We start from the raw sequence: 144179 nt of genomic DNA, 5'->3' as shown, positions 1-144179 counted from the left end.
AAAATAGGAGATTTCTTAGCAGATTCTTCCTGTGCTATGTATTTTTCATTGGAATGCCTTGGGACGTCCTCCCGACATGAAAGACGCTATGCAAATGTAATTTGGTATTGGTGTTGGAACATACAATTAAGTCTCAGTAAAAAATGTCTTCTTTTAGTCACACCTTTTCACCAGAGATCAGTGGTTTATTTCCAATGATAGTGCAAAAGCTAAATCATTTCAACCAATTTTCCATTAAAATGAATTATGATACTGACAGTTAATTAATAGTGAGTATAGCCATGATATGCAAATATGTATTAACAGCTCAGAAGTACTGAAGATGGTTAATTCAATGCCTATAATTTAGGGTCTATTATTATTTGGATGATAAAAACATGACATCCCTTTCCTGAACTTTGTTCACTGTAAGTGTGAAATGTATTTCTCTGTTTCTACAGGGCTAAAGACCATCATTGGTGCTATATTCAAGTCTGCCAGGCTGCTGATGGAGGTTCTCCTTCTCATGCTGTTTGTCCTATTGATCATTGCATTGTTTGGTCTTCAGATTTTCAAAGGCGTGTTGAAACACAAGTGCATTAAAAATCTAGCAAATGGGATTAATATTACTGATGAAGAATGGTACACTTATATTCAAAACCAAAGTAAGTGCATTTTGTATTGCAATTTTAATTTCCCAGTTTGGGTCAACAACCCATGTGAAAAATTTGCAAATTAGGTAATCCAAGAAATTATAAGTGCCCATTATTATGTAATTAACCAATGTACAATTTAAAGAATCTCATGGGATCCTTCGCATTGTTTGCTATTTTTATAATCAAAAGGCACCTATAATTTCCTCTGTGCATATTCACTTGCACGTGGTTTTAACCCAACCTGCAAATGTTGCAGATGGGTTGTTATCCTAATTCATTAGATACATCCCTATTTATTAACCATTACTGTAGGATAATTTTATTATGTTACATAATTGGGCAACACTAGATATCTATTGTTGCAAATTTCTCTCCCCTGAAGGCAGTGACTCTACATATGACATCCAGTACTTAATGAGTGTTGTGGGCTATTCAATCATAGGGATATGATCCCCTCCCCTCCCTCCATCCCTCCTGATCCCAACAACCAGCTCTGGTGCGGATCCCTGATTGTCCAGCACCTTGGGACGTCTTCCTGACGTGAAAAGCACTATACAAATGTAATTTGTTGTTGTTATTGGATATATCAGGCCACATTGATCCTGTCTGTATACAACGTCAACACGGTGGGGGAGCGGAGGAGGGAGAGCGCTGATATCAATTAGAAGTGAGAACCCTGTCTATCTAAGCTGGGCGGTGAGGCCAATTGTGGCAGCACTACTGCAACTACTGCAGGTTGACGTCAGCACAGGCTAGAATTTCAAAGCTCAAACTTTCTGAGGAGCAATGGGTGATGCCATTACCAATTCTGCTTATCAAAAGTTGACCAATGTCATAGTTATGTGAAGTGTAAATCAGGGAAACAGTTACTTAACAAAAATCAAGATCCATTTATTTTTCTGAAAATAAAATGCTGTAAGCAGAATATTTTTACATTGTCCTTTTTATAAAAATCTACCTTGTCTATTTCACAGCTAACTGGCTGGTGACTAAAGATGTTGACACTATGGTTTGTGGAAATGGAACAGGCACTGGGTGAGTATTTTGTGACCAATACATAGACTTTGGGAGCTATAAGCTATCAAGCGAGATTATTATTTTTAAAAATTGTGATGATTATTAAAGCCTACCAATTATGCTAAAGGAAGTAGATGTATATTTCACAAGGTAAGAAATAAAATTATTCATTGTTATCAATTAATATGCTGTAGCTATTTGGAATCCTGTAGCTCAGTGGTTAGAGCACTCGCTTTGCAAGCGAGAGACCTGAGTTCAATTCCAGGCAGGACGAAACCTTGGGCAAGTTTCCTTACTCCACACACCTAATAATAATCCCTCCAAAACCAAAAACAATAATTAATTGGTCATTTTCAATCTACGACTGTTTGTGGGACATTGCTGTGCGTAATTGGCTGCCGCATTCGCCCACAAATATACAGTCAATTCACTTTACAGTGTGTTCTGTGAAGCACTTTGGGACGTCCTCCCGACGTGAAAAGCACTATATCAAGTGCAAGGATTATTATTATTATTATTATTATTATTATTATTATTATTATTATTATTATTATTATTATTATGCTGTTAATATGGCAGGACCTTCCCTCTCTCTTAATATTGCTAAAAGGTTGTGAACCATTTTGTGGAAGTAATTGAATAACACTTTGTAGAAGTTCCATTTTCAGAAAAATGGAAAGAAAGTGACAATATTATTGCCACCATTGGCTTTTTGTAAGTGTAGGAAATGCAGGCATTCCATCTGATGATGTACATGAAGAACAATAACAACAGTAACAACAAATTGGATTTATATAGCACCTTTCATGATGGGAGTAAGTCCCAAGGTGCTGGACAACTGAAGGTTTGCACCAGAGCTGGGGGATGTATTCTGAAGAGGTAGACGCCAAGAGGGTGGGGGTAGGAAGATGACTGAAGATGTTGAAGAGGAAGGTCTTCAGATGGACCTTGAAGTAGGTGAGGGAAGGGGTGAGGCGAAGGGACAAGAGTTCCAGAGAGTGGGGCAGGAAGGCTGAAAGCCCAACCACTGATGGTGGAGATGTGAAGCAGGTCAGTGCTTTCTCAGTGGAGGGAGTAAGCAGGTTGATAAGGTTTTAAAAGATCACAGATATAGGGTGTGTATTGAGGGATTGAAAAGTGAGGACGAGGATCTTGAACTCAATCTCAGAGGCATGAGTTGCTAGTGAAGCCAGGCAAGGATAGGGATGATAGACTCATGAAGCCTAGTTTGGGAGAGAACATGAGCTGCAAAGTTCTGAATGGTCTGCAGTTCGTGGAGAGAAGAGTTGAGAAGTCCGTTAAAGAGAGTTAGCATAGCCAAACCTGGACATAATAAAAGCATGGATAAGGGTCACGGTGGCCCTAGGGGAGTGGTAGTGGTGGAGATGGGCAATGTTGCAGTGGCAGGGAAAGCTGAATGGGTCAAAGCATGAATGTGAAATTGAAAGGATAGTTGAGAGCTGAACAAGGCACTGAGGTTCTGCACTAGCTCCATGAGGAATGTGCATTCATGTAGAGTGATGCTGTTAGCACCTGAGGTACCAGCCCAAATGTAATCTTAACATCTTATATTACAGCAAGAACTTCCATTATTTCAATGAGGAAACAGTTGGCAATGTCCACCCCTTCCCCAGGTTGAGGACTCCACTCATGATCCTTTCAATGTTAGCCGGTCACAAGTCTGGCTGGTATGAGTGAGGCAGATAATAATAATAATATCAGTAGAACTGTGACTAACTTGGTTTTACTTGAACATTCTTACTTTGAAATGTAACCTATTAACTTTCTTACTCACCTGCTCCTGCATTGATTTCTTGATCAGCCTACTAGCATGGCCTTTTTAATTTGCTTTTGACCAGTGAAGGTGGAAATGTCATGTGCTATGTGCCACTCTCATGCTCCTGCGGGAGTGAGGTCCGAGAATCACAGTAGTTTTCGTCCCTGCGCTGAAACAGCAGTGCTTATTGTTTGTCTTAGTTGTGAGTTCCCGAGTGTGCTAATGTGTTTTGCGAAATGGACCTGAGTCATCCATAGAGAGAAAAGGGATATAACAGTAATGTATTAAAGCAAATTTGTTACAATATTATTTGATGTGTGGTGTGCTTGAAATGTCAAACTGTTAATATGTAACATAAATGCATAACATCAACACAGTTAATGTTTTGCCCTTCTCTAAAAGATTGTAACTAACAGTGGGGAGAATAGGCCATTTGGCCAATTGAAACTGGTTCTGTTTCTTTTGGTCAGCTGAGTGTTTGAAACATATGGAAACCCAATACCAATTAAGAGTAGCCCAACCAAACTGAGAGTTCCATAGATGCATTTCATCCACACATGGATATTTCCCAGTATTTGGAATGGAATGTACACGCTCTCCCTGGAAGGCCACACTTTGCTTACCTAACTCCAGAACGTTTTAAATACAGGTTGACAAGACCCAAGATTTGGGGACTCAATCTTGAGACTGCATTAATCTAATTAGCAAAGCATTTAATTGTATTTTGAATTGTTCTGTGGGTTTGTCACTATTATCTTACCTTGTGGATCATTCCAAACATTTACAACTTCTATAAGTAACATTTTTTATTGTCATTTGTTGTGGAGTTACTTTTTTACTAATTTCTATTTACGTCCTGTGTTTTTGATTCCTTACTATTAATAGATGCCAGAATTAATAGATATAGGGGCAGGACAGTCACCGGAGTAGCGATTCTTCCCATTCAGCTCCTATTAACCCTGCAAACTAAAGTGCTGACAAGTAGGGTGGTCCTCGCTGAACAAGCAGCAGGAAACTGGCTAGACAATGCTTTTAGTAGTGAACTTGACAGTTTTAGCTGGATAATCTCCAACAAAACCCAAAAGCACACTCTGCGTTAGATAGAAAGGATGCATCCCCCCAGGAATAGAGATGTGTATTTCATTATAGACACAGGGAAACTTCCATGTACATATGTGGAACTCTCAGTCTGGTTGGATATTCTTAAGCATGGTAATGAATTTTCATATCAGATACCCAGCTGATCAAAAACAAAATGATAGATGCTAAACTTTCTGACTGTCCACAATAATGTTGAAAACATGACAAGAAATCAGCTGTTCCTTACCAGAGTCAGTCATCAGCTGATAACCAGGCTGAACAACAGAACCAACTTCAGCTGTTGTGGCTCTCCTCCGGTTGCATTCCTAGCCTGCTGAACGCAATCCTCTTCTTGATGTTTTCCATCATTGTTGAAATGTTTTCAAATCTTCTGTTTTTTGTGTGGAAATTGTATTCAGCCACCTCACAACCTCCCTCAAGAAGTTCCTCCTTGTGTACGTTAGGTGAACTTGAGCTTCTTCCAAACAATGCTGACCTACTGACTATGGCCTCCTACACAATCAGAACATCTCCTGCTCTGTAAATATGGCCTTCCTGCTTTTTTTGGTGCCATTGTTGGTTATTTTATGATCGGCTCTGCTGGTGTAATTCCTGCCCCCGTAACTTATAGGGTCAAATGCCTCATTTCCTGTTTGTTTAGGTGTTTCACTGTGGTTGCTGTAGCTGATTGGGTGTCTAAGCATACTGCAAGTGGTAAGCAGATGCTGTTTATCATGATTTGCAGGAATCTTGTCCAGTCAATAAGTGAAGAGTTTGCTAAAACTGTCTAATGTGCCATTACACAACCAAGGTACCAAGGCCACGGTACCATATCCTTCATTCTTTCAAACAAGTATAAATAAATAATATGCACCATGAAAAAATTCAAATTCAAGTTATTGTAATCATTGCTCTCTCTCAATGATACACTTGAACGAGATTGGGGTACCGAACATAAAATATAGCAATGTAATGCACAGCAAAAAACATTAGTAATAATCATAATAATAATCCTTGCATTTGATATAGCGCTTTTCACATCTTCTAGATATCTCACAGCGCTTCACAGAATATACTGTAAAGTGAATTGACTGTATATTTGTGGGCGAAACGTGGCAGCCAATTGCAGACAGCAGTGTTCCACAAACAGTCATTGATTGAGTGACCAAATTATTATTGTTTTTTTCTTGAGGGATTATTATCAGTCAAGGAAACTTGCCCAGGGTTTTGTCCTGCAGGGAATCAAACCCAGGTCTCTCGCTTGCAAGGTGGGTGCTCTAACCACTGAGCTACAGTACTCCATCAAGGGTGCGCCACCGTTGATTCCAGGACAAGTGATATCCTGACAGACTTTCTGTCAGACATCAAATCCTGGATGAGAGATAACTTTCTACAGCTGAATGTCAGTAAGACCGAGGCACTCTTGATTAGCTTGCGCCAGCGCCTCAGCACCTCAGGCACTGGCAGCTTCAGCATCCACGGTTGCACACTCCACCTCACCAAGCCAGGGTATCTCAACTGTCCTTTCTCACCATGTGGAGTCCTGTGGCTTAGTGTTTCGATTCCCGGCAGGTCAGGGCGAAACCTTGGGCAAGTTTCCTTACTCCACATGCCTGATAATAATCCCTCAAGAAAATAAAACAATAATAAATTGGTCACTTCAATCCATGACTGTTTGTGGGACACTGCTGTGCGCAATTGGCTGCCGCATTTCACCCACAAATATACAGTCAATTCACTTTACAGTCTATTCTGTGAAGCCCTTTGAGACATCTGGAAGATGTGAAAAGCGCTATATCAAAGGCAAGGATTATTATTATTATTATTATATCCATGCCATGACCCGCTCTGCCTTCCCCACCTCTGCAACATTGCCCGACTCCACCACTGCCTCACCCCTCAGGCTGCTGAAACCCTCATACATACATTTGTCAACTCAAGGCTCAACTACGGAAACTCCCTCCTTGTCGGCCTCCCCAACTCTTCCCTCCACAAGCTGCAGATCATCCAGAATTCTTCAGCTCATATCCTCTCCTGCACCAGGCTCCGTAACCCCATCATCCCCATCCTCACCTGGCTCCACTGGTTCTCCATCCCTCAGAGGATAGAAAATTCAAAATCCTCATCCTCACTTTCAAGACCCTCCACGGCCTTACCCCCTCCTACCTCTGACCTGCTGAACCCCTATCAACCTGTCCACTCCCTCTGCTCAGCAGGCTTCGGCCTGCTCCATGTCGCCCGCCCTACCATCGGCGCCTGGGCTTTCAGCCTCTCTGCCCCCACCCTTTGGAACTCCATTCCACAATCCCTTCACCTTGCTCCCTCCCTCATTCCAACGCAGCTCCTCCCCACGCTCGGGTCCTGATCCCCGACTGCTCAGTGCCTTGGGACGTCCTCCCGACGTAAAAGATGCTTTACAAATCTAATTTTGTTGTTGTTGTTGAGAGATTCATAGAATATACTATAATGTGTGGTGACTGTGCAATTTTGTGGGCAAACTGAGGCAGCCAATTGCGCACAGCCATGTCCCACAAACAGCTTTGGATTGATTGACACCTTTTTTTTATTTGGACGGATTATTATCCCCGGAAAGCAATCCGCCCATTGACTGATAACTGTGTTCTTACTTATTGTTGAGTAAACAGAGGTGTGTGGAGTAAGGAAATTTGCCTAGGTTTCCCCCTCCCGGGAATTGAACACGGGTCCTTTCGCTTCTTTGCTAATCTTAATTGATCACCTGCAGAGATTATATCGGAAATGAAGCTGTATAACACTTTTGTTTACAGGAGGTGTCCCACAAACTTTACATGTCTCCCTGGCATAGGACATAATCCAAACAATGGATATACAAATTTTGATAATATTGGATGGGCATTAATCACAGCCTTTCAGCTCATCACACTCGACTACTGGGAAAACACATATAACTTGGTATGTATTCCAACGAGAAATCTGTGACCAGAAGAGTAGCCAATTGTAGTATTCTTTCATAAAAACAATGCAGCTTGCTCATTAATTTAAAACCTGATGTCATCTTGGCTCAGTTAGTGGCATTCTCGCCTCTGAGTCAGAAGGTTATGTGTTCAAACCTCTCTGCTGTACAATGCTGGCTGAGCGATGTTTTGTCAGAGGTGTCAACAATCATGGGTAAAAAAATACATGAAGTAATATAATAAATATCAATAAAATTATCAGTCAAACCTTGTTTTTAAAGAAAACTAAAAAGCAAAGATTGTAAAATTGTAGACTTTACAGCACAAGCCGTTCAGTTCATCAAGCTTCCTTTGGCGCCAATCCTCAACTGGAACTAAATACTCTAGTCCCAATTCCCTGCTCTTTCCCCTATAAAACACTATCTTTTTAAAAATATTTATACAATCCTCTATTAAACATCCGTAGTCTCAATTTGTAATAAAGCATTGCATATACTAACAATCCTCTGAGTGAAAACATTTCTTCTAACTTACCCCTTAACGTTTCCAATGACATTCCTGACCTAATGTACCCTTGTTAACCAATTAACCAACAGTTCATTCAGCAGTATTATCCACTGAGACCCTTTGAAGACCTTCTTTGGATCTTCTGTTAAACTCTGTTCCAGTGAAAACAGCTCCACTGACTAGATAGATGTCAACAATAATTGTGGCTATATAATTACGTAAAGGTTACCTTCAGTCAATGGGCAATAGACCAGAAATTTGCATAATGACATTGGGGCCAAAAACCAGTGGTTTGTGACAGGATTCGCACATAATGACTCAATCTTACTGCGAGGGAATCCTGATGGTAGCCTGCCGTATATCACAGCCGACTCACTGGAATCCTTCAATCTGCTTCACTTGCTTTGGAATGAGGCGCCTGCAAGTCAAAGATGACAAACTGGGGGTCACCAGCAGCATTCCTCATTAATAATGCTTAGTCATGAATAGCGAATCCCATTGCAAACAACACTTTTTCAATGTCAATACTTAAGAATCTTGCAATTGACATAGATTAGACTTTTGTCCTACAATGATAATCCTTGCATTTGGTATAGCTGACATCAAAACATCTCATACTGCTTCAACAACAAGAACAACGTGCATTTATACCACACCCTTCATGCAAGATAGCATCTTAGAGTGCTTCACAAACATTATTGCAAACTGCGTATTTCTAGATGAACTTAGCAGACGTCCACAAAAGGTGGGAAGTAAATGATCAATTTTGTAACTGCAGGATTGATTGGTAAAACACCAGGGGAAACTACCTTGTCTTTTAAAATAGTACCATGGGACCTGTAAAGTCATTCTGAACAGGCTCCTCCAGCACTACATTAAAGTGCCACCGAGGTTGGGAGCTCAAAGTCTTGATGAGGGGCTTGAACCCACAACTTTCTGATCCAATCAACCGAGTCAGGTTGGCATTCTAAAAGTCTCACGCTTTTGCTCAGCATTTAGATTCATCTACATTTCTCGAATATGTTTCAGGTGCTCCGTGCCAGTGGAGCATATTACATTATATTCTTCATCGTCGTTGTCATGTTCGGCGCTCACTACATAGTGAACCTGGTGCTGGCGGTAGTGGCGGCCTCCTATGAAAAGGAAGCGAAGAGAAAGCAAGAAGCAAAGGAAGAAGAAGAAAGGATTTTGGAATTGCGACGTAAGAAGGAAAAGATGGTAAGGTCCAGCACCACACAAAAAGTTAATCATATGAGCTTCCGGTGATGGTCTATTTGCAACATATGTGCTTTTTAAAAATAAAATAATAATTATAGTAATCCTTGCATGTGGACATATGCACTGGAGGAACGTTTTAAACATATGAATTGGCGCAATTTTTTATTGTACTATTATAGATGTGCCACAACAATAACAACAAATTATATTTGTATAGCGCCTTTCACGTCGGAAGGCTGTCCCAAGGTGTTTGTATCCAAGTCAAGGGTTTGCACCGACCTGGGATGGTGGCATATAGGTTCAGCCCCACAACTCTCTCCACAGTGAGAGCTGATCTGATTTGAGCTATTAAATAGTGAGTTGATCTTATTGAGAGAAGTGGATGACTTGGAAGGAGAGAAAATCAGCAGGTGACTCCAGGCATTTCTTGCAGACTGAACATAGATTTCCCAGTGACACTGAGCGAGTCTTGAAACAAAAACAGAAATGTTGAAAATCCACAGCAGGTCAATCAGCAATTAAAAGAAAAAAATAGATTGGCTTTTCAAATATCACAGCCAAGTTTCAGAAGGTTTCCAGCATCTGCATGTTTTTATTGCTGGGAATAGTTTGCCTGTCTGCCTGGCTCACTCCTGTTTACCCTTTATTTGTGTAACATGAGTGGAAACCAAAAGCAGGCAGAAAATAAGGACAAACAAAAATAACGAATTGTTAAATTTATTCTTATTGCATATGAACACAACCTGATTAAGAAACAAAAAACTGCAGAGCAGCCACTAGATGGCAGTAAAGGAGCTTTTGTTTTACCATTTCCAGTTATTGTTGGTCTGTTCCTCGTCATGTGTAAATCATGTGTAAAAACTGCTGTGTTGTGCAGCATTTGCAAATACATGTGTAAGCAGGTATAATAACATGCATAAGCATTTTAGACTTTGCTCAATGTTCTTTTCTAGCAAAAGAAAAACAGCAATCTGAATCCAAGAGAGAAATTTCGTCTGTATGGGAAACGATTAAGCATGGGTTTCTCTGTGGAGTCTGTAGCATCATGGGCAACAGAAATCTCCCAATTCAGTGAGTTCAGTTTCATATATCTGCATATCATTCATTCCTATTTGCGTTTTGGCATTTGTCATATATGTGGCTGTCTGTGGAAAAGCATCATGATTGAATTTGACATTAGTAGAAAGCATTGCCCTCACAAGCTCATCAAAGCAGAATAGAATCAATAAAAAAAGTCCTTACATTTTAAATTGGACCTTTCATGTCGAGAGGTTGTCTCAAAGCACTTCACAAAATAACTGTAAAGTGGAGTATGTATTTTGTGGTCAGTGGGTATGTTTAAAAGGAAGATAGTTAGATAGTTGGGAAGTTAAAGTATCAAAGAGGATGGAGGAAAGGGAAATGGAACTTCAAAGATAAACAGGCCCAACAAGCTGAATGACCGCCTTCTGTTCCTATGTTTCTATGCCTTCAGCACTTTACCTTGAAACAACAGCAACAACAATCTACAGTCAAATAGCACTTTACATCTATGGAAAACATCTCGACTCTTCACCAAAGACAGTGGGATGGAGCTGCGGTCAGGGGTGAATGTGTCTAAAGCTGCAATCAAAGAGAAAGAGTGGGAGAGTACCATTAGAGGGATTTTGGAAAAGAGTTCCATAGGGCAGGGACAAAGTGCCTGATAGCTCATTCCCCCCATTGTGGCAAAAAGCAGGCTAGAGTTGGCAGACCAGAAGGAATGGCTGGGGAATAGGGTCAGAAGGAGATTGCAGAGGTAGGATGGGGATACGCCATAGAGGCATTTAAGATAATGATGTGGATCTTAAACTTGATAAGTTGTGGGGATAGGAAGACATTGGAGCCAGGTGAGTGTGGGGGTAATGAGTTTGTGAAAAGAATGCTTTCAATTGAAAAAAATGCTCTATAAGAGGAACATTACCTAGATGTTCTGAATCTGATGAAGTGACACCTGAACGGATATAAAACCATCATGCATAGTTGTGAGGATGATTGATCCAGTGAACCAATGGGTAAATGAACAGTGTTAGGTGGTACTGAGACAGTGTTGGGTGTCTGAGACACGTAGGCCAGGTAAGTTCCCTAATTTGGAATTAACTAACTCCATTCAGGAAATGGAGGGGGCATTGCTGGTAGCATCAGTATTCTGGGAGGGCAAAAATGAGGCATTGTCTCCACTTCGACTCACTATCCAGTGCACTTCCTGGTAAACATAAGTGTGACGTTATCAAGTATGGTCAGAATTAACTGTGATGCCCCATTTATCATTGAATACCCTTGTGGAATTTTAGTCTCAATAATAAACCATTTTATGGCAGGCCACCTCTGTATGTGTTACGCACAGAAAGAAGGGGAGAAACCTGGAGGAGCAGGTGGTGGGGAGCAAAGCAATCTGTAAAATTATAGATTTCTACTAAAATGATATTTAAAATAATTTTACATAAATATATTTGCTATTGGGTTTAAACCCTGTTACAGATGAATTCAAATCTACAGCACAAAGCAAGCCAAAGCAACAATTTTTCAGTTGTGTTAACATCTCTTTTTCTTGCAGACGAAGATGGAGAGCGCCAAACAAAAACAACCTCAAAATGGAATATGTTCAAAAGAAGATTGACTAAAAAGTTTTGCTCCTGGACCTGTTGCCCAGCTTTTCTAAACATCCAGCATTATCTAGTGATATTTGTTTCACACTCGCTTTTCGAAGGCGTTATTACAATCTGCATCCTAATAAATACTCTTTTGCTGTCGATAGACTACTATAAGGCACCTTACTCTAATGCACTAGAAAAAGGGAACACTGTAAGTAAAGCACAATATAACAAGATATTCTATTATCCTGGGCTATTTGGTAAACATTGATCTCTGCAGTTCAATTAATAAGATACAAAAGTATTTCAGTCTATTATCAGCCACTCTTCACTGTAACCCAACTGTCAGCAAACGTAAGCATCTCACCAAAAGGGAATAAAACTTGCCCCGTCTTGAGGTTTAAATTGCCACCCGACGACCTCAACTTATTATCTCCTTTTGTGCTGTGTTTATATTTCAAGGTTCTCCGTAGTGCAGTATAAATCAGAGTTGGGTCAGTGAGAGTTGCCCTGGAACTTTGCTCCTGATATCACCCTACAGAACAGCTTTGATTTGCCCACTACATTGCAGCACAATTAATTCATACCAACTTTACTCCCCAGTGGTCCCTTGAAATATCTTAGAAATTTTTCATGCTATGATCGTGTGGCATTGACATTAAAAACCTGATTTCGGAATTCCCATTGTTTTGCTTCCAGCAATATAATAGAAGGGATATTATGTAACACTATCCAGCCTATGTTATCCAACTTGTTACTGGAAAGAGCTATGAACAGGGTCAGAAGAACTTTCTTTCATCAGCTGCTAACACTGGGAGGGAGATGTTCTGCTATAGGTTTTGTGAAACAAAACATGTTTTCCATCATAGGCTTGTTCAGAAAGTATATGTTTAAAGTAAAAAAAGCAGTGTTTAACATTGCGGAATGTGAAAAAACACATTTCTGTAAATAGAAAGACCTGAAAAAATAGAAAATCCTAAACTTTTATTATCTTTGGATGGGGTTTCAGAATGATAGTGAGGTGCACAAAGCTCTCTTAACATAACTGGATACAGATGTGTAAATATATTTTATCAGAGAAAAACTATATTGGAATTATCCAAATCATTTTGCCTTCCGCATGGCGAAATATATTACTTTCTCAGAAAATTCTGAATTTTTTTTAAAAAATAGGTGAATTTTGGAAAATATTTGTTCCAGTTTTTGAAGAAACAGTTTTTAGGTTCATTTTAAAATCAGGGACACCCCAAAAACATTTATATTCACTAAATTGAAGGATCTTTTAGCTTACGGCACATTTTCATTCTTCATATACACGCTCATTTTTGGGCTTTTATCCAAGCTATAAAGTGAGAACTTTCACTCAATTGAGCAATTTTTCAGTAGCTTGACCTTGTGGCAGATGTGATATAATGCAGTAGTATTAGGGGTGTGATCCTTTAATTCAAAAAGGTTTGCGTAATTTTCAAGAAGGATAAGAAGTCAGATCTCTCAAATAATATTTCTCATAGTTCAGTGAACATGGGTGTAATACTTAAACCTCTCGGCTTTAGATTCAGTTACACGGTTCCTATCCAATACATTTAAGATCATGGGAATTTTTTGGAACAGGAAAAGGACAAGAAGCCCCAACCAGCCTCTCTTTTTTTGGTCCTCAACCCCATCTACATAACTTTTCACCCAAACCCCTCAATCTTCTCTCTAGAAATGCGTCTCGCTACCTCTTAGGAACAAATCAAGAACAGCAGGAGGCCAATCAGTCCTTTAAGCCTGTTCTACAGATTCGATTTTAATTTATTTTCAATGTCCTTCCCCTCTACCAAGAAACAATTCTTGCTGTACTCAGTTTTTAGTAAGAGTCATAAATAATAATAATAATCCTTCCATTTGGTATAACATCTTTCGTGTTGGGATAATTTCTTAAGGCATTTCACAGGGAAGTGTTACTGTGAAGTGTTGTGACTATGCACTTTGTAGACAAACGTGACAGACAAGTTTTTGTATGCAGCAATGTCCCACAAAGAGCCATGAAGTGAATGACCAATTCTTATTTGGCCAATTATTTTATGTCAGTCAGGACATTGTGAGAAACTCAACTCCCTTCCCTTTTTGAATTGTGCCATGGGATCTTTAACCTCTCATCCAAAGGACGGCATCTCTTACAATGTAGCACACCCTGCATTGGAGTGAAAGCCTTGGCAATTTAAGCTCAAAGTCCCGACGTGGGGCTTGAACCCAAAAACTTCTATCTCAGAGTGAGAGTGCTACCAATTGACCCAGGCTTTGTGATTATTGTGTGTATCAATTTATTTTTATTTTTATTAATACTCTTTTATTTTTTGTCTAATGCAGGTTTTATCAATCATTTTTGTAATTGAAGCTATTTTAAAAATAACAGCACTGAATCCTCTACCATATGTGCAAAATGGATGGAATGCTTTTGATTTTATCATTGTTCTTCTGAGTTGCTTGGAATGGGCACTTTCCACAATAAATATTCCAACACTCAAACTCTCTATGATACGATCGCTGAGAATGGTAAGTCCTTAGTATTTGTTTGTATAAAGCTTTTATACATTTGTTCTGATATAAATCCAATGCATTTTGCTGCTGGACAGTATTCAAATAATGGTGTCAATTCTCTGAAACCAGATTATAAATGTTTTATTGAAATACAATATATTATAAAAGGAACCATTAATGGTTTCAGTACGGATTTGGACAAGTTCCTGGAAATGAAAAGTATTAGATGATGTTATCAGATGATGTAGTTGATGCGTTGAAGGAATTTGTTGTGAAGTTAGATGGGTGAGCTGAATGATTTATTCTTGCCTGAAATCGTAAATTAATATAGAGTGAAAATTGCAATGGGTGATGTGATAATTATTATCATCAAACAGAGCAGTGGAGCTAGCCAATATTTATGTCAGGTGTAATTCCCCCAATTTCTGCACTGGTTGGATCTGAAACAGCCATAAGAGTTAGGAATTCTAACTCATTATTCATTGTAATATTTGAATGTCACTTTGGGGGATAACTCGATTAGAACTGGAAGCCACACAGCAGCTGAGATGGAGACCCATCGATGTCACAGTTATCATAAGGTCATTAAATTGATTATCCATGTTAATATTTCATAGCTGATCATTAACTCGTATGACAACCTTGAGAAATGACATAGAGTGACACAGCATGGAAGCAGTCCATTCAACCCAACCTCTACCCTTTGCACTTAGAGCTTTGTATCGATATCAAAACAGGCAATACAAAAATAAAATTAGGAAGCAAGTGTTTTGCTTGCTGTGGTCAATATGATTCACCGGTGTTGTGGAAGCCACTACAAGCAAATTGCAAACCAGTAGTCAGAATGATACAGCAAGAAGGAAAATCTGCCATCTGTAATATTAAATGGAGAAAAATATACAGAATGGAGAAATTGGAGATATTCAAAAATATTAAATTATTGATGATGTAAAACATTTTTTTCAAAATGTTACAAAAATATTCAAACAAATATTTAGCTGTATTGGGTGCATCCCAGAGGGATCCCAAGGAGTGTATATATGAGGGAGAGGGAATAAGGTGTAAAGGAGAAGGGAATGGATGGAGGCTCAAATGGAGTACAATGACAGCACAGACTAGTTGGGCTAAATAGCCTGTTCTGTATCATATCATTCTGTATAATTCTATATAGGATCATTGTTTTAATTCAGAATAGCATATGTGTCTGAAGCAAGTTCTGTACAGTATTCTGAACATGCAGGAAAATGGGCTCATTTGCAGCAAGTGTTTCAGTAAACTCCAATTTTCTAGTCAAAATGGTGCTTGTGACTTCAGAGCTTCCTTTTAGAAAAGAGGAAAAGGAGGAGGCCATTCAGTTTCATCAGTTTATTAGATTGGGACAGATATATCCCTGCCATAATCCCTGAATGCCTCTACTATCTGTTTAACTTGCTTATAAACATGCCTATGGATTTAACCTCTACAGTTTTCTGAGGCAAAACATTCCACATTTTCACAATCCTCTGAGAGAAGAAATGCTTCCTGACCTCAGTTTTAGCTATCTGATTTTAGTTCTAATTTTAAATCCATGTCCCCCTGAATTAAGAGGCATGCAATGTATCAAAGTCATTCTCTCATTGTGAAATTACTGTATAACTGTGCCAACTCTGTCTAACTAGATCTCTGCAGAATCAGTGAAGACGTTTAATAGAGAAAGATAGTCATTTAGGAAGTAAGGGGTACTAAAAGTGATTTGGAAAGGTGGGGAATTGGATTTAAAAATCTGCTGTGAGCTAATAAACAGGCTTGACTACCTGAATGGCTTCCTCCTGTTCTGATATTCTGAATTATATTGATACATATCAGTGAGAAAATCAACTCAAAATGCCAAGAACAATGTTTGGTTGCATTCTAAAGTCATTGTGGGTTGATTTTTGATAAAGTTGAGGACAGCGTGACCTGGGAACAAGGCTGAAAGTTAAATACAGTATCTGGCAAAAGCACAAACAGCACTTTACACAAAATTTGAAGTTTAAAAAATTTATAAAGGATACATTTTTGCAACCTGAGTATTAAATCAAATGCTGTGCTTTTCATTTTTGTCATTCATTTGCTTAAGTTAATAAAATCAGTGCTGTGTTGCTTCTACCAAGTTGTCTTGATCATAAATTGGAACGGGGTGGTGGGTGGGTGGAGGAATGCGAGGGAGATTCCACTTCAGAAAGTTAATGCCATTAATATAAAGCATTAATAACAGACTAGCTTCAAGAGGATTTTTTGTTACTTTAAAAATACCCCCAATATTGCTATGGAAAAAGGGGTCTTGGAAAACATAGAACCAAATCTCAGTATGAAGCTTGTTACATCCAGCAATCTGACAATTAGGTCCTGTCGCCCTCAATGTGCTGCTTAATTTATTCCTTATTGGGGATAAATTAGCAGCACATTAGTTTGGCACACTGCATGTACATGGATTTGCTGGAGATGCACCTCTGGCACTGTTCTCAGTGACAGCACTAGCAAAGCTGGGGGTTAGCAAGATAATAGTTACTCTGAAGTTATGTTACCGGCACCTCTTTAACTGCCAGCTGACTTCTGTCATACATAAAGACAATGATTCAAGTTGATTGAGATCACCAGTGAGAATGATGTCAGGGAATCTGGTTATGGCACAACTGGATACATTCAATGTGATCAACATCAAATATATCACTGAGTTGGCAGTGTTACTTTACTAAGTTACTGAGTTGTCAGTGTCCGTATGAAGAACTGCAGAAAATTGACTTTCAAATTAAGACTAATCAAAGATTTTCTTAAATTCTACACAATCTTAAATTTTAAGACGGTTGCCTGAATTTAAGATGATGAATAATTTCGGTCCTCAGGAGCCTCTCAAAATTCACATTATTCTGAATGTTTTCTTTCTCTTTGTAAACAGCTTAGAGTCTTCAAACTGGCAAAGAACTGGAGAACGCTGAACATACTGATCACCATTATATTCAAATCGATGAGAGAGATGGGAAATTTGACAGTTATAGTTATCATTGTTATTTATATTTTCACTGTAATCGGAATGCAGCTTGTTGGACATGATTATGCACATGCAGTAAGTGCATTATAAAAATCCACATTTTACAGTAAATGATCCAACCATTATCTAACCTTTGGTCCCAGTCCCTCTAGATGAGAGTTCCTTGGGCTCATTCCCTCCTTCCCCCCTGTGAAACCCACCTATAGATCTATCTTTTCAACCACATTTGGTCGTTTATCCATTTCTCCCCTCCCACCCTCCACAACTCCTGCTCTCCCCTCCCATAACAACAACAACAACAACTTGGATTTATACAGCGCCCTCAACGCCAGACGGCATCTCAGAGCGCTTCACAGTAACGGATCCCGGGACCGAGTCAGGGGGAGGGGGAGGACTTATGAAATAATTTATGACCCTTATGAAATAATTTGGTGATATATGTTTAATGTTGCTAATGAAACAAATGCTTTGATATTTTCCATCAAATTCAATTTATGTCTTCTTACTGACTCATCAGTGGAAATAGTCTCTCTTTATTTAACTAATCAAAACGTTCGTCATTTTGAAAACTTCGACCTGTATTAGATATGATCCTTAACCTCCTATGCTTGAGTTCCATCTTTTTTGTCTTTTATTATCCCATGTTTTCACGTGACATTGTGTTATTATAGGAAGCATTCTCTGGCAATGAAATACCAAGGTGGAATTTCACAGGATTTTACAACTCCTTTATCATGGTGTTTCGGATCTTATGTGGTGAATGGATAGAACCATTGTATGACTGTATGCGCTGCTCAAAGATGTATTTTTGCGTCCCGTTGTTCTTGCTCACGTACATAGCTGGGAATTTTTTGGTAAGACATTCTGCGAAATACTAATGCATGGTGTGTGCCATATAACTGATAAAATATCATATTTAGTTTAACCTGAATTATAACTAAAAGTTGCATTGCAGTTATTTCAACAATGTATCAATCCGCTAAACATGGTTTTTTTAAATATAGATATAAACTGTAGATTTTTTTAATTTATTGTGTGTTAGTTGGCTCAATGGTATCGAAACTACATATGAATCAGACATCTAGCTGACAAAAACAAACACCAAATGTTCTGTTTTGATAATAGTTTCAAAATCTTATTTTTGAACCACACATATGTGTAGAATACAAATAATGTGGGGTCCTGTAGCAAATTGGTTAGAACACTCGCCTCGCAAGCGAGAGGACCTGGGTTCGATTCCTGGGCAGGGCGAAATATTAGGCAAGTTTCCTTACCCGGAAAGGGAACCCGATAGTCGGTCGATTGGCGGATCGCTTTTTTGGGGGAATAATCTCTTCAAAAAAAATCATAATAATAATTTGGTCACTCAATCCACGATCGTTTTGGAACATTGTTGTGTGTAATTGGCTGCAGCATTTCACCCACAAACTATACAGTTAATTCACTTTACAGTATATTCTGTGAAGTGTTTTGAGACAACTCAAATACATCATAAGGCACTGTATCAAATGAAATGATTATTATTATTATTATTATAGTAGATAGTGTAGCAATGTATTTAACATGTCCTGTATACTTTTTATTCTTCAGGTGTTAAACTTGTTCTTGGCTTTGCTGCTTAATTTTTTTTCTGGAGATACACTGACAGCAAATGCAACGGACGAAGAACCCTCTGAAATGAAACAAATGTTTAAGAATGTTTTACTTGTATTGACATGTCGAAAATCACAGATACCATTTTCGGGCAAAATACAGCCAGAGGATAAAAATAACTCCTCAGATGCAGGCAATGCACCTCTTGCAGATTGCAGTACAGGTCCACCGAAATGTACTACCAGTAAGAGCATCGTTTCATATATCAGTGTTTTATCACGTTGACACAAATAGATTCTGCTGTTTTAAATTTTGATCAGTTTCCTTGGGGTAATAGAAAGATTCTGATTTTTGTTATGTACATTTGTTCATTGTAAAATGAGTATTTGAGTACTCAAGTTTTAAATCAGTAAGGTTTCCTAAAGTATCCTAAACTTTGAAGAGCCCCTGGAGATATCCCTGCAGCACAAAACATTAGCATATCCTTTGATCATCTTAACAACAAAAATAAAAATCAGTCTGTAGATTTCTCAGGCAGATTCACTGTACCTACCAGGAAAACAGATGTCTTTTGCAACCCACCTAAGCCCTCTGTGTGACCATTGGAAGCATCTACTTCAGTTGTTTCCTCCCTCTGTCTGGAGACATGCAGGTTGTCTTTCCAATGCCAGAGAATTATCAAGACCACACTTGATGATTCTCTGGCATTGGGGACTCAGTATGTGGGGATTTTCAGACACAAATCTGGATCCAACTATTTCACAACACACCACATCGTTTCTGCAATGCACTTTGTTACCCCAATTCCCTCAATCATTGTTTTGACTCAGCATTCACTGAAACAGTACTGAGACTATCAAAGATTCTTGTAAACTTAAGGATAATGTGGACGCTGGAGCATTACAATGGAGCATCATCAGTGCAAGTTGTCTTACCTATTGACCCTTCAATATGAATAAATGTCTAATATTTGTATCAGATAGCATAGTACATACATCCCTCTACTGATATTTATCTGGTATTAGTACAGTAGTAGTCCATTGCTACTTTAAATAGAATCATATTTCATTGGTAAAAGTTCTCACAGAATGGAAATTATTAAAATTCAGTTATGAATTTAACAATGTACAGAGCTTTGCCAATCTTCCATAGCAAACATAGCCTCTGTGTGTAGTTTTGTATCATTTAAAACTTTCCTTGTTTGCTTGCTTTTTTTCGTAGATGCAAATGATGAGGTAAAATCTTCAAGCACTGTTGAACCAACAGCTTTGCCAACATTTTCCCATGGCCATGTACTCCCTCCGATAGGGAAGGTTAAGGGTGAAGTCCCTACTGTTAGTGCGCTTTGTGATCCAGCAGGAGGTGGCCGGAAGTATGAAAATGGATCAGCTGTTGTGATGGTAATATAAAATCACATGAAAAATATCTAGTATAAGGATATAGAGTATAATTTTATGGTGACCTTTGTTTAAATTAATATTTTGATTTATTTCAAACCATTGAGAAACATACAATCAACTCACTTTACAGGATATTTTGTGAAGCGCTTTGAGACGTCTCAAACACGTGATAAGGCATTATATCAAATGCAAGGATTATTATCATCTTAGTAGTTACTGATATAGACTGGTACGAATAATTCACATATTCACAAACCAGAAGGTGCAATTTAACAAATACTTTAACTCAACTGGTTTGAAACTGTCACAAATTAGACTAAATTGTGCAGCAGATAAGAAGGAACTTAACCCTAAAGCACTGCTAAACCTGGCCCTAGGAGTCCGTAATGCTGACATTGGGTGCTTGGAATGGAAAGGTGTTCCATTCACATTGTAAACCAGATCACTTTCTGAATAAGGAGATAAGTGGCTCACATCTTATTACTCAGATTAGCATTTTGGAAGAGTTGGTTTGTGACCTGATCCAATAATTTAGAGATTGTTTCTTTATATATCTGAGATAGAACTACATATAGAATTACGTAGAATGATACAGCACAGAAACATTTCGCCCAATTAGTCTATGCCATGAGGTGGTGTAATTTGTAATTCCATTCTTACCTTAGCTGGAGACTTTGGAGGAAGTGCAGCAGGAAATGGAAACAGAAACCCAAGGAAAAAACAACCCACAGACATCAAAATGTGTGAACAGAGAACCTTGCAGTGAAAGTAACAAAATAAAGGATGATAAAGACGTCATATCGATTGAAGATGAAGCAAACGAGGAGAAAATTAACAAAAACAAAATCATGGACCCCTGCTTCCCAGTTATTTGCACTGAAAAGTGCAACTGTTGTGATGCACTTACTGCAACATTCGTGGGAAAGGTGTTTCTGGCAGTGAGGAATCTAATGTTCACAGTGGTGAATAATCGTGTGTTTGATGCAGCCGTCCTTTTTGTTATACTTCTCAGCACAGTAACACTGGTAAGTAATATGTTCAAACAAAAGCCTTTGTTGTCTCCAACACTTATAACCACAACAACTTGGATTTATATATGGGGCAAAACCTTAGGCAAGTCTCCTTACTCCACACACCTCTGTTTACCTAGCAGGAATCTGGTTGTTAGTCGATTTGGTGGATCGCTTTCCGGGGACAATAATACCTCTTNAAAAAAATTGTCCCACGACTGTTTGCGGGACATTGCTGTGTCAACACCCTCCCACCGCTTTACACCTTTAAAGCCTGCCTCAAGACCTTTTTTTTTACTGCACTTTTGGTGACCTTTAGCCCCCTCTTCCCTACCCTCCTCAGCTCCCCACCTTCTGCCCAGCTCAGGCTCCCAGTCAGCTGTGTGAAGCACTTTGAGATGTGCTTCCAATATGAAAGAAACTATATAAATGTAAATTGTTGTTGTTTTTGTTATATTACTGTATGGTATTTATCTGAATGAAAGTGCCAGTGATGTGTACACACATGTTGATATTATTTTAGAAATTAAATTGAATTTCCTGCCGTACAACCCATTTTTATCCCTCACCACAATCTGACTTTAATTTGCAATTTATCAGTCAATCTTGAACCTCCTCCTAATTCTGAAGCAATATAATAACAAATACACTATTCCCAACATTAGCTATTGCTTTGCTCTAGAATGGGCCCAAACTTTTCCATTGCTCCCTGGTCCCTAGTGAGTGCAATAAACTGACAGGCTCAGTTAGCAGCACTTTCGCCTCTGAGTCAGAAGGTTGTGGATTCAAGCCCATCATCGAAACTTTGAGTTCATAGTCTAGGCTGACACTCCACTACAGCACTGGTGGAGCTTGTATTGTTGCAGGTGCTGTCCTTCAAATGAGACATTAAACCAAGGTTCTATCTGACTCTTCAGGTGGGCTTGTTAGATTCAGTGTTAAAGATTTAGCAAGTATTCGAAAAGAACAGCATAGGAGTTTCTCCAGTGTCCTGACCAGTAACTCCCCAGGATAAAAGACAATCACTTCATTGCTGACTGTGAGACATTGCTGCGTACATATCGGTTGCTACATTTACCTATGAGATGAAGTCACCACGCTCACTTTGAGATGTTTTAATAAATGATAAGGCACTATATCAAGCATTATTTGTATTTCTTATTTCAAAATGCATTTTAATTTCATTCTTTAATAATAATGATTCTTGCATTTGACATAGCGCTTTTCACGTCTTCGAGCGGTCTCAAAGCGCCTCACAGAATATATTGTAAAGTGAATTGATGATATTTTGTGTGCAAAACTCGGCAGCCAATTGTGCACAGCAGTGTCCCACAAACAGTCGTGGTTGAGTGACCAAATTATAATTGTTTAATGAACACATGGAGAGAATGTCCATTTGAATTTAAAGATATGGATTTCAGTGACCAGAATTTGACAAATTTGTAAATACAGTCTTAATTTTGAGGCCGAAGTCCTTTTAAGAACCACAGAAAACTGGTTTCATAGTTAAGACTGAAATCAACAATTTACCATGTTCTGCACTAAATTGCTTTATAAAAATAGTAAATGTAGGACTAAGTGGAATTTCTCCCCCATAATGTATTGATGAATACCGCAATTTTGGCTCATGAATATGTTCATCGTATTCACACGTTTAGCAAAAAAAGATGGCGTGGACTCATAACTCTCTGAAGAGGGGTGGTGAACAATTTAAACTCTATCTGCTTTGCACAAAGAGTGGTGAATATGAGGAATGGATTACCCAGGGAGGCAGATTGATGGAGGCAGTTTTTGTCAACAAATTCGAGGGAATTAGATAACTATTTGGCGAAGAAATCTACCGAAGGCTATGAGAGATTGAGTAGAGGATTTTTTTAACTGTCCAGATGCACCAGTCCTGCACATTCCTATGTTCTTATGTAAATCTGGAACAGGCAACGTACGACCAGGGGACAAAATAGTAACAGTCTGAGAAGCAATTCATTATTCCAATAGAAAGAAACAAAATATTCTGTATTGATGAGTTTAAAACTATCCGTTTTCCTTCATTTCCCTTTTCCAGGCCTCCCGTATTAAAGCCATGGTTGAAGCAGAATTAATAATACATGAACAACTTAATTAACAATAATAATAAACAAGGCAGACATGATGCTCAGCTATATTGCCAAATTAGTTCTGTCCAGATCCCAAAAGTTATACTCAAGTTGTACAGTATACTGAACGGACAGTCTGCACTTAGAGTACTGCATTGTCACTGTGACATAAGGTCTCTGCCCGGACCTAAAGGCAGTGAAGAGGAGAAAGGTGAGGCTGAGCTCCAATGTTAGAGGAATGAGCCTCAAAGAACAATTAGATAAGATAGGGATCTTCAGTCTTGAAAGGAGACATCTCAGAGGGGACCTGATAGAATTGTATACAATTTTAAATGGGATTCAAAAGCAAATTCAAAACAATACTTTTAGATGCACCAAGATAGCGGACCTACAGGAATTGAGTTGAGAGTTGCAAAAAGGGCAATTTCAAGACAGACACCAGGAAGTATTTCTTTACCTGCAGGGTAATTAACAACTGGAGCACGTAATAAGCAAGGGTGGTTGAGGCCAGGACACTCTTTAAAAAAAATGATCCTGTGGTGGTAGGATGAATACAACAACCACAATAAATTACATTTGGACGTCCTAAGGCACTGGACAGTCAGAGATTTGGACCCAAGCAGGGGGTTGGGATCAGGGGTTGGAGGGCAGGTTACTGGTAGGAGGGTGGTCGAATGTGCAGTCGAATTGGAGAGTTTTGAGATATGTTTTGAAGAAGGCAAGGAAGGGAGTAAGACAAAGGCACTGGGGGATGGAGCTCCAAAGGGTGGGGCAGAGAAGCTGAAGGCCCGACCGGTGACAACAGCCACTTGCATTTATATAGCGCCCTTCACAGGTGCCAGCATCTCACAGAGCTTAATATTGTGGATGGGTGAAATCAATTGGGATGAGGGACCTTCTTCATCCAAACCTCTCCTTGGAATGGAGACTGACCTGGACTCAGTGAGACAAATGGCCTCCTTCTGTGCTGTAACTTGTAAGAATCTTTACAGAGCCCTAGGGTGGCTGGAGGACAGGCAACCTGCTCCCAGCTCTATCAAATGCAAGGATTATTATTATTATTGTTATTGACCAAGTGCTCTGAGATGCTACCCTGCTTGTAGTGTACTATATAAATACAAGTTATTGTTGTTGTTGACTATTGTTATCACATAGCCAGTAACTATCAGCCATTTGGAGTGACCACAGAGCACTCCTTCCAATTTGTCCTTCCTTTCAATGTGACAACCACTGGCCACTGCTTCTCATAGGCTCTCAGAGTGCAGCTTAGGTTGGCAATTCATCACATAGAGAATTGTCGTAGTCTCTCTATTGCACTCTTTTGGAGTTAGGACACATTAAACCATCTCATTGTAAATTTATTATTTCGTCCACAAAATATGCAGTCAATCTACTTTGCAATATATTCTGTGAAGCGCTTTGAAACGTCTCAACAACGTAATAAGCTGCTATATGAAATACAAGGATTATTATTAGTAGTAACAGAAAAAAGTAAAATGACTGCAGAATGCATGTGGGTGTGAATGCATGACTTCACTCCAGATCAAACAGTGAGTAATTAAAACACTTGACTTTTTCTTTATATGTCAATGAGTTCTCCATTATTTGGCCCCCGTAAATCCCAGTCACAAACGGAGTTCAGCCCCTAAGACAAAGAGACAGAATTCAACTCCTTGCACTATAATTTGAAGGTCTGATTTGTTATAATGCGTAAGATACAGTCATTCTTGTCCAAACTTCTTTCAATACATATCAGAACTCCATTAATGCTTTGAAGCTGAGTAACAGAAATTTCAATTAAAAAATTATTGCAGCCATAAATTCTTTTAATATCTGTGCCGTCTTGCTTCTTTCAGCCACAATCTCGCACATTTTTTGTGCTAGGTACCCTGAGGTGCAGTAGTTTTATAGTTAGTGAGGCATCGTTGGTGGCAACTCAAATCAACTGCACCTCATTTATAGTGGTGTTTGCGAGTAGAATTACATCTAAGATGAGACTCAATGTGACCTATGTTTCATGATAGAAATCAAATGATACGTGTGCAATCAATGTTGATTTGAGCTGGACCCACATCAAAGATGGGTATCATGTTGGTATTGTCAGCGGATTCACGGCTGAATCAATGAGCATATTGTATACAAACTCTATGTATGCTCTTTGTTTCCCTCCTCCACTCATGAAAGCACTAACTCTTGCTGGGCTGCAATTTGCATACGAACCAGCAGTCTTTCAGTAACTCACGCTAGTTGTCACGTGCAAATTGAAAATTGAATGTTCCAAGGGTTATTATAATAATTATCACTGTTATTAATAATAATACAATAATAATCCTTGCATTTGATATAGCACTTTTCCTGTTGAGAGGATGTCCCATAGCTCTTCACAGGATTTACCATGGAGGACTGTGTATTTGAAGACAAATGGGGCAGCTCATTTGCATCCAGCAATGTCTCACAAACAGCCATGAAATAAATGTTGACCAGGACACGGAGAGAAACTCCCTTCACTTTTCAAGTAGAGTCATGCGATCTTTAACATTCACCTGAGGCAGACATGACCTCAGTTTTAACAACTCATGTGAAGAACGACATCTCCAATAATACAATACATCCCCGGGACTGCATTGGATTATTATTATCAGCTTGGATTATTATGAGTTCAAAGTCCTGATGTAGGTCTTAAACCCACAACATTCTAAATCAGAGGCAAGAGTGCTACCAACTGAGCCAGGCTGACATAGATTTGACTGTGGAGACTGTAGAGAGCTGAACTTGTTCTTAATGGGCAGCGGAGGACAGTCGATAGTAATAAAAAGCAGGAACACAATTTGAGTTCCTCCTTTTTCTTAGCTCAAAGGCATTGAGGCCAGTTGTAGAGCTGCATCTGTTGGCCCAGTTGAGATCAGCCAACTCAGCACAGAACACATATCAAACCTACAACCATCTGGTCTGAATGACTTATTGTTGCACCGGGTGATGCTTTTATCAATCCTGCCAAAAGGAAAGCAAATCACAGGCCACAGTTGGAAGATGTGCACTGCTCCATTTCTTGCATTGCACTGCTTCTAAGGAGCACATAGCCCAACTAAAATGTTTTTGTTTGCAAATAGTTTGGAAAAAACTTGTCAAGTGTCCTTTTCCCTTCTAATCCATTCCAATGAAAAAACTTGTCAAATGTTCTTTTCCCTTCTAATCCATTCCAATGTTGCATTTCTCCTTATGAAATATTTTACTCATTTTTGATTTATAATATCCTCTGTTTCCCCAGTAAATGATGAAATTTGCCATTCATTGGAAGCCTGAATGTTCAGACTGAAATTCAAGTCTTGTGATCAAATTTGCTACGTTTCTTAATGGGATTTCTTAATTGGAGACTTTATGAGATAACCACGCCGACTTGAGAGAACCCAGCTCCAAAAATAGATCAAATTGTACTCATCACTGTTGCCATGAGTTCCAGACATCTGGATTTCTTAACTTAGAAATTGCATTAAGAAATACACAAAATTGACCCAAGCTCATCTCTAAGCAGAATTCAACTTGGATCATCCATTTAATCTTTTAATGAAATATTGCACATTGAGACATCTTTCCGACACAAAAGGCCCTACATAAATGTAAATTGTTGTTGGATCAATTTTTAATGCAATTATTTCTTTAAGGCAATGAAGTTTTTTTTGAACAAGGTTGCCAAACCAAGGACCAGGTATATAACATATTCCAAGTCAGTGTACAAAAGAAGAAATGTAAAAATTGGACCCGCATTTATGTGAAAAATATGATGGTCACAAAGTTGGCGTAATGTTGCGGATTGCTTAATTTTTTTTTCTCTCTTCTAGACCTTAGATGATAAGTATTCCCGCACTAATGTGAAGATCCAGTTAGCACTGCAAAATCTGGATTATTTTTATACTGTCTTTTTCAACATGGAAATGGTTTTTAAGGTATTAGGTCTCGGCCTAACAAATTATTTCACAAACGTCTGGACATTACTGGATTTTTTTCTTGTTGTGGTGAGTACATGCTTTTTTATTTTGGCGTAACGTTTTTCAGAGAGTAATATTAAAGATGCTTACCTTTTCACGGATGTTACAGATCATTTCTTTTTACTCCAAGTGTAACTACTTAGATCATGTTTCTTAAGCTTAGAACGTTCAGCTCGTGCACATGTGAACCATTTCAAAATAACAGAGTTCAGGTGCTGGTTGCTTGGTTGAAGGGAATTTATTCAGTACTTACAGGGTAATGTATTTATTAGCAGATGTAAACTGTGTAAGATCTGTTTGAAGTAGCAAATTGTCCTAGGAAGCACCTGATATACATTTTGTGGATCAGCAGTATAGCCACAACAGTGCACTGTCTCATTCAAGACAGATGTTTAACTCTGTGTAAACTGAACTATTGTGAAGTCCAGTGAAATTATTTTGATCAAGAACATCCTCCATGAGAGCATTTTTCTTCTTTAATTACTTAATTCTTTGCAGCCTCCCCTCTCTTGTTTTACCTATTTTTGCCCCTCCTTTGGCCCCAAGCATTTCACACTCTTCCCCAGATTAGAGAGTGAGCGGACATGGAACTTGTTTCCAATCATTTAGAGGCGAATGGCAGTCAAGAGTTGATGATTAGTTTTTCCCTCCCTGTGGAGGAAGGCCTGATCTCCCTCTAATGACCCAAGCAAGGTCAGGTATTCACAATGTGGGAGGACACAGTAGCAATCTCTCTATTGCCACAACATTTTGCGGTGCATTGGCACAGCAATTCAGTACCCCAACTAACGTACTGCACCACCATACTGACAGGAATGAGGCTGTTTATTTTATATGTATTATAGTTTTGTAAAGGCAGCATTCTTAACCGTTGGCTGAACATAAAGAGATTTTCCTCACTTCCTGAAACTAATCAGTAGAAAGTGATGACTGTACTTTTAATTGTTTATACTATTAGGATTAGTACTTTACCTTTATGTGACATAGAAATATAATCTACACCTCTTTGTACAGGTCTTCAGAGCCATGCACTAATCACATTGTGCTGACATTTGTACACCAGTCTATATGTTTCACTGTCACAAGCCGTGATACCTTTTGATCAAGTTTCACTTTTCCTGGCACTCTCCTCAGGAATCAAATTTGAGTTTAAAACAAGAATAAATATTAATACAATTATGTCAATCCTGAGACATTTATGTCAATTTAAAAATGTGAAAATAAAATGTAAAACTACCAAACTCGAGAAATAGTAGAAGCTATTTGAAAAGAAATATGGGAACCAGCCTGGAATTGACAATAAACTGAACAAATTACTGCACAAAATTATAGCACACAGGCTTGAAGCATCAAATAAACATAAGGTTGGACCATAATGTATTTCTATATAGAGGATTCTTTTTTTTAAATCTTTACAAATAACATTATAAATAGATTGTCATCTGGGTAGGTCCTGATACAATATCACATTTAAACAACGTGAGAAACCAAAGATATGAAATGCTTACATCTTCTACATTATTCAACCAGATAAGCTTATTGATTGAGTATCATATCACATTGTGACTCATCTGTTACCTGGTGATCATAATTTGAATAACATTTCTTTAATAATATTGACTTTTTTGGCGTTTCACTTTTGATAAAAAATTTTCTCCATCTTCAAATTATTTCCTTCTACTCTCTTGTATCTCCGTCCTCCCTCCCACCCAACAAAACAAGCACAGGACATGCCCACAGTTAAGAAAGGCAACCTCTTTTCTAGCTTCTGTCAGGGTTGCCAAAACCATCTTCCAGGAGATTTACATGGTATCTGGAAGGTAAATTCCAGATCACATAAAAAATGCCTCTCCTTCACTCAATGTTCCCCTGTGTGTAACAAAGTGGAAAGCTTCTTATAAAGTGACCCAGTTACACCAATGCATGATGCTACATTCAGTGGTCCAAACTTCCTTTTTGAATTTATCGTACCTAACCAAATATCAAGAGAAAAAAAGATTAACATTCACAGATCTTACCCAGAAAAATTGAAGATCTCTAAATTTGTTTTTTACGCTTCACGCCTTCTGTTTTTTTCACAGTAACAGATACGCGTAACGATGGATAACTAAGACTTCACAGTATAAAAATAGTTTTGCAATCAAATGGATAGAATAGTGGTGCATAAAAGCAGTTGTTAAGTAGAGACAGCCTACAGTAATCACATCTTTGGAACAATATTGCTCAGACCCAGCACTGTACCACATTGATGGCAATAGATCACATTACCCAACAATATTGATGCCCTTTTGCTTCATCAAAGAGAATTTTTTTTCAAACATTGGGGTGAAAAATTGGGTATGTAGTGTTATTGTAACTGATCCTAACTTTATTTTTCACCCCATTGTTTTAAAATCTCCCAACACTCTCCAGAAATTGGTAGCACCGAGTTCAAACCCGATGGGGTCAGATTTTTAGACAAACAAAATAAAACAAAATACAAAGACACTACACTTTACATTAAAATCCTGTGAAGCACTGTAAGACCTCTTCCTGATGTGAGAGGTTCTCTATAAATGCAAGGGTTATTATTGTATTTCAAAAATATCATAAGTATATTTAAAAGGTAGGACATGATTTCTAAATGCTTTACCCATTTACATCCAAAAAGTTCAAATGGAAACTCTTTTTTGCTGCGGATGGGTTATTTTGAACTTCAGACTAGTATTGTATTTGCAAAACATGCATTCACATTGCAACTTACTATCAACTAGAAACAAGACTTCCAATTATTTTTCACATCTTTGGCATCTGTTATTTCAGTTTTCTTACCAATCGTCCCATGGAATTAATTTGTGCACTCTGCTATCATTTTCATTATTTTGTGTTTTTCTCTTCTAGATAGGGTGGCTCAGCATGTTAGGAAACAGAATACAAGCCTTCAAATCACTGCGATCCCTCAGGACATTACGTGCTTTGAGGCCTCTGCGAGCTATATCTCGTTGGGAAGGAATGAGGGTTGGTAATTATTTTATTTTGGTCAATGCAGTGGCCGTGCACCTTTTTAACAGTCTGAGTGCTGGGGAACAGTAAATACCCGTGTTTTTCTTCTGTCTCTAGGATTTGGGTCCAACCTTAATCAATGGAATGAAAACCTCTCTCTCATTTATGTATTCAGCGACTAATTCTACAATGATCATTGGTGGACAAAGACACCAGAGACCCGAAATGCCTCATGGTCCAGACCTTAAGGACAATGACATAAAATTTCAGATTGTGCAGTATTTTGGAAAATGTTTAATTTCAAGTCTTAATTTGGAAGTCAGTTTTCCACAGATTTTTTTCAAGAACGTCAGAGAAACAGCTTTCAAGTTAAGATTCAAAATCCTGTACAATTTAAAATTTTAGGGCAATGGTCTTAAGACTAATTTTAGACCTCTGATGCTCAACTTGTTGATAAAATCTTCTGACCGTAGCAGTTTAAGACAGGAATTTCCATTATGCATTCATACTCCCTTGTCAATACATTGGCTGAGCTTTGGAGGATCAACTCCTCAGTCTTTCTCGTTCAGCCATTTCAACTTAGTTCATAATGTGTGGGCCAATTTCAGGGAAGCTGTAATAATTCAGGAGATTCAAATATCAAACCAGTACAGTGATTGATATCAAACCAGACCAATAATTTGGTCACTCAACCACGACTGTTTCTGGGACACTGCTGTACGCAATTGATTGCCATGTTTCGTGCACAAAATATGCAGTCAATTCACTTTACAGTATATTCAGTGAAGAGCTTTGAGATGTCTCGAAGACGTGATAAGGCACTATATCAAATGCAATGATTATTATTAAATGCAAGGATTATTATTGAAACCTTCCTGTGGTTTCAATTAGAGCACACATTTAAGTAGTGTAGAAGGGGGAATAATCAGCAATTTGCCATTGCTCTCTCTGACCTGCGAGTTTGATGATGACACTGGGTGCAAAAAAGTGTATAGAACTGACATTCCTCACTTTGAACAGCAAAAAGGGGTTATTGTGGACTTGTGGAATTCATTATTTAAATTGACATTACAATTATTAAATCTAGGAGCAAATGGTGAAGTTAAGTGTCATTAGGATGCAATGACGCCTACAAAAATACACAGTCACAACACTTTACAGTGAATCTTGAGAAGCGCTTTGGGATGTTCTTCCAAAGGTCCTTTATCAAATGTTATACTTATTATGTGTTGTGTTATATTTATTATTTCCTGGGCCTATACTTCAGAAGCAATATTCTAATACACTTACTTCCAATTCCTGCTCACTGTGATTATTAGGGTTAGACTGGCTATTGAGGTGGCTGCATTACTCTCTTCTTTACTGTAATTTGATGAAAGTTTTATTTTTGTTTCTTACACTGTTTAATTTGGGGATATTTAATTTCAAAGAGCAGGACAGAAAGATAATTTTGTATTTTTGCAGGATTCTAATATTTTTTCTCCAACAGCACTTTTTCTCCATTTTCCCTCTCCAGGTCATTGACTTTCTATGTGCTTATATATAATATTATGTAGCTTAACTTAACAAAATAATAGGGTGTAACTAGAGTCAATTGTAAGAGAACAGATGTCTCACAAATTTGACCCAGGTGGTTTCTGTAAGCACAGAAAGCTTGGAAAAACCCTAAGTCAGAAATTTCCCATAACCTACCACATGCTCGAGCAGCTTTGGTTGAACAAATGGTATTTCTACATTCCAGGCAGCCTGCTCCTAATATAAGCTTTGCACAATATATCCAGTAAAAGATTCCACCTACCCTTTTAATCTCCTGAGGAAAATTTCTGAAGAGATACTTCCTCAGAAATAACCAAGTAAAATGAAAGAATATTTTCACATCTACGCTACTTACATAAAATCATAGAATTATACAGCAGAGAGGGGCCCATTTGGCTGTGTTGGCTCTTTGAAAAGAGTTATCCAAATCAATCCCACTCAATCCCACTCCCCCATTCTGCCCATAGCTGCAAACGTGCCCTCCCCAATTAATTATCTACTTTTCTCTTAAAAGTTGTTATCAAATCGGCTTCCATCCCCCTTTCAGGCAATGCATTCCAGATCCGAACAACTCACTGTGTGAAAAAATTTCTCCTCACCTCCCCTCTGGTTCTTTTAACAACTATTTTAAATTGGTGTCCTCGGGTTACCAAGCCACCCGCCAATGGAAATAGTTTCTCCTTGTTCACCCTATCGAATCCCCTCCTAATTTTGAAAACTTCTATTAAGTCTCTCCTTAGCCTTCTCTTCTCCAAGGAGAGTAATCCCAGCTTCTCTCGCCTCTCCTGACAGCTGAAGTCCCTCATTCCTGGTACCATCCTGGTAAATCCCCTTTGCACACTCTCCAATGCCTTGACTTCCTTCCTAAAGTCTGGTGCCCAGAACTGAACACAGTACTTTAGCTGAGGCCTAACCAGTGTTTATAAAGGTTCATCATAACTTCCTGATTTATATATTCTATGCCCCTATTTATAAAGCCTAGTATCCCGTATGCTTTTTCAACAGCTTTATCTACCTGTCCTGTCACCTTCAAAGATTTGCTTATATGAACCCCCAGGTCTCTCTGCTCCTTCATCCCCTTTAAGATTGTACCATCAGCTTATATTGCCTCTCCTCATTCTTCCTCCCAAAATGCATCACTTCACATTTCTCCACATTAAACTTCACAAGCGAGAGACCTGGGTTCGATTCCTGGCAGGGCGAAATGTTGGGCAAATTTCCTTACTCCACATGCCTCTGTTTACCTAGCAGTAAGTAGAAACAAGGTTGTTAGTTGATTGGTGGATCGCTTTTCCAGGGGTAATTATTCCTTAAAAAAATAATAATTTGATCACTCAATCCATGACTATTTGTGGGACACTGCTGTGTGCAATTGGCTGCCACGTTTCGCCCACAAAGTGTACAGTCAATTCACTTTACAGTATATTCTGTGAAGCGCTTTGAGACATCTTGAAGATGTGATAAGGCACTCTATCAAATCCAACAATGATTATTTTATTGTTATTGCAAAGAACATCTCCCACCATTCGCTTCCTCTCTATGAATTATCATGTGCCATGAGACATTTGATCATCTCAGTCCATATCCTTCAATTATGTTCCCAACCAAATATCTATCAAACTCCTTTTTGAATGAATTAATCACCTCAGTATAAACTGCTAAGGGAATAGGAATTATACCATTCAGGGTGTTGAATTTACTGTATAAAATATAAAGCAAATCTTGATCATTTTAATCCCATTTCCCTAATGTTTCTCCATAACCCTCAATATCCTTCCCAAATGTTTCTTCATCTCCCTTACAAACATTCAATCAATTCTACATGTTTGGTCTGGGGGCATTGCTTTCAGTATGTTCATGACCTTTGTGTAAAGAAATGTTTACTTTTTAAGAACTGCAGAAAATCACCTTCGAAATTAAGATTGAATTTGAGAAATTTCCAAAATTTTGCATGATTTAGGCTAAGAAAGAGCTAAAATCATGAGGAATTTGGGGTCTCTGATCTTTGTTTATTGGGATCTGACTCTGCCCCCTTCTTGTCAATAGATTCATGATTTGCTGCTCTCCACCCAGATTAGACAATTTTTGTTTACAGGAATACTTGAAATAGATGAGACTAGACGCTAGCTAATTCCTTGAGAAAGGTTTTGTGAGCACAATCACTTGTGTCAATGAGGGCCGTATTTTATTCTGTGGTTTCCAGATTAAGAAGATGTTTAACTTTCTTGGGCTTAATCTTGATTCAGCTGATAGTGTTGTTGCACTTCAAAGGGACATTTGGTTGCTGACCTTGGATTTAAGATAACTTTTCAATCAATATATCTGCCTTTTGTCCTCTTCTACACTATGACCAGCATGAGACAGGCCAGGGCTGACTATCCTGCAGATTAAGCGTCCCTCCCTGTGAGTGAGTGGCTGCCCCCCCTACTGCCCACATTCATCACAATAGATTGCTTGGGGTCAATAACTCACCAGGTGGGATTCATGAGCACAAGCCTGTATTCTACCATTGGAAAGCGCACACTGGTGATGGTGATCAGGCATGCTGTGCCACCTTACTACACATCAGTTTGTTGCGAATGTTTCACTTGATTCACCACTGATTAGACTTTGGGACTGTGATCTAAATCAATCTGATTGCTGTTTGTGACTTGCTGGTGTAGACCATTGTAAGGTATAATATGAAGGAAATCTGGGGGGAAATAAACCCTCAAAACAGGATTATATTACACATATATTACGCAGATGGAATAGATCTGATTTCAGAGTAAAGTCTCAATTAAAAAGGGCAGTGAGGTACCAAATGCTTTTTGCACTGCATACCAAGGTGCAGACTTTCTTTTCCCTAAAGCCCTACAAAATGAACAGGTACTACAACTTACAGTGAATTTAGACGTCCTTCTCGTGAGAAAGACGTTATATCAAATGTAAAGATTGTTATTATGAGGCCAAAACATACAGTATCGTGTTTACCTCAAACACATGAGCACGTGTGCACTTTGACCACAAGAGGGAACTGTTGCAGAGGCATAATGGAAAATCAGTACGGACTAAAGGGAGAGGATAAATTGTGTATGTGATGAGATGTCTATCAACAGAGATGAATTCTCATAAAATTCAGAAATTGCAGTCATTTTTACCCAATACTTAGTGGTTTGGGGCTGAATAACAGCTCTGTTTTCTGGAGCAGCTTGGCTTCCAACCATGCCTTGCTTGCACTGAATCAAGACTTTTTAAAAAAACTAAATGTACAAGAACATAACATTTTTCAATTTTAGGCATTAAAACTTTTTTTAAAATGTTAGTGTTATTTTTAGGCCATTACCCAGTGAGGAAGCTTGAAATCCATGCTGTCCTCCTCCCCATTTTACAAAATATCTTTCGGGATAAAGAAAATTGGCAAGAGCGAGAAGGAAAAAAGTAATTAGTTGCAATTTCCTTGTTTTTTCAATAACAGATCAAACGTATTTGTTTTGACAGCATCATTTGATTCTGCTATACTGGGGAGATAGTGGAACAAATAAAAGACAGTTATCACAAAAAATCACTAAATGTACCTGTGCTAAACCTCCAGTAGGATGTGCTGCAAAAATATTATTTTTGTATTACATCCAAAAATAAAGGATAATATTTCTCTTGCAGCTCAGTGTAGCCACTTTTCTTTTAGCACACATTAAGCGCACGCCGTCAATCTATTTGGCAGCGAAAGGAATGTCTCACTCAGATGTTTCAATCTTAAAGCTAGGAATCATTGACGAATGTATTTTAAAAAATTAGCTTTAGCACCCAAGGTGCATTACAGAAGGACTTTGCTGTTCTCAGTTCTTGTGCCTACAATCTACAATCACTTATAAAAGGGACATCACTGTCATTTACTGTTAGTGAATCACAGCCAAAACAAACCACAAGCATGTGTGGGATATAAACAAACTCCAGTTCATAGATGCATAAGAAACAACTTTTAATTTTGAGGAGGACAATAGGATTCTATAAAAACTTTTTTTAATGCATAAAAGTTCATCTTTTAAAAAAATTAAGTTCAAACCCAGCTCTGGGAACAGGCATTAAAGAATGTATAAAATCCAGATGTAAACATTGCTGTAGCAAATGTTCTGCCAAATAATATCTTCCTGGGAAAACAATCTTTTAAAAAAATGTAAACTATAAGAACAAAAATCTAGCCTTGGGACATGAAGTAATGAAGTTATATCTTTGTTGGCTCCATAAAACTATTTTGAATTTGAACATCTGATTTGTGGATGTTTTGCTCTGATGGAAAAAGTTGGAAGTTTATAACACTCCAGAGGCCCCTTAAGTGTGGAAATAAAAATTATGTTCCTGCTAGTTTCATGACAATGGACAACTGAGATCACCCGCCAGAAATTATTTTTTGAGCTTGAGAAAAAATATTGAATCCCTCGTCAAAGTTTATCCAACTCACTTGCAGGTTGTTCTCTCTCGTGGTATAAACCTAGCCTCAACCCTAAGAGTAAAAATCACATTACACGTAAGGAAAAGACAATCTGTTGGAGAGCGGAGATTTCGTCAGATGGAGCAGGGAAGATTTCTTTGGAAATCATATGGTATTGACTAAAGTAATACAAGGATTGGGAATTCACAGATTGCTGTGGTACAGCACAACTAGGCATTGCTTTCTGTTACCACTCTGCTGTTTTGTCTGTGTCACAGCAAATCACATATAAAATAAGTTATATTATAATGTTATGTGATTACTATACAATTCCACATACTTCGGGGCGAGGGGGGAGTGGGAGAATGTTGTTCATCAAAGTCATCAAATGTGATTTAATAATAAAGAATGGAACATATTCCACTCTTTGCACTCAATTTCAACATTAAACACTCCCAGATCAGTTATAGCACAGGATAGATAGTAAAGCTCCCTCTAGACTGTTACAGCTTAAAAGTCATTTCTCTCCTGATATTCTCAAGTATCCTGACTCCTAATTTTTCCAGGAAAATTTCCTGATTGAGATTTAATGTCAATTAATGTCAATTTAATGCACGACAGTTGAGAATTCCAATGAGAACATCAGAAATCGTGCTATAATATTTCTTACTTGAGCTACAGCTAAGCAACATCGCAAATGTAGAGTACAACCTCCATAGCACCAGTGCATCACTGCCATTTTCTAAACCAGATGTCCTTGTGCCCTCTCTGAGTGAGATTTGATGACAAGTAGAGCTTTATTATACATTATTTACTGCCATGATGAGGACTCACTCGCTACATTTTAGGTTGAACTATAAACCATTTTACAGTAGCCCTTCAAAGCCATTAGAGGGAGGAGGTTTTCATTCCCTCAGTCTGAGCTGTATTGAATCGCATGATAATGAATCTGATGCACATTTGCACATTTTCTCTTTTTGTTTCAAGCATTTGCAGTTTTTTCAAAATTCTGCTTAAATCCTGACTGTTCAGAGGGCTTAAATTCCAGATAAAATGGCCATTCACTTCATGGCTGTTTGGGGGACATTGATGTGTGCAATTTGGCTGCCGCATCTACCTACAAAATGCAGTGACAGTGTAAATGCACTTTACAGTGAATCCTTCAAAGCACTTTCAGGCGTCTTTCCGATGTGAAAGGTGCTATATCAAATGCAACAACGACAACAAGATGCAAGGATTTTTTTAAAAAAGTTTTCACATATTCATCGATGTTAACATTTTTGCATTTGCAAATTTATCATGAAACTTATGATTAAACAAAATAAATGAAATCAAGAACATAGTTTCTACCTGTGTTTCACAGTGACAGTCCCTTCATATTTCTGCTGGTGACATCCCTGAGAACATAGACAACCAGCTCAGCAGCGACACCAGCAGGAATATAGTAGCATTGCAACACTAGAGCAACATGTTAAGATGTACCTAAAAGTATTCACATGAGGAACAACAAATGTGTCAATGTTAGTTTTCTATATATGTAGTATTGCTATTGATCTGTCAGAATATGTAAACTCACTGCTAAAGTAAAACAGATATCATTGTGTAAACTCATAAGCTATTTTATTTATGTCAAATATGTATTTAAATATTAGTCAAACATGTCATAGTTAGAAACATTATTTAAAAAATTGTACGAACTTTTTTAAAATGCAGAGTTAATACCACAATATCTGCTTTAACCACAAAATGATTGATGCATAGCTCAAGCATTATCAGCTAAATATTATATCGCTTCCACCGTTCCATCCATGGTAACTCTGTAGAACCAGAATTTGTTGCAAATGAATCTGTTTTCACTGTGCCCTGTAATAGTGAGTCTGCAATTTAAGTCGATGCTTTCTTTTGTCTTACAGCTTGTTGTTAATGCTTTGGTTGCTTCGATCCCATCCATTTCTAATGTCATGTTAGTGTGTCTCGTATTCTGGCTGATATTTGGCATTGTTGGTGTTCAGATATTTGGTGGAATGTTTTTTCGATGTGTGGATGAAAATGATGAACGCCTTCCCATTACTATAATAAATAATCGATCTGATTGTGATGCATATAAGGATATTGGATACCAATGGGTCAACTCCGAGATTAATTTTGATAACATATTGACTGCTTACATGGCTCTTCTGCAGGTGGTAAGTAAACAATAATGTATATAATAATAATGACAGACTGCAATTTTTGGGGGCATATTAATGCTGTAATGATTGCAATATATTCTTAAACATTATTTAGGAATGCTTTTGGATTTAGCAGAAATATATATACATTATGAATATGCACCAAAGATACTATAGCTAAGGGAAGGAAATAGAGGGGGATAGGGAGAGGCGATGGGTGGAAATTCATGTGCAATATAAACCCAGGCATAGACTGTTAGGGCCGAATGGCTTGTTTCAATGTTGTACAGTCTATGTACTTCTATGGAACCACTGTGATATCTGCAAGCGTTCTTACAGTCTTAAATTGTTTATAAATATATACTCCTCATTCTGATAGTGGCTCTATTCTAAGTGTGAATAATGAAACATATTTAGAAGAAAACTGTAAATCATATTGTCAACATTTTTCATTTCAGTGCATTGTTTCTTATGTGGTTCCAGGGTTTAATTCATTGCATTAAATAAACAACATTGTACATGAGCAGCTGCATATAAATGGTGATTTTGGACGTGCTTGTCTGCCCCCTAAGTAAAGGAGAGTGACTTAAATACTGTTGGAATTTATAGCCCAGATTTTTGGTAAATGTATAACATAACTAAGAAAGGAAATATTCCATTATTGCAGTAAAGAGAATAAAGGTGGCAAGATAAATCTTTCAACGATTTATTTTTAATTAAGGAATATTTATTACAATTGTTCTGGAAAAGTGCTTAAAAATTGTTCTCCTTCTTTAGAGCTAATGATTAAATTACTCATGATCTAAGTATTTAATCTGTCCCATAAACAGACACTAAGTTTCAGTTGTAAAGTCATCCTTTTATTACCATCTATCACTTGTAATCACAATAATTGTTTAACATCTGCCCTTTCTCATAAGTAGGATTGCTCTGCGTCCAATTCTGGACTAGGCAATCGGGCTTTGAGTAGGCTGTGAAGAAATTTCCAAATGTGAACCAGACACTGATTTGAATTTCACAGACTTTGCCACATTTTAAATCATCCCTGGCAGCCGCTTTGAGGCATACTATCAAAGGACCGGATTCCGCCGGAGTCTGCTATTGGACTTGGCAAATGGTGTTAACTCTGGCCTCAAATCAAGAAATCAACAGAAATAGAAAAACAACCACAGGGCACTACAGTTAGTCACTGACCATGTTAGAACTGTGTTATATTTTAACGGGTGTTTGTAAAGAGATTTCCTTTTTAAATGTACCTGAAATTGTAGTGGGAGGCTTTACTGGGTGTTCCCAACACTTACCCATAAGTTATAGCAGAACGGGAATTGCTGTGATAACCCTGGAAGCAAAAACAAATGACTACACATTGCTTCCATCAGAGAAATAAGTAGTAGAAATGTGTCAGTTCAGCTCAGTTCGTAGCACCCGCCTCTGGGTCAGAAGGTTAGAAGATCGTGGGTCAATAGCCACATTGAGACTTTGAGCTCACAGTCTAGACTGACCCTCCAGTGCTGCTTTGTCAAATGAGATATTGAACTGAGGTCCTGTCTCTCTGCTCAAGTGAATGCTAAAGACTCCCTGACACTATTCAAACAGCAAAGAGAGATTTTCCTTTGGTCCTTTTAAAGGTTCACAAAGCTGCATAGCATACAATGGTTTATATGGGGAAAACATTTTTTGCATTGGAGGTTCTTTTGCGGCAGGACACGCAGCAATGATGTCAGATAGAGCATTTTTGGGCCCTAGAATGGGGTATAAACAATAAACAAGGCAAACAGATTGCTAAATTGCCATATCAATGGAATTCAGCTCCCAAGCTATACAATGCTCTGGTTTAAGCCACACCTTAAGCATTGTGTAGGATGCTGGTCTTTGTGACAAAAAGAGGCTGCTCAGGGCCTAGAAACAAAGGAGAGCAACAAAGATGATCCCCTAAATTTACAATACAACACTAAATTACATTTGTATAGCATCTTTCACATCAGGAGGACATCCCAAAGCGCTGGACAGTCAAGGATTTGGACCTGAGCTGGGGGTTGGGATCAGGGAGGATGGATGGCAGAGCGGGTAGGAGGGTGGCTGAAGGCTGGGTCAAAAAGGAGGGTCTTGAGACATGCCTTGAAGGAGGCAAGGGAGGAAGCGAGGCAAAGCGAATGTGGGATGAAGGTCCATAGGTTGGGGACAGAAAGGCTAAAGCCCCTACCGCCAATGGTGGGGCGGGTTGGGCTGGGGGACATGGGACAGGCCAGAGCCTGCTGAGTGGAGGGAGCGGACAGGTTAATATAGGTTCAGCAGGTCGCAGAGGTAGGGAGGGGCAAGGTCAAGGAGGGCCTTGAAATCGAGGACAAGGATTTTGAACTCTATCCTCTGCGGCATGGGGAGTCAATGGAGCCGGGCGAGGGTTGGGCTACTTGGGTCACGGAGCCTGGTGCGGGAGAGGACATGAGCTGCAGAGTTCTGGATGATCTGAAGCTTGCAGATGGAAGAGTTGGGAAGGCCGGCAAGCAGGAAATCAAATCATAAGGCCGAGAAACCTTTTCATTTGAACCTGTCCTGTGATCTCCTGTGAATACTACGGTTTAGTTTTCAGATAAGAGTCATTTTATCTCAGATAAGAGTCATAATAATTCCTTCAAAACAAATAATTGGTCATTCAATCCACGACTGTTTGTGGGACACTGCTGTGCGCAATTGGCTGCTGTGTTTCGCCCAAAAAATATACAGTCAATTCACTTCACAGTATATTCTGTGAAGTACTTTGAGACGTCTTGAAAACATGGTATGAAAACATCAAATGCAAGGATTATTATTATATATTATCTTGAATGTCATTGTTAACGTTACTGAAGATATTTATGTCAATGACACCATTTTCTGCTGGCTTTATCTATTTACAGGCGACATTTGAAGGCTGGTTGGAAATTATGGCCAATGCTGCTGATACCCGAGGGGTAGGTTCACAATTTTGTTTATATTGAATGAGAAACCATTAACTCTACAGGAGCATCAAGCCCTAGGTTCTTACAATAATTTAAGATCATTGCTGTGCAATTTTACTAATTACATGAAAAATGCCTTATGGACTGAAAATGTCAGTTCATGGGAGGCAATTTAAATATAAAACACAGAATGTATCTACTCTTATTTCATTTATTTCCACTCCCAAGACCTTGATCTTATATGCCTGAAATCCCACCTAGTTTTAGCCTGCAAGACAAATTTGTCTTATAATATGAGATAGAAAGAGATGGATTATAGAAAATTTCTACATTGAGTTATATATTTGAGAGTCGGTTTTCCACAGTTTTTTCTAAAAACAACTATCTTCCAAATAGAGATTTTAATTTATAATAATTAAATTTAAAATTAATTAATTTCCCACAATTATTCACAATCTTAAATTTTAAGACAAAATGTTTTTCTCCCCCACCACCACCCCCGCCCACCACCTCCCTCCCTGTGGCTCTCACCCCATGCAGGACTGTCCCACCCACTGGGAAAAGTAACGCTCCAAGGCCTGGTCATTACTAAATCTCCATTCTAATGCAATGCAATATAAAATACATTTGTATGGTGCCTTTCACATCGGGAGGATGTCCCAAGGTGCTGGATTATGGATGATGTGTGACTCAGGGAAACCTGGTCTCCTTGTTTCACACACCACCCATAATGGTGATACTGAGAGATGCATTAGAATATCAATGGTGATACAATAGAGGGGATTTTAAAATAAATACACAAATTACAAAAACTTTAGCAATAATCTGCATCTCAAAGGCTCCTCAATAGATTGTCAATAAATTTACTAAACATCAGAGCATCAAACAACTCACCCACCACCATGGTTAGTAATGCCTTGCATGAATGAATCAGTAAAGTAGACACAAAGTGGGCACCTTCTGACTAATATCAGGGAGGCGTTTTGTACAACCAATATGTGCCAGTTGCAGGTCATTTCCACATGCTTCGCTCTGTATTTTGATAGCAAATATGAGAACTCAATGAAAACTAAAAAGATGTATCTCAATTGGTACGCATATGAGAACTGTATAGAGCTGGCAAGTGGCCGTGGTCCATTGAGACTGCTCATATTTGGCTTTTGGCGTCACCAGAGCATATTTGTTTCCCATTTGCTACACTCAACTGATTAACTCCTAAACTTGAACAAAGTGGCTTGGAATGCTGACTATTTTTAAATAGTAGGTTTGCTTCCAAACTTAATGCAGGAAATTTCCTGTTTACTGACGTTACCATTGAGATCACTTGAATAGATCAGCAGAAACTAAAATTGGTTGTTAAATATTGAAGCTTCACACTGTTACATATTCAAGTGTGTGATATAGTTGAAGCAGTAAGTGTGTAAGTGAAACAGATCAGGTCCTGCTTTTGACCAGCATCCTCTCCACAAATAAAACTATAATAATTCTTTGACTGTACAAAGATATTTATCAGTTTGTAAATTCGGAGGAAGATTGTACATTTTAAAAACGTATTGTCCATTTTGGTTTTACTGCTTAAAATAGAATTGTTCATACTTCTACCAGACTGTAATACTAACACTTGTATTGTCTTTGGCAGATCGACTTTCAGCCTGAAATGGGAGCAAATCCTTATAGTCTCTTCTACTTTGTTGCTTTTATAGTCATTGGAACATTTTTCACTCTGAATCTTTTCATTGGTATAATTATTGACAATTTCAACACCATGCATAAAAGGGTGAGTTTTTGAAAGTAATATTAATCTCGATTATATTATCCCTTCATTTGGATCAGTTGGTAAACTCTCGCCTTAGGTTCAGAAGGTTGTAAGTTTGAGCCCTGCACCAGGGCTTGAGCTCATAATCTAGGTTTATATTGCAATGGATGACTGAGGGAGCAATGCTATATCAGAGATGATGAATTTTGTTAAACCAAGGTTTGATGTGCCTGTTTACAGATGGATATTAAAAAGCACATGGCATACAATACCAAATAGCATTTGTAAAGTGCCTTTCACAGTCAGGAATTTGGACCTGAGCGGGGGGTTGGGATCGGGGCGGGTGGAAGGGAGAGAAGGTAGGAGGGTGGCCAAAGTCGTGGTGGAAGATCAGGGTCTTAGACGTGCCTTGAAGGAGGCAAGGGAGGGAGCGAGGCGAAGGAATTGAGGGATGGAGTTCCAAAGGATGGGGGCGGAGAAGTTAATTAAACAGAGTTTAAAATGAGAAGAAAGTTTTGCCCAGTGCCCTGGCCAACAATCCTCAAAATTAAAATGACATTTCTAGGAGCACAAATATAGGCTGACACTATTACTATGCTCTTCATCATTGCATAACCGGATTGTGCATCAGTGGTACACCAGAAATGTGATACATGTATGGCTTATGGTGCTGATTGGCCGATTGTGGATGCACAATATGATATCATTCTCACCTTCCAGTCAGACGTTGTGGGTTCAAGCTCCACATTGGGACTTTGAGCTCACAGACTACAACATAGTGCTGGATGTGCTCTGCATTGTCAGGGATGCCATCCTTTGGATGAAAGGTTAAACCAAGGCCCCTTCTGCTTGTTAAAGTGGGCATTAAAGATCCATGGTTCTATTCTAGAAGAGAAGGAAGGGAGTTTCTCCTGTGTCTTGGCTAACAATTCCCCAGGTAAAATTGGTCATTCATTCCATGGCTTTTTATGGGACATTATATGCAAATTGGTTGGCGCTTTCAGCCACAAATACGCTATCAATACACTTTATAGTAAATCCTGTGATGTTGAGCAGACATATTATCATTAATATTAATAATAATCCTTGCATTTGATATAGCGCTTTTCACGTCGGGAGGACGTCCCAAAGTGCTTCACAGAACACACTGTAAAGTGAATTGACTATATTTGTGGGCGAACACGTCAGCCAATTGCACACAGCAATGTCCCACAAACAGTCGTAGATTGAAAATGACCAATTTATTATTGTTTTGTTTTTTGGAGGGATTATTATTAGGCTCTGTGTGGAGTAAGGAAACTTGCCCAAGGTTTCGCCCTCTGCCTGGAATTGAACTCAGGTCTCTCACTTGCAAAGCGAGTGCTCTAACCACTGAGCTTCCATGTTAGGAGAATGTCTCAAAGTGCTTTACAGGACTTACTGTAAAATCTAGTGACTATTTTGGAGGTGAACACAGCAGCCAATTTGCCCACAGACAGCCACAAAGTGAACGCCAATTTTATCTGGAGAATTATTGGCAAAGACACTGGGAGAAACTAACTTATGTTTGAAAACAGTGCTATGGGATCTTTACCATGCACCTGAATGGGCAGATGGGAACTCAGTTTAGCATCTCATCTGAAGGATGTCACCTCCAATATGCAGGGCTTCTCCAATACTTCATTGTATGGTCACCCTAACCTAGACTATATGAGCCCAAAGTCCCATAATGGGGCTTGAACTCACAACCTTATGACCCAGAGGTGGGAGTGCTACCACCTGAGTCAGGCTGTCTCCTAAATAGTATTTTATCCAAGGGATTGTGGATTGGTGCAATGCCACTACAACTACACATTGTTCCTAAAAGGAAATGGGTGCAAGGCCAACTCATGCATCACACTTTTCTACAAAGTTTTAATTTACGGATTATGCGCATTTTACAAATACCGATTCAAACTATTTCCGTCTCTGTGGTGATACAGAATGGAGCCTGCTACATTAACACGTATGGCCAGAGCATCATTCTACACTGAGCTAAGAAAACAAACAAAATAATACATATGCACAAGATTTGCTGGTGGTAGATAATGCAATCAGGCCCATCATCTCTTTTTTCCTTAAGTAAGCTCAAACGCGGACCTCCAGAGATTAGGTCCAGTGATTAAAATGTAAGTCCTAGTTAGCTGAGGCACCTTGTCTGCATACTTTCCACATTGTTTGTTTATTTATGTTGAAATTGGGAATTGGGTCCAATCCTGGATTGTCACATATGATACAGTAATTGAAAGCAGGCCTACATTTCTCTATCTGTGATATTCTCGTGGGGAGTACTGATAAACCAAAGAAAACAGAACAGAAACAGCAAGTCCTACAGATGGCAGACAATGCTTTGTAAGAATGCAGTAATCTCAGATGAAATCTGTGGTGCAACATGCAGAGATTTTGTCTCAGTTTTTTGCATTTCTGAATTTGCTTTTGCTTTTGTTGCAGTCACGAAAAGAAGGTGCGTTAGTCACGCTTCTCACTGAAGATCAGAGAAGATTTTATAGCACGTTCAAACGTCTTTCTCAAGCTAAACCAACTAAGAAAATTCCCGCTCCTAAGGTATGCTTTGATAATGTATCTTGGCTTTAATAAAAATATTCAGATGCTGCTTTTATGATACAGAACAGGATCATTAACGAATAATAAAACGCTAATAAAATTTGGTATAGAGCTTTATCACGAATTCTAGACATCTCAAAGCGCTTCACAGACTATACTGTAAAGTGAATTGACTGTGTATTTGTTCAACACACTGTTGAGGGTTTGACGTCATTTCTTTTATGCCCCTTGTAATTTAGCAGGATTTGCAGGAGCAGAACAAGATTGTCTGTCGTTTTAGTGCTTGTACTGAGTTCTTCTAAATATCACCAAATGCTATTAATTTTCTAATATTATTAAAGAGAATGAAATTGATTTCTTTGTTAGAACTAAAAAGGGTGTTTGCAGTCCAGTGGACTTTCAAAAGTTACATTTTTAAACTTCATTTGAAATCGGCTGCGGTAAAAATGGATTTACACTGAGGCCAACGTCAATTATTTACATCAACTGTGCAGCGTGGAAACAGGTCATTCAGTCTAACCAGTCTGTACTGGTGTTTATACTCCACATGAGTCTCCACCCACTCCTTCCTCACTCGCATGCCCAGAATCCCAGTGCTTCTATTCCCCTCTCCCTCAAATGTACTGTGTATCCAACTTCCTGCTAAGCTTATCTATACTATCTGCTTAATCACCATTTCAGGCAGCGAGTTCCACATTCTCATTATCTTTTGCATGAAAAACATCTTCCTAAATTTTCTTCTAAATCCCCTCATCACTATCTTTTACTTGACTTATTATTCATTATTATTACCTTATCATTGTCTTATTATACATTATTCAATTTATGGACCCATGAAAAAGTAGAACAGCCTATTTATGCTAACCAAATTGAACCCATTTATAATTCTAAACACCTCACTTAGATCCCTTCTTAAACAACAACAACAACAACAAGATTCCATTTATAGAGCGCCTTTCACGTCGGGAGGACGTCCCAAGGCGCTGTACAGTTGGATCAGGACCCGAGCAGGGGGGAAATGGTCAAGGTGAGGGGAGGGAAGGGAGGGAGCAAGGAGGGGGTAGAGAGTCGAGAGGGGAGCTGAAGGCACGGTCAAAGAGAAAGGTCTTGAGACCGGCCTTGAAGGAGGAAAGGGAGGAAGCAAGGCAAAGGCACTGGGGATAGAGTTCCAGAGCCTAGGGGTTGAGAGGCTGAAGGCCCGGCCACTGATGGTAGGGCGGTTGGGGCGGGGGATGTGGAGCTAACCGGAGCCAGAGGAATGGAGGGTATGGGCAGGTAGGTAGGGGGATAGTAGGTCAGAGAGGTAGGAGGGAGCAAGGCCGTGAATGGCCTTGTAGGTGAGGATGAGGATCTTGAATTCGATCAGCGAGGGTGGGAGTGATGTGGTCGCGAAGCCTGGTGCGGGACAGTACACGAGCTGCAGAGTTCTTTGCCAGTAAAAAAAAGGCATAACCTACCCAGTTGATTCTGAAAGCAGGCATTGTGTTTTATTGAGAAACCTAATTGATTTGCTAAAACCTAAATTCTATTTAAGTATACATTTAGGAACTTGTGTTTGCTGGGAAAGAAAATATGTGACATTGCTTCCAGTAGCAGAGCAATTCAAAGCATGAAAGCAGCAACAACAACAAAGGTTTTGCAGGGCGAAACCTTGGGCAAGTTTCCTTACTCCACATGTTTAATAATAATCTCTCATGAAAAAAATAAAGAAATTGGTCACTTCAATCCACGACTATTTGTGGGACACTGCTGTGTGCAATTGGCTGCCACATTTTGCCCACAAATATACAGTCAATTCACTTTACAGTATATTCTGTGAAGCGCTTTGAGTCACCTCGAAGACGTGATAAGGCACTATATCAAATGTAAGGATTATTACAATTTACATTTGTATAGCACATTTTACGTCAGGAGGATGTCCCGAGCTGCTGGATAGTCCAGGGTTGGTATCGAAGCTGGGGGTAGCAGCCAAGGTGGGGTGGAAGGTTGGGGATGGGGGAAAGATGACCAAAGGCACAATCAAAGAATAATATCTTTAGACAGACTCTGAAGAAGGAGAGGCGAGCGAGCTGAAGGGTCTCCAAGATGGAGTTCCAGAGAGTGGGGGCAGGAAGGTTGAAAGTCCGACCACCAATAGTGGAGCAGATAGGACCAGCGACATGGAGCAGGCCATTGGAGGGAGGGAAGAGGAATTATACTTCCTGCTCTGAATTGCTCTTGTCAGACGCTGAATTAAATGAAAGTAAAGCATTATGTGTACCTAACTATACAAATCCACAGAGCTCCACTGCATAGCTTTGATCACTTGTTAATTATATTTTAAGGCAGTGTAGATCTGGGAGTAAACTGGTTCTCACAATTCTCTTTTTCCAGCAATATCCAAAATATTAGAGGCAGTTAATTGCTTTACATCGCTAGTGGTTACCCTTCCTGCCATGCACAACACAAAAATAGCTGCAGCTTAAGTCACTTAAGGTTTTATTTAATTAGTGACTTTTACATTTTCGTTTTCAATCTTACAACGTCCAGAGTGAAACTGTATTTTTTGTACCTGGATGCATTAAACTCTATGTGCGCTCTGATGTGTCCATTTCTACACCTGACCACATTAAGGATGAAATTGGAGCTTTTACTCTGTCCTCAGCAGAAGCCTATAAAAAAATAGAAAATTATGAAGGAATTTTAGCTCAAATCAGTCACCAGTCCACTTACAGTAAAAGCTTGTAATTCAGTCCAGAGTACACTAGTATCAATATGGAATGGACACACTCCACAGGAATCCCCTTGGCTGGTGTCACTCGAGAGAATCTGTTACACTTCCTTAACAACTGGTGGATGTTTGTGAACTCTACAGAGGAACCTTTCAAACACAGATTGCTAAGGGAAAAACACCTGGTACATATGAATAAAGTATTGTTTTCAAAGTAGTTACCCGTAAAGTTTTTGATTACTTTTTTTTTCAATTCTTGTTTAAAATAGCAACATTATATTGAAATGGAAATTTCGGTACAAACGGAATTAAAATACTGAAGTATTCCATCTCTTTTCCGTGCAATCTAATAAAATAATATGGGATAGCAATTTACTCTATTAAAGTAGCATTTCGGAGTGTATTAACTTTGGCAAATTATTGAATTCAGTTTTCACTTTAAACTTAAAAGAACTTACAGAAACTGGCATAAAAATTACAGACTGTATTTAAGAATTTGATGATCTCTAAAGTGCCACTTTAACAGCATAAATCTAGACCCAGATGAATTTTATGCCAGGCATGCCTCAGATATGCATTATTTAGTAAATTATAGTATGTGAACCAGAAAACTATTACCAAATAAAAAATGATATGTGACACGATGTTTCATATAATGAAGTTCAACCTCAATGTTACAATTAGCATTAATACCTTAGGACCTACATTGATTTAGTGTAACAACTACAGATATTTCATGAGCATTGAGGTCACTGAGGATTTCTCTGTTCGATTGTGCTACCTATTGATAAAACCATCTCCAGACAATTTACCATTAATTTCATAAGTCTTAACTTGTATTATTTATATCAGAATGGTATTACATTAAAAGGCTAACAAAAGTCAATTAAAGTTTCCATCCTTGACATGTAGGTGCATGAGGTCATGGGAAGGTCAAGCTAGTAAACTCATTTTCAATCTACAATTTCCCTGAATAATGTTTGAATTCTAATTTATTACAATTTTCGGTGTAACATTTTCTGCTTCAAGGAATTTTAAAGTTCTTTGCGTATCATCTGGTAATAATCAAATGTTTAGACATTTTCAACTTGAAGGGTTTTTAATTGGCCTCTTCAAAAGTGACTTCCCTGTTTCACTCTGATCATGATGGTATATTTTGCAACAATTGTTGTAGATTTGTATTGCATTGCAAATCTGTGGATATTATTATATTGTAAAGCTTTAAGGTCTTGGTAGGAGGTCCTCATGATCTTATCTGTTTGTGTAATTGTCCAATGTCCATTTATGACGTGAAGTCAAAGCGGTGTGTGATGGTCTCTCATTGATTTTGTTCATTTGGGATTGTGTTCTTTACACTTACAGATGAATAGCAGAGTTAATTCAACCCATATAAACCAGTCAAACTGGCCCATTAGCATTCACAATCAAAGTCTATCTTATGTTGCTGAAAATGGTACATGAAAATGTTCCCACTTCAACCATGACACACTTATAAGAGTAATAAGTCTGCAAACTAAAGGAATTAGCACATTATCTCATTTCCTCCTCCTGTGCATCTTTACAGTGTTGTGTTACTCTCTGTTTCACTCCTCTTTGCCCTTTCAATGACACCTAAAATAGATCTGTTCTTATCACACTCTTCATAGATGTTGTCTATGGAGGGGAAAATTATATTTTTGGTCAATTAATATGAGGGGTATCTATAAGATCATTGCTAGTGTTTATCAACCTGGCTAGTTTTAGCTTCTGAGCTTCTTTATTAAACTTTGTGCGGCAAGGGATCTTGAGAGCAGCAGAAGTCATTGAAAACATCCTGTTCTGCATTCCTAATGAGTATTATATTCTGTGACTGCTGGAAAATACACAGGATGCTTTCACTGATACCCACATCCTTAAACAGTTACTTATATCTACACCTGGAGACACCTCTGCTACTGCTGATCCCACTGCTTTCAGAAAGAGCCTGTTCATTAACCTCTTCTGGACTTCCCCAAAGATATATGTTTGATTTCAGTTTTTAGTTGAAAGTGTCTCCATTTCATTGATTCAAATTTACCTCTTTTTAAGTAAGAATAAGACGTGCAGCCCCCCTTCGCCACAACTTCACTTGTGAGTTGGTGGGTAGCTATGTTGATATTATCACAGCTGAAAAATTGATCTGCTGCGAAAGGGGAAGGGGACCAATTAAGGCAACTCTTTCAAATTATTTAGCTGAAACAGATGTTCTATTCGACAACACAGCTGGTGTTTCTTAACACAATATGTTTAAGGGAACCCTAGAGCAATCATTCAGTGATAAGACTGATGGTGGGTGGCCTATTCATACCGTTCAGTTAACTGCCTGTGCTGGGACTGTTCCATACAGTAATTTAAAATGCTTCACTTATACAGTGCTTACAGTGTCAATCGCGTCAAACGAACAATAAACCTATGGTACGCACCAGTTTCAAATGAAATACTGTAACTGGTTTTAAACCTCTTCCTGAATCGACTTCCAGATGTGGTTTCAGGAATGAATCAATACAAATGGTTGTAGTATTTGTCCCCTTTTCCTGCAGCTGATGCAAAAGGGACTTGTAAACAACAAAACAAACTTTTCAATATTATTAAAATTGTTTGAGCTATCATGTCCCATATTTTTTATAGATTATCAAGCTTTGAATGGCAGGCAATGTTTCCTCTGTGCTAGTGCTTAATTGTAGATCCATAGAATTCAACTATGGCCCCAGGCCCAAGCAATTTGGAGCATGCAGTATTATTCCAGTTTCCCACTCCAGATTGGGAGTAAATTATTAGATTTTCACACAGCAAGTTGTTCGGATCTGGAATGCACTGCCAGTGTGGTGAAAGCAGATTCAACAACAATGCTCAAGAGAGATAGTCCTAGTTGTCCTTAGTCCTTGCATTTGATATAGCGCTTTTCACGTCGGGAGGACGTCCCAAAGTGCTTCACAGAACACACTGTAAAGTGAATTGACTGTATATTTGTGGGCGAACGCGGCAGCCAATTGTGCACAGCAATGTCCCACAAACAGTCGTAGATTGAAAATGACCAATTTATTATTATTTATTTATTTTTTTTGGAGGGATTATTATTAGGCGTGTGGAGTAAGGAAACTTGCCCAAGGTTTCGCCCTGCCTGGAATTGAACTCAGGTCTCTCGCTTGCAAAGCGAGTGCTCTAACCACTGAGCTACAGGACTGCACGATATTTGGGGAGGACAAATTTGCAAGGCTATGGGGAGAGAGCGGGGAGTGGGATTAATTTGGATAGCTCTTTCAAAGAACCGGCACAGACATGATGGGCCGAATGGTCTCCTTCTGTGCTGTATAATTCTATAATTCTATGATTGCTCTACTTCAACTGCTTGGAACATCCTCCCAACATGAAAGCACTATATTAATGCAAATTTGTAAATTTGTTGTTGTTGTATGTGATGCCACATCATAGCAGATCATAGCAAATGTGACAAAAATATCTGGTGTTATTTTGTAAATGATATCAATGTGCACAGCATCAACTGATCTATATATGAATGTTTACTAAAATAGAATTGAAAGTATCATTTCTAGACTGTTAAAATTGTAAATTATTACATTGTAAATTACTACGCATCTTAAATTTACAAAGTACAGAACAGTTGTGATAAAATGTGTTTACTTAACAGCACATGGAATAAACGTTACAAAGAATACTTGATTTAATGAAACATTTTAGTTGTATTGTCTATGCGATTACTCTGACATAATTTGCTGTATAATGAATTTATGTAGATTATATTTTAGTTAGATTGTAAATGTTAGATTAGGACATGGTTTGAACATAAGCATATTTTAGGAAGATTGAGATTGTGGGAAAGAAAGCTTTAAATGATGTTCCTTTACTAATTGTTTTTATTTCTTTTCAACAGAATAAAATATCTTTGCAGTTCTACAAGCTAGTGAGCCATAAAGGTTTTGAGCCTTGCACCATTGGCCTGATAACCTTGAACGTGTTGGTAATGGCATGCGATCATTATGGGCAGACAAAAACATTTGCCACTGTTTTAAATTGGTTCAACATTATCTTCACAGCCTTATTCACACTTGAAGCAGTTGTAAAACTTTCAGGCCAACGTCTATACTACTTCACTCAAGCCTGGAATATCTTTGATTTTATAGTTGTTATTCTTTCCATTGCAGGTAACTCATATGTTTACTGTTATATTTTTTTCTTTGGTAAAGGAGGTGAGGGGAGGATTTTTTCTTAAAAGGGAAGATTTTTTCAAAGTGCAATAGCCAAGGCTATATGATCCCATAGTGTGTGCATTGGGAGTACTGCTGGAGTAACCAGTTAAAGCCTCACAACTTGCTATTGAAAGCACTTTTCTGGCAGGCTTCCTACTGCTTGTCCAGCTATGACCACCCTATCCATTAAAATATTGGCTTGTAGGGTTAACAGGAGCTGAGTGGGAAGAATTCCAGTTCCCACTGGAATATCCCTGAAATCATGTCAGCTGAGTCAACCAAGGAACAAAATAGATCCATTCATGAACCCAGTATGGAGTTGTATCTTTCTGCTCAAACATATAAAGAATATAGGGGTTTGTTTGCTTTTTATAACTATTAATTTTTTTATGTAGCTTTTTTAAAATTATTTTTACAAAAATATCAAATAACTTAGTCATTAGTCATTAGACATATTCCCTAATTGTAACTGCAGTGTTTCATTGTGATTTACAAGGACAACGAGAAGCATAACACAGAAACAATGGGCTGAATGGTGTCTTTCTGTTCTGAAAATGTATACATTTCTGTGATATCATCAGACACACCTGCTGTAATGTGCATGTCATATTATTTTCTGTTAGATCAGCTTTCGTTATATATTAATAATAATTCTTGCATTTGATATAATGCCTTATCATGTCTTCAAAATGTCTCAAAGAATTTCTCACAGTATACGGTAAAGTGAATTGACTGTTTTGTGAGTGAAATGTTCTTTCACAAGTAGGCACAGATATTTATGAAAAAAACATCGAATTTTGCTATTCTTGGAATATTGAATCTATTGGGATTATTAATTCAAAGGCCAATTCAAAGTGGAAAATATATTATATTATGATACCTGTGGTTTTAATTTGGAGGAAATTATTTGAGTATTTGTGTATCTGTGGAAATGTGACTTCAATTTAAATGATGAATCACACCTTCCAAAAGAAAAAAACTTGAATTTACTTATTTCTTTTCTGTACACTCTGTTTAAATAGATTATTCCTAGCCCAGACAATCACCCTTTTAACAACAAACTAGACGACAATTGGATTTAAAGGGGTTGGAGCTGTTCTCCTTTATTCACCTTAAAGGGATAATAATAATAATCCTTGAGGATGGGCGTGATAGGGTCGCGGAGCCCGGTGCGGGAGAGGATACAGGCTGCAGAGTTCTGGATGATCTGCAACCTATGGAGGGAGGAGTTGGGGAGGCCGACAAGCAGGGAGTTTGTGTAGTCGAGCCTGGATATTATGAATGCGTGTATGAAGGTCTCGGCAGCCTGTGGTGTGAGACAGTAGCAGAGCTGGCAATGTTGTGGAGGTGGGAGATATCAGTTTAGAGGCTCAATGTGGGGCTTAATCCCATAGTCTTCTGACTCAGAAGCGAGAGGGCTACCACTGTGCCAGGCTAGCGACAATAATAATAATAATAATAATAATAATAATCCTTGCATTTGATATGGCGCTTTTCACGTCGGGAGGACGTCCCAAAGCGCTTCACAGAACACACTGTAAAGTGAATTGACTGTATATTTGTGGGCGAACGCGGCAGCCAATTGTGCACAGCAATGTCCCACAAACAGTCGTAGATTGAAAATGACCAATTTATTATTATTATTTTTTTTTTTGGAGGGATTATTATTAGGCGTGTGGAGTAAGGAAACTTGCCCAAGGTTTCGCCCTGCCTGGAATTGAACTCAGGTCTCTCTCTTGCAAAGCGAGTGCTCTAACCACTGAGCTACAGGACTCCACAAGCAGATATCTTCCTCTTCTGAAAAAGCAAGCAGAATATACAGACCCATGGGCTCTTCCTAAAGACTCCAAAGGAGTGTCTTTGCAACACAAGGTAAGAAGTCAATTTGTATCTCCAGTACAAAACAGACTTCTTCCTTACTGTTAATACAGTAATAGAGAGCATTGATTTTTGATGAAGAAAATCACTTTTTGTGCTCCTGCATTTTGCTAAAATGAAGAGATCATACAGAATTTTGCAAAATGTTTAAATTCAATTTGAATTTGGAAACCACTTTCAAAATTGGGATTGAATTTAAGACTTTTCTAAAACTGCACAATCCTAAATTTTTGGTAATGGTTTTAAGACTACACCCTGAGGAATATCAGACTTCCGGTGGCATGATAATTGGTGATTAATTGTTGCTAAACGAACTCCAACTGCTAGACTAATCTATCACTATTGTTGCTCAAATGTAGTTACCACTCACTAAAGACTCCATAAAGACAATGGTAAACCTAAACCACAAAGAACTCCTGATTATTTTAGTCTAAGGTGTACTCAGCACCAACAGGATTCCTGTTATTATCACAGCAGTCACCAGTAATCTCTGTAAAACAATGGAACAGTTTGATACTTATGCCTGTCATTAATTAATGAAATTCAAAGTGGAAGAAGATAATCTCTTCAGTCACCACAGTTAATATAGAACAGTGGGATTTTTAACAAGCAATAATCACATCTGTAACAAAATTGAATTGTGCTGAAGACCAGATATGTCAGCATTGTGTACTGTTTTATAGAACTAGAAATAAAACTACCGATGAGAAATTATTAGAATTTTGCTAAAGAAGCTTGAAAACTGAGGCTGTTAAGATACCACTGCAACTTTGGAATATCTGACTGATGGAAAGATATCATTATACAGAAAATTAAGGATCTAGTTGATGAGCTTTCATCGTTTGAATGTTGAAGATGTATATGATTCAAAATGAGGAGGGAGTTTCTCCTGGTGTCCCAACCAACAATCCCTCAGTTTATACTGATCATGCAATTCATAACTGTTTGTTGGAACATTACTTCGCACAGAATATTTGGCTGCAGCATTCTCCTGTAAATACAGCAAATCCTGAGAAGCACTTTGAAATATCTCAATGGCGTGATAAGGCACCAGATCTAATGTAAGGATTATTAATATTATCATAAAGATGTGTTTCAAAGATCCTATTAAACGTTCCCAAGCTTTTGAGTAGCTCCCCACATCTTAAATGTCAACATAGGCGAATTATTTCTTCAGAATTTCTATATAAAGGACATCTGTGTGCAAGATGGTGAATCTTCATGAATATAGACTTAGTGGAGAAATCTTGAAGGATGTAAACATGCTGACTGATCTTTTGAACAACCACGGTTAGCTAACAGGTAAACCATCATGTCCTAAACAGGACACAATGGTCAATATATGTTGCATCCAAACAGGCTCGGCGTGCTCAATAAGAGGATCGTTTTAAAATTGGGATTCTATCAACTTTCTCATCCTGAGAAGAGAAACTCATCAACACAAATGCCGTATGCAATGCCATTAAAAGGATTAGTTGCATTCCCGAAGGGAAGTTCTGGAACAACCTATGTTCCAATGGACATAAGAATGATGTATTGGGATAAAGTATTTTTCCATTGTCAAAATCGGGGTGGAATTAGTAGCTATTTGCAATAATTTAAGGGGAAAAAAGGACCTTGCATAAAATGCAACATTCGCCACAAGAGGTGATGATGTGATTAGAAGTATACAATTAAACATAACATGTTTAACAATCTTATTGAGCAACGCTGAACTGCATCAGAGGACGTTATATAAATGGACCGTTTCAGTGACGGACTTGGAATAGTATTGGAATTGATCAGGACGTGGATCATCTGGACCACGTAATATTAATAGCTATAATTCACAGCTCATTCGTCCTTCCAAACCCCCCCCCCCAAAAAAAATAAAAAAATTGGCGTTTATAAGATCCAGGGGAACCGCGGCGTTGAATGTCAGTCTTGTGCCTCTGTGCGGTATTGACTCTGCGTTTTCTTCGTGTGCCATTAGGAATTTTATTGGACTCCACTGCATCCAAAAAGCAAGCGGTTTCCCCAACTATTTTGCGGGTGTTCCGCATTGTGCGGCTCGCCCGCTTACTGAGGCTGGTGAGGTCCTTGAAGGGGATTCGAAAGCTCCTCTTCACGTTGGTCATCTCCATCCCGGCGCTCTTCAACATCGGGCTGCTGCTGGGTCTTGTTATGTTCATTTACGCCATCCTGGGAATGAATCTGTTCCGCGATCTAACGCGTGAACCCCCGATAAACGACATCGTCAATTTCGAAACCTTCGGCAACAGTATGATGCTCCTGTTCAGGTTAACCACCGCCGCCGCCTGGAATGAGGTCCTGCAGGTGATGGTTCACTCCAAGGAACAGCGTCCATTTGTCGCCATCATCTACATGACATCGTATATACTGTGCGCGAACATAGTCATCATCAACATGTACGTGGCGGTGATTCTGGAAAACTTCCACGAAGCCCAAGAGCAGGAAATCTCCGGAGTGACCGACGAAGACGTGGACATGTTTTATGAGGTCTGGAGCAATTTTGATCCCAACGCGACACAGTTTATCACCTACGAGCAGCTGCCTGACTTCTTACACGAGCTGAAGCATCCTTTGCAGATCCCAAAGCCCAATGCAGTCAAAATAGCTGCTCTCAACTTCCCGTTGGTGGACGGCCACAAGTTGCATTGCCTGGATGTCCTCAAATCTCTCAGCTCTGTGGTGATTGGTAATATAGTGGAGACCGAGCCCTTGAAGAAGCTGAGTGAGAAAACCCTCACTAAAGCAATGAAATTGTTTCCAATTCGAAGTACAATGCGAACGACAACGACTACTCTCATGATACGCAAAGAGATCAAGGCTGCCCTGACTATACAGAAAGCTTTCAGGAAGTGGCAAGTGCGTCAATGCTATAAGGCAGCCAAAAAGAAACACGAAAGGTCTTACAGCTCCTTAAAAAGATCGCTGGGTAGCCTGCGGTCCAGCAGACCCAACTCACCTCTGAGATGATTTTAATGGAATGATGTTTCTGGCTGTAGAAACATTTACAGTGGTTCATCAAACGCTTCATTTTGACATGGGCGCCTTTGCGGTGACACAAGAGAGACCTTTTGAGGAGGGTTGAATGTGAATTGTGTTGGTCCAACATTTTTGCATAAGATTTCTTTTTGTAATTGTAATTGTATGTCATTGATGTTATACTCGAGCACCTTGGTTTATTCGGGGGTATCTGCTTTTGCGGTGACGGTGGATTGTGGAGTCAGAAGGCAATGATCATGGGCAACTATGACTATTTGGGAGTCTGCCTTGAGGGGTAGAATGTGTCAAGGCGGAGATCAAGAAATTACGTTTAATACCTGTAAGTTGACGTTACATGGAATGATTTGCAAAGCAGTGATTTAAACGTATAAAACGTATACAGCAGTAGTGGTCGAACACGTATAAACATGGCACAATGCGGATCAGGCAAACTGTCCTGGGTTTGCATGTACTTTTATACAAAAAGCTTGGCTTGTCTGCGGATTGGCGATCTGTGATCTGATGACTCACAGCATTGAGGTAGTGAGCAGATCAAAATGTAGACACATTCCCAATGCACCGAGAAGGAACACGACTTTGGTGTACAGTATAATATTGAGTGACAAAGGTTTTAATACAGTTCAAAGTGTCTTCTGGCGATCCAATTCACTGTTTTAAGTTTACACTTTTCAAATGCTCAGTTGGTTCCTAATTACCTTTTTCACAGGTGTCACCAGCGCCTGCCCTTGAACCTCAAACTATGCTGTTTGTAAACTTTGATTCACAGAAGACTAAATAACAATAAAGGCTCTCGAGTATTTGCACAATCACTTGTCACAGTAGTCAGATTTCTTGTGATTATGAGTTATTTTCAAGCAAGGGAAGAGTACATTGGAATTGGGTTTTCGAATCTCTGAAAAATAAGAGATAAAGCAAGATTATTTATTTAGATACTTCGTGGCATTTTGTCTGAAAAAACTGATGTTATTTTTCAAAATTATTTGTAAAATTTGATTTGTTATGTGCTTAGAATCTAATAGAGATCCAGAAAATATTTATTCGATGTTAAGTTTAGAGCCATCGTTTGATTGTTTAGGCGAGGTGTAAGATGTAAGTATAAGACATTATGATAGAAGTTAATAGCAACAGAATAAGAACAAAACTAAGTTCCAATATGTATTAATAACGCATCACTGTATGTTAAAAGATCATTAACAATTAGAAACGCTATGCCATTGACAGTTCACTGATAACAGTCAATTTGTGATTGTTTACAAGATAACGGTGAAGTAATAGCCAGTTCACTTCCATGATAAATTTAGTTTCATAGTTTTGTTTTGTTTGAAACAAAAGCAATATGTATACAGTACAAGACATTATAAGACTGCGCTGTGGTGTTTGTATGTCCACAAGTGGTTTAATTTTATTTATATATTAATCACAAATGGACTAAGTAAGTAGATTACGTAAGTGCTAAACACTTTTAGTTTGTGTTGTTTAAAAGGGCACATTTTCTTTATATGATACATTCTTGACATAGAGTTGCGTAAATGCTTTTAAACTCTTTTATAGATGGACTGTTGTCAATCTTATCTGTGCTACTTCATATAATTGACAGTGATGTACATTTAATGAACACCGTGTGATTTGTGAAACTGCATTCCTCTCTTTCCCTGTAATATACCAGTGTGTCTATACATGCATTACTTTAAGCATTTCCAAACTGGAAACTGGACCTGACATATCGTTGCCACTCACGTGTCGATTAATGATACACACAACTGTTTCTGTTATGTTCTGTTGGTTATAAAATAGAAGGATCCGTGTAATTAATTGTTTGAATATACATCACACGAAAGAGCAAAGTGATGCACAATATACCAAAACTCTTTATATATATATACATAATTACAGTGACATTTTCAATAATGTCAATAATCAACAACTCAGATTAAGTTTTTAATGATCGAAATGATAACGTCTGTAACTAACAGTGCAGTTAGTACAAATACAGCGACTGTTTTGAGATGTTTCATATTTCCTAAAGCCACACGTGAACTTTGCCTGTGTTAGTGCAAACCGATAGAGAAATCTGACATTTCGATCCAATTGTGATTTTATTCTGTGTGTAGTATGCACAGAGGATAATGTATGTGTGTGTGAGTGAGTGCGTGTGTGTGAGTGTGTGAGTGAGTGCGTGTGTCTGATTGATTGATTTGGTCCTATTGGTCTCCAAGAGTGCAATAGCCTCAGTGAAACGTGCGGAGCTTATACTTAAGGCGGAGGGGGAATCGACGGGAACAAAGTGCATCTTCATGTTGAAGTTGGGAGTACTCAGCGGCGCTCTCTATCGAATCGCCATTGCACGACTTGATTGGTGCGAAGCTATTCAGACGAGATAAGTGCGACGCCTTCGGAGTTTTAAAGCTTATCCACTCTGCCAATCACCCGAGCACGACTTCTCCACGATTTAACGCATTGCTCCACTTCACTTGTGCGTTCCCTCTTAGTTTTGGATCCAATAGTGGTCCCTTAAAACCATTTTAAGTCATTTTACGCGTCCGTCCCCCCCCCTCCCCCACCCCACTCCCCCATCCGCACCCCCATGTGCGTCTAACTTACTGTAGGTTTGCATAGTTGTTTGTGAAGTCAACCAAACAGTGTAGATGTTTTGGGTCACTTATCTCGTTGTCACACAATGACTCCTCTCCCTGGTGTTTTTTTTCACGGTCAATACGATTCTTTAAAGTACTACATGAAGCATATCTGCCTTCATCTGTTGGTGAGAGTCGACCTGAAATAATGAATTAAACCCATTAAAGCGCAATGTTCTAACGATAAAATGCAAAAGAAGTGTTGTATTGTTTATTAAATACTGTATCGTATATATACAATAGGCAGTAAAATAACACCCCCTAACGGACAATTAGGGCTCATTCATTTGATATTCAGTAAATGCGAGAATATTTAACCTTTTAATTGTTATTTAGACCTTGCGATGAAAGCTTGTGGGTATAAATTATCTTTATGAGTAAGCTAGACTTCAACTTGTAGACTATACTTCAGAAAATAAGAAGAAATAACTGAATTCCAAGATTATTTGATCAAATCATTTGATATACAATGCAATCTAGTTTGTCCTAGTATCAAACAGATTTTGTCTGTACAATAAAAATAATTGAAACAGTGGCACTGATTTACCATACAAAATTAAAGGGCTTGTTATAATATCAAATGCAGTTGTTTGAAATAATATGAAGTTAATAAAGGTTTATATATCATCAGATTATTTCCACGCTCAAGCGATTTAAATATTTTGTTGATAGTCGCATGAAATATTGTTAAAAATGTTTTTGGACGGATTAGCTATTGGTATCACGAAATACCTCAGCTGTCATGAATAGTTTTTTTTACATAAAATCCGTTAGTTTTCCTACAATAATTGCATTTGTCCAAACCAAGTGCATACAACGTTTGGCCTCCAGAGGTCTCGCTTTTGTTTTCCTCAGACTGTTCTCTACAACTAGGCTTCAGTCTTTCATCTCCTCCTCTGTCTCAGTTTCTTTCTCAGTTTGTGTCCTCACTCACTCTCTCTCCATTTTTGTTTCTTCTCCCTTATTGTTCCTGTCTCCTGAGACACCACTCTCTTTCTCTTTTCTCGCCTCCCTCTCTTTTTTTTTTCTGTGACGAGGTGTAATCCGTGGGATCTGTTTCCCAGATTTTCAAATGTCCTCCCATTGCTTCATCAAGTTTACCTTTATTTATGTTTTCGAGTTTCTACCGTATTCCTTCTCCTCCTTGCCAGCTGCCTCTGCTTTCCACACATCTTCAGGCATCTCCAATTCGCACTTAATCCCCCGACCGCAATAGGTTGAATTACTATAAGGTTCTTCATATGCTTCGATAGCCACTGTGTCATTTTTCTTTTAATATATTTCTGTACTGTAATAGCTGTTCGCCAGGTGTATTAATGCAGTGTCTGAAACTTCTGTTTTGTCAGCTGTCCTTGCTTTTATTATTAAAGCTAATCGCTATAGTGATGCAAAAAAACAAACAGGACATGAGTTCAATATGTGCATGTGTATTTGATAGATTATTTTTTGGCAAGATCGATGCTTAAATGGAGAAAAGGTGAACAATAACTTCAGTGTACGATTCAGATAGTATGAATGAATAACATACATGCGTCGTCGATCACTCCAGGTTTTTATATAAAAACGAGATTGTTTTTATGGCATAAAGACCATCTCAGGCTCTACGCTTTGGCTGATCCTTTGTCACCTCGAGGTTTCACTGAAGAAAGTGTATCGATGGAAATTGGTTCATATTTATTATATGGTCTTCATTATCCGAATGTGTCAAATTCAAATGCAGGTCGATTGCATCCGATATAAGCGGCTAAACTGTGAAACACAGAGCAATCTTTCATTGTTCAGGACTCCAAAGATTGAAAAGCGACGAAAAAAATCGATGATAATTAACCACGGACCGAAAACATCGCTGCTGACGTCTAATTTAGCTGCAGTTACCTTCCTTTAATCGTTAGGGGGCTGTATACCTTTTTTTATATAAATCGGATCGCAACCAGCAATAAGTTCTGGGACAACACACCAAATCGATCCACATAAGAACAGATAGTGTTCACGGCAGGAAAACGAAAACACATTACTCGGAATTGCCGGAGCTGAGAGGTGATTTTCCTGGTGCGAGAGGGCACCACATCGCTTTAATCGCGCGATGTCTATTTTGAACTCAGTTTTGTGCGGAAGACTACTCACAGCACAGACAGACTGAAGCACCCAAACAACTGTCCTCTAATATTAGATCGGCTGCATTTCTGGCATTTATCATACAGGGGCCTTAAGAGCCTATTGTAATAAGTCTTTATTAAAAGATCACCACTATATCCCACAGCTGGTGGAAACCGTCTATTATCACTGAGTTATTTCCAGTCAAATCGCCACACTTAACTAAAAAGTCTCCCCCCCCACCGCTGTATTTCTTCCTGGGTGCGACCGGGTGATCGCCATCTAACTTGGATCCCAAGCTTTATCTGTTTGGGATGGGGGATACGGACTAAACGACGTGAGAGTGCCCCCCCCCCCCCCCACCCCCACCAAAAAAAAAGGCTCACAATTAAAGAAGGAAGTGTGTTTCCTGTGATATCGTAGCGAAAGATTGCCTAACGTGCACGTCCCCTCTGCCAAAAGTGACTTCATTGAGCAACGCTGCGCTGAAGTTCGACTTTCGATGTCCCAATCTCTTTAATTGAGAATCCGAGACCGCCTGTGGCGTTTCACAGACGAGCGAAGTCTACTCCAGTAATAGACGTGTCACTTTGCCAGATCTGGGCATTAAATCTAACTGTTTTTCAAATACCTCCCCACTCCCGGAGAGTGTCCTGGATGCGCACACGGTGCCAACGCACGTCGTTTTAATGGTGTTATTTTGCATCGCCTTATTATGATTAATCGCTGAAAACAATGCCTTTTAAAGATATGTAGCCAACACTCCCATATCACTGTCGGGGACTGAGCGTAAGGTGAAGGGTTTGCAATACATAATCACCACGTTTTTAAGCCGTGTTTTCAGATTAAAATGCAACCTGCAAACTCCCTAAATCTGGGCAAATATCAACAGCGTCAGATCGTGAAAGGTGAAGTTTCGACAGTGACGTTGGAAACCTGTGTTACGATTGAAAACTTTATTTGAATTTCAAGCTGAGTTGGTGGGAAAGTTTAACATTGATCCTCGGGTTCTACACATCTGCTAATGTACCGTACTCGAATGCAGATTATTTGCAAACTTGGGTGGTTTCTTTTTGGCTTTTTTTTCAAAAAAAAAAATGATTTGACTGCGATGTTAAAGCTACCGACGACTTAACAGCACAAGAAAATCTAGGAATAGACAGCGCACGGCGTGTAAAAATAGCATTAAGGACACTTCCACACATCGCGTTGAACGTTTCGAAAGCAAACGCGGGCAATCGGATCGATTCCACAGCAAAATCCACACCCAGAAAGGAAAATCGGTGCGGACGCCGCATCGGTTTGTTTTGCGGTTATACGGTCTTATGGACTGAAATCTGCGACTGCAGAAGTCGAGGGAAGGCGGCGAAATGTCACCTGATTTAAGTTTCCATCCACCTTAACTTTCTTGATCGCTTCCTCCTCCCCCATCCTGCCAAACACAGGACCGTGCCATCAGAAGACCGCCCACCGAACACACCAGCCAAGACCCCTTTCCGCCAAAAAAAATATTTAAGACAGACTGCATTCACAGATTGACGTTCATTCAACACAGCCATCGGATCGGGACTTGCCCGAGTGCTCTCAGATCGCTGCTATCCGGTGTGACTGACTGCCAGTGGCCGCGATGCTCGGGATGCTAAATAACAGAGCTGCGTCGCTCACCCTTCTGCTTTTCATCGTCCTGTGCCTCACCAACGTAGACCATGGAGTGCAGGGTGAGTTTTTTTTTTTTTGGGGGGGGGGGGGGGAGTGGGGTGGGGGGTTGGGGGGAGGGAGAAGGATTGTGGATGTATATTTGGATTCAGAGTCATCGCTCCACGTTGAATGTGTGCACGTCCCCCCCCCGAGCGCCTCTCGGATCCTCGCTTTGGACGAGGGGGAACATTTGCAAACGATCCCCCGAGACGAACCGTGGTAACCCCCCACCCACCCCCCAAAAAAAAATGAACACGTTTGGGATCAGAGGAAGTTGTCTGCGGGCCGTCCGATGCAGTCCGGTTGCATTTTGAATACCGCCACACGTGTTGGTGTGCTCTCCCCCCAAAAAAAAATTCACGAGAACTTTATGGCACAGACGGTCTGTAGTATGTGGTCAGAGGGCGTGAAAGTGTGTTGGCGTTACCTGTCCTGCGTGTGTTGTGGGTGCACTCGCTCTCAGTGCGTTAATGGTTCGCGATCGCGGCCGTGAGCATTCACAGCCGGTGTTAGACCCTCCAGTAGGTGAATCGTGTCTTAGAAAGTCCCATCACCTTCGTGGACCATCGACTCACGACACGAATCGGTGTTCGGTCGGACTGGAGGAGGTAAATCGTGTTGCGATTTCACGCGAATCAAGCGACCCCCGTCCAGGAGCCGGTGGGATTATTTGGTGCGGTTGGAAATGATTAGAGAGGCACGTGTGTCGTTCCCGATTGCCTTCTGCTTTAATGCTATGAAGACTGAATAAAAGTGTGCAACTCCGGGTCCTGTCTGTGGCGTTCGGTATTTGGTGTACGAGGGCTGTGTGTGACTCTCCAGGAGAGGCAGCAGAGATCAAGAATCTCAACCACGAATTAGTGGTGCAGAAAAAAAAACAGCAAATGTTTCTATTCCTGATCTCCCCCCCCCATGTGAGTGGATGGCACCATCAATTGGATGGTACCTGCCAGATAATTACAACTGATGTTTATGTCGTTTAACTCAGACGCTGTCAACCGCAGTGTCATTTTTCCCAGACGTTGTGCTCATCCGATGAGTGTCTCGCCAGTCACGAAGCTGTGCTCTGGGTTTCACTGTAATGGGTCCACTTTCCTTTCTGGCATCAATGCCGTATTTTTTCCTCCCCCCCCTCCTTTTTTTTGGTAGGACTGAGCTCTGCAGTCCTAGATCCGAGCCCAGTTAACTTCCACACGCAATGCAATGCAATCATTGCTCAAAACCCGACAACCGCACTTCGAACGGTGTGATAAATAATAATCGCAGCACAAGTAAAGCGAAGCGTTGTCCCCCCCCCTCGTTTGCAGCCGATGCCCGTTTCTGCAAACCGAGACCCAAAGAAAAAAAAAGAGTTGAAATAAAAGACTCTCTGTCGCGTCAGTGCGAAGTGCACGTGTTGCGATCTGGAGCAGTGAGACTGACACTGTGTGGTGTGTGTGTGTGTGTGTGTGTGTGTTTTGCAGCTGGAAACTGCTGGTTACAGCAAGCGAAAAACGGCAAATGCCAAGTCCTCTACATGACTCGGGTCAGCCGGGAGGAGTGCTGTAAGAGCGGAAGGCTCGGCACGGCGTGGACAGAAGACGATGTGCCGTCCAGCACCCTGTTCAGATGGATCATCTTCAACGGCGGGGCTCCTGGGTGTATGCCGTGCAAAGGTACACCACCACTGTGCGCACGAACTGCGTCCGTCCGTCTGGCTTTTATGTTTCTCGACTCCCGCAAGATTTGCGCTGTCTTTGCACAACGAGAGTGAAATGTGCCTCTCGACTCTGATACAGCAGCCTTTTCTTTTCAGTTCTCCCTCTCTCGCCACGGGTCGTTTCTGGTGCAGTCAGTGGAGGCTCTCAATAAAGATAGCCATTGATTGTGCGCTTCCCCACCACCCCCTAAATCTTAAGATACATAACTATACGCGTAGATATATTTAATAATTGAATCCAGGCAACGGAAAGATACGCGTTAGCTGTCGGATACCTTGGTCGCTGTGTTGAAGAATTAGCATTTTGCTGAAGATAACGCGTGGGGGGATTTTTTTGTTTGGTTTTTTTTTCAACAGAAACGTGTGACAACGTGGATTGCGGTCCAGGTAAACGATGCAAGATGAACAAGAAGAATAAGCCTCGGTGTGTCTGTGCACCCGACTGCTCCAACGTTACTTGGAAGGGCTCAGTGTGTGGGACTGATGGAAAAACGTACAAGGACGAGTGCGCCCTTCTGAAGGCGAGATGCAAGGGCCATCCCGAGCTGGAAGTCCAGTACCAAGGCAAATGCAAAAGTACGTGCAACAAGTGCATAGAAATTAAGGGGAGGGGTGTGGGGGGTGAGGGGGGATTGCACATGTAACGCTCAATTCTCGTGGGAGAGGGGAGGGGGTGGGAGCACTCAGCAATGCGCGCATTTCAGCCTCATTTTACCATTCAATCCATGGAACCGTTTTCTTTCCAACTCCCCCGATAGACAGCAAGTCCAAAGTATTTGTGTTTGTACTTTTCCTCCCACACCAGTCCGTGGTTGATGAAACGTTGCGTTAAATCTTTCTCTCTCTTTTTTTTGCAACAAAATCAGTGATTGGGATTGAAATCGCGCCGATTGGATTGACAATATTCTCTTTTCCTACCCGAGCAACAATATAAGTGGAAGATGTATATTTTTTTTACTGAATGCTTATCTGAAACCATTATATATGCCTCCCATAGAACATCGATGTATGTATGTGTGTGTGTATATATATATATATGCAGTATATTGCATTTGGTTGCTTGCTGCAGGTGCATATCTAATTTTTATACTGATGTGTTGTATTGCCTTTGCCCCTCAGAGACCTGCAGGGATGTGTTGTGTCCGGGCAGCTCGGTGTGTGTGGTGGATCAGACGAACAGTGCTTACTGTGTGACATGTAACCCGAGGATCTGCCCGGAGCCCAGCGGTCCCGAGCAGTATCTGTGCGGCAACGATGGGATCACATACGCCAGTGCCTGCCATCTCAGACGGGCCACATGCCTGCTGGGCAGATCCATCGGAGTAGCCTACGAAGGGGCATGTATAAGTGAGTACCCCCAAGGACCTCACAGAGTGGAGAATGCACAGCATTATAGGCAGACACGAACGCATGTGGGATGTCCTGTGTTGCACAGCCAACCCGCAACTCCTCTGCAATTAAACCAAACGCTTGGGAAACACTCGCATTTTCGAATAGTTATTTTTAATGCATCGAGAGCCGAACGATGTATTCCGCTCTTATTTAATGGCGAGATTTATTCACCCCCCCCCCCCCCCCACCACACACACACACACCTAAATGACTTTTTTTAAAAATGAAAACAAATTCTGATGTTTTTTATGGGATCTCAAAAAAAAGGACACTGTTGGAATCGATTGTACCTGACATTGGACAATTATGAGATATTTAAAATTATGTTCAACCCTTTCAATTTTTCGGATCCACACGTTTAAAGAAGTTTTTTTTAACGCATGAACAGCATCAATGACCAATACAGTCCTACGCCATTGCATCCTTCTGGAGCAAACTTAGTAAGAGAAGGACAGATTTTGCGAATCAAGTATTTGCGATCCAGTCTTTCAAACAGTAAAATGTCAATTAAAAGCTCAATATGGTCCAAAGGCTCTCGGACTTATCCCAATACTTTTAGAATTAGAATTCAATTTGTTTCAATAACCCAAACTGCATGGTTTAGAAGCTCAACCCTGTAGTGTGGTTTCATCCAGTGTTAGTAGTTTGCATTAGCTAATGTAAAGGAAGCACAGATGGTCAGAAAGGGATAAGGAGATAAGAATTTGGTTCATTGTCTTGAATTTGGACAATGCATTTTAACACTTTCTGGTATTTTGTATACTCCTACATGAAGCTGATGCTTCCATTGACAACTTAAACCAGAATTGACAACTTTTAATGTTTAAAGTCAGAGCTAGTGGAAAAGAATAAATACTTACTTTTTAATTTTTTTTAGTGCCCTCATGACATTTGAATACAGTTATAATGTACACAATGCACAGTAATTGATGCATGAAGCAATTTTTGGTTTGAATTATTTCTGTAATCTTATTTCTTTTTATGTGCAATTAGTTGCTACTGGAATGAATGAATTTTAACCATGTTAAAGTAAATAATTACTATTCCTAGCAACAACAAATTCCATTTTCATAGCATCTTTCACGTCAGGAGGACATCCCAAGGCTTTGCTTTCAAATGTTTCCTTTATCTTTTACAGAAGCAAAGTCATGTGAAGACATACAATGTAGCTCTGGGAAGAAGTGTCTGTGGGATGGACGGCTAGGCAGAGGTCGCTGTGCTGTGTGCGACGTGTGTCTGGGTGGACGTTCAGACGAGCCAGTCTGTGCCACTGACAACACCACCTATCCCAACGAGTGTGCGATGAAAAATTCTGCCTGCATCTCTGGCACCATCCTGGAGATCAAACACACCGGATCGTGTAATTGTAAGTACATTTTGACACCCAAATTATTTAAGACTCGCATTTTATTTCATTCCTCACAAGAACCCTAAATTTATCGACTGACAAATATAATGGTCTCCAATGGTTAGGAGCCAGGGAAAGCAAACTGCTGCCATACATCAACCTTTGAACTTGTTTTTCTGACAAACATTTTAAAGAGAGGTTTGGTTGAAAAGAGAAGGTGCAATTTCAATGAACCCAATTAGAGAATTTGTGAGGCATTCATATACACCTAGTTTATTTGGAATTCCATTTATTATCCTCTGGATAAATAATAAGGTCTAAAAAAAACACAATCCCAAGTAGTGGACCAAACAAGGCATGACGTTATTGTTATTACAGCATTTTTACATTGGTAGATTGATTTTCAATTTATAATTTTGCAATATTTTACCCAGACATGTAATACATTGCATATCTTATTTACTAAAAGCAGTGGTAGGGGTACAAGGATTTTCTTCCATATAACCTTTTTTCCAGAAATTTTATTTGTAAACCCCATTTGTTTGATTTCCCTGAGGTCAGGGGATTGTGTAGGTGTTAAAGCGACAAGAATATTGCTTCTGAATTGAACACGGAATGTAATTTCATATCACATAGTGCTCAGATTTTTCTAATGAGGAATTACAGCTCTACACCTGATTTGATTCTAAATCTAAATGAGATGTTTAAATGTGATAAATATCATGAGAGGTTTTTCAATGAACATAATGTAGTGAGTGAGGCCTGAAAAGGCTGGCATATGATTTTAAGAAATAAATATTTTCTGGGATTAAAATGCCTTTGGGGAGATAGATTAGCACAATAACGTATTTAATTTGAACCTGAAGTGATCAATGATGATCTTTAAAAGACCCTTTGTAGTTGTGTTTAACCTTTAAAACTTTTAAAAGTAGACAATAGGGCATTAGTAGCACTGACAAATGTAATGGTCAAATACAATAGTAATATTAGAACACAAGAACACTTTTCTTTATGTGATTACAGGAATCTGCCCAAATGCCTGACCATTGATTCTTCAGAACTCACTTCAGTAATGGTATTCTATAAAATTATTTCATAATAGCAAATGTCATAAACTTCATTCTCAGGTCACAATAAAAAGATTATTGTGGCTGTTCAGAAAGAGCTTTCAAACATGCACTGAGGTTCTGCGCTGTTGTGATCCTTATTTATACAACAGCTACCATATATTCCCCCATAGCCATAACTGAAGAAGACGAAGATGAAGATGATGATCAAGAAAATAACACCTTTCCTCAATCTTCGTTTCTGATCTGGTAATTTCTCCACCTGTGGGAAGAGGAAGGATTCACTGTACTTATCTGTAAATATGTTTTACGCTTATTTATTTTGAAGAAGTATACATAGTTGAGTCCCGTAGATTTTTATTTATACTGTCATGTTTTTATAATTTATACATAAAATTGGTTAACTATACCTGTTTTGAAGAAATATATTCGTCAGAAGAGCAGTGTTATCGTTAATTTATTGTGACGTATGATGTCTGTAAAGTACACCTTTTTCTTGCAAACTGTAAATTGCATTCCTATAGCTGTAAATGTGCCTTGTCATTTTGGTTTTGTTACAACAATTTTTAGCTGTATCACCTGCATGTTTTCCCTGTATATTTATTTATTGGAATATGTTACACACTGATGTAAATAAGGCTTCAGATATTGTTTACAGCGTGTCATATAACTGACCAAATGTGCCATTTTTGGAACTTGTTGTCAACTGGAAATGTTTTGCAGCTGCGTGGTAAACTATAATTTCATGGCCGTTTGTAATCTCAATTGCTCCAGTAGTCATGTCTGTAAAGGTGTTAACATAATGCTAACAGTTCAGGTTTTCATTTTGCTAAAAAAAATATGTTGCGAATGCAATTTTATATTTTCGAACATGACAGTTTTAAATTCATCTAAATATATAGTTTTGTACTTTTTTCTATCATGTAAATGTGCAGTGTATATAAAAGGTAATAATGTGGATTTGTAAATACATAATGAATAAAACAATAAAAAGCCATAGGAATTTCCATTTTACACTGTTCCCCTGTCTGAATAACCCTGCCACAAGAATTAAAGTTCTGAAATGGAATATAAGGGAATCTTGGTTTTCTATAAAAACAACATTTTGCTCAAACTTTTCTATTCTCCCTTTAATAAATTACAATGCCTATATACACAATGAGAAACATACCAAAAACGAATGGATAAGATGCTTGCACAGATGTCTGATTTTGAATATCTTGTGGACTTCTCTTCTTTTAACATGTTTAGGACCAAGTTTCTTCTAATGGATCATAAATTGTTACATAAATACCATACAACTATTCTCAAGTAACTTGATCATAATTAAAAGCAGTCTTGGCATTTCAGATTTCTCTATCTACCCTCACATTTCTGGCGCACACCCATGACCAACTCTACAGCATGCACTTAAAATATCAAGAGAGTAGTAAAAAGAATACAGAAAAGCGGCAATGATCCCAAATTAATTGTTGTCTCTCAATGCACGTAGTTTACCAACAGTGGATTTGCTACCATTTAAGCATGACACTTAAGAAAACAAATACATGTTGTTGCAAGTTGTTATGTTTTACGAAAGGAAATAGTAACTGTTCAGACGTATTCTGTGATGCGTTTCCTTAATTCTTCTTGAAGACGCATTCTCCCCTTAGGCGACAGTACATTTGCTAGAACAAATGGGGAATTGCTCATTATAAGCACGAAACAACAAAGGTCAGTGAAAGTACTGCCAAACAGGATAACTCAGAATTGTGACCAGGATTATAGGCTTTGTTGGGAGTCAGAATCTGGTACTTAGAACATTATGTTAGTCAGGCAGCACTGAGCTAGACATATCGTATAAATGGCACATGCCTTCATTGGACATATTTATATCCAGTTAAGAATAGTCACTTAGTTTTCCTTCACAATAACGATGAAAGCAGATATGGTGTCGTTGGTCGTTATTTATATAAGATACATAACATGCTTTAAACCTCCATGGAGACTATAAACAAATGCATACATTAGTTGTATGAAAGTATACGATTAAATGTGAGAAAACATATCTCTACTGTTAAACACAGACTTCGGAACAATTCTTAACTTGTTTGTCCATTTCGCAAAACAGAGTCCAAACTTGGAATCACTTCACATAGATGAATCCTCGCCAGTTTTGTGCAGGGACCCCCAAGTCGACGTGGAAACAGGACAAGAACACGTAGCATTTTCAAAGGTGACCGACAACGACAACGACAACAACGACGACGACTCGTATTTGTCCAGCGCCCTCCATTGCCGAGGGTCGTCCCAGAGCGCTTAACAATGATGGGAGACCGCGCGCGTCTGAAGTTGCCTCTAATTCGGTCGCTTGCCTACGAGGACTGTCAAAAGCAATTTTACGGTAATCCTCGCCTTTGCCATTGTCACGACGGCCAGACGTCTCAAAAGCACTCCGCGGGAGATCCCCGGCGCACGTGGAGTCGGACGCGGCGGCCAACTTGGGCAGAGGGCAGAGGGCGAGCAAACGTTTGCGGTTCGGCGGTTCAAACGAAGAAGCATCGGCGGTGAAACGCAGGTGCATCTCGGCGCGTGGCGAAGGCAATAATAATAACAATAATAATAATAATAATAAAGCGAAATGCTGTGGGTGTGTAATGGTTTGGATTTTTTTTAAAAAAGGTATAATTTCCCGCTCCCCCCCACCCCCCACCACTCCCCCCTCCCCCTCCCCCCCACCCCTCCCCCTCCCCCACCAGCGGCCGGGAGGGAGGGAGGGAGGGAGCTGCGCGTGCGTAGTCGGGCCTGGCGCGCGGTGCACGCCGGTGGGACAAGATGGCGGCCTCAATGTCAACGGCCGTCAAACGGCTCAGCGTCCTGACACCTCTGAGCCGGGCCTGGACTGCCACCCGGACCCCGCCCGGGCCCACCAGGTAAAGCCCCGCCACCCGCCCGCCCGCCCCCCGCAGCCCTTTTCTTCTTTTTTTTCTCTCTCTCTCTTGTTTTCTGCGCGGAGGAGGAGAGGGAGGGAGGGAGGGCCGGAGAGTTGCCCCTTTGCCTGTGAGTGCACGGGGGAAGCTCCGGGTTGTTTTCGTGGTGACGTTCGTGGCGGAGGCCGCCGCCGCGGTGTGTGTGTGTGTGTGTGTGTGTGAGAGAGAGGGGGAGTCTGTGCCCGGGCCGAGCGGCGACATTTCTGTCAGCGTTACCCACTTCCCTCCCGGTAAATGTGCGGTAAGTGGTGACTTGTCCTCGGGAAGCAGCCGCCGCAGGGACTTTGCCGGGTTTGGGCCCGGACACAGGCAGCAGCGTCCATCACCTTGTGACTGTACCAGTCAGCAGGCAGGCAGCAGGCAGTGGGCAGCCAGGCAGCAGGCAGTGGGCAGCCAGGCAGCAGGCAGGCAGCAGGCAGTGGGCAGCCAGGCAGCAGCCAGGCAGCAGGCAGTGGGCAGCCAGGCAGCAGGCAGGCAGCCAGGCAGTGGGCAGCCAGGCAGCAGGCAGGCAGCCAGGCAGTGGGCAGCCAGGCAGCAGGCAGGCAGCCAGGCAGCAGGCAGGTCAATGACTTTGCTCCACAATGTGATCATCATCGACGTTACTCCACAACGTGATAATATTCCCTCCCAAACCAAGAAAACCATTAATAAATCGGTCATTTTCAATCCTTTGTGGGACACCGCTGTGCGCAATTGGCTGCCGCTTTTCGCCCACAAACGTGCAGTCAATTCACTTCACCGCATGTTCTGTAAAGCGCTTTTGAGACGTCGGGAAGACGTGAAAAGCGCTACATCAAATGCAAGGGTTATTATTATCACCAATAATGTTACTCCACAATACGATCATCAATAACGTTACTCCACAATTTGATCATCAGTAATGTTGCTTCGCAATGTAATTGCCAATAATGTTGCCCCCACAATGTGAGCGTTTCTGCCCGCACTCTCTGGAACTCCATCCCGGAGTCCTTCCGACTCACTGCCTCACTTATTCAAGGTCCATCTCAAGATCTACCTCATTGACCACGCTTTCGATCATCTTTCCCCTCCCAAATTCAGGTGTCCAGCCAGTGCTGTTAAACGTTTTGGGATGGCTTCTGATCACTACAAAGTTATCATGAATAACACTACTCTGCTATGTGATTATGATTAAAGTTACTCCGCCATGTAATAATAATAATCCTTGCATTTGCTATGGAGCCTTATGATGTCATTGAGATGTCTCAAAGCGCTTCACAGAATATACTCAAAAGTGGATTCACTGTGTATTTTGTGGGCGAAATCCAGCAACCAATTGTGCACTGCGACAAACACTCATGGGTTGAGTGACCAAATTTTTTTTAAAAGGATTATTACCCCCGGGAAGAGATCTGCCAATTGGCCAATAAATGGGTTCCTATTTACTGCTGGTTAAACCGAGGAGTAAGGAAACTTGCTTAAGGTTTTGCCACGCCTGGGAATCAAACCCAGTTGCTCTCACTTGCGAGGTGAGAGCACTAACCACTATGCTACGGGACTCCACAACGCTGACTGATGTAATCATTAGTAGTGTTGCTCTACATTGTGATTACCTTGTGAGTTTGCCATTAATGTCTTGTTTCTACACTCATTTCTTGGGAATTGAATTTTTTTTGCTTGGATATATAGTAGCTCACTGGCTCAAAAGAGGAGGATGTTGCTGAACTGTATATGTTCACAAACTAATAAGATTCATTACTGCATATTTTTAGAATAATAGAAATTTTAAGCACGAAAGGAAATTGTTTACCCTAAATCAGGTCAGCACTTGAATCATTATGCTATCCAATTTTCTGATTTTGTGGGACTATGCTGTGCGAAATTGGCTGCCGTGTTTTCCCACAAAATATACAGTCAATTCATTTGACAGTATATCTTGTGAACAGTTTTGGGACATCTCAAAGACATGATAAGGCACTGTATCAAATGCAAGGATTATTATTATTATGTTTCTAGCAACAATCTTGAGTTTCCCATTCACTAAGCAGTAGAAATAATCTCTTCACTCACTTAAATATTTCCACATTTTTTTAATGCTTCTGGATCCTCTCTGCTTGTAGTACAGTATTTTGAAATCTTTCGTTATTATTATATCCTCTTGGCTTTAGCATTATCTTGTACATTGCACCACCAGGTCCCTTCTTTCCTTGACTTCTTTGAGAATATCACAATTTAGGGTATATTTCCATTTAGATTCTTCCAAAATATTCTAGTGCACATTTATATGTAATAAAGAAAGATTGTGCATTTGTATGGTGCATTATCACCTTGAAACATTTCAAAATGCTTCACAAATAAGTAATGTGATTACTCTTCAGACAACTGGGACAACCATTTGCACCAGCAAGATTGCACAAATGCCCATAACGTGAATGACAACAATGGTAATACAGCACTCCCCCAGGATTGCAGCATTTCCCCTTGTAAGCAGGAAGACCAGTTATTTAAGCAAAGAATGGGTTAATATTTCAGATATGATTCTAAAATGTTTACTTATTTCTATTTCTGAGGCGAATCAAACACCTTTTTTCAAAATTCAACCATATCCAGAATTTAATAATAATCCTTTCATTTGATATAGCGCTTTTCACGTCTTCTAGATGTCTCAAAGCGCTTCACAGAATATACTGTAAAGTGAATTGACCATATGTATTTGTGGGCGAAACGCAGCAGCCAATTGCACACAGCAGTGTCCCACAAACAGTCGTAGATTGAAAATGACCAATTTATTATTGTTTTGTTTTTGGAGGGATTATTATTAGGCGTGTGGAGTAAGGAAACTTGCCCAAGGTTTCGCCCTGCCTGGAATTGAACCCAGGTATCTCGCTTGCAAGGCGAGTGCTCTAACCATTGAGGTACAGGACTCCACAGAATTTCTATTTATCTGCATTTTAGGACTTATATAGGCATATAACATATAATAATAATAATAATCCTTGCATTTGATGTAGCCTTATCATGTCTTTGAGATGTCTCAAAGCACTTCACAGAATATACTGTAAAGTAAATTGACTGTATTTTTTTGTGGGCGAAAACCGGCAGCCAATTACACACAGCAGTATCCTACAAACAGCCATGGATTGGAGTGATCAATTTATTATTTTTTTGAAGGGATTATTACCCTCAGAAAAGGGAGCCGCCAATCGACTAACAACTGGGTTCCTACTTACTGCTAGGTAAACAGAGGCGTGTGGAGTAAGGAAACTTGCCCAACACTTCGCCCTGCCGTGAATCGAACCCATGCCTCTCGCTTGCGAGGGGAGGGCTCTCACCACTGACCTTCAGGACTCTACAATATAGCTTCTGAAGTAAACATTTTTTTCCACAGTAAATTTGGAATGAATGTTTTTCAGTTGAGTACTCTGAATAGTTAACTAAAAGAGTATTGAACAGATTATAAATAAATCCTCAAGTTACTAATCATTCACTAAACTACAGGCTATTGACTGCCATGTTTTTGCCCACAATTAAACCACTTTACAATATATTCTGTGAAGTGCTTTGAGGTGTCTCAATGACATAGAATCATGGAATCGTACAGCACAAAAAGAGGCCATTCGGCCCATTGAGTTTGTGCCGGCTCTTTGAATGGAGCAATTAATGTCAATCCCACTCACCAGCTCTTTCTCCATAACCCTGTAAACCCATCCTCCTCAAATACCCATCCACCGCATTTTTAGAAGTAGTTATCGAATCGGCCTCGACCACCCTTTCAGGCAATGCTTTCCAGATTCGAACAACTTGTTGCGTGAAAACATTTATTCTCACCTCCCCTCTGCTTTTAGATACTATTTTGAATCTGTGACCTTGAGACACCGACACACCCACCAGTGGAAACAGTTTTTCCCTTTCTAACCTATCAAATGCCCTCATGATTTTGAAGACCTCTATTAGGTCTCCTCGTAACCTTCTCTGCTCCAATGAGAATAATCCTAACCTCTCTCGCCTTTCTCATAATCAAGGTCCCTCATTCCTGGTACCATCCTCGTAAATCTCCTCTGCACCCTTTCCAATGCCTTAACATCCTTCCAAAGCACATGATAATGGGCTGTATCAAATACAAGTATTATTATCATGTATTTGAATATGATCTTTTGTTGAAGGCCAATTTATTAAACATTCATACAAATTATAAATGATAAATTATAGTAGGATTTGTGACAAATACAGATCTAAGCAAAGATAATCATTATTGTTGTATTCAAAAAAAGTTTGTTTTTCATTTTTTTTGTTGGTCAGCCAGTTGACACAGACAGAGGTCCCATCAACATGCCTATTAGTATCCACACCAGCCTGAGAGTTTCACATCTTCTTGGAAATTTCATGTTGTCTGGGATGATGTGCCATTCCTAGACAGGAACATCCTGCTTGCCTAATCCCAGAATTTATTAAGCAGAAGTGGACCCAAGAGTGCATGTTGGGGTTCACCGGGAGGGGAGTTTAACCTACCGTGACACAACTAAAACTGTGTAGCTTGCCATTGTGAACAAAGTCTGCATGTTTCACCTTGCATGTCCAGCTACTCTTGTGGTGAGAAGGGTTAACAGGCACCAAGTGAGAAGAATCCCTGTCTCCAGTGACTGATCTGGCCTCACCAAGTTTTATGGACAAAGCCAGGTCAGCCTCAAAGAGTTTTCTTCAATTGCTCCCAAACACTCTCCACCTCTGGAAGATAGCAAATAGTTTGTCTTGCAGCTGTCATTTGTAAGTTTGACTTCTAATGTTTTTAATTTGGTTTTGAGATTTTTTTTCATTTTCTTTCAAAACATTTTATTTAGAAAGCAATATATATTATTGCATGTGATTATCGAATCAGCCAAATTTTGTGTTGCCACCTAGAAGTACAAGAATGTTATGACTTTTTATTTGAACATTGATCCTAATCAAATAGTAGATGATGTTCATTTTTCCTGGCAGAATATCAATGTTCACTATCAGCATGAGCAATATTATTATCTATACGTAGATAATTTTGTTTTGCAATGAAGATAATATATGCTGGTACATGGGTTCCTGTGCTGTTGTTGGGGGCTTGGGGATGGGAAAAGGAGAGAGCACTTGATTATGGTTGAATGGTAGGGGTGGACAAATAGGCTGGAGGTTTCCTTTGGTAATTGAGGAGTGCCTTTTTACCAATATAGAACATTTTACATTAATAATAATCCTTGCATTTGATATGTCACCTTTTCACGGCGTTGAGATGTCTAGGTCGCTTCATAGAATATACTGTAAAGTGTAGTGACGGTATTTTGTGGACAAAATACAGCAGCCAATTGCCCACAACAATGTCCCACGAACAATTAAGGATTTTTTTTGAGTGGTTATTATCCCCGGAAAGCTAATTAATTCTATTGTATATAATTAATGAAATAATTATGAATATACTATAATTAGCGTAGTAGCAGAGACCAAAATGCTGGGAAGGGATGACCAAAACATGCCTTTAATGTTAGATCTGCTGATTACTAATTGCAGACAACTGGATCTGTTTCTTGTATTCAGTTTGATTGTGGTATTGTATGTAAAATGATGAGAATCAATAGGCGATGTTTTGTATTGCAGTATTTTTAAGTATGCAGCTGGATATTTTAGAAAAAAATAAGTAAAGTTAAGACAACATACAGCGTTATTCATGGGAGTTTATTGGTAGGGAACAATTTAATTAAAAAAACTTCCTGTTGTGTTCTTTATAAACATGTCAGCATTTACGTAGAAGATAAATATTTTCACCCACTAAAGCTATTTGTTGTGGAGTACTGTACTCCTAAAAGCTTCCATCTGACTGCCTTATTTATTGTTACTGTAATAATTCAGTGAGTTTAGAAATCAGCTAAAACAACTTGAATTAGAACTTGAATTTAATTCCTGCCATTCTTCACCCGTTAGCTTAGACTATGAATGTTATCAGGCTCTAAAATTGTGGAGGGTAAATGTCTAATGTGCCCAAACTTGTTCTCATCGACATCCAGATTGCACCCAGTACTTTGTGCTGGTAAACTAGTTTTAACTGGTTTCATTCTAAGAGTACATTCGCTTACACTTTGGGACTCTTAATGCCTTGGCTTCTTCCAACCTTCATCGGTATTCTCCAGGCAGAGCTAAAAGGGTGGTGTTCCTCCTGCATCCTCTATTTAGATTTGATTGAAAATAGTTGGTTTCTTTAGAAATTAAGAGTGATTTGTATCGAACGCCAAGATATATATATAATGCCTTCTATTGAAGCATCTCAAATGTTTCATACAATTAATGGTGTAGTCTAGTGACTCCTAGTTATCTAGGGAAAATGGTGCTAATTTATGCCAGCAGAGTCACCAAATAGCAATAAGATGAATAGCCAATCAGTCATTTTATGATGAAATTCAATTGAGGAAGGAATATTGGCCAGTTTGATGGGTGAATTCCCTTTCATTGAAATACAGGTAGTACCACAATAGTAAAGTATAAACAGATTATCCAGGCTGTTTCTCTACAGGTTTCAGTGGGGCAAGTTTGAGAATTAAACTAATTTAAAATTTAAAAATATGTTGAGTATATATTTTCCATGAGATTTGGTCCTTTTACCTGGGTCTGGTGTCCTGTTTCTGTTGGACTGACAGCTAAAAATTGTGCAACCAAGATTATGCGAAGCATCTTTTAAATTCCCAGACACTGCTGGCTGTGACTGCACATCACTAGTGATTTACCCCTTAGGGCCCTCCTTGCTTGCTTATGTCCTTTACAGTCCTTTGATGCTTGACTACTGACTTTCATGTTATTGTAGCAGATATTATGTGATAAAAGTCCTTGTGGGTGGTTAACACAAAATTGCTGAAAGCACGGCTGAATTAAACTCTGCATCACTGGTTCTGATTGAGCCAAAACATACCTCAGGGTGATGACAACTGTTAGGCTAATACTAAAATATTATATTGCTAAAGGTCTGTCATCCCTTTGCAACTATATGTTCTGATCTAACCATTTTCCTGCTTTAAGGCAGTCTTGTTACAGACCATTATTTGTCTTGTGATTGATTTACCAAATTTTAATTACTTGGTTTACTATACTTGATTACAAAAATATATAATGTGGACATGTTAAATAAATTATAAGCAATCAAAGTACTGAAATTGTTTAAAAACAATTTTGTGCATTAGTCTAACATTGAGGTACAGTCTTAAGTACGTACTGTCATATTGAAAAAGGCTACTGTGATTCAGTAGATGTACCTCCTCTGTCATTTTATCTGTAGAATTTTTCTTACCTTATGGCTGATAATTTTATCACAGAAATAACTTGATTGGATTTTGGGGAGAAATTCTGCATTGTACTGGAAGAAATCATTTTTACATCAAATTGCATAGACTCACAAATGCCAAAATTTTAACTTCATAATGTTTTCAGATATACTGCATTTAAGTTAGAACACATGTTTAAAATGATCACAAAAGAAATTAAAGCGGAGGTTGGAAAATATTTTTTGTTACCCAGAGGTTTGTTGGAATGTCATAAACCATGTTGAAGCAGGGTCCAGAAATTCAAAAGGGATTTTGACAAATGCTTAAAAAAAGGAATATTAAACTGTTCATGGAGTGGTATTAGTGGTTCATGTAGGGAAATCCACCAGACTTGATGGCCGAAAGCCCTGCTTCTGTGAGCCTGTCCACAGCACAGAAGCAAAGCTTTTGGCCATCAAGTCTGGTGTAATTCCATAGAATATACAGCACAGAAACAGGCCACTTGGCCCAACTAGTCTATGCTGGTGTTTATGCTCTACATGAGCCTCCTGCCGTTCCTCAACTAAGCTTATCAGCATAATCTTCTATTCCTTTCTCCCTCATGTACTAGCTTCTCCTTAAATGCATCTACGCTATTCACCTCAACTACTTGTGGTAGCCACCACTCTCTGAGTAAAGAAGTTTCCTCTGACTTCCCTATTTGATTTATTGGTGACTATTTTATATTGATGGCCCCTGGTTTTGGTTTCCCCCACAAGTGGAAACATCTTCTCTATGTCTACCCTATTAAAACCTTTCATAACTTTAAGAGCCTCTATTAGGTCACCACTTACCCTTCTCTTTTCAAGAGAAGAGTCCAAGCTTGTTCAGACTTTCCTGTTAGGTATAACCTCGCAGTTCCAGTATCATCCTTGTAAATCTCATTTGCCGCTTCTCCAGTGCCTCTACATCCTTCCTGTAATATGGGGACCAGAACTGTACACAATACTCCAAGTGTGATCTAACCAAGTTTCAATATAAGTTTAACATAACTTCCCTGCTTTTCATTTCAAATCCTCTAGAAATGAACCCCAACACTTGATTTGCNTTTTTTATGGCCTTAACCTACCTCGCTACTTCCAGCGATTTGTGTATCTGTCCCCCTAGATCCCTTTGCTCCTCTACCCTATTTAGATTTTTATTTTTCAGGCAGTATGTGACCTCCTTATTCCTCCTACAAAATATACCACCTCACACTTATCTATAATTGTTAGATGTTAGACTAAGACTGTACTGTAATTTTAGACTGTACCTCAGGGTTAGACTAATAATTTCAGCATTTGTTCCTGTATGAATATGATGCTGATGATTCTTGGTTTGAGAAATTACCAACTACAGAAAACTGATAACTCTTTAATCCAAGGGAAAAGTGCTCAGTGACGAGTTATCCAGAGTGGCAAGTTAGGCATATGTATAAATACATGAATAAATACAGCCAGGATATTGACAGCATGAATACTTAAGTGGTAGTGACAAGTTAAGCTTGAGTCTAGTTATCAGGAGTTCAGACATGTATTTGACGTGGAAAAATTCTGTTAACTGTTGACTAATCTATGTCACCTTTCAGTGGTTTGGGTCTTCCCACTTCCAAATCAGGCTTTGGGGCTCATTTTATTCTTTGCAAATTGAACTTTGCAGATGGGCTTAGCAGATTGACTTCATAGCTGTTTGGAATCTTGCTGTATGCAAAATCTCTGCTGTGTTTGCATTTGCTGTGAATTGTTTTTGACAATGTTATGGACTCCTGTAGCTCAGTGGTTAGAGCACGTGCTTTGCAAGCGAGAGACCCGGGTTCAATTCCCGGCAGGGTGAAACCTTGGGCAAGTTTCCTTACTCCACACGCCTGATAATAATCCCTCAAGAAAAAAAACAATAATAAATTGGTCATTTCAATCCCAGACTGTTTGTGGAACACTGCTGTGCGCAACTGGCTGCCGCATTTCGCCCACAAGTATACAGTCAATTCACTATACAGTCTATTCTGTGAAGGGCTATGAGATGTCTGGAAGATGTGAAATGCGCTATATCAAATGCAAGGATTATTATTATATGATGAAGCACAATAAAATTCCAAGTTCTTTCTTTCACTTCTCCTTGGGATGTGTTTACTTAAAAATAAGTGCTATACATGGGTGGCAGCATTCCCAAAATAATGTAATGATCAAAATATATGTAATTTTGCTTTATCAAGCTTTTGCTTTTGATATTCATGGTTTAGGTGAGCATTGTGCTTGATCTCAAATTGTAGAAAGATCCCCGCATGGCTAATCAACACATTGGCTACTGGTGTCTTCTTCTACAGTTAGGCAGTATTTTTTACTGCATTAGAAGCATTGCTGTGGCATTAGTATTATGCAAGTTCATTCATTTTAGTTCATTCAAGTTTCAGCCTGACTTCTTCTCATTGTCAAGCTGATGTCTTGCCAAGTCTGGGATTTCTTAATCGATTATCACGTGTTAAGGTTTTTCAACATTGTCTTCAGAATATATCATAAAGGAAAAGCAAAATAGAAAGTTACTCAGTCTAGTAACTACAGATAAAACTAAACCCGACCTATAGTTGTGTTCTTGGGTCCTTCCTTGTATTGGGCATCCCTGCACACCATTTTCCAGACTCTGTGGTCAGCAAGGAATAGAAGTGGTTTCAAAATTTATTTTAGATTTTAAACCAAAGTTTCTTTCCCTGATATTACTATACTGATTATTCTCTAGTCATTGGTTAATGTCTGGACCTTGGCGGAAATTTTCTACTGGTCCTTCAGTTCACAAAATAGGATTTTTCATTATAAACTCACCACCAAGTTTTAATTGATGAACCAGTGGACAATATACAGTATTCTCCCAATGACTGGAGAATCTCTCACTTGGAAATCTACTGCTGTTTTGAATTAAACTCTATTGAGAACCAAATCGGACTTATCTACTTTACACTTAGTGTTGTGTTAAATGTGTATTCTACATTGCATCACCAAAATAATTTGTAATCATTAATTGATTTCAAATGGTTCCCCTCACATATAAATCCCTTCACCCCCCAGCACCTTCCTATCTCCCTGATCTGCTCGTACTTCACTGCTTTGCCTTTCCTCTTTGCCCAGCTAATGCTGCGCCTCTTCCACCCTCTCCATGCCACCATCGGTGACCGAGTCTTCAGTCATTACACCCTAACCTCTGGAATTCCCTGCCTCTATCCCTCTGCTTTTCCACTCTATCGCCCACAAAGTGCATACAGTCACATCAACAACAACAACTTGGATTTATATAGCGCTCTCCACGCCGAATGGCGTCTCAGTGCTCTTCACAGTAACGGATCCTGGGGCCGAGCCAGGGGGATGGGGAGAAAGGTGACCAAAGGCGCGGTCGAAGAGAAAGGTCTTCAGCAGAGACCTGAAAATAGGAAGAGAGGGTGCGAGGCGAAGGGAGTGAGGAAGAGAATTCCAGAGCCTCGGGCCATAGTGGCTGAATGCAGAGAGGTAGGGGGGTGCAGAGGAGTAGAGGGATTTGAATACAAAGGTGAGGATCTTGAAGTCGATCCTCTCTGGGACAGGGAGCCAGTGCAGTGCAGTGGGGTGATCGGTGAGGATCTTGAAGTCGATCCTCTCTGGGACAGGGAGCCAGTGCAGTGCAGTGGGGTGCGGGTGAGAATGCAGGCGGCAGAGTTTTGAATGATCTGGATTTTATGGATGGTAGTGGATGGGAGACCGGCGAGGAGGGCGTTAGAATAGTCCAACTGAGAGGTAACAAAGGTATGGACTAGGGTTTTAGTGGCTTTCGGAGAGAGGTATTGGCGGAGATGGGTGATGTGTTGGAGTTGGAAGAAGGCGGTGCTGGTGAGGAACCAGATGTGGGGGAGGAAGGATAATTGGGGGTCAAACCTGATGCCTAGGTTGCGTACGGGTTTTGAGAGTTTTAGGGGGAGGTCGGATAGGTGGAGGAAGTGAGAGCCGTGAGATTTTAGACGTTAACGAGAGCCAAAGAGTATTTACAGTATATACAGATATACATCACTTTACAGTATAATTTTGTGAAGTGGTTTGAAATATTTTGATGTGAGAAGGTGCTATCAAATGTATGGAACATTATTATGTATTATCGTTAAATCCCACCCTAAAATCTACCTCTTTCACTTTCCCTTCTCCCTTCCTCCTTTCTCAGCATCTATCCCCGCCATTGGGAAGTGCTCTGAGATGTTGTCCTATATCTTACTAATCCTATTAAAGGTTATGGAAAAAATCAGCAGAATGGGATTAGTGGGTAGTGTCAATCGAGGAACCAGAAGTAGCACAGGCATTGTCGACCAAAGAGCCCTCTCTGTTGGAATAATTGTTTAATAAGTTTTCTACAGGGATTGCAGTATAACATACTTTGAATTTCACTACATCAGTGGTGGCCAACCTGTGGCCTGGAAATGGCCTGTGGAAGAAACTACCCTCTAAACATGGGCAAGAGTCTGGATAAGTCCATGTTTGATTGGTAGTGTGTTTTTAGTTTTTTCTTGATTGATTATTTCTTGATTTCTGGCATGTTGTCAGAGGACAGTGTAAAACTGAATTGGTTGATTGAGGATGGCCATACAATATAAAATATTGAGTCTAATCATATCCCAAAAAGTCGGCCTCTACTCCCTCATCCACCTTGATTAAGGATGTCGTTATGAGATTCCTGGAAGACCATAACAAGATTAGGCAGAGTCAATATGGCTTTACAAAAGGAAAGTCATGCTTAACTAATCTTTTAGAGTTTTTGAAGATGTATCTAGCAGGTTAGATAGTGGGGAACCAGTAGATGTAGTATATTTAGATTTTAAGAAGGCATTTGACAAAGTGTCACACAAAAGGCTATTGCACAAGGTTAAGGCCCACGGGATTAATGGGAACATATTAGCATGGATTGAAGAGTGGCTAACAGGTAGAAAACAGAGAGTAGGGATAAACGGGTCATTCTCGAATTGGCAGGATGTGACTAATGGAGTGCCACAAGGATCAGTGGTTGGGTCTCAGCTATTTACAATTTACATCAACGATCTAGATGAGGAGATTGAATGTAACGTATCTAAATTCGCGGATGACACTAAACTAGGTGGGAGAGTAAGCTCTGAGAATGATGCAAAAAGATTGCAACGGGATATAGATAGGCTCGGGGAGTGGGCGAGTAGGGGCAGATGGAATTTAATGTGGGGAAGTGTGAACTTATTCACCTCGGTAGCAAAAATAGAAAAACAGATTATTTTCTAGAGGGGAGAGATTAGATTGTGTTAGTGTTCAGAGGGATTTGGGTGTCCTTTTACACCAGTCTCAGAAAGTTAGTTTGCAGATGCAGCAAGCAACTAAGAAGGCAAACGGCATGTTAGCGTTCATTGCAAAAGGTTTAGAGTACAAGAGTAGGGAAGTCTTGCTGCAACTGTATAGGGCCTTAGTGAGACCGCACCTAGAGTATTGTGTGCAGTTTTGGTCTCCTTATTTAAAAAAGGACATACTTGCCTTAGTAGATTCACTAGGCTAGTTCCTGGGATGAGGGGACTGACCTTTGAGGATAGGCTGAATAAACTAGGGCTATATTCACTAGAGTACAGAAGAATTGGGGGAGATCTTATTGAAACATATAAGATTCTTAAAGGGCTGGATAAAGTAGACACTGAGGGACTGTTTCCCCTGGTAGGAGAATCTATAACCAGGGGTCACAGTCTTAAAATTAAGGGTCAGCCTTTTAGAACAGAGTTGAGGAAACATTTCTTCACTCAGAGGGTAGTGAATTTATGGAATTCACTATCCCATGTTCAGTCCTTGAACATTTTCAAGGCTGAGACTGATAGATTTTTTAAAAATAGAGGGATTAGGGGATATCAGATAGGGCAGGTCTTTACAGGTCAGAAGATCAGCCATGATCTTATCGAATGGTGGGGCAGGCTCGACCTAGGTGCAACTTAGGTATCGGTTTTGATCTCCAGTTATCTTTGCCCTGATCAGGATTGCTTTCCTGTACCTCTGCCTCATACAAAGCGCAGCTGAAACCCTCATCCACGTGATCATCACCTTCTGCCTTGATTTTTCCAGTGATTTTTCCTGTTCTCCCCAGCTCCACTCATGAAATCCCATTGATGAGATCTCTGCCGCTTGTGTTCTCATTCATACCAGAATCCGCACCCCCATCACCCCAGTCCTCGCCAAGCTCCACTGGATCTTTTATTACAGAACAGATTGATTCCAGATCTTCACACTTGTGTATAAATCACTTTATGCCCTGGCACCTACCTACCACCCGATCTGCTTACACCTCACTCCTTTACCACCGTCTTTGGTAGATGAGGGGCTCCACCTGCACGTCTCTCAGCTCCAGCCTTCCATAGCCCCTCTCCCCTCTGCTCTACCATTGGCAGCTTTGCTTTCAGCCATTACACCCCCAAATTCTGGAACTCTCTTCCTCAATCCCTCTACCTTGCCCCTTCCTTGCCAACTTGAAGACCTTCCTCTTCAAATGTGCCTATGGTCTCCACTGCTGTCTCTCTCGCTTGACATCAAGCTCCGCCCTATTAAGTGCTCTGAGATGCTACCCTGATTGAGGGGCGCTATGTAAATGCAAGTTGTTGGATTCTCTTTTCATGACATTTCAGGTTAATTGGGAAATTCTTCTATAATCTTCTATAAAGATAGACGTGGAGTCCTGTAGCTCAGTGGTTAGAGCACTTGCTTTGCAAGCGAGAGACCTGAGTTCAATCCCAGGCAGGGCGAAACCTTGGGCAAGTTTCCTTACTCCACACAGAGCCTAATAATAATCCCCCCAGAACCCAAAACAATAATAAATTGGTCATTTTCAATCTACGACTGTTTGTGGGACATTGCTGTGCGCAATTGGCTGCCGCATTCGTCCACAAATATACAGTCAATTCACTTTACAGTGTGTTCTGTGAAGCACTTTGGGACGTCCTCCTGACATGAAAAGTGCTATATCAAATGCAAGGATTATTATTATTATTATATAACCAGTGTTTTTGTTGTAGTAAATTTAGTCACAAAATAAAATGTTCTTGTAGATTGAAAGATCCTATGATCTCTTTCAATCAAGACCTCAGTTCCGTAAATTATTCCTATTTGATGTGGTATACATAGTTTGCAAATGATTCAGCTAAATGGCACAGACAATTTGACTAAAATGGCTATTGTGTGGGAAATTTCAATGCTTAGGAAATTTAAACGCCAGAGCTGGAAAGGTGCATTTTTATTCTGATATGTTAAGTTCATTGGATCCTTTTTATAATTTCGGGGGAAAAAAAGTTCATGGACACTATTAGTTTAAGGGTTGTCAGTTCACCAGAAAGTGAAATGTTGGAGCATGTCCACCTGAATGCCAATCATACAGTGAATTGATGGTGACGGTTTGCTGATAACGTTACTATATTAAGGATTCTAGAGATGTTCATAACTTGTAAAGCATTCTTGCCCATGTCTTCTCCCGCACCAAACTCCGTGACCCCATCTCCCCCAATCTCGCCCGACTCCATTGGCTCCCTATCCTTCAGGGGATCCAGTTCAAGATCTTGGTCCTCACATACAAAGCTCTCCATGGCCTCGCCCCACCCTACCTCTGCTACCTCCTAACCCCCTACCAACCCGCCCGTTCCCTCCGCTCAGCCGGCTCTGGCCGGCTCCACGTCCCCTGACCCACCCGCCCCATCATTGGCGGGAGAGCCTTCAGCCACTCTGCCCCCAACCTCTGGAACTCCATCCCCCAGTCACTCCGCCTCGCCCCCTCCTCAGCCTCTATCAAGTCCCGCCTCAAGACCCTCCTCTTCGACCATACCATCGGCCACCCGCCTTCCCCTCCCTTCTCCCCCCCTCCCCCCCGACCCCAGCTCGGGTCTGAAATGCTGTACACTGTCCAGTGCCTTGGGACGTCCTCCCGACGTGAAAGGCGCTATACAAATGTAATCTTGTTGTTGTCATTCAAAAAATGTTTAACTACAAGGACATACCTGGAGCAGCACATTGGGAAAACAAAATAACATAACGTATTTTATTGGATAAATTGAGTTTTCTTTGGTAATTATTTTAAATGACAGTCAGGTGGGGAAAGGTATTACACTATCTTTGAGCCAATTCTAGCTTTGATAAATCAAGTATTAAACTATGCTGGACACTTTCAAAAAGCTTCGTTTGTCAGTAATGTCATAAAGTTGCTGCCTGGATGTACTACAGTACTTGTCTGTTCGTGACAAGCCAGCTGCATTCGCACACTTCAGTACAGTCCTTGCCACTGGCAATCTCTATGACAGAAAGCCTGTAGATTGATGTAAAGTGCAGCCTGTTGTGAACTGCTGAATGGGACTCTGCCAGGAACTTAGCAGACAGTCTTAAATGAGGAGAAAAAGGATTGACGTGCTTTTTTTTCCCCTCTGTCTCTCCTATTATATTATGAGACTAATATTATTAACTTGTTTATGTAAGATGGATTAGAGTATGTCATATAGTTGTTTGAAATGGTTTTCCACTTTTTTGTCTTGCACCTCAGGTCATTGAGCACTTCCACATGGCGGTTGGCAGAGTCCCCTGTTCACGACAGTCAGCTCATCACAGTTGATAAAAAATTGGTAAGATTTTAACATTGCTTACTATTTGGTGCCTGGAGGCTATGTCTGTTCACAAGTATTTTGTATACTTCTTGGAAAGTATGCAGTGGATTGTGGTCAAATCTTTAAGGGCAGCTTTTGCTGTAGATTTGATGCCAGTATTGAGACAAAAAACATTTAAAACTTCACTTTCAGTAATCCCTAGAATGTCCTTATTGTGAGTATACAAATAAAACATTAGTGCCATGATAGAGCTACTCCTGAGGAAATCATTGCAAAAAAGCTTCTGATCTTTCATACATTTGCCAGAACTCCCATTTTTATTTTTCAGTTCAGTGGGATTTTTCAATTGATCACGTATTTTCAATTGAAGGGTAACATAATAGTTTGCCTGCAGGAGCAAGTAAACATCATCTAACTTTATAATAAATGATAATAATAAACCTTGCATTTGATACAGTGCCTTCTTTCATCAGTGTCTTAAAGCATGATTTTACTATAAATTGTGGTAGTCCCAGTGTATTATAGTTTCGTAGCTTCGTCCACAAAATACAGTCAATTCAACAGAAACAAAATTATATTTATATAAGCGCTTTTCACATCGGGAGGATGTCCCAAGGTGCTGGACGGTCAGAGTTTCAGCTGGGGTTCGGGATTGGGGAGGATAGAGGGCAGGGGGGGAAGCAGGGTGATCGAAAGCACGGTCGAAGAGGCGGGTTTTGAGATGGGTCTTGAAGGAAGCAGCAAAGGAGGGACCAAGGTGGAGGAATTGCAGGATGGAGTTCCAGAGGGTGGGGGCAGAGTGGCAGAAGACCTGCCCACCAATAGTGGGCGAGCATGGTGGGGGACGTGAAGCAGGAATGGAACCCGCTGAGCGGAGAGAGCAGGCAGGATGGTAGAGGGTTAGGAGATCGCAGAGATAGGGGGGAGCAAAGTCGTGGAGGGCTTTGAAAGTGTGAGAACCAGGATCTTGAACTGTATCCTCTGTGTGATGAGAAGCCAGTGGGGTCAGCCAAGGATTGGAGTGATAGAGTCACGGATCCTGGTGTGGGAGAGGACACGGACTGCAGTTCTGGATGATCTGCAGCCTATGGAGGGAGGAGTTGGGGAGGCCGACAAGCAAAGAGTTTGCACAGTCAAGCCTCAATGTAATGAATGCGTGTATGAGAGTTTCGGCGGCCTGTGGTATGAGATAGTGACGGCGCTTTACAATATATTCTGTGAAGCTCATTGAAACGCCTCAACGATGTGATAAGGTGCTATATCAGAGGGAGGGATTATTATTATTAGACTAAAGCAGCAGATGGTCTTATGCACAGCAATATCCCTTAAACAGCCATGAAGTGAATGACCAATTTTATCTAAAGAACTGTTAGCTAGAACACACCCTTTTCTTTTCAAACAGTACCATGGGATCTTTAAAGTCCACCTGAACAAGTCCTTGGTTTAATATCTCATCCAAAGGACGGCACTTCCAATAATGCAGCACTCCCAAATATATTTTACTTATAAAGAAAATGAAAACAAAACAAGTTTAAAAAAAATTAAATAAGGAAAACTGCCATATCTAATATAAAAAAGCCTAACACAGGGTAAATTTTAAAGAAGACTGCTATGCTTCAACATTTTATTGAGTCTGGGAATTAATGTTTGACTATTAATGAGATGACACAAATTAGTTCAACATGTAAGGAAAAATGTATCCTTGTTTTTTTCCGATAGTTATTCTAAAACTTTTGAAGCAAATACCCTATATGATCCATACACTGTTGACTTTATATCACTGTAGGAAACAAAAGTACTGAAAGGCAACACGGTCTTAGACTTGCAGAATAAGCATAGTAATGGATTAAAGCTGTTGTTTTTTGTTGTTTAATAATCTATAAAATACCACAGATGTACTGCACAGTGGGGTAGAATGAATGATTTTTAAAGCCCCTTAAAACTGTATTTTTCATTCTTGCTGTTGTTGGAAACACTCGTAAAAATGTAACTCCTGAAACAAAAAACTGAAATACATTTAGCTTTTAAGATGGGTTTATTTTTATTTTAAGAACATTCTCACACTATATTCTATTTTTATAGCAGTGTTCATTGTTTAATGCTGGTCTGTGTAGCTTCAGACTCCTCGTAAATTTGTTCATGATTATAATTTCTGGTGATATTTCTGGTTATAATTATACCACATCTTCTGCTCAGTCAATTAATTAGTGAGAATTACAATATATGCATGCTTTAAAACCTTGGAAGGATAAGGGAGATTGGAGAGTGCAATCTCTCTATCCATTTCAAAATCATAGTGATTGCATTTTTTAAAGGAATATTTTCAAGATATCTCCATGTCTTCCCCAAGTATTTGCTGGTTCCTTAGATAGGAAATGATGGTAATTGTCCAATGCTTTTCTTGAGAGGAATTGTAAAAGCTACTTGTTGGAAACACATTTTGATTAATCAAGTACATAAATCAGATGTGCATAAATTATGAATCCACTTATTCATACAATTATAGCAGCATTTGAACATAATAACATGGTCAGTTTGGCTCTGTTGGTTGAACTCTAGTGTTTGTTTGTTGTCTTTTCTGATTCCACATTCCCTTCCCATTGCCCCACCACCACCTTGGAGGGTGTCATCAGCAAATTTAACTAAATTTCCGAGTCTCCGAATCTGTGAATTCAGGTTATTAATGAATACAAGGAACAAGAATGGGCCTGATTCAAATCCCTGGGGCATCCCACTTAGTATCTTCCCCTGGTTTAACGACTTTGCATTGAGTCAGTATCCAGGTAATTAATGTATATAAAGAACAAAAGGGGTCCCATCAGAAACCCCTGAGGCACCCCACTTAATACCTCCCCCTATTTGGCTACCATAATGACTACCCTCTGCTTCCTTTCCTTCAGTCAATTTAAAATCCTGCTCCATGTCTTACTCATGATGCCCAGTGATGTCAGTTTGTGAGAGAGTCTCTTATGTGGTACTTTGTCAAATTCCTTTTGGAAGTCTGGGGTCGGTTACATGACTAGAATTCAGTCAAGAAGGGAACATCCCCTTATGGGTTCACTGAGTCAGAAAACACTCATTGACAAACCCACAGTCCTTCCCTCTTGGCATTTCCAGTTTATGTTGTGTGGATTGAAGTCCCCATAAGTAATAGACCAGGTAATAGATGAATGACTCCTTCCAAACATCTTTCAATAATTTCAAATATTCTTCTTAAACCAGAGTTCGGACTGTGCATTCAAAGTTAAGAAACTGCATTGCTGGGTGGTGCCGTAAACCAGGAGGAGAAAGCAAAGATAGTGACTTGTTGATTCCTGTAAATGACTCGCTGTACCTTGCAGTGCTCTTTCATCTGATTAATGCGCTATTTTTGCATGAGGTGATTTACATAAATCATAGCTAAATATAAAGAATGTTTTTGTAAATACCTACACGTGCACCAACACATTAGATTTATGGAGAAATTGTGCGTGTGCAGTCGCATGCACAGAAATATTTCTAACTCCAGTGCCAATTTGGTTCCGCTGGTAACATCCTCCCTTCTCAGTCAGATGTTTATGGTTTCAAACTCATTCTTGAAGGTGCTATGTATTGTACTGGACATTGAATTGAGGTACCATCTATCTATTCTGGTGGCTCATGTGGAGATTAAAAGTTCCATAGCATCATTTCTAAAAGTAGGGACTTTCCTCACCCAAATAGCGTGCCCTTCATACAAATTCACCAAAACGTTATTAAAACATGCACCCACAAAATATGTCATCACAGCACCTCCTGATGTGAAAGGCGCTTTTCAAATGTAATGTTGTTGCTGTTGTTGTTGAAGTGCTTTGAGACGTTCTCCCGACATAAAGGCACTATATCAAATGCAAGGGCTATTAGTTATTACTTGGGTCATCGCTGTTTGTATACAACAACAAATTGCATTCATGTAGTGCCTTTCATGTCAGGAGGACGTCCAAGGCGCTGGACAGTCGAGGGTTTGAACTCATGCTGCAGGTTGGAATCCAGAGGGTGGGGCTCAAGAAAGGTGACTGTGGGAAGATGAACAAAGGCACGGTCAAAGAGGAAGGTTTTGAGATGGACCTTGAAGGAGATGAGGGAAAGAGCTAGGTGCAAGGACTCCAAGATCGAATTCCAGGAAGTGGGGAAAGAAAGGCTGTTGGTGGATATGGGTTTCAAAGTACAGTTTAAAGTCGAACAAGACATTGAGCTTCTGCGTTGGCTCGGCGAGGTGGAAAGTGCATCCATGTATAGTAACACTGTCAGTGCCTGAGATGAGCAGGTGCTGACGGGAGCCAAACAGGAGTGTGTTGTGGCCATACAATTGGAGCTAGTTAGCTTTCATCCAGGAATTGATGTCTGACAGGCAATTGATCAGGACAGCAGTGGTTGTCTGCATACATGTGAACGTTAATCCCATGCTTGCAGATGACATCGAGTAAATATTAAAGAGGAGAGGACTGAGAAAAGAACCCTGAGGAATGCTGTACATGATGGTGTTGGGGCGGGAGAAGAAGCTGTTGGCAGATAGGAAAATAGGTCAGCTAGTCTGTGTGAGCTATATCTCATAGTCTTTTAATAAGAAAATCCTTGCATTTGATATAATTTGTTTAATATTGGGAAGGACTCAAAAGAGCTTCACAAATTTCTGTGAAGTTAATAATAATAATAATAATCCTTGCATTTGATATAGCGTTTTTCACGTCGGGAGGACGTCCCAAAGCGCTTCACAGAACACACTGTAAAGTGAATTGACTGTATGTTTGTGGGCGAACGCAGCAGCCAATTGCGCACAGCAGTGTCCCACAAACAGTTGTAGATTGAAAATAACCAATTTATTATTCTTTTGATTTTGGATTAGACTATGTTGCATTAGACTATGCATTAATAGGCAAAAGTGAAAGCAAATTGTTCACAACAATTATTGACTGGAACAAGTTGCCAGGAAGTGTGATTGTGACCAGGAGAGTGGATTCATTTAAAAAAAAACACTTGGTACTGTGATGAGAGGACAGTAAGGTTGGTATTCTGGAAGGATGAGATCAATGAGACAAAGGGCCTTCTTCATCCAAATAAATCTTATGATAACTGTCTTCAGATTTTTCAAGTTGTTAAAATGTTCATTGTTTATAGTGAGGTCGGAGGTTTACTGAAGGAGTTGGCTTGTTGAATTCTAATCCACAAATGTTTGTTTCAAACATTTACTAAAAAATACTGTAGAACCTCACTAATCTGGTCACTCCAGTGACCGGAGTGAGGTGACCTGATTACTGAAACAGGTCGGGTGATTCAGATCACTGATGTAATGTTAAGAGCATTGGTAATGGTCAAATCTGATGAACATTCACCAATGATACTTTGTATTCTCATTATAAATAAAGACATTGTCACATTTAACACAAAAGCTGTCATCTATTAGCCTTCCTTTTGAAAATGCATCCAACTTGTGTTCTGCTAATGTCCTAGATCACAGCTAACTATCTTTGACTTTTGCTCTTACTGTGTTTGATTAAGTCTATTCTCTCATGTAAGGACAACTCCTTCCGTGGTGGAGTATTTAATAATAATAAATAATATAATCCTTGCATTTGATATAGCGCTTTTCATGTTATCTGGACGTCTCAAAGCTCTTCACAGAATATACTGTAAAGTGAATTGACTGCATATTTTGTGGGCGAAACGCGGCAGACAATTGCGCATAGCAGTGTTCCACAAAAAGTCGTGGATTGAAGTGACCAATTTTTATTGTTTTTTTTTGAGGGACTAATATCAGGCGTGTGGAGTAAGGAAACTTGCCCAAGGTTTCACCCTGCCGGGAATTGAACACAGGTCTCTCACTTGCAAAGCGAGTGCTCTAACCACTGAGCTACAGGACTCTTTACAGAACTTACTAAGAATTGGCCGCAGGAGCTTGTTAAGCCACAGGTGCCGGGCAGAGTCGATTTCCTGCTCGCACCGCTTCCACAATCCCAACGCTTCCCACACCGTGTATATGCAACCAGACCCCACTCTGCCCACAGTAGTAGCATCAAGGAAATAGCCCGAAAAGCCCAAGGACTAGTGCACTGTGTACAGGTTAGTAGATGAGGCGGGTGTTTGAACAGCGTATGAAGCGGAGGAGGACGCTGTAGCGGCCGCAGTCAATGACCATTGTCCTGAATAGTGAGATGCCCGGTTTACTGAAGCAGACAGCCTGTCTTTTAACGTTAACAATAAAAGAGACTGAAAATGTGCCCCCAATTGTGAGGTGACTGAATAACTGAGGTGAACACAAACCGGGTATCTACTATATGATAGTGAATTATAATCTTTGTATTTGATATAGTGCCTTTCACGTCAAGAGGACGTCTCAAAGTGCTTCACAGGATTTGCTGTAAACTTTAGTGACTGTTTTACAGGTGATCTTTCTTCCAAATCTCTGGAAACTTTTTGAAATAAGCAGAATTTGGAACTGAAGATAGGTTTTTATAGTTTTAAAACTGTAAATCAATTGAGGTGCTGATGTTGGGAATGTTAGAAATTTTTAAAGGAATGAATCTTGGCGAGCCAGTTAATAGAAAATAACAGTGATAGGATGAGTTATTAACAGTTAAGAGTGCAGCAAGCAAATTGGTGGCACCCGGAATCATAAAATGCCTCTATGTGCTCGCAACTCCTTGCTCGTCACAGGCCGACTGGTTGGCAGCTGTGATTTCGAAAGGATTTATAGAATCATAGGTTGTTTACAATAGAGAAAGAGGCTATTTGGACTAATGTAGCAGAGTCTAAGCTGGTATGTTTGTGTGTTATATGTAAGAATATAATGCATTTATATTGAGTAAAAATGGGGTGGAGGTGGGAAGAAATTAGAATCATCAGATTTTAAGAATCATTAAAAGCTCATTTGCAGGTCCAGAAAGCAATCAAAAAGATTAATGGGATGCTAAACTGTAATTATTCTTATAATAATCCTTGCATTTGATATAGCACCTCATCACATCTTTGAGACGTCTCAAAGCACTTCACAGAGTATACTGTAAAGTGAATTGACTGTATATTTTTGGGCAATACGTGGCAGCCAATTGCGCACAGTAGTGTCCCACGAACAGTCGTGGATTGAAGTGACCAATTTATTATTTTTTTAAAGGAATTATTATCCCCGGAAAAGCGATACACCAATTGACTAACAATCTTGTTCCTACTTACTGCTAGGTAAACAGAGGCGTGTGGAGTAAGGAAACTTGCCCAACATTTCGCCCTGCCAGGAATCTAACCCAGGTCTCTCACTTGCGAGGCAAGTGCTCTAACCACTGAGCTACAGGACTCCAAACTACATTTATGTAGAATGATGCTCAGACCTCATTTGGAGTATTGTGTTCAATTTTGGGCACCTAAAATATGGATGGATATGACGATATTGGAAGGCATCCTAATGCTGAGGAAGTTAAAGGGTGGTGTGATTTAAGTTTTTAAAATGAGGGAAAATTACAAGGGATGAATCTTCAGTTTGGTAGAGAAATTCAATGCAGTTAGAAGTGAGTTCAGAAGACATTTCTTCTCAGAAACGGTACCAAAGGATGTGCATATATAATCATTGGGCTGTTTAAAAGGGAGGTGGCTAGTTAGTTACTTGGGAAGTAATGCCATTAAGGGATTTAGAGAAAGGGATGGTAGGTAGGATTAAAAGATCATCTGCGATCTAATAAAATGGTGGAATAACCTACTGCTTTTACAGTATGTAAATTGCGGCTACGTTTTTATTACAGCTGAAAAAATTGTTTAAGATGCTTCTCCAGCAGGCACATTATACAATAATAATCCTTGTATTTGATATATTGATATGATGTATTCTGTCACGTCTTCTAAACGTCTCAAAGCTCTTCACAGAATATACTGTGAAGTGAATTGACTGTATGTTTTGTGGGTGAATCACGGCAGCCAATTGCACACAGCAGTGTCCCACAAACAGTCATAGATTAACAAACCAAATTTTTTTTTACGGGATTATTACCGCCGGAAAAGCGATCTGCCAAACGATTTAACAACTACTTATTTCTAAGTAAACAGAGGCATGTGGAGTAAGGAAACATGCCCAAAGTTTCCTCATTTGTTATATTATGGTTTTTTGCATGATTTGTCTTGAATTCTTTGCCTGAGCTCAACTCAATAAGATTCAATATGCCAAGAGAAGATTCTGAAGGAAATCTGTTTCAGATCAGCATTACATCTGTCAACTTGGCCAGTATAGAAGAATTGGTCAATAATGAAAAGGCATTCTGTGAACCCAAACCACCCAAGCTGCCAGAGCATTCAACAAGTGCTGCGAACGAGTGTTCCACTGGCATTGCCAGGATGAATGTGAAAGCCTAAGATTAAGTATTTGACTACAACACATGCAACGCATCCTGGCATTGCACTAGATACACTGATTGATGCCAGCTAATGTGTGTCATGGATCTACTGTATGTATCTGGACTGATCAGGTGGACTGGTCTGGCCTTAAATCTGTCCATCACAAGGATAGTGCTCGTTAACACCCGAGATCACCGGAACACTGACTTGTGTTTATAAAGCGGAAGGACTGATGCTTCGGGATTCTGATACCCACACAGTGTTGATATTTCTGCTTTGGGTGGTGTCTGAAGGCAGGGTTAATTTTCCATAAACATACTTAAGTGGGAGTCAAATGAACTGAAAGGCTTCAAGGGAAAGACTTCAGTACTTCAGAACTTGCCTCATAGAAAGTATCTCTGTGAGTGTTATATAATGGTTATATATTAGTCAATTGGCGGATCGTTTTCCTGGGTAATAATCTGTTCAAAAAGAAAAAATAAATAATAATAATAATTTGGTTCCTCAATCCATGACTTTGTGACTCACTGCTGTGCGTAATTGATCGTCGCATTTCACCCACAAAATACCCACGTTATATTCTGTGAAGCGCTTTGAGACGTCTTGAAAAACGTGATAAGGCGCTATATCAAATGCAAGTAGTATTATATGAATTGGATTATCTTATCTGAAGGTATAAGGCCCTTCCAAACATTTTCTCTGTCCACACTAGCTCTGTGATTGACACTGGAAGTGTCAAAGAAATAATATTAATTTTCTCAGATGGTTAAGGTCTGAGATAACAGCCGTATTTTGCTTTTGGTCAGATTCTGAAGAAGAGGAAGACTCTACAAGTTTCCCACGGATGTACCCCTGGGTCAGTCTTTCAAGTGATTTTGAAGCTTTGAATTCATTTGTGACCAGGATTCTGAACGTGGCCCCTCTGCATGTTCTTGGTCTGGGATGCAGTCATTGTTTTGAATCAGACATATCCTCGGTTTCTATCAAGTGAATACAGGCGGACAAGCCATTTTCTTTACCAGACTGGATGGATTCTATAGGGTCAAGTCTTCAGTTCACCATTTGCTTGTTTTTCAAGTGTTGAGCAGAAATGAAAATAAATCTGTCCAGGAATTAAATCCTGTTCTCCCCAAGCCCAGGTGTTTGGATATTCATTGGGGAAATCCGGCCTTTTTTTAGGGTTGGCTCAAATGGGAATAGTTGCCAACAGATCATTCATTTGGATACTCTTTCATCATCATACCTGTTACAAATGTGACATAAACTGTTCAACCTTTAATTAGGAAGTACTCTTACTGTTTTTCGAGGGGATGGTTCCCAACTTCAAGCTTAATAGTTTACTTTTTTTTAAACCCTAAGCTTCTTTACTATGTCATATTCCAAATTTGGCTTTGAATTCATTAATACCCGAATATAGTTTGCTGTTTTTATGCAGCTTCTAGCAAGGTTTCCAGATTTTCTTCTTAATGTAGGTTTCCAGATTTTCTTCTCTGTCAAGTGGTTGGAGTGCTAAAAGATTATGAGCAATATACACTCCGTGCAAAGTGCAAATTTCAGTAAACAGATGAAACAATGGTCTTGTTCGATCTTAAACTGTTCTTTCGCAATACAATCAAGGATCTACATAACTCTTTGCATAATGTAATTTCCAAGAAATGTATTGCAAGTAGCATCTAGTAGTAGAGTATTTATCTTTTTGGCTGACAAAGACACCCTCAGTTAAGGGAGAGGTTTATTCAATCCAGTCTGTAGCCATTTCATGTGCCCACTTCAAACGCATTAACCTGAGAATCGTATCGATTAGATTGGCAGTGTTGAGCAATCAGACGTTATTTTTTCAGGTATTCAAAGAAAGCAGCAGCTCTTAAAATACGTAGTAAATCCTTCTCATCCCCTTTTTGTCATTGAACTGAGGTGTATAAATTAATGAGGAAGAAACCTGGTGATAAGATCTTCTAATTTTGTTTGTTTATCTGTGTGTTTGTCATTTTTATTATAATAATACTTGTATTTGACATAGTGCTATTCACGTCAGGAGGACGTCTCAAAGTGCTTCACAAGATTTTCAGCAAAGTGGAGTGGCTGTGTGCTTTGTCGATAAGTATAGCACACAATTTGCACATAGCAATGTCCCACGAACAGCCATGAAGTGAATGACCAATTTTAGGGGATTGTTGACTGGGACACTGGAAGAAACTCACTTTTCCTCCCAACATGGGGTTTAAACCCACAAACTTCCTACCCAATAATGGAAATGCTACCAACTGAACCAGGCTGGCATCTATTATCTTCTTAGCAGATCAAGAATTATTTCAGGATTGGATGACGAAACTGGTGAAATTGCTGATATTTTGACCTGACATGTACGAGACTGAGACAACAAAATTCTGTTTTGCAAGTTTTCCATTTTATCCTAATCTGGTCTTGTAAGTTATACCTATGAGAAGCAGCATGTGCTGCAACAGGTTTTAGAGAAATGATACTGGGTGTAGCTGAAATTTGTGGCCACTTTGGAAGTCATTGGATTATGGGAGGTATGTGATAAAATTGAAGCCAAGCAAAGATACAAAGGAAAGTGCTGGAAAGAGAGGGGGGTGACCGAAGGCACAGTCGAAGGGGAAAGTCTTCAGATGCGATTTAAAGAGGGGCAAGACACCGGGATTGAGGCAGCATGTTCCAGAGATTTGGGGCAAAGTGACTGAACCCATGGCCGCCAATGGTGGAGCAGAGGTGACGAGGATATACAGAAGACCCAAGCCAGCTTAGTGAAGGCAATGGGTGGTGGAGTGGGGAGTGAGCAGAAGAAAGAAGTAGGAAGGTGCCAGAGTATGAAGTGATTTGAAAATGAGATCTGTTAGGTTCTATAATATGGAGCAAGTGGAGCCTGACAAGATCTGGTGATGGGGATGCAGAGTGTAGTATGGGTGAGGACACGGACACAGTTTTGTATCATTTGGATCTGGTTTATAATGGAGCTGGGGAGAGCTTGCGAGGAGTACATTGGAAAAATTGAGGTGGGATGTAACAAAGGCATGAATGAGGGTTTCAGCAGCATTTGAAATAAGATAGGGTTGAAGGCAGCAATGAGGTGAAGGAAAGCAGTTCTGGTTAAGGACTTAATGTGGGATAAGAAGGATAACTAGGAATCAAATCTGACTTCATAAATAAATAAACCTAGTTCTACAAATAGTTTACTTAGTTCTAACGTGGTTGAGGAAATGTCCTAAAGGGCTTCACAGAATGTATATCAATTGAATCTCAATTACAAATGTCAATTGTTAATAATTCACACGGTTCACTGTAGTGTTGTACTGTATTTGTAGACAAACTAATAAATGGGAGCATTAACCTTCCTCTTCTTCATCTTTTTGTCTTATTGTTTCTTCATAACTGTTGGTACGTGGCTTTAAATACCAAAGATGACATGATTTTTACCCCAACTCGGGTGCCAAGCTATTATTGCTAAGTCTTGGAATATCCTCCTGATAGTAGTAATAATAAGAATAATCCTTGCATTTGAGATAGCACCTTATCACGTCTTCAAAACGTCTCAAAGTGCTTCATAGAATATACTGAAAAATGTAGAGATTGTGTATTTTGGTGTGAAAGAAGCTATATAAATATAAATTTATTTGATTCCCATAAACTAAATTGCTAAATTATATTTTGTCCATGTAATTATATTGGTTGAAATCTTAAATTGCTAATATTTATAGCATAAGGGAAATATAATTTTCTTTACAGGAAACTGGTTAAGAATGATAGATATTTTAATTATTTTATACCACAATCTGTAAACTTTTCAGTAATACAGCATTATTGTATGATCAATTGTAGCCATAGATTTGGGTACAACAACAAAATGACATTTGTCTAGACTCTTTCACATTACGAGGACATGCCAAGGAGCTGGACAATCAGTGTTTCAGACCCGAGCTGGGGGTCGGGATCGGGGAGGGTGGAGAGCAGGGGGCGAAGGAGGGTGACCGAAGGCACGGTCGAAGAGGAGGCGCTTGAAGAAGGCAAGGGAGGGGGCGAGGTGGAGCAACTGAGGGATGGAGTTCCAGAAGGTAGGAGCAGCGTGGCAGACCACCCGCCCTCCAATGGTGGGGCGGGCGAGGTGGGGTTCGTGAAGCACGCTGGAGCTGAGAGGAGGGAGTAGGCAGGTTGGTAGGGGCTAGAAGGTCGCAGAGATAGGGGAGATCAAGGTCATGGAAGGCTTTGAATATGACGACCAGGATCTTGAAATGTATCCTCTGTGTGATGAGAAGCCGGTGGAGTCGGGCGAGGATGGAGGTGATACGGTCATGGAGCCTGGTGCGGGAGAGCACACGGGATGCAGAATTCTGGATGATCTGCAGCCTATGGAGGGAGGAGTTGGGGAGGCCGACAAGCAGGGAGTTTGCGGTGTGAGACAGTGGTGGAAGTCAGGCGGTGTTGCGAAGGTGGGGGAACACAGACCGGGACATGGAATAGCTTGATTAATTGATGGACAATTCAAGGAATATCTTCATACATTATCGCTTTGATAATTTTATACAGTATTGAGTTTTTTTATTCAGTATTGCATTTTTAATTAGATAATTTGTGCCATTTTAGAAACTTGTAAAGGGATTTTTGAAAAATGTACAGCGGAAACTAGGAGGACTCCGCCTCTGGTACTTGTTGTAGCTTGCTGCTGTAAGCAATTATTGTTTGATTAAGCATGTTGAGCTGTTAGCTGGCATGCCCGGTCTGTGAATGATTCAATGCTTTATACAGAATATCTGCAGGCAAATGGTTACCCAGCAAAGCAGAAATTGTTCTGGGAGGTGGGTTTTTTTTTCACGTAGCTTATACAGTAATTGGAATGTCTAGCAATATTCTATTAAGTTTTTCTAGTTGTAAGGCTTTTTGAAGATGACGGAAAAACACTTTTTTAATATAAGAGAGAAATCAGTATATTCTCTATACAAATGTATATTAATAACTCAATTTTAATCTCAAGCCTATTATAGGATTATTAAATATTTCAAATAAAGTAAGAATATAATCACTCACAGTGCATTAAGTAAGTTTTAAGATAAAATTGCATGCAATAAGAATGCATTTGTTGTAGTGCGTTTCACATCAGGAAAACGCCCCAAAGGGCCTTACAGAATGTATATTGTAAAGTGTAGTGACTATGTATTTTGTGGGTGAAGGTGGCAGCCAATTTTTGCGCACAACAATGTCCTACAAACAGCCATGAATAAATGTCCAATTGTATTTGAGGGATTGTTGGCCAGGACACTGGAAGAAATTCCCTTCTCTTTTTGAGTAGTGCCATGGGATGTTTAATGTCTACCTGAACAGGGAGCTCAGATTAACATTCCAAAGGATGGCACTTCCAACAATGCAGCGCACTAAATTATCAGCCTAGGCTATGTGAAGTCCCAAGCCCGACATGAGGCTTGAACCCACAAACTTCTGAATCCGAGGCGACCAACTGAGCCAGACTGATGCACAGCTATTCTGGTTTATTATATTGCCTATGCAATGTTAGTATACTTGATTTACTAAAAACTATACAGTATTTCTCCTTCCCATTTCACAGTTACTGACAGACAAATGACATTTTTTAATGTGTAAAAGCTTAATTTTCCAATTCTATTCAATAGCTTTAACCCTCTGCTGAAAGTTGAGCTCTCCTGAGATTCAGAATAATACCACATTTTTATACAACAGTTCTTAATAATAATACTACATTTGATTTAGTGCCTTATCAGGTCTTCGATTCGTCTCAAAGAACTTCAAAGAATATACTGTAAAATGAATTGACTGTGTATTTTGTGGGCGAAATACGGCAGCCAATTGTACATTCAGCAGCAGTGTATATTCAAGACAAGGTCCGCTTACCACATTTATTGATCAGATGGAACCCTACGTCAATTTTAATATATGTGGGATTATATCTATCATTCTGTACATTCACAATTAATCCACTAACAGAATGGTTAAAAATTGCACAACAGCACTGTTACAGCTCCTTTCATCACATCTGTAACCTTTGTATGTTCTTTAAGTGAGTAAAAGCAGCCAAGTGCTCACCGTGGGCGCAAATTGCTGATGTGTTTTGCGTGATTCAGACAAGACAACTTGCAATTTACCATTTGTCGGTCTGGTATATAATGTGAGGCACAATTCTTTTATTTGCAACCTATGAATATCACAAGTTCTAACCTTAAACTGTAATACTTTTTACTTATTACTTTAGTTTAGTTTTGACTTAAAAATGGGCACATTTTCCGTAACATTAATATGTACCCTAAAATTTAAGTGGCTTATTATTAGCAATATATGTAAAAGCTATTTTCTGTACCACTCTACATTTTCAATGAGCAGAGTATGTGTACCATAGGACTAAAGATCGAATAGAAATTGGCACATGAATGCTTTTTTCTGTTTTTATGCCCTTTAAGGTCTAATTTAGAAAACCCAAAAGCAATTTACGCTATATTAGAGAATGGACTGAGTTCAACTCTCTATGGTCTTTCAGTAATATGGTTTCTGAGTCAGGTGGGTCATAGTGGTGTCACTATTGGTGGCAGAGATTCCTCCTACTCCTATTACCCCTTTAAGCCAAAGCTCTAATCAATCAGTAATTCCTTAAAAGTAACAGGTAGATAAGGCTATAAAGTCCCAAGGCTATCAGTCCCTTGAGCCGTGCTCCCAATGTAAAATGCGCTGTAAATGTAATTTGTTGTTGGGTTTTATCCCCAGAGGAAGAGACGACAAAACCAAGAAATCAATGTTCCATTTGTTTAAACCTTGTTTAGACCACATTTGGAATACTATGTAGAGTCTGGACATCTTAGTGCAAGAAGGATATTAGAAAATAGAGTGTTTAGCTTAGATTTACAAGGATGGTACCAGGAATGAGAGGGATACAACTATCAGGAAAGATTGGACAGGTTAGAGGTTTCCCCCCCCCCTGGAAATGAGATGATTGAGAGGGGATTTGATGGAAGTTATAGAAGATGAAATTATGAAGGGGTTTGATAAGGTGAACATAAATTGACTTGTTCCACTTGTTCATGAGTCCATAACAAGGGGGGGGAAATATAATGGATCTAAGAGAGAGTTTAGGAGGAACTTCTTTACACAGGGGCTGGTGAGAATTTCGAATTCACTACAGGAAACCATGGTTGAAGCAGACAGCATCGATACAATTCAGAAGAAATTCAAAATTCATACATTGGTTAAAAGGAATAGAGGAGCTTGGGAGGAGCAGGCGAGGGAGGAATTGGTAACCGCTTCACAATTCAAAATGCTATCCTTAGGAGTCAGGTAGTTTAAATAGACGTTAACTATCTCATATGGCATAGTATGGAGAGAGCATCAAACTTCACCCAAAAAAAATTGGTCAATCATCTCTTAATTGTGGGATGTTTCTGGCACTATACAACTGAGTTGGGGAGAGGTGACAAGGTGCCTAAAAAAACAGCATTGTGCAACATAATTTGGAAAATCTGTTTTTGTTTCAAATATTATTTGTGAAGTGATTTTATCACATCTGATTGATTTTGCTTTTTATACATGGATGTGATTCAATCCCAAGAAAAAAAGTTGATGAAAATTCTAGTGTTCTTGATCCATGATGACCTGAGGTCATCCACATTACTTACAGGTCATGAAACATTTCATCAACCGTACCCAATCGCTCAGGAAACTGCACGTGCAAGTCTGTCAGAGACTTGTTATTGAGATAGCAATAAGTAATGTGCCAGAATCAGGTATTGAAATCGCATTAAAAAAACTTAAATTGTTCAATTGTTGACTGAGATTGTGACACTACCAAATATCCCATCCAAAGCATATGATACAGTTTATGGGGAATGACCAAGAAGTTGGCAAGTACGTCTCTTAAGATATCATTTGTAGGATTTATGTGTTTGAAAGTCAAACATAAAACGCAGAGCTGTGTGGGATTTTTATTTATCAAAGCTGCCTACTCTTATTTTTTCCGGGAAACGACATGCATCACAAGCTAACATGCAACAGTTAATTGGGTAACTTTGTTGCCTGTTGATTAACAATGTTTTAACTTTGTTTAATAGATACTCCTAAGGACTTAATAATAATCCTTGCATTTGATATAGCGCTTTTCATGTCTTCCAGACATCTCAAAGCACTTCACAGAATATGCTGTAAAGTGAATTGACTGTATATTAGTGGACAAAACGCGGCAGCCAATTGCGCACAGCAACGTCCCACAAACAGTCGTGGATTGAAAATGACCAATTTATTTATGTTTTAGTGGGATTATTACTTCATTTCAATCAACAGTTTTGTTCCTAAAAGTCAGAACTGCTAGTGCTAAGTATGTTTTTTTATGTGCAAACTGAGCATTCGGAATATCTGTTGTTATTTTATTTTAGCCACCCCGTTTGTAGTAATATCTTGGTTCTATCTCCAACAGAATCACTGTATATAGTTGCAATTAGATCCAATATAAGTTCAAACTTGTGTCGCAGTGGTTCTCATAGCAGAATTGAAACTCCGTAACAACTTTAATTTTATATAGCGCAATCATCTCAAAGTGATTAACAGTGGGTGCAATATATAGGTTACTAAAGAGTTGGATCTAAAGGAGATTTTTGAAATAATTAATAATAATAATCCTTATGTATGATTCAGTGCCTTTCACTGGAAAGCACACTGGAGAGGACTGTCTCAAAGTGCTTTAAAGGATAACTGTAAAGTTTTAGTGACAGGCATTTTTGTAGATGAATGTGGCGGCCAATTTGCACATAACATTATCGCACAAATAGTCATGAAGTGATGGACCAATTTTATTTGGGAAATTGTGTGTGTCAGCTGGTGCAGTGATAGCACTTCGCCTCTGAAGGTTGTGGGTTCAAATTCCATGGCGGGACTTGAACTCTCATAGTTTAAACTGATACTCCAATGCAGTGTTGATGATGTGTTGCATTGTCGGAGATGCAGTTCTTTGGATGAGACGTTAAACTGAGGTCCCATCTGCCTGATCAGGTGGATGTTAAAGATCCCATGGCATTATTCTAAAAGAGAAGGGAGTTACATTCAGTGTCCTGGCCAACAATCCCCCAAAATAAAACATTTGTCACTGACTCCATGGCTGTTTGCCGGACATTGCTGTGCACAACTGGTTGCCGTGTTTTGTCCACAAAATACACAGTCAGTCCACTTTAAGACTCTCCTCTTCGACCATGCCATCGGCCACCCCACTTCCCCTCCCCTCCCTTCTCCCTCCCCCCTGACCCCTGCTCGGGTTTGAAATGCTATACACTGTCCAGCGCCTTGGGATGACCTCCCGACGTGAAAGGCACTATACAAAATGTAATCTTGTTGTTGCTGTTGTTGTTTACAGTATATCTTGTGAAGCACATTGGGACGTCTCAATGTCGTGATACAGCACCATATCAAATGTGGAGTCCTGTAGCTCAGTGGTTAGAGCACTCGCTTTGCAAGTGAGAGACCTGAGTTCAATTCCAGGCAGAGGGCGAAACCTTGGGCAAGTTTCCTTACTCCACACGCCTAATAATAATCCCTCCAAAAACAAAAAACAATAATAAATTGGTCATTTTCAATCTACGACTGTTTGTGGGACATTGCTGTGCGCAATTGGCTGCCGCGTTCGCCCACAAATATACAGTCAATTCACTTTGCAGTGTGTTCTGTGAAGCGCTTTGGGACGTCCTCTCGACGTGAAAAGCGCTATATCAAATGCAAGGATTATTATTATTATTATTATTAAATGCAAGGATTATTATTTATTGTTGGCTCGGACACCAGGAAAATCTCCCTTTTCTTCTTAAATAGTGCTATGGGATCTTCAACACCGCCTGAACAGGCAGACAGAACTGCAATTTACCATCTCATCCAAAGTGCAACACCTCTGACAATACAACACAACTCCCAGCACTGCATTTGGAATGTCAGCCCAGACTATGTGAGTTCAAGTCCCGAGATAGGGTCTTCACGCCTTGGCTCTTATCATCCTGAGCGTAATACTCTCTGAAATTAGATAAGTAGAGTGCATATTGCCAAAACGATAGTGCCCATTCCAGGTGCAGGGAACCTTCCGCATGCAGTTTGTTGTATGTATATGTGGAACTCTCAATCTGGTTGGAATATTCTTAAGTATATTAATGGGTTTCCGCATATGCCAGACACCTAGCTAACTTTAAAAAAATGGATATGAAAGCTACTTGGCTACATAAAACATATCTGGCAGAAGAAATTCTTCTAAACCTCTTACTTAACTTGCCTTGTCACAATCTTGAATTCGTGCCTTCTTGTCCTCAAATCCCCTACCAACGGAAAGTTTTTTTTTTTTTTTGCATGTGTCAAACACCGAGCTAACCAAAAAAAGTAGAAAGACTGCTCGCCTCCGTCCATACCTCACAACCTACTCAGCCGAAACCCTCATCCACGCCTTTGTCACTTCTTGACTGGACTGGACTGTCTCTCCCCAGCTCCACCAAACACAAAATTCAATTAATTCAAAACTCTGCCCCCTGGACACACACCCGCACAAATCTCCAAACCTCCATCACATCAGTCCTTGCCAGGCTCCACTGGCGCCAAATTACCGAAAGGAACAATTTCTGTCACTCGTTTTCAAATCCTTTCATGCCCTCGCACCTCCCTACCTATCCGATCTATTTACCCGCTGCCACCACCACCCGCTGCCACTCACTTTCAAATCCCACTTAAAGACCTTCCTTTTTGATCCTGCTTACAAGTCACCTCCCCCCTCCCTCTCCCACAGGCTCGGTGTCAGACTCCACCAATGTCAAGCGCTCCAGGACGCTACCCCGCGTGAAGGCGCTATATAAAGGCAAGTTGTTGTTGTATTGAGCAGACAAGGTGTAAAAGGAATGTTCCTGCATAATCGCAGTGGTACTGAGTTTTGAAGGGAACTATAATTCCCTGCTATGAATTCCTGCCTGCAGGAATGAGGAAGCTTTGTTTATGATGCAATTGAAGATTTTCAGGTAACTTTCAGGTCTTGCTTTTTTGTAATTTACACCAGAATTAGTAAATATAAACGCAAAATCCAATTTTGAAAATTGAGACATCTCAAAGCGCTTCACGGAAAGTGGATTGACTGTATTTTGTGAGCGAAACGCACAGCAAATTGGAAGCATTGTGATCTGTTTCATTTAATCAGAACTTTCAGTAAAGAGGTTATGAGGTGTTTCTAACAATTACAGTGGAGATTTACAATCTCATTAAGTATTTTTTGTCTGTTGCATTCATATAAGGTAGTATATTCTAGAAAGAACTTTCAAAAATTATACCGTTGATTGCAGTTGAGTAGCATCTGGGGACCTTTTGGCGACTCTCAACTCATTTGATGTTTATGCCAAGGTATATTTTCTCCCAAGGCGAATAAAACTGAGAAAATTGAGGAGATATTTACCTTATTGTAAAATCTGATTAGATTAATGCTTAAATGCTCACCTGTAAACAGTTTGTAGTTTACAGGTGAGAAATACCAGAGCCAGAGTCAGCCAGCGAAATATAATTTTATATTTTGCTACATTTGAACTGGGTTAGATTTTCCTGACAGAATCATGGCTAGGTTAAAGAGGTTCAAGCCTGAAACCGAGATGGCTAAAACGTAAATGTAAATAGGTTGTTCAACACACTGTACGGCTTTTGATGGATGCTTGTATATTTAGCTTTATACTGGTAGGGTATTTAGCAAAGAATTATGTTTTGAAAAAATATCTTTTTGTTAGCCTTTTAGTTTAGCACAATAAATTGGAAATTACCAGATTTTTCAGAACAAGAATTATGTATGGGTGTTTCTTGTTCTGGAAGCTTGGTGTAATTTTAAATGATTGGTTAACCTGAATGTCATAATGTGCTTATTCATAGAATATCACAAGAAGTAGGCCACAAATTCAGTTTTCACAATTTCCCTGAGTTTGTTGTCTTAATATGGGGTGGAGAATAGTAAAATATCTTTGGGATTTTAGTTGTTTATCAGTGGTCATTTTTGAGAATATGATTTTAATATCCATCTGGGCTACAAATCATGGATTCATGACATTACATATAAAAGCAAGGAAATTAAGACTCTGAACAGTCAGGGATTACGAGAGATATCTCTTGCCCGGGACAAGAGATATCAGAACATGGAAAGGGAGCAGAGAAAGTTCACACATATGATTTCAGGAATGAGGGGCATCCTGATACAGTAGAGTTAATAATAATAATAATAATAATAGGGTTTGTTTCTATCAGGATGCAGAAGCTGAAGAGAAGATTTTATGAAGAGGTCTTCAAAATTCTGAAAGTATTTTGAGCACATGTCAGAAAGTTAGTTTTGGGTTCAAATATTTGCGTGTCAAATATTATATAATTGAGGAAAAATGTGTATAAAAATTAAACTTTAAAAAAAGCACGAGGGGAACTGCTTGTGTTTGGAAGGTTACAACTTAATTATCTTGGAAGAACAAAAACATTCCAAATACATGTTAGAATTAGCATGTATTTGGAACAAACCATCAGATGGTCAACACATGTTTTTGTTTGCAGAGATTACCTTGGAGATTTTTATGTATTTATAGGAAAGTACAACTGGATATTACTGTTGAGTTTGTAAAATACTGCCTGTGATGAGCCTGAACAGAGCAATATTTTTTTAAACTACCTTTTGAATAATGTATAAATGAAAATGTAGTATTCTCAATTGTCTATATATGCTCTTTCGACCTTCAGGATATACACCATAACCAAGAAGGAAGAGAACGGTAAAACTCCTTCTCTGCCAGGATTATAAATTCACATTCTGCTCATCTGCAGTGCAAAATAGAGAATAGAGACTGTGCAAAAAAAGTATAAAACACTTATGTTAAAATGTGCTTAGTTTTAGAGGTATAAAAATCGATCTAGACCACACTGAATAAAGCAGTTTGTTAGCACAAATGGGGCCCCTGGTCCACACCTTTCCCCATGGGGAGCAGAGTAAAAATATTTGAGATACAAATAAAGAAATATGAGACCCACAGGATGCATCAGTGTATAATCCTCTCCCTGTGGGGAGTGGATGCAAACTGAGTGTAATGAGAGTGGTGGGCAGGGCAAGAGCAACCTCCCAGTTTCTGGGCTCAGCCCCAATTGGTGGAGAATGAACAAAAACAGTATGTTACTCCAGTGTTTGGATTCCAACAGAGGTACAATCCTCTTCATACTTCAGTATTTGACTGGATAAAGCAATTTGGCGGTAGAGAAAGAGTAACAAAGGAAATAGTCAGAAGAGGGCAAAGAAGTCAGCTTGGGATGCTGGACTGAAACAATGATGCAAGCAGGCTTCTGCAGTGCACACGATGCCAGGAAGAAAATCTGACTTGGATAACAGTACACCAGCAGCTTAAACAATAAAATTGTTCATTTCAACAACTAAATGACTCCGGATGCTGGGGTTGGAATGAGAACAAAGTATTTAATGTTCATGATATAATTTTTTCACTTGAGCAATTATTTATTTCAGCCAAAAAGAAATTTAATATGTAGGGATTTACTATTTACTTCTCAAATCTTTGTTAAAAAATAGTTTAACTATTTATGCTTTCAAAAGATTTTTTTTAAACTCCACCTGAAATTTACTTCCGCCTTCTCGTTCCACTTTTGCAGTATCACTCCTATGGCAGTTCGTCATGTGTGAGCCTTGAGATTTAGCCATGTGGGAAGGAATTGTCACAGGTACTCCCATTCCTGCCAATAGGTTGCTGGCTGGTAATCAGGGATGGGAACCTTGTCCATTTTTTTTTTTGCCCTCCATGGTCAATACTGAAGCTCTTCTAATACCCCATCCCCACTGCCACATCAGTATCATTATCCCACATGGAATGGAGACAGAGCAGGCTTTGCCATAGCTGGGCTAAGTTTGTAGTGTTCTTGCCTCTGAGCCAGAACTACTACTACTAACAACTACTACTTACGTTAATATAGTGCCATTCACACAGGATAGTATCCTGAAGCACTACACAAGGTTGTGAATTCAGGTCCCACATCAGCCTACACATAGTTTGGGCCAGTGGTTCCCAAACNTTTTTTTTGGTGGTCTTGGTGTGCGGCCACCAATACTTGCTGGTGGCTGTAGATTGACTTTTTGTAACCTGCATTACTTCCACCCCCACCACCCGTCCTGGAGCCAGGAAGAGACAGAAAAGAGGGGAAAATGTGCGCGCACGTGTCCGACTGGCCACCCTTCTGACCCCACGGTGCTCCCTGGGTGCTGTAGACTGACTAAACCCTCTGAGGGCCCAGTGTGTGCTCAAACTACAAGAACCAGCACGCGCTCTCCCCCCACCTAACCCACCGGGCCGGGGAGTTGCTGTGGCTGCACAAAATCGCAGGTGACTGCATTTGAGAAACACTGGTCTCGGCTGAGTGCAGTGCTGGTTGATCACTGCATTGTCTGAAATAAACGCAAAATACTGCAAATGCTGGAAATGTGAAACAAAAACAGAGATCACTGCAAAAACACAGTAGGTCAGGCAGCATCTACAGAGAAAGGAAAGTCGGTCAACGTTTCGGGTCGTGACCCTTCGTCAGAACCTTGACCCACTTTCCTTTCTCCATAGATGCTGCCTGATCTGCTGAGTGTTCCCAGCGATCTGTGTTTTTGTTACTGCATTGTCTGAGATGCTTACCTTAGAATGGGACTTTAAACTTCTGCTCCATCTACCTGTTCAGATGGATTTAAAAAAGCTTGTAATACTATTTGAAAGAGAAGGAAGGTACCTCCAGCGCCCTGGCTAACTATCCCACAGGTAATCTGGTCAGTCACTTCATGGTTGTTTATCGGATGCTTCAGTGCACAAATTGGTTGTCATGTTCATTTGCAAATGTATGGTCAATACATTTTGTAATAAATCCCATTAAACACTTTGAGACAGTTTGATAATGTGATGACGCTATATCAAGTACAAGGATTATTATTAATACACCTTTGTATGTGGTTTGCATATTAGTACGTCTTTACATATGAGATATAATAGAACTCACTCCGCCATATTAGAGTCCTGAGCCAAATTGACAGGATCTGGAATTTAAAGGTTCTGGGATTCTACTTAACACATCTTATTTCTTCAGGTTAATTGTTATTCACTGAACAGATGTAAAGCAGAGTTTGTGTTAATTTGCTAGGCTTTGTTTGTGCTGTACATGAAGATTCAATGTGAAACATGCAGTATAAATAAATTGGAGTTCAGCTGCAACAAACCATGTTGGACCCTCATGGTTAACACCACCAAGAGAAAGTAGTTTCAAGAATAATTTGATTTACCCATGAAGCTTAAGCATAGCAGATATGAATTGATGCCAACTTGTCTCTCTCAGAGTACTTTAAAATAAATGCAGGCTTAGTATTTAGCAGTCTTTACCAGAATTTATCCGTAACATTGTTTTTAGGGATCCCCTTGTACAGTTGTACACTGTTACAAGGTGCTTTGTTATAACACAAGTTTATTTATGTTGCAATATCATAGAAACTGAGAGATTGTAAATAGCTGCAAGAAATCTCCAAAAATGTTAACAGATTGCAGTAGGTTAATTACCTTTAAAAGTAAGATTGTAATGAGGTGCTTGTAGCCAGTATTGTATAGTGTTTATGCTAACAAGCACTGTTGAAAATGCACTAATTATCAAATACTGTGGTGTCGTGTTACACTTTTTGTGTGTAATTAGCACCTGAACACCCCCAAGCTCGGTGCTAAATTTCAGCAATACCAAATGGGAAACACTTTTTGTGTATATGAAAAGTAGTGCAGAAGTAGTAAAATAGCACAGAAAGTCTGGAGTTTTTTTTCCCCAAGTGCCAAATACATTTGCATTAGCTTAAAATCTTTTGAAAATTGGGTTCTTTTAGTTCACAAAGACATTTGCATTTCTGTGTGTGCTTTAAAAATCCTTTTGAATGATTTCCAACCTTCTCTGTTCCTCTTTTTATAGGGGGATTTTCATGCACATTGCTCTTATTCCTGATCTTATTTAAAAACTATAACACGTGTTTTATTCACTTGGACTTCAATTCTTTGGATTTTTGGATAGCAAATTTATGTCAGAATTGGAAATTTTGAAGGATAACCATTCAGAGGATTGTCAGAATGGTAGGATGATTTGTCTAATGATACAGCATTACACATGTATAAATCCAGTGACACTTAAATGCGCCTTCTTACTCCCTCTTTCCCGTTTCAGCTGAACTGTTTTTCAGTGATTTACGCAATCTACAGTGCACTTTTACCAAATTTTAACTTGCACTAGATGCATTTCATGCTCCCTTTGTCTTGAGTTTTAGCAGTATTCTTTTTCGAAAGAAATACCAGTTAAAATTCAAGACAATGGACAACCTCATTTGGGGCTTTAGGACTACGTTTGATGATATGGAAATGTTCCAGTGGAGTGCTGGAGTAGCCCAGTTGGGTTAGGTGGTATGCTTGTCATTTCACCTCTTGGATCTTGCATGAATTATTCTTAACTTGATGGATTGAGAGTCTCCTCTCACCATGAATCCCACATGAATTGGATTTAGCCAGTTTACATCCAGTTCTTAATGAGTATGAACCCGACAGCAAGAAATTTCACAGCATGGGGGACTAAATTAGAATTTTCATTCAAAAATACCTGGTGTAGGGAATCGGTAAGACTCATTGGTACAATTGGAAGTGCTTCAGTTAATGTTTGGTCTTTGGGCAGAGGGAATTTTATCCTACATCAGTAAAGAAAAAAAATGTGTTTTTCTAACACCTTATGCTTCAAAACTGTACTCTTTGTAGAAACTGTAATTGATTGACTTTTGAGTAGGCACAATGTTCTAGTTTATACTGTCTAGCCCATATCAAAGCTGATCTGGGACTGCTTCATGCAGATCTTAGGCTGGTGTTCATCCGTTACATACTTTCCAGTGAATTCACTGGTGGATTGTATCATCTCTAATGTTACATCTGCCATTCCATTGTATCATGTCGCCACTTTCATACCTGCTTCTGGACATTTTTCTATTTTAATGGCCAATAGATTTTTTTATTTTTAATCTTCTGAATATTTTTTCCAGACCCTACTAATCCTAACAACGTGTGTGATCTGAAGCTTGAATAGTGTGCCCACAGGATGTCCTGATAGTTGGTCCAAGAATGGAAATCCATTTTCTCAGTTATGATACCTCTTCATGTATCTACATAACATTATCCAAAATAAAATAAACGCTTTGATTTTTTTTCTCATTAAATACAGTCCCCTAGAACTAATTATACTAAGGTATTCTATGGAATTTTTAGAATATTGATTTGAGTATTTAGTATCCATTGATTTCCAAAAGGATTTATGAATAATAATAATGTTTACATTGATATAGTGCCATTCACATTGGGAGGACCTCCCAAAAGCAGTTCGCAGGATATCTCATAAATATACAGTAACTGTATTTTGTAGGGAAACACGGCAGCCAATTTGTGAATGTCCCACAAACATAGATGAAGTCAATAACCAATTTTATTTAGGAGATCGTTGGCTGATCCACAGGGGAAACTCCCTTCTCTTTTGAAATAGTGCCATGTGATCTCTAACATATATCTGAACAGGCAGATGGAGCCTCAGTTTTATATCTCATCTGAATGTCAGTACCTCCAACAGTGGAGCGCACTCCCAGCAGTGCATTGCATGGTTAGAAGAATTAGGGGAGATCTTATTGAAACATATAAGATTTTTAAAGGGCTGGATAAAGTAGACTCTGAGGGTCTGTTTCCCCTGGTAGGAGAATCTATAACCAGGGGTCACAGTCTTAACATTAAGGGTCAGCCTTTTAGAACAGAGTTGAGGAAACATTTCTTCACTCAGAGGGTAGTGAATTTATGGAAGGCTGTAGATGCTCAGTCCTTGAACATCTTCAAGGCTGAAACTGATAGATTTTTAAAAAATAGAGGGATATGGGGATAGGGCAGGTAATTAGAGTTAAGTCAGAAGATCAGCCATGATCTTATCGAATGGCGGGGCAGACTCGAGGGACCGAATGTCCTGCTCCTAATTCTTATGTTCTTATGTTCTTAATCTAGAATATAAGTTCAAAATCCCAACATGGGGTTCGAAGTCGCAATGTGGGGCTCAAATCCACAACTCAAATCTGACTGAGGCAGTTGTGCTACCATTTGAGTCAGGCTCCCACATTGTGTGTCAGCACTGTGGATTTTTTTGAAAATCAAGTCGCAGTGAATCACCATCAAACACAGCATGAATTTTGTCGAGTATTGGATAAGACAAACAATGTGTGGTCATTAATAATAATAATAATCCTTGCATTTAATATAGCGCTTTTCACATCTTCTAGTCGTCTCAAAGCGCTTCACAGAATATGCAGTAAAGTGAATTGACTGTATATTTGTGGGCGAAACGCTGCAGCCAATTGCACACAGCAGTGTCCCACAAACAGTCGTAGATTGAAAATGACCAATTTATTATTGTTTTTGTGAGCATGACTTGTACAATTTTTCAATAAACGATTCATGTTCATGCAAGAGGTTCCTTGCTTTTACAAATGTTCATTGTCAGAATTTATTATTATAAATCATATTGCAAATGCTTTTATTCCATTGGAAATACTGTATACTACAGGAACTAGAAAATTGGTCATTGGTTTTCAAATTCTGCATGCTGCTGTTTAAACATACGATATTACTCAAAACAATCCTTTTTCTTGTGGAAGGTTTGTTAGCACATCAAGTTATTGGCAGAAAAAAACTGAGAATAAGAAACGTTTGAAAATGTGTCCTGACCCTATCTGTCAACTACATGTGGGAATTGCTGAGGGGTAACCGGAAATAATTACCAACAGTCTGGTGGCGTTTTTGTGATTTTATGAATGCAGAAACTATTTATTCAATTTTAATTTAAGGGAGAAGATGCCAAAAAAGAGGTCTCGACAGAGCAGCTGCAGTCTCTCAGTGTTGCCTTAATTTACCACAGACACAACTGTCACAAACAAAACTTTTAAACTTGATATATAGCTGCGATAGCGAGCAGCCTTTTGTGTAGGGTGCACATAGAAGACCTCTTTTATACAAATCAACTGGCAGATGACAGACAATGATGAAAATTTGATTCTTTGAAGTTGTAATGGTCATTGAAATGTGTGAAATTCTGGTATTGAATAGAAAGCAGCTAGCACAGCACACAGTCTTGGGTGGCTGGTGGGAGCTTGCTGGGAGGTTTGTCTGTGTTTGGGCGCAGACTTCCCTTGCTTGTTTGCCACATACATAAGAATGGGAATAGACCTTCTAAATAGCTTAAAATTATTCTAGATGGTGAAGATAAGAGTATTTCACCATAATGCAGTAAACTGTTCTCTCAAGGTAACTACCTTGTATTCTGATTTTGACTGAACAATATATTACCAGTGTTAGGTAGATCTTGTTTGTAGGAGCTAGGAGTTTTTCTTAATCTCCACCTAGGTGTGTGGGTTTTCAAACACTTCTGAGTTCTGCCCATATTAAAGAGACCAAAGTATGTACTATGACTAGACATAGTAAAAAAAACAAAAGGGCTTTTAAGTATCCTAGCCTCAAAGTAAAAGTTTTTAAAATGTTATTTTAAAATGCTTATGTAGCAAGTTAATCTTGTTTTAATTCCTTTAGAGAGGCACTCTCATTTTCATTGACTGTTGAGTATAAGCTTGTGATATTTTCCTGGTTCTATTCTGCTTAGCTCCCACCAAGGCATATTTTCAAAACCAGTTGTCTTGTGACTTACCAGTTGATATTGTTATTAGTCATAAAGACCATAAACCTATTTCTTACTGTAAATCTTTAAAAATTAGTTAACGCACAAAACTTTGTTTCTCTTCACTGTAATTTTTTTGAAACCATGGAATTTGCACCAGACCCAGAGCCTTTCTGTTTTACTCATTAACCCTTTGTCTTCACTAGACTGTCCTTTCACCAAAGCACAGAATTGAACAGAATGAACTTTGGGTGAGGGCATAGGGTTAAATGATGCAATGGTCCTTTAAAGAATGCTTCAGTTGCTTGTCAAAGGATCGATGCTGGAAATTCAACAAAGAGTAGGTGCAATACATTTCTGGTGTAATGGGAAGAGTCGAATCAGCTATGTTTCAGAACTGATCACTGACCCTCACCACCCTTCTATCTTTGAAATGCTCTGGTATAGGATCTGGCAGATTTTCACATTGAACACACAAGTCCTATTAGCATGAATTAAGGTCATTGAGTTCATTCAGATTGAAGTTGCTTTACTTTTTAAAAAAAATGTTTACACATTAAAGCAGTGCTGGAAGGCTTTTATTTTGCTATTTTTAAGGCTAGAAATTGTTAAACGTGGTCTGATATACTCTCAAATTCTTGTGAAGTTGTGTGCATCCATGTCCCATTGGAAAAAAATCTAATCAAGTTAAAAGCCTTTAATGTTACAGCAATGTGGAAGCCTAATTTATTCTTCCCACATTATATTGAATCAGGATCATAAACAAACAAATAAATAAATGCACAATATGCAGTTTCAGTTTGTTATTAAAGCACAGACAGTTGTCCAATCTGTGCTTTAATAAATTAAAAAATGTTGCTTGTTAGAAGTACTGGGATATTTCAATGGGCCAAGAGTGTTCAAAGAAACATGGGGGAACAAGCCAAGTGTGATTTGCTCCCACGGTGTTTATATTGCAGTAGATGTAAATTGTGCTGCTTCTGAAATCATCTGTTCTATGTGGTGTCAGAAGTGCAAACGGCGCTTCTTTACCGCCCCCCCACCCACACTCCAGTTTATAACACATGTATGACTGCGAATCACTGCCAAATCATATCAATTTACCACACAACATGCAGCATGAAGGCCATTGGACTGGCTTTAGTATTCACTGAACTGCTGAGGATGAACAAATATTTTGAAGATTCTAGAATTTCAAGGTGATCATACGACAGCAAATTGCCCTTCATTAACAGTGTGATCTCCTGCAGAGTGATGTGATGCAAGTTTGCATGAAAGAATTTTTTAGATGCGTTTCTGACCTCTTAATATAATAATAATGATATAATAATTTCGCCCACAAATATATGGTCAATACACTTTACAGTTTATTCTGTGAAGCGCTTTGAGACGTCGAGAAGACGTGAAAAGCGCTATATCAAATGCAAAGATTATTTTATTATTAAAATTATCATTTGTTATAGCACCTTATCACATCAGAAGGATGTCTCAAAGCTCTTCACAGGATATACTGTGAAGTGGAGTGACTGTGTATTTGTAGATAAACTTAATTTATTTGTACCTAGATATTATATGACAAGGAATTGAAGTAGAGAAATATTAAGGAGGAAGCGTATGTGGTATCAGTGTAAATTAGTTTGTTTAATTCTGAAAGTATTTAATCTTGCTGTGTTATTGAGCTCTAATGATGTACAGAGCTAAAAGTCAGTTCAATACCAGAAAATACCACTAACCTCCCTCTCTTCTCACCCCCTTTAAGGATATTATTTTAGATGTGGTACTCATTTTATTAATCTCAAACGGGTCAAGGGCTGAATGATTCCAGGTCCCAAGTATAGTGCGCAACCAGCTGAGCTCCCATTGATGTTCCTTTAGAACATTGTGACATGTGGAACCAATTTCAATCATTCCTGCAAATTAATTTTAGCATTTGACAAAGTATCTTATACAGTAACAAAAGACTCAAATTTATTATCCCATTTTTACAGAGAAAATCAAATAATATTACTGTATTGAGTATAGCATGCACTTCATTGCCTACAGAAAGATATGCTGTAATGGGTCTTTGTTACAAAATAGCAGGGATGTTTATGCTGTTCTATGTATTTGTAGGAAAATATTAGGGTTGTCGGGATTTAAATATTTTTATAAAAACAAGTGTTGTAAATATTCACGACTCCCACCAAACATTAAAATGTCAACAAATGTGTTCATAATCTGAGATTTTGAAAACAAACAGTTTATAAAGCAAATGGCAGATATGAATAAAGTCGACAGTATTTAACTGACTGTGTCACTAACATTTAAGTGATGGATTGTTTTTCGGTCAGCCGAGTGTCTGACGTATGTGGAAACGCATCACCGTATTTACAAATATACAACACGTGCTGAGAGCTCCACACATGCCACCTACACGTGAAAATTTCCATGTCTGGAATAAGAATGCGGCTGTCTCTCTGGAGAGACACACCCTGGTTACCTACAACAACAACAAACAACAACAAAATTACATTGATAGAGTGCCTTTCACGTCAGGAGGACATCCCAAAGCCTAATTCCAGAGAGCATTAGATGTTGGTTAGTTAGAGCCTAGAAGTGTTGGAAAGTAGAAATAAAATATTGACATTTATTTTACATTCACACTGAAGGAACTCCAGATATTTCGGCTCTAATTCAGGAATAATTCTTTTGATATTTGATATTTGCATTCGATACGGTCGACCACGCTATCCTCCTCCACCGCTTGTCCTCCCACCTCAACCTTCAAGGCCCTGTCCTTGAGTGGTTTAGGTCGTACCTCTCCCACCGTCTTCATTTTGTTTCCACAAATGGTTTTTCCTCCACCCCCTGCACTGTCTCGTTGGTGTCCCTCAGGGCTCTGTCCTCGGTCCCCTCCTCTTCACCCTCTACATGCTCCCCCTTGGTGACATCATCCGCAGACATGGGGTTAACATGTATGCGGATGACACCCAACTCTACCTTTCCTCCTCTACCCTCAACTCCACGACCACCGATGTCCTGACAGCTGCCTGTCCGACATCGAGTCCTGGACGAGAGACAACTTTCTTCAGCTCAACGTGCGAAAAACTGAGGCCCTCCTAATTGGCTCGCGTCAGTGCCTCCGCACCTCAGGCGCTGACACCATCAGCATCCAAGGCTGCACTCTCCTCCTCTCAAAGCCAGTCAGGAACCTCGGTGTTCTGTTCGACCCTGAGCTGTCCTTCCTCCCTCATATCCGCGCCACAACTGGCACCGCCTTCCATCACCTCCGGAATATCGCCAGACTACGGCACTACCTCACCCCTCACGCTGCTGAAACTCTGGTCCACGCCTTTATCACCTCAAGGCTGGACTATGGGAACTCTCTCCTCGCCGGCCTTCCCGCACCTCCCTCCACAAGCTGCAGGTCATTCAGAACTCTGCAGCTCGTGTACTGTCCCGCACCAGGCTTCGGGACCACATCACTCCCACCCTCGCTCGCCTCCACTGGCTCCCCATCCCCCAGAGGATCGAATTCAAGATCCTCATCCTCACCTACAAGGCCATTCACGGCCTCGCTCCCTCCTACCTCTCTGACCTACTATCCCCCTACCTACCTGCCCGTACCCTCCGTTCCTCTGGCTCCGGTCTGCTCCACATCCCCCGCCCCAACCGCCCTACCATCGGTGGCCGGGCCTTCAGCCTCTCAGCCCCCAGGCTCTGGAACTCTATCCCCCAGTGCCTTCGCCGCCTCCTCCCTTTCCTCCTTCAAGGCCGGTCTCAAGACCTTTCTCTTTGACCGAGCCTTCAGCTCCCCTCTCGACTCTCTACCCCCTCCTCGCTCCCTCCCTTCCCTCCCCTCACCATTTCCCCCCTGCTCGGGTCCTGACCCAACTGTACAGTGCCTTGGGACGTCCTCCCGACGTGAAAGGCGCTCTATAAATGGAATCTTGTCGTTGTTGTATTTTACAAGCTTTAGAGCTTGATATACTGTTACATGTAAAAACAACTTTATAAGATATAGTAATAATCCTTACATTTGGTATAGCACCTTTCACATCAGGAGGATCGTCCCAAAGTGCTTTAGGATATATCATAAAGTGTAGTGACTGCCTAGTGGGGAGCGCAGCAGCCAATTTGGACCCGGCAGTGTCCCACAAACAGCGAAGAAATGAATGACCAATGCTATTTGGGGGATTGTTGGCCAGGACACCAGCAAAACATTTCTTCTCTTTTCGATTTGTGCCATGGGATCCTTAATGTCCACCTGAACAAGCAGATAGGGCCTCCGTTTAACATCTCATCCGAAGGAAGGCACTTCGAACAATGCAGCACATCCCCCGCACTGTATTGCAGTGTCAGCTTAGACAATATGAGTTCCAAATCCCAGCTGTTGCTGTTCGAAAAAAGGACGTTACTCCTGGTGTCCTGGCCCCTGGGTAATTCTCCAGATAAGGCTGGCCATTACTTCATGGCTGTTTGTGGGATATTGCTGTGTGTAGGCTGATGTTTGCCTACAATATACACTTAACAATAAATCTTGTGAGCGTTTTGAGACATCCTGATATGAATAGCATATCAAATGCAATATATTAAAAGATAGATAGATGCTTGTTTTCAAAGGGCTACAATGTGGTGCAACCTTGTTATAATACCTCCTCTCACAGTATATGCTGCTGTTGTGGCTATGGATTTGCACTATTTGGAAGTGTGTTACACCTGGCTGCCTGTGATAAACAATCACTGACTTCTGTGTTGTCGCTAACAGCACTTCCTGGGCACAATGCACACTATGCAGAGAAAACATTGCTGATGTCACTTCACAAGGGATGTCATGTCAGGGCCTCTTCTTACGCAGAGTGCACACACAGGAAGTGACGAGCAGTGACCTCTTGGCATAGAATTTTGTTTCCGTGCTTTGCTTATAATAAGATATTGAGATATTGGACTCAGAAAACTGCATTATAACTAGGTTGCCCTGTACATACTGAAGGAGTGCTGTAGCTGATATGTTAAGCCAAAGTTTAATAATAAGAACCTTTGCATTTGATATGGCTCTTTATCACATCTTCGAGACGTCTCAAAGCGCTTCACAGAATATACTGTAAAGTGAATTGACTGTATGTTTTGTGAGCGAAACGTACTTGTACTGACCAATATTCCTCCTCATCACATGATTTCATTACTATTTGTGGTAGGTTGCTGACTAATTTCTGGATTTCTTTACCTATAAGGAAACCCCATTAATACACTGATGTCTTGCTTAGAACACAAGCTTAGCATGGTACACTGATTCATGGTTTTCCACAATAAAAAATTGCCAAATTCTGGGTTGTCAGGTTGCTACTGACGTCAATTCATGAGTGCTGCACATGTGTACAACACTCAGGAAGTGATGTCAACAGTGACCTGTCAATCTGGAAGTCAGACTTTTTTGTGTCTTGTTTAACATGGTTGGTGAGCTATTACACATAGCTATAAACAAGGTTTCCCTCTACAGTCACTGTGCTTCAAAGCAACTCACGCTATGAAATGCTTTGAGACTTTTCAACACATGCTGGATCAATTGCAAGTATGTTAGATGTTTTTAGTACAGTAGAGGTTTTTTTAACAATTATTTTGAACTGTTGGAAGTAATGTGTCTATGCTTATCAACATACTGTTAATGTCTAAACACACTGACTGCTTCTAATCTACAGACCAGTGTGTTTTAGTGAAGGTAAAATTGGAATACTTTTAACAGTGAAATAAAATTAAACCATCAGAAGAGGAAGCTTGTCTCTGCCAGTCAGCAGTTATTATACAGGTTCACTGTCAGTGACTGGTGAAAGGAGATCTTAATGCTAGGCTCCTCAAGAGTATCTGGTTGAAAGTAATGAGAGAGTGGTGAAAGCAGGATGGTTTTAGGGAATTCACTCTTTTGACCTATTGTTGAGATATCCGGGAAGAGGAGGAATCCCTTGCATTCAGAGGGGCCTTCGTTCCCTTCCCTCATTAAGGCTGCATTTCCAGCTGCCAGATAGTGAGCTAAATATCAGAAGGGTACACAATGTAATAATCTTTAGTAAATTTTAACTTTAAAAATGTGCATTTTTGATTAAATTGAGGAAGATAATTGAGAATGTTCATGAAAAGAATGGAAAGATTAAGTAATGTTTGCTGCTACAACAAAATAAAAGCTGCATCTGCAAAACATTGTTTTTACATTTAAAAAAAATGTCACCTTAAATTTCAAAGTGTATTTTGGGATAAAAATTAATATGGTTCTGTGTGAAAGCTGGTTGTATTTATCAGTCTACTTCATTGCTGTGGTTATGACAACGAGGAAAGAAATCCCTTCACTCCCTTCACTCCTGACATTGCGGAGATGTAGAGTAAGCAGATGGATGTGTAATGCCCATTCCATTTCATTGTTTTTAGCCAGAGCTGCAAATTGCGCAGGTTTGGATGTGTGTATCAGGGTGTTTTTGTTTTCAAGCCAATTGCTTGACAACTCTCCTTTGCTAATGTTTCTTTTTTAAGAAAAGGACGACTTTGCAAAGATGTTTTTCTGCTCTAGTGGTGTGACCAGCTCTTTAACATTAAACGAGTCTGATCATGTTCCCAGGCCATTCTGACAGCGTTGAGTGGACAAAGCCCAGTTGTACCTGCCGTGTTTTTAATATCAGATGGTTTCAAGCACAATTTTTCTGCAGTTTGCAAGAATTGAAAAGTCTACCTTTTTGAGAGGAGGTTAGATCTCAAAATTATTGATCACCAACAGGAAGTTGCAATTGCAAGCAGTAATAGCGAGCAATTGGACATCATCTGATGACAAAAGAGACACATTTTACGTTCCCACAGTCCCAAAAGGTTTGTGATGAAATGTGTTGTGGCACGGCTGGAGAGCAATAGCATTTACGAAAGGAAGGGTGGCTGGAGAAAGGGTGTTAGCAAAAAGTGGATGAAGTGTAGGCAGCCTTGAGTGAAACAGTAACAACGGTTTTATGTGGAATCCTGTAGCTTTGTAATTAGAGCACTCGCTTTACCTGGGATGGATTCCCGGCAGGGCGAAACATTGTAAGGCACTCTGAGACGTCTTGAAGACGTGATAAGGCACTGTATCAAATGCAAGGATTATTATTATTATAACAGCCAGACTTTGGGGGAATGGCAAAAGTGGAAGGGTCAGGTTTTCTGATATCTATTACCAGGCTAGTCATGATAGCTGACTAATAATATATAGACAAAATATTACGTAGTGGGGAATCTAAAGATGCAAACGTTTGTGCTTAGTCAGACCAGGTTTTACAATGCTAAATTCTGCCTTGCAAAACATTTTCATCCAGGGAGCATACGTCTTTCTTGGCAATTGAATCACACAATACGTCAAGTTCTTAGTTTAATTGTCCCTCTGTCTCCTGGGATTCTGTAATGATCTTTAAAAGATTACATCCCAATTGACTAATAAATCTAATTACATGCTCAGTTGGTAGCACTCTGCTCTGAGTCAGAGGTTGTGGGTTCAAGTCCACAACGAGACTTTGAACTCGTGGTCAAGGATGACACTCCAATGCAGTGCTATGGGTGCACGCATTGATGGAGGTTCCGACCTTTGGGTGAGACATTAAACCAAGGTCCTGTCTGCCTTATAAAGTGGATGATTAAACACACAATCACTACACTTTGCACTTTACTGCGCATCCTGTGAAGCTCTTTGAGACGTCTCAGTAACTTGATAAGGCACAATATCAAATCCAACGCTTATTATGTTTTTTGATGAGGTTTTTGTAAAACACCACTTAAAGTATTTGGTAACCTGTGTAATTTTTAGGAAAATGCAAGACAATGACCTAAATGAGGTTGAAATGCATCATCATGTTTTATGTGGATTGTATGTGCGACAATGAAAATGAAAGGTCTACTCAAAACTTCCTTCTGAAATAGGAAAGGTTTACCCAAAACTTTTCAATCAAGATAGTTTATTAAATTCACAAAAAACTATCCAGGTACAATAAAAGTACAATCGGGGAAGAAAGCTGCTTCAGTTTTTGGCTCTCCACCAAAGCTAAATATATGTTGTAACCAGTCTTTAACCTTTCCAATTATTGTTCCAAGTTTGCTAGGGCTGAAACCTTGAGATGTACCAAATGGACTAGAGAAAGTAATGCATCAGGAGTGGGCAGGTTTGATGGGCATTGTAAAATCAGTCCTTACAAGGTATAATAACTGAAGTATTAAACACGGTTTGAAGACACCATAAGAATTTTTGTTTTCCATGACTATAAAGCTGCCAATTAGTTATCATTCACACAGGTCAAATAACCTTGGCACTTAACTCTAATTGTGAAATCATTATTCAAAGAAATTCATTTCAAAATACTATTGTCATCAAGTAGTTTTAATATTGCACCCCATCTAGAATTATTGTTTTTAAACTTAGCTATGAATAAAGAAGCAAATAAAATGACACCAAGAATGTAAAATGTAGTTTCTCAAGCTTTATTTCTCCACAACTCAGTTGCACAATTCTGAACACATGGCAAAGGGGATTCTGTAAATCAACTACAACAATAACAAATTGCATTTATTTAGACCTTTCACTTCAAGAGGACATCCCAAGACGCTGAAACTATTCAAATAGCCAATTTTAAGTAGGGATGAGTTCCGCTTTGATATGCCGATTCAAGTTTTTGATGGCTTTGAAATATGTTGCGGTTTGAGTATACTTAATGCTGCTGCATGGTAAAAATCTGTCCCAGCAGAATTGTTTTTCACACTGAGTTTAATGCACAATATGCTATAAGAAAATCTCAAAACTACAAGTTAGTAACCAGAAATGCAGTCTGTCAAGATTTACTATGCGATAGGCTGGAAAAATAAATGTTTCAGCTTCAAAATCTCATCTTGAATCCTATTAGTTTTTTAAAACATCACATATTTTGGATAATTTCTATGATGATATTAAACTATTTAAGTTTTAACTAGACTGAAGTGCAAAAACACATGCTCAAATAGTTTTTTTTAAAAACAACTTGATTTTGGAGATTTGAAAACCTGTTTTTCTGGATGGTGTCTGGACTTGGAAGAATGAGGTGATCACAATGGAGTGTTGTAATGCATTTAAAAACTCTGTGAAATCAGCTTGTCTAGACTGACTGAGCCTACAGGGAATAGGAATATTTAGAGCTTCTTTGCCCTTTAGGTGTCAAGTATGTGATAGATGCCAAGCTTTTTTTTCTCCTAGCTTTGGCAATAGCTCAGCTATTCTGCAGTACCCTACATGCCTTTAGCAAGCAGGAACAATGAATGTAAGTTAAGATGGTTTTGTCTTCAAAGTGGCCTCAAATCGACTGTTCTAACAGCTGACTGTCAAATTGCCAGCTTCAGTCTGCTGAATTCATCAATAAAGAATCCTCATTTGTTAGGAAGATATGGAAACTTCTAGTTTTGATGACTCATTGTTTCTAATTGCATAAAATTTCGGCCACAAAATTCTGTGAAGTGCTTTGAGACATCTCAACAACATGATAATGCGCTATATCAAATGCAAGAATTATTAAAAAACCTAACTAACGGTTAACTTTTAGCTATGTGGTCTGATGCCAGTAAATTTTGTATTTCAGGTATATGAAATTATTGCCTTAATTGCTGGGAGATATCTCTTTCTCAAATTCCATTGAATTATTTGTAACTGTTAAAGTTAATCCATTTAATTATTTGTAACTGGTGGACTAACACTGTGGATGGCAGAAGTATCCAGGGTATTAGAAGAAAACATATTCCACAGCACATCTCAACAAATGTGTTGTAATATTTTATTTAAATTCTTAAACATCAGCAAACTAATGTGCTTAAAATACAGAAAGGATGTACTTGGTACAGTTTCATAACTGGTATAGTACTTACGTGTGGTGTACTACAATACAATTTATATTTGTATAGCACCTTTCACATTGGAGGATCTCAACGCTCTCATTGTAGTATGTTAATTACATATTGCTGATTTAACTTGAAATATGAATTTCGGTAATGCAGTTGCAGTATTTCATGCCAGATCTGTAATTTTATTAAAACTGTACATGCTTTTCAGAAACAATTTTTTCTCAATATAAATTGAAATACAGTGCTTAGAAGTATAGATAATAAAGATTGCACCTGCAATAATATTTGACCTAGGGTGGTTTACCAGCCAACTGCAGGAAATGTGATCACTTCAATATTCTCAATATTCAATAAAACAAACATTTTATTTTATGTTGAGCCCTGTCTAATCAACAAATTGATTTTATGGGACAAATTTAATGAAAAAAACATCTTCCTCAGACAACACAGACATTGTACCAGCGGGTATGAAATCCCCCCATTCCCTTGAGTTTTTGAGGAGGATAAGATCAGTATGGGGAAAAGAGAAATCTGTGTCCTCATAAGAAGGTATACCTTCATAGATCCTTTATGATTTGTTTTATGATGGCCAATGCATTTCATCATTTATCAAATGACTTCATATCAATCATCCATAATCATTCTATTCTATAGTATTCACCCTTGTTAGATGTTTACATTTAATGAAATTTAGTTTATTGCAGCTTAGCTTAAGTTGCATCTTAGTGAGTACAGTTATGATTGTGATATAACTGTACTCACAAAGTACAGTTATATGAACTGTCCTGGATGAAATTAATCTACAAACTGGCCTAGTGCTAGATTGGAAACAGATGCTTCCAATTTGCTATATATTCCTGCACAAATGCTGTAGAATCTTGTTTATAGTTTTGCTTTATGACATGAGAGTAGCTCATGCAAACTGCTGATTAACAGCCCTTGAATAGGACAGTTTGTAGTATGTTTTAGCACAGCACATGTCTGAACTTTGAAATGTGGGGCCAAGCAACATTCATTGAAAAATACTTGTTCACTACATTAAATGACATTATAATTGTTTTTTTAATCTTGGACTCAGTTGCTCCTGTTTATTTCGGGGCAAAAAATTGTTCGGCTGTGATTGAACTTTGTATCCATTCAGTCCTCTTTTCTGCTTAGTAGAAACCAATTTTGTCCATTTGGAAGCATTCAAAAGGTGCTTTAGTAAATTTAAATGTACAAATAAACCATAAGAGTCAAATGAGCATTTTGTAATTTTTTATTGTACTTCAGATGAAGTTTTTTAATCAATATGATTCTGATTTGGATTTGCATATTGATGCCATGTTTAAAATATATTTAAAAGACTTATGGATTCACATCAGACATTTAAACTAACATTCAAAGGGAAAGAAAAATTGTATGGGCACAGTGTGATCTAAGATATGCAGAATGAAGTTGGAAAAATAGTGAAGAAACACGCAGCATGTGACTGTCACCATTGATCAGCTTTGTGTACACCATAAGGTTCAAATGCAGTGGAGCCTTGTTATAACATGGTGGCTGGGATCTGCAAAATGCCAAACCACACTGTAAAGAAGAGCCATAGCTAGTTTCACTGTGTATGCATACAGCTAGTCGAGTTGCTCCCTTTATGTCAGCTGGTTCCCTTGCTAAAAAAAAAGGCCAACATTCGGGTCACTAGTCACTGCAGACATCACTTTCTGTTTGTTGTGGATGCGCATAGTGAGGTCAGTGGAAACCTGATGGCCAGGAAGCAGGACGGCTGTGCACATGTGCAGTTGCAGGGGTTCACACTGCAACTATGAAGAAGTGTGTTACAACAGGACTGTGCACTTCATGAAACTTCGGTCTTACATATTGAATCTGACTATTGTATTTTATATTTTCACTTGAGTTAGAAATCTGAATTCAACTCTGCTTTACCTACTCAGAAATTTAGGTTGAAAGTCTGGAGTTGTGGCTAAATGGGATTGAAATGTATGAATGGTAGAAATTGAGGCATCTAGGACACCAGTGAACACAAAAGGTCGATTTTTAATGAAGAGGATGCAATTTTAGAAATTAACTTAGAAAATATTTAAAACCATAACACAAAACCATTGACCTATTCATTCCATCACATGAAGGAAAAATCTTAACAGCTATTCAACGTGAGCTAATTGCATGTGCCTCCCAGCGAATGTCATAGACCAGCATTGGAGAAGCCTAAAGCAAGTCTGCTGTCTGCCTCCTTAACTGCAGAAACTGCATACCATAAAGAAATTCGGAAAGTGGAAGAAATGGGGATGATGTGTTAAGCAGTAAGATAACTTGGTGAAAAAATCCATTAGAAATGTCAAAGGCAAAACTGGTAAAGGAATTAGTAAGCATTTTCTTTTCTTGCATTAATGAGGCCAGTGTGAAGTATATTTTTTGCATATATTAAAGTTTACAAATTAGATCTAAAATGTATCTTCCAGAGCTACTGAATGATGAAAAAATAGCTGTAAAAAGGAAAAGGGAAATATGTTGTTGGAAGACATATGATTCATAATAGAGAGATGCAACCTATATTTTCTTCTCAGATCGTTATGTCCTTCACTGTATCATATTCTACGTCATTTTTGTTTGTTTTTAAATTGGTTATATCCTAAATTAATGAGACAGGTGGTACTAGCCTATATCATATAAGGAATAATGCATCTTTGAGTATGCAGGTTGAATCTTCTGTGAAAGCAATCTTTCATCATCGTTGTATGTTGTTGTCTGTTTTCCATTGAGATTGATAAAAGAGCCTTCTCCTTGTTTTACAGTAACAGTATAGAATCAATGGACAACATATTACACCAGATAAGTGCTGTGCAGACAGAGATTTTCACTCCAGCTTTTAATTTTTTACTGATGGGTATCAACCTGGCTCAGTCGGAAGCACTCTTACCTTTGACTCTTACCTTTGACTCGGATGTTAGCTTATTGCATTGAGACTTCAGCACATAGTCTAGATTGATATTCCGATACGTGCTTGGAGTGCTATTGGAGATGTGATTCTTTGGATAACATATTAAATCAACTTTTTAAAAATCCTTGCATTTGATATAGTGCCTATTCACGTTGGAAGGACATATAGTGCTTCACAGGATTTCCTGTAAAGTGTAGTAACTGTATTTTGTAGGCGAATGTGCAGCAATTTGTGCACAGCAATGTCCCACAAATAGCCATGAAGTGAATAACCAAATTGAATTTAAGGAATTTGTGGCCAGGACCCTCGGAAAAACTCCCTTCTTTTTAAAGTATTTTAAATGAGATGCTTCATTTCTACCTGAACAGGCAGATGGGACATCAGTTTAACATCTTAACTGAAGGCTGCACCTCTAAGAATGCAGTGCACCCCAGCACTGCATTGGACTATCAGCTGATGTAAATAAATATCCTGGTTATATTACTTTCAATTAATAATACTACAGTTTTGCTACAGTTTTTTCATATTGCACTGGCACAAAGCAAGCTGTATTAATCCAAACCTATGCTTGTTCAGTGTTTGCGTGTAATGTGAGACAGCATACATAGATGATTCACTTGTCTGTTGCTTAGAATTGATATAAACCCACCCTTAATCGACCGCAACAAATGTCACTACCATCTGGCCTAAGCAATCAAATTAGCAACAAAGGCTTCTGCTGGAATAGAAAAAGGGTTGCATATCTTCTAACTTATTTATTTAATGAGTCTACAAGTGTTGAAGTAGAGCAGTGGGGAATAACCATCATCATACTGTTTCGGCATGTTAAAACATGCATGCATATAATAACCCTTGCATTTGATATAGCGCCTTATCACATCTTTGAGACGTCTCAAAGCGCTTCACAGAATATACTGAATATAAGTGAATTGATTATATTTTGTGGGTGAAACGTAGGACCCAATTGCGCACAGCAGTGTCCCACAAATAGTCAAGGATTGAGTGACCAATTTATTATTTATTTTTAAGGAATTTATTACCCCTGGAAAAGCGATCCGTCAATCGACTAACAACTGGGTTCCTACTTACTGCTAGGTAAACAGAGGTATGTGGAGTAAGGAGACTTGCCCAATGTTTTGCCCTGCTGGGAACTGACAAACCAGTCTCTCACTTGCGAACATTTATATGGATGTCAGCACGCAGGATATGCACCCATGCAACTCTGCAGCACTATGGAGAATGGTGGTTTGCAAAATGGTACTGGTATCCAGTCGATATTAACAGTATTATTCCTGCATATTTACATATTTATTGTAGTCTCAGCATAGATGGACACTTGTATTTTGTAACGTGTATCCAAAGCATTGCGGAATCATAAATAGAAGAAAGAACTTTACATAATTCTTTATCTCCAATGTCTCAACATTTCTCTGAGTTAAGGCAGTGGTGTGTCCACAGTTTTCTTTACTTGGAATGAATAAAGCACCTGACTATACCATTATGTCACAATACCGTGATGGTCATCACATTACTGTTCCCGGAGCAAAATATTTTTAGTGGGTGTGGGATATTGCTGTCAATAATGCAGTTTCAGTTGCAGGGTGCAATTTCATTCATTTGGTTACAATTCTGGTTAAATTTACAAGGAATGCTCTTGTTTTATTGGCTGTAAAACTCAACCACATTTGAGTTATAAGAAGTGCTTGATCTCACTTGATGTATTTTTTCCATTTTGTACGTTGTTGCTTCCAGTCATGCATCCTTTTGCACAAATAGTTGCCACACATATCTACAAAAAGTCACCGCACTTGTACTAGCTTTTCATACTAGATCGTACTAAATATTTCTGTAAAAGGTTTTTCTTTTGATTTTTTTGATCTCACAATGACTTACCATAAACTATAATAACTGACCTTTTAGGTGCAAATTGATCCTGCTCTGCTTTTACACTTTGTCTCCCTTGCTCCTTCCCTGTTCATCTTTCCCCTCGACCCCCACTCAGCTCCCACACCCAGTTCAGATACCGATCCAGCAACGTGAAGTGCTTTGAGACGTGCTCCCTATGTGAAAAGATCTACATAAATGCATATTGAAATGTATGTCCTAGTTGTCCGAGCAAAGGAAGGTAAATTTATTCCTTTACAACAGAATTCTATTCATTTTTTTCAACAAATTGTTGACTTGAATGTTATCTCTTTAGGTGCCATCTCCAATCAGAGATTAGCTACCTCTATGGCGAACACCTCTAAATTCTGCGTTAGTGTACACTCTAATCAGCTTCAGTTCCTTAACGCTATTCCTTAATGTCTTCAAGCCATCTGTGTTTTTCTTGCCGATCTGAAATTCATCCATTGCCCCATTGCCAATTCATCTGAATTGATATCTACAATATGTGGTCTTTCTTTGAGCTACCAAACTAAGCAGCTCTTTAGGTTATTCCACCAGCACCTAGTCATTCACCAAATGCAGCACCTTCTGCCATATAATAATAATAATTAATAATAATAATAATCCTTGTATTTGATGTAACTCCTTATCACGTTGTTGAGATGTCTCAAAGTGCTTCACAGAATATAATGTAAAGTGGATTGACTGTATTTTGTGGGTGAAACATGGTAGGCAAATTGCACACAGTAGTGTCCCACGGACAGCTGTAGATTGAGTGACCACTTTTTTTTGGAGGGATCTTTCCCCTGGAAAGCAATCAGCTAATCGACCAACAACCAAGTTCTGACATACTGCTAGATAAACAGAGGTGTGTGGAGTAAGGAAACTTACCTAAGGTTTGCTCTGCCTGGAAATCGAACCCAGGTCCTCTTCCTTTCAAAACGAGTGTGCTAAAAACTATGCTATAAACTACTCCTTATATGTTGCTCCAGAGCACAGATTTCTCATTTATGTAAACTATCAATCAAACCTAATGTTTCATTATTTTTACGTATGATGTTAGATTAAGCTGTCACTTGGTCAAGCACGTTAAAACGCTTGTATATGATAAATATACGATAGTAAAATCATTCAAAATTTTAAGGAAACAGAACCATCTTAATTGCTGGGACAGGATCATGGCAACTCTACTTACTGTAGTACGTCAAGTATTTATAGTTGCAGACAAGTTTGTAGAGCATCATATTAATTGTTTAGCTCTCCTGCTAAATCTGCTTCTCTAGTGGGTGGCCAAGAATTTCTCATTTTTCCCAACTCCCAACCATTCAACAAATGGTGAGGGTGACTCCAACATCTGTCTTACTCATACAGTAGTGTATATACACAGACAGTGCCCCCAGCACACATTATATTAGGACATCCATTGCCAACCTTATCTTTTATTTCGGATAATTCCAGACTGACTAAGGAGAGCATCTGGGAAACAGATGGGTACAGGGACTTTATCTCCCCAGGAGCCTCAGTGGCATATCTATAGACTGGAGCTGAAAACCATCAATATACATCCCTCCCCCATTGCAATAGTAGTTCAGCACCATAAAAGGGAAGGAGGGGAAGAGGAGTCAGATCTTTCATTTGGCACAACATCTTTTAGAAGTGAGATTGTTCAAAATGTACATTTTAAAGTCTGACATAATGGACAGCTATATTGTTGTCTCAATGTCTCTGGTAATAGTATTAGCTCTTAGTATTGAAAAAAATATGTGTGCCACCCCATAATACTTTAGAAAATCAAACGATAATCATAATTTCTCTGTATCCACATAAACCGATTTCCCTCATGTTTCCACACTTGAAGTATGATTGAAACTTTACTGTTCCAGATGCAAGGAGATTTGGGCAACTTTTCCAAGAGGTTTGAAAAAAAATCAATCTTCTAAAATGATCACCCCTGCTTGATTTTTGTGCTGTATGATTTTATGGATTTTCTTTTTCATCCCTCTTCTTATTTTTGAACAAATACTCTCCTGTGAAATTGCCTATGTAGAACATACAGTTAATTACTAGAGATGAGCTTACAGTTCAAGAGGTAAATAGATCGATATTCATTCACTCCACACACCTAATAATAATCCCTCCAAAAAACAAAACAATAATAAATTGGTCATTTTCAGTCCATGACTGTTTGTGGGACACTGTTGTGCCCAATTGGCTGCCGCGTTTGCCCACGAATATACAGTCAATTCACTTTGCAGTATATTCTGTGAAGCGCTTTGGGACGTCTAGAAGACGTGAAAAGCGCTATATCAAATGCAAGGATTATTATTATTATTATTTTGCCAACAAAATATACAGTCAATTCACTTCACAGGACATTCTGTGAAGCGCTTTGAGATATCTCAACGACATGATAAGGCATTGTATCAAATGCAAGGATTAATACTATTATCTTACCATATCACATATGCAAGGGACCTTTCAGGAGAAATTCTCAATTTCATCATTTACTAGTGGCGTCCCCCTCTAGCTTCGTCACATTTGATCTATGATGGAAGGTCAAATGATGAAGCTAGCTGAAAAGGGCTACATTCTCTTCAAATAAATGCTTGGCTCTGAGCCAAGGCAATCTTGGAATACTTGGTGGTAGGGTGGGAATTCTCAAGGAAGCTTGGTTCTACATGTTTATGTCATCAACATTGATCCTATAGAAAACCTACAGCTGATGAATCATTCTTTGATAGGCTACAGAGAATGCTCATCTCTTGCTGCTGGATTCAGTACAGTTCAAAGCATACAAGTATGGACTTAAGAATGTCTAACCTCTCACATCAAAAAGATGAGACTAGGCTAACCTCCTGTGTAAATAACAAACACAGGAGCTGCTGCAAATCAACTTCCTTTGCCACGCTAACATGTCCTCACAGAAATAATAATCCTTGCAATTGATATTGAGCCTTATGTCTTTCTTGATGCCTCAAAGCTCTTCACAAGAATTTACTGTGAATTGTTAGTGGCTGTGTATTTGTGGACAAGCACGGCAGCCAATTTATGCACAGGAGTGTCCCAGAAACAGCCATAAAGTGAAAGATTATTTTTTAAAAGCTAATCTGTGGGATTTTTGGCCAGGATACAAGAAGAAACTCCCATGGGATTGTTAATGTCCACCTGAACAAGCAGACAGGGCCTCAATTTAATGTCCTATCTGAAAGACAATCTAGTCCCCTGCAGGACTTCACTGGAGTGTGTCACCTTAGACTGTGTTCCAAGTCCTGAGATGGGTGTTGAAGCCACAAATGGCTGACTCAGGGGTGAGTATACTATCAACTGAGTAAGGAAATGCCTGGTTTGCATTTTGATCGCTCTTCACATCGTGCCATCTCCTGGATCTCTTAAATAAATTAAGTAAGATTAATCTCTTACTTGACTTAGAAAGGAATGGGCTAAAGGAAATTAGTGTTTCACCCATTTTGCCCCAGTTAATTTTCTTCAAACATTTATACACTCCCAGCATTCACTGAGACCTGCTTGGAGACTCCCTATCTTTGTATCAGTTGTCTGCCTGCACCCTATTATTATACCACCTAATGTATGAAAGCAAATACATACCTGTATGACTATCAATCTAATAACTTTGATTTCAGCTAGAACATTCTGTGAACTCTACACATTAATTGCTGATAGTTAAACCTGATCTGACATCAGGATAAACTGTATTCTGAGTTTCTTCTATAAATTGGCATTGGTGTTCCATCTAGGCGAGGATTATCAGCCACCCACAACTGGTGTACAACATAGGCTGAATTGTGTACAAGATTTAAAGTAAATCTGCGATTAGCATTCAGTGTTTTGCCAGCCAGCTAACATAATGCTGGAAAAGTTTTATTACTAAAGATTCAGTGCTGACTTCTACAGAAACAAAAAATAATTTCTCATGGTACCGTGCTGGGTGTAAGATGCTGTGCATTTGCAAAAACTCAAAGTGTGGGAATTATTTTTTTGGAAGTGTTGCTCACATCCAACAGTTGAATTCTACTATAAATTCAGTTAAATCATTGAATTTTCTGCATCTGCAAATTGAATCTACCATGGGAAAAGAGTATTCTGTTTAATTTAGGTCTTTATTTTATATAAAATGAAAAGGGGTAGAGTTTCATTCATTCAGTCCTCCTGAGAACAAGAAGAAAATAGGATGGTACAAGAGATGGAGGGAAGAAAGGAATAAGGAAATCAAAAGTATTGAAAAAAGATGAAAGAAACTTGGAAGAAAGGGAAAAATGTTGAGAAAGGTAAGGATCGTGAAATGCTTGGGAAAAAAACAAATATTTTTCAGCAGGAATTATTAGAGGGAGGAATTGAGGTACTGTGAATAATGAAATGATTCAGCTTACTTCAAGTAGGCACCATAAGATGTTTGCAACTGTAAATCTTTGACACAGGGATGTTATCTGTGTTTTCACATTTATAATGTAGAATTGTTCATTCCATGCAACCAAACTAGAATACATACAGAAAACCAAGTTGCCAGGATTTTTTAATGAAGAAATCCTGGAAGATGCCTATTGTAATAGTGCAATAATAGCACATCAAATAGTTTTGACAGTATAAAAAATATTTTATTGCTGAACAGGTGGACTACTAACTATTAAATCTACTAAAATTTTACTAGTTCTGGAAAAAATGGATCCCTGACCATGGCTGTGCACAGTAGCCTTTTTAAGTGGGAGAAGTAAGTTCCAGGAAATCCAGTCAATTATTTGTATCCTATGAAAACAAATCATTGGGTCAGCTTGTCAATGAACGAAGAATGGCTAAGTGGTTAGTGGAATGTATCCCCTGCTGCTACCAACTGGCAGGGAGAGATTTCCCTTGGGAAGGTTAAAGGCCATTCAACAGGAGCTGAAGCAACTATGTGGGTTAACTTTAAGCCTATTGCTTTGGAAGATCTATGCAAAGCTGCCGTGTGGAATAATCCTCACATATTCGTCACACAATAAGGTTCCTAGCTGCAAATAGGACATGTAATTTGGAAGTGATGTTCTGGGTCGATGCAGTGGTTCCCAGTTAGACATGTGCACCCACCCTGTTAACTGGAAAAGAGTAGCATTTGCTACTGAGGGCAATGTGGTCCAGCTTACCATTGTTGGTGAGGTGCCCTAAGTTGATTTAGTCATAGTCACTTTCAAATGGGTGGAGGAATAGGGCAAAAAGTGGAGTCCTGTAGCTCAGTGGTTAGAGCACTTGCCTTGCAAGTGAGACACCTGGGTTCAATTCCAGGCAGGGTGAAACCTTGGACAAGTTTCCTTACTCCACACACCTAATAATAATCCCTCCAAAAAACAAAACAATAATAAATTGGTCATTTTCATGTTTGTGGGACACTGCTCTGCGCAATTGGCAGCCGCATTTCGCCCACAAATATACGGTCAATTCACTTTACAGTCTATTCTGTGAAGCGCTTTGAGACGTTGATAAAATGTGAAAAGCGCTATATCAAATGCAAGTATTATTATTATAAAAAAAGTTGCCCATATTACTTAAAGCATATTTACCCATGGTTTTTGGAGCAGAACAATTGAGGATCAAAGACTAATAATCACCAAAGGTTCAGTTGTCAATTTGTTTTGGTGATCTCCACATGCTGAACAACCTTTCAACTATTGGGCATTCTGAACTTTGAGATTTTTCTTGTTCAAAGCTTTTACAAATCATTCAGAACAATGAGGTCTATTATACAGCAAATTCTTCTTTTATAAAGAAACTGAGTGGGGCTTCCTGCAATAACAGAAAGTATATCTTGTCAACTCATGGAAATATTCCGAAAGTGGATAAAGTGGAAAGTGGATCATTTTAGATAAATGACAGATTTATCAAACAAAAAGTTAACCAGGACATTCCCATCTCTATTCAAGTAGTGCATTGAGGCCTTTATTGTACACTTGAACGGGCAGATGAGGATGCCATCTCATCCAAAGGACATTGGCTTGGACATTGCAACATTCCTCCTGTTCTACATACACCAGATCGTCAACCAAAGTGGAGTTTGATACAGAAGAACAAATGCAACCAACTGAGCCAGGTTTTCTTTTGGAAAGTCAATGCAAGTGCACATTGAATAGTAGATTTTGAACACTATTCTAAACAAAATGTTGTGCACTTTAGAGCCTGATTTACATGGTGAGCTAGTGATTTATACCAGTGCGTGGAATTTGTACCGTAGGGTGTGTTGAGGTTTCCAAACCATATTCTGAAAGTGGTTATTAAATGAGTTATCCTCCCTGTGCTTGAAGACAAATGCCTAATCTGAAAAAAATATTGTAAGGAATTAATGGATATTAAATATACCTTATTTCTGTTTCTACCTAGGACATCACTCCATTGACAGGAGTTCCAGAAGACCATATAAAAACACGAAGGGTCCGCATTTTTGTTCCAGCGCGAAATGCAATGCAGTCTGGTGTGAACAACACAAAAAAGTGGAGAATCGAGTTCGACACGAGGGAGCGTTGGGAGAACCCACTTATGGGTTGGGCATCCTCGTGAGTTTTATTTTTAACAAATAATTACTTTTAAATGAGTAAACATGAAGTCCAAATAAACTTTTTAAATATGCGTTCTCAGAAATCAGCTGCCATTAATAAAATAGTGCGTGCATGTTTGTAACTGGTGTATAAACACGTTCAACATTGTAAATCAATAAAATAACATTTGTCCCTAATTTACAGAAAACAGATGTCACCAAAATCAATACACCTTACTCCAAACTAAATTAAAAGTATTTCAGGCAAACATACAATACAATTTCCACCAATTCAACATTTTCTCACACTTACGCATTCCTATATACAGGTTTTCAGCACCTGTTACTTATGAGAACATTGGAACAAGTTAATTGTTTCCAAAAATACCAAGCACATCCCAGTCAAAAGTATAATTGATCAAAAGAATGTAGTTGGTGACCAAAACGTCGTGACATCTTACCCTTATCAGACTTTGTGATGCTATCACAACTTTTTGGTCACCCTGTATTCTTGTATATATTTTTGAAACATTGTTTCTTTTGGTGTAGAGTTTGATATATCACTTTTTGAAGGGTCTTGCATTCAAACCATCTTTCTTGCACCTGAATAATATGGCTGATGCTTTTGGGATATTTTTCAGACAACTTAAAGATGTTATTTGGAAAATTATGGTGTACATATTCCTATAATTATGTAGTATTGGTATTTTGGATTTTAAGGTTGTTTTAACTATATTTTTATAGACCTTTAGGGATTGGTGCAAATACTTTTAGAACAATAAAAAAGTACAATTTGTTGCAAAACTATTTTGAAGTTAAGTCAAGATGGAGTTCAGTACAATATACAGGTATTGGCATATTATTTCAATACTATTTTCATAACCATTCAATTTCCTGGTTTTGACCAAGTTACGTGGGAGCCATGTGGTGAGCAGAAGAGATGTGAGGAGTTTCTCCACTGGGATCAATGGAAAGTCAGCAAGTGAATTATTTAGGACTTTTTGCATAAGCCTCCTAGTGGCCAGTTACAGAACAGCTTTAATGTAGATGACATACCGTAGATCTGTCCACTTGGCAGCAAAGCAATGTGTGCCACAGGCATCGTTAAAGATGGAAAAGAATGATCGATCTACTGTAGATTTTTTTAAAAATCTGGTGATGTAGATCTAATTGGTGATAGATTCCCTTTTATTTATTAAAAGTTAAATATATTCTTCCATATATCTTTAATAGCAATACTTTCAGAATTTAATTTCTCAATTTATGGATACCTGGTTGTTTCTATGTTTAACAAAAAAAGGTTATTGGATTAATTTATGTCAGATTAGATGGGGGACGAGAGGAGAAAGGGGGTGGGTGTTAGGGCGAGGGGACTAAAATGGGTGGAGGCTCATGCAAAGTAAAAATGCTGGCACAAACTGTTGGTCTGAATGGCCTGTCTCAATATTACAGTCCAACTGTCTAATTACACCACCAACAACAACAACTTGCACTTATATAGGGCCCTACACACAGGGTAGCATCTCAGAGCGCTTAACAATGGAGGAGCCTGACTCCCAGGCGGGTGGGGGAGATGACAGTAGGCACAGTCAAAAAGGAAGGTTTTCAGGTGGGATGTGAAAAAGGGGAGAGGGGAGGCAGGGTGGAGGGATTGAGAGAGAGTGTTCCAGAGTTTCGGGACATAGTAGCTGAAAGCACGATCTCAAATGGTAGAGCGGAGGGTGCGAAGGACGAGCAGGAGGCCGGTGACAGTTGAGCAGAGGTGCCAGGTGGTGGATTGGGGAGTGATGAGGTTGGAGAGGTAGGGAGGTGCATTGGAGTGAATGGATTTGAACATGAGTGTGAGGATCTTGAAGTCAGTCTGTTTCGGATAGAGTGGAGCCTGGCCAGAACTGGTGAGATGGTACGGAGTTTGGTCCGGGTTAGTATGTGGGCAGCAGAGTTCTGAATGAGCTGGATTTTTGGAATGGTGGAGCTGGGGAGACCGGCGAGGAGTCCGTTGGAGTAATCCAGGCGGGAGGTGACAAACGCAAGCACGAGGGTTTCAGCTGCATTTGGAGTAAGGTACGGTCGAAGGCGGGCAATGTGGTGGAGGTGGATGAAGGCCGTCCTGGTTAGGGACTGGATGTGGGGGAGGAAGAGCAGCTGGGAGTCATATTCATAGTTTGCACTTGTCCAGGCCCTGATGTCTCTCAGACAAGCTGATAGAACATCGGCGGACCTGGAGGAGGCAAAGTAGATTTGTGTATCATCCGCAAACATCTTTTGGTAGTTTGAGAGATTAGAGGGATCGTGGATGCTTTTTTTTGAGTAGGGGTGTAATGATAGCGGTTTTCAGGGGGAGTGGAACAGAGCCCGAGGAGATGGAATGGTTGACCGTGTCGGCCAGCACAGGGGTTAGGCAGGGGAGTTGAGTGACCAGCAGCTGAGTGGGGAGGGGATCGAGGCAGCAGGTGATGAAACAAATACAGAAGTCGCTGGGAACACTCAGCAGGTCAGGCAGCATCTATGGAGAAAGGAAAGTGAATCAACGTTTTGGGTCCACGACCATTCATCAGAACTGGGGCATGTTGGGAGGGAGAGGCTTTTAAGGGCTAACAGAGAGAGGGGAGGCAGGGCAAGGACGACAAGGGAGAAAATGGGGTAAAGGACAGGGGATAATGGGTTAAAGAGGTGTTAATGATGCAACACAAAGGGGGAAGATTGCAACAAAACAGGGGAACAGAGGTGTTAATAATGCAAAACAAATGGAGGGGGAAATTGCAAAAAAAATAGGCATCAAACACAAGAAGAGAAACAGATAGCAAAGAAGGTGAGCATGGTAAAGGGAAGAGTGAAAGTCAAGTCGAAGAGAAGAGCAGAACTTCTTCAAGGTAGGCATTCCTAGAAGAGAAGTGGCAGTAAATTAAATATAAACAAAATGCAAAATACAGCAGATGATGGAAATCTGAAACAAAAATAGAAGTCACTGAGAACACTCAGCAGGTCAGGCAGCATCTGTGGGGAAAGGTGGTGAACTTCATCCTGGTGATTGTGGTTGAGAGGGAGGAGGATTGTGGAGTCCTGTACTCAGTGGTTGGAGCGCTCGCCTCGCAAGCGAGAGACCTGGGTTTGATTCCTGGTAGGATAAAACCTTGGGCAAATCTCCTTGCTCCACACGCCTGATAATAATCCCTCAAGAATAAAAAACAATAATAAATTAGTCACTTCAAACCAGGACTGTTCATGGGACACTGCTGTGTGCAATTGGCTGCCGAATTTCGCCCACAAATATACAGTCAATTCACTTCACAGTAGATTCTGTGAAACGCTTTGAGACGTCTAGAAGACATAAAAAGGGCTAGATCAAATGCAAGGATTTATTTATTATTAGGAGGGAGAAATGGGGGCAAAAGAGTATAAGGAGTGGGAAGTGGTAGGAGCTGTGGTTGAGGGAGAAGGCGGTGTGGATGGTCTAGGTGGGGTGGAAGGGGACATAGGGGGAGGAGTAGGGGGAGGACGATGCAGCCAAGCAGATGTTTTCAATCTTTGAGGCAAAGCAATCTAGGACCTCTTCACTCTTGGCATTTGATACGAGGATAGAGGGAGCTAGAGGGGGTGCACCAAAGAGATGATGGACGATGGAAAACAGTGTCTTTGGGTTGTGTTTGGCCTCCAGGATGACTTTGGAGTAAAAATTAGTTTTGGACTATGAAAGGGAGAAGCGGTAGGTGTGGAGGTGCTCAAGCCACAGATGGCAGTGAATTGTGAGACCAGATTTCTGCCATCTGCGCTCAGCGTCCGGGTTTGGGTTTTAAGTGAGCAGAGATGACTGTTACACTAGGGGAGCAGGTGGATTTGAAACCAGCCCTGGATTTCAGGGGAGCCAGGGAATTAAAGGTTGTGGAGAGATGGTCATTCAGCAGTTTAATGCCTGCATCAGGATCGCTGCAGGTGCAGGGCCAGAAGGAGAGAAAAAGAGGGCATTTGTGAGGGACTTAAGGGGAAGCTTTTTTCAGGGGCAGGTGGAGGGCTTGGAATAGGGAGCGGGATACGGGAGGAGAGGGAGATGACGATAGACAGGTCGGAAATGGCAAGGCCATGTGTGATGACGAGGTTGAGGGAGTGGTCGCGGTTATGGGTGGGTGAGTTCATGTGGATGGTGAGGTTTAGGGAGGAGAGGGGGGCAGTGAAATTCGAGGAGGTGGTGCAAGGGGAGTTAAGGTGGAGGTTGAAATCACCCATAATGAGCTGTTCAGTGCAGAGTGATAGGGATGAGAGGAGCGAGGAGACATCAGTGAGGAAGGAGCCAGAAGGAGAACTTTGAGGGAGAGAGAGGAGGGATGGTAGAGGGTGAGGTGCTCAAAGGAGGAGAAACAGCCAGAGGAATATGGTGATAGACCAAGGGAAGCTTGGGAAATGAGGGCCACACTCCCCGCCCCCAGCTCAGGTCCGTAACTCTGTCCGTCCAGTGCCTTGGGATGCCCTCCTGCCGTGAAAGGCGCTTTACGAATGTAATTTTGTTGTTGTAATAGAGTGAATTATTTCAAATTATAGCAAATCAAACCTGAACATTAAAAACATTTTGTAACATGTCAATTTTTGTTTTAATTGTAGGGCAGATCCTTTGTCAAATATGGTTTTGACTTTTTCTACCAAGGAGGATGCAGTTGCCTTTGTGGAGAAAAATGGTATTTTTTTATATACGTTTCTGGACAAATAGCTATGGAATTGCATCTTGCGATTTATTAAGTGCTACAGAATTCTGATTTGTTGCAGCTGTAGAGGTAACAGCTACGCTAATATTTTTTAGCATATTTCAACAATCATATTTCCAAATAGCATATTTGTAATTGCTATTTGGAAATATGACGTTTTGAAAAATAGTAAAAACAAAGTTTCAAATATGGAGTAATAATCAAAATTGACCAATTGTATTTAATTTTGTGTGTTAATGTTTTGTTCGATACTCAATTCTGCTTTGAACCTTTTATCTAGACTCTGATCAAGGCAGATTTTCTCCACCTCTGCAACATTGTCCATCTCCGCCACTATTTTACCCCTCCACAAACACAAACCCTTGTCAACCTCCAAACTCAACTTTCGCCACTTTACCATCAAATGCCTCCAAGCCTTACCCCACCCTACCTCTGGGGTCTCCAGTGACTACTCCCCCTAGCTATTCCTGTCTGCTCCACCCCACCGTCTGCTTTCAAAACCCAGCCTTCCTATCTCCCTCCAGCTTTCCACACAGGCTTTGTAAAATGCCTAAAGTGTTCTCTCTGCACAAAAGAAACTATATAAGTGCAAATTAATATTGTTGTTGTTAGGCATCATTGTTAAATTCATACGATATCTAATATCCTTGTATTTTAATGCAAATTCTTGTTTTTTAAAATATATTCCTGCAATTATAAATAATACCCTTATTCTACATAATCTGCTACGGTGTGCAAAATCGTAGCTTTCGAAAATGCAAAGGATGCAGTAAATTTTAACAAATTATAACAAGAAATGTTAGCTTTAGTCAAGAATATATTAAAAATCGTATAAGCTTCTGTGCAAAATGTAAGTTGAATATATAGGATTGTGTTTTAAAAAACTACACATTTATTAAAATGCTTTAATTTATTACCCTCCCCCCCAACAGATTGGAGTTATGAAATAATGGAAAAGAGGGTCCCAAAGCCGAAAGTAAAGTCCTATGGTGCAAACTACTCTTGGAACAAAAGGACCAGGGTGTCAACAAAATAAGCTGCACTATCCCAGCTGTTGGTCTCGCTAAGAATAAACTCAACCATGTTGTATTTATAGTCAAGTGACTCTTAATCTCAGAATAAATGTGACCTTTAACCAATTATATTTGTATGTCGCTTCTTTTGATATATAATTTATGATTTCTACGATGATTTTATGATGAGTTTTTAATCTCTCCTGTGTGTGCTTGACACCACATACTCTTCCAGGTCTGAATAAGTCATATATTCTCAGGAATGTGTTGCCTGTGCTCAGTTGGTATATGTGGCTTCTCAAACCCCCACTGAGAACTGCTTAAAATCTCCTCAAAGGATATTTGGCTATCAGCCAGTGCAGAAACTTGTCCTCCTCCCATCATAAGAGTTTCTCCCTAGCAGGTCTAGACCACATTCAACCCTAATTCAGTGGTAATTGTGTGGCCCAGTGATCATGCAACCTGACCTTTCATTATTAAGGTGTCTTGATTTATTTTGTTTCTCTTCCTGAAATAATCTGCTCTTGACTCAACTGAAAGTAAAACGACACAGATCTGCTATTCAAATACAACAACAAGATTACATTGTACAAGTACCTGTATTGAGTAACCTTGGGATTTGAGTCACAGCTAACTGACTGTGAAATTAGTTACCATCAGGTAACCAAACCAATATTGTTTTGTTTCACATACAATACTGTATACATTAGAGCAATAGTTGGGAAAGGGTGAGAAATTACAAACCAGTTATTCAACCATAAGAGATAAGATTAGCTGACAGACTGAAAGAATGAAGCATTGAATCATACAGGATATCGAAACCTTCATGCATGTTCATTGCATTACACTTATGAATTACTGAATGTATTTTGTTCTACTAC

The 144179-nt window shown here is 39.4% G+C and overlaps 3 protein-coding genes across 4 annotated transcripts in view; all 3 read left to right on the top strand.

Annotated features, from left to right (window-relative positions):
* Nucleotides 1–57565, top strand: part of LOC103177883 (sodium channel protein type 4 subunit alpha A-like) — a 66794-nt gene extending 9229 nt beyond the window's left edge. Inside the window, exons 5-23 of the mRNA XM_042331873.1 lie at nt 441–644; nt 1610–1670; nt 7296–7440; nt 8979–9167; nt 10121–10238; nt 11743–11990; nt 14132–14317; nt 17220–17387; nt 18903–19149; nt 20127–20305; nt 20971–21330; nt 27248–27447; nt 30289–30391; nt 38237–38509; nt 41392–41445; nt 43073–43210; nt 45659–45772; nt 52393–52663; nt 56559–57565. Coding sequence (XP_042187807.1) covers nt 441–644; nt 1610–1670; nt 7296–7440; nt 8979–9167; nt 10121–10238; nt 11743–11990; nt 14132–14317; nt 17220–17387; nt 18903–19149; nt 20127–20305; nt 20971–21330; nt 27248–27447; nt 30289–30391; nt 38237–38509; nt 41392–41445; nt 43073–43210; nt 45659–45772; nt 52393–52663; nt 56559–57565 — 4265 coding nt within the window. The remainder of the gene's footprint in view (nt 1–440; nt 645–1609; nt 1671–7295; nt 7441–8978; nt 9168–10120; nt 10239–11742; nt 11991–14131; nt 14318–17219; nt 17388–18902; nt 19150–20126; nt 20306–20970; nt 21331–27247; nt 27448–30288; nt 30392–38236; nt 38510–41391; nt 41446–43072; nt 43211–45658; nt 45773–52392; nt 52664–56558) is intronic.
* Nucleotides 57566–63706: 6141 nt separating this feature from the next.
* On the top strand, nt 63707–70617 carry fsta (follistatin a). 2 transcript variants are annotated; one of them, XM_007892196.2, is made up of 6 exons: nt 63707–64040; nt 65484–65675; nt 66077–66295; nt 66839–67066; nt 68250–68477; nt 69700–70617. In XM_007892196.2, exons 1-6 carry the CDS (start codon nt 63950–63952, stop codon nt 69777–69779), a joined length of 1038 nt encoding a protein of 345 aa, XP_007890387.1. In that variant the 5' UTR covers nt 63707–63949; the 3' UTR covers nt 69780–70617. The 2 variants fall into 2 exon arrangements, with proteins under 2 accessions (XP_007890387.1, XP_007890388.1); XM_007892197.2 differs by having other exon boundaries at nt 69483–70617.
* A 1655-nt stretch (nt 70618–72272) lies between these two features.
* On the top strand, nt 72273–143424 carry ndufs4 (NADH:ubiquinone oxidoreductase subunit S4). Its single transcript, XM_042335328.1, has 5 exons — nt 72273–72438; nt 88272–88350; nt 137435–137607; nt 142185–142258; nt 143218–143424. The coding sequence occupies exons 1-5, from the start codon at nt 72341–72343 to the stop codon at nt 143319–143321; spliced, it is 528 nt and encodes a 175-aa protein (XP_042191262.1). The 5' UTR covers nt 72273–72340; the 3' UTR covers nt 143322–143424.
* The last annotated feature ends 755 nt before the right edge of the window (nt 143425–144179 follow it).

The sequence above is a fragment of the Callorhinchus milii genome, unplaced genomic scaffold (genome assembly GCF_018977255.1).
Source record: "Callorhinchus milii isolate IMCB2004 unplaced genomic scaffold, IMCB_Cmil_1.0 Scaffold1, whole genome shotgun sequence".
Classification (NCBI taxonomy): Eukaryota; Metazoa; Chordata; class Chondrichthyes; order Chimaeriformes; family Callorhinchidae; genus Callorhinchus; species Callorhinchus milii.
Note: the sequence above shows the minus strand (reverse complement) of the source record. Positions and strands in the feature narration are given on the sequence as shown.

Excerpts from the sequence above, each read along its gene's own strand:
- fsta (XM_007892196.2), top strand. The coding sequence starts at position 63,950 with ATGCTCGGGATGCTAAATAACAGAGCTGCGTCGCTCACCCTTCTGCTT. Across the intron at positions 64,041-65,483 it reads CGTAGACCATGGAGTGCAGG|CTGGAAACTGCTGGTTACAG; the intron begins GTGAGTTTTTTT and ends TGTGTTTTGCAG. Across the intron at positions 66,296-66,838 it reads GTACCAAGGCAAATGCAAAA|AGACCTGCAGGGATGTGTTG; the intron begins GTACGTGCAACA and ends TTTGCCCCTCAG.
- ndufs4 (XM_042335328.1), top strand. The coding sequence starts at position 72,341 with ATGGCGGCCTCAATGTCAACGGCCGTCAAACGGCTCAGCGTCCTGACA. Across the intron at positions 88,351-137,434 it reads TCACAGTTGATAAAAAATTG|GACATCACTCCATTGACAGG; the intron begins GTAAGATTTTAA and ends GTTTCTACCTAG. Across the intron at positions 137,608-142,184 it reads CTTATGGGTTGGGCATCCTC|GGCAGATCCTTTGTCAAATA; the intron begins GTGAGTTTTATT and ends TTTTAATTGTAG.